The 140,214-nt window shown below is 49.2% G+C and overlaps 4 protein-coding genes, 1 long non-coding RNA gene and 1 pseudogene across 14 annotated transcripts; 3 read left to right on the top strand and 3 right to left on the bottom strand.

The window, feature by feature from the left end:
- Positions 1–1,994: 1,994 nt before the first annotated feature.
- On the bottom strand, positions 1,995–2,470 carry LOC114103481 (large ribosomal subunit protein uL23 pseudogene; annotated as a pseudogene).
- A 16,599-nt stretch (positions 2,471–19,069) lies between these two features.
- On the top strand, positions 19,070–62,590 carry Tmem120b (transmembrane protein 120B). 8 transcript variants are annotated; one of them, XM_071616575.1, is made up of 13 exons: positions 19,070–19,237; positions 34,836–34,954; positions 36,686–36,802; positions 41,126–41,185; positions 41,846–41,941; positions 47,401–47,490; positions 55,868–55,933; positions 56,400–56,461; positions 56,653–56,762; positions 58,434–58,526; positions 59,797–59,861; positions 60,276–60,344; positions 60,817–62,590. In XM_071616575.1, the coding sequence occupies exons 1-13, from the start codon at positions 19,169–19,171 to the stop codon at positions 60,926–60,928; spliced, it is 1,128 nt and encodes a 375-aa protein (XP_071472676.1). In that variant the 5' UTR covers positions 19,070–19,168; the 3' UTR covers positions 60,929–62,590. The 8 variants fall into 8 exon arrangements, with proteins under 8 accessions (XP_071472676.1, XP_071472686.1, XP_071472679.1 ...); XM_071616585.1 differs by having other exon boundaries at positions 60,754–60,894; XM_071616578.1 differs by lacking the exon at positions 60,817–62,590 and adding an exon at positions 60,555–60,747.
- A 1,017-nt stretch (positions 62,591–63,607) lies between these two features.
- Positions 63,608–75,760, bottom strand: Rhof (ras homolog family member F, filopodia associated). Its single transcript, XM_027949159.2, has 5 exons — positions 75,563–75,760; positions 75,207–75,294; positions 66,443–66,552; positions 66,223–66,357; positions 63,608–65,122 (listed from the first exon to the last, which is right to left on the bottom strand). Exons 1-5 carry the CDS (start codon positions 75,698–75,700, stop codon positions 64,958–64,960), a joined length of 636 nt encoding a protein of 211 aa, XP_027804960.1. The 5' UTR covers positions 75,701–75,760; the 3' UTR covers positions 63,608–64,957.
- A 10,170-nt stretch (positions 75,761–85,930) lies between these two features.
- Positions 85,931–111,125, top strand: Setd1b (SET domain containing 1B, histone lysine methyltransferase). 3 transcript variants are annotated; one of them, XM_071616540.1, is made up of 18 exons: positions 85,931–86,117; positions 86,570–86,757; positions 86,954–87,052; positions 87,643–87,913; positions 90,013–90,125; positions 91,014–92,246; positions 96,071–96,892; positions 97,136–97,216; positions 98,314–98,575; positions 98,672–99,045; positions 99,138–99,228; positions 99,938–100,459; positions 101,728–102,990; positions 103,765–103,931; positions 105,692–105,823; positions 105,910–106,029; positions 106,103–106,240; positions 108,585–111,125. In XM_071616540.1, exons 2-18 carry the CDS (start codon positions 86,584–86,586, stop codon positions 108,756–108,758), a joined length of 6,036 nt encoding a protein of 2,011 aa, XP_071472641.1. In that variant the 5' UTR covers positions 85,931–86,117; positions 86,570–86,583; the 3' UTR covers positions 108,759–111,125. The 3 variants fall into 3 exon arrangements, with proteins under 3 accessions (XP_071472641.1, XP_027804934.2, XP_071472652.1); XM_071616551.1 differs by lacking the exon at positions 85,931–86,117 and adding an exon at positions 86,391–86,467; XM_027949133.2 differs by lacking the exon at positions 97,136–97,216.
- A 3,047-nt stretch (positions 111,126–114,172) lies between these two features.
- On the bottom strand, positions 114,173–121,848 carry LOC114084392 (4-hydroxyphenylpyruvate dioxygenase). Its single transcript, XM_071609068.1, has 11 exons — positions 121,768–121,848; positions 121,298–121,340; positions 121,063–121,145; positions 119,821–119,910; positions 118,763–118,866; positions 118,283–118,360; positions 117,429–117,591; positions 117,236–117,307; positions 115,773–115,895; positions 114,549–114,665; positions 114,173–114,471 (listed from the first exon to the last, which is right to left on the bottom strand). Exons 1-11 carry the CDS (start codon positions 121,846–121,848, stop codon positions 114,361–114,363), a joined length of 1,065 nt encoding a protein of 354 aa, XP_071465169.1. The 3' UTR covers positions 114,173–114,360.
- On the top strand, positions 114,396–129,046 carry LOC114103443 (uncharacterized). The gene is made up of 2 exons (XR_003584675.3): positions 114,396–114,490; positions 128,814–129,046. It is a non-coding gene; the product is annotated as an uncharacterized lncRNA (long non-coding RNA).
- The last annotated feature ends 11,168 nt before the right edge of the window (positions 129,047–140,214 follow it).

Here is a 140,214-nt window from a genome sequence, read left to right as displayed (position 1 = left end):
TTTGTCAACGGAAGTACTTGCAGGTTTGGAGTTAGGAGTTCATTTATTTTTGGTATAATTACAGGATACATTCAGGGATACATTCTTTCCTCCATTCTCCTTTTCTTCTTTTCTTTCTTGATGCTGGAGATTGGATCCAGGGCTTGTATATTCTAGGCAGATGCTCTACCACTGAGCTGTACCCCAGCCCCAAGGATGCATTCTGGGCTTTTTGGTTTATTTAAAAATTCCTGAACTATCCATTGATCCCCCAAAGGGAATGAGAGACACTTTGTACAAAGCCATCCTTTTTGGTTTATTTAGTTGTACATGGACACAATATTTTATTTATTTTTATGTGGTGGCTCAGGATTTAACCCAGTGCCTCACCATGCAAGGCTAGTGCTCTACCACTGAGGTACAACCATTGCCCTTATTTTGTATTTAAGATGGGGTCTCATTATGTTGCCCAGACTGGCCTTGAACTCCCTGTCTCAACTGATCCTCCTACCTCAACCTCTTGAGTAGCAGGCATTACAGGTACATGCCATTGATCCTGGCTTAGGAATCTTTCTTTTTTTGAAACAGGGTCTCACTAAGTTGCTGACATTGACTTCAATGTGTGATCCTCCTGTCTCAGCCTCCTGAGTAGCTGGGATTAAAGATGTGTACCACAGGGACTGGCGGGACTTGTTCTTGTAAGTTATTTGGGGTTAGAGAGTGACAGTTATACATAAAAAATTTTTAATTGGCTTTCTGAAATCTGGGCAGCAGTAACAGTAACAAAAGCTATGGATTTCATTCATCACTCAAGGTATTAAACCTAAATCTAAACCATGAATAAGAAAATCTCATGTACTATTCTATGTATCATTCCAAAGGACTGTAGAAAAAGTCTGTTCACATGTAGTAGACTGTATCAGTTAGCTTTTGCTGTGAAACAAACAGTAACTTATTGTGAGGTGTATACAGCAGTAAACATTCCTTTAGTTTACTCTTTTGTGGGCTGGATGTTCTCAGCCAGCCTTGGCAAGGATGGCTTTGTACCAAGTGTCTCTCATTCCCTTTTGGGGATCAATGGATAGTTCAGGAATATTCTCATCGCAATGGCAAATGAGCAAGACAGCGAGCATTGTCGTTCAAGTGCTTTTGATACCTTTGGCCAAAAAAAGTTATATGACCAAATCCCAAACTAAGAAGTAGCAAAGCAAACACATTAGAAATAAACTTAGCTATAAGCTTTTACATTGCAGTGCACCAGCTTATCTGGGCGGCTGTTATTCTTTGATGCTTGGTTTCATCATCTTAAAAATACACATTTATCACGTTTGCCTCTCAGAATTGTTATGAGGATTAAATGAAGTAGTGTTTGTGGAAGCATGTTGTGAACAGTTAACTGCTGTTCACGTTAAGGTGTGTGGGAAATGTCCTGGTGGTGTTTGCTCTGTTGTCAAACACAGAGGAGAGCCAAGAGGCTTTAGTTTGCTGCAGTCTTTCAAGTGCTTTCTTCTGGCAAGTGGGACTTCTCTCCCCAGTGAAAACCAGCCCACTGTCAGCTTTCAGGAAGACCTGCTTTGATTGTTTTTAAACTACCAACAAAATGAAATATGCTTTTCAGAGGTAATTCAAAGAGACAAAAGGTTTGGATTCTCTCAAGGTGTGTGAACACAATTTGGTGTTACCTGAGAGGTTGGAGAGGGGAAAGAAGCCTGCATCCCAGTTAGATTTCAGGAGAAAAATACAGGGATGTCCCTGCAGCGTTGTTCCTGGAAATCCCAACCTGGAAATGACCCAAATGTTTATCACTGAGAGTGTGAGGGTCTCACTGTGTACTCTACACACAACAGAGTCATAGCTGTGGGAAGAATGATTCGTAGTTACATGCAGCAGTAGATGGACCTAATTGTCGTAATGCTGAGTGCAAGAAGAAAGGTGTACACACCTGTGATTTTCTTTTTTAATGTTTATGTTGGAAAAAAAGAAAGTATATTTAGAATTAGACAGCTGGACTCTTTTTAGATGATCCCAATTTTATTGGCAACGTCCAAAGCATCATAATCAGGAGCCAGTCGAACATACACCTTTTTCTCTCCGTCAGGCCTGATCAGGGTGTTAACCTTGGCCACATCAGTGTCATAGAGCTTCTTTACAGCTTGTTTGATCTGGTGTTTGTTGGCCTTGACATCCACAATAAATACAAGTGTGCTGTTGTCTTCAGTCTTCTTCATGGCTGACTCAGCGGTCAGAGGGAATTTGATGATGGCATAGAGGTCAAGCTTGTTTTCCTGGGAGCGCTCTTCCGAGGATATTTGGGCTGCCTCCGGAGCCACAATGTCTTGGGTCAACGGAAGGTAGGTGACGTGTGGATCTTCTTTTTTTGACTGTGGACACCCTTCAACACTGCTTTCTTGGCTTTCAAAGCTTTTGCTTTGGCTTCAGCTTTGGGAGGGGCAGGAGCTTCCTTCTTAGCTTTCGGTGCCATCTTGGTGAAAAGGCACACCTGTGATTTTTCATTTATAAAAGTTCCAAATAACAGCAACAACAACAAAACAAGTCTAGGTTAAGTAGGCATGAAATTATAAGTGGTAAAACTGCAAAGAAAGGGTTTGGGGGTAGTTCAGTGGTGCCGTGTGTGTTTCGAGGCTAGAAAGTGAAGCCTCATACCCATTAGCAGTTATTCTTCTTACCTTCTTTCCTCTAGCCCCTGGCACTAGCCACTCTGCTTTATGCATCTCTGAATTTACCAAATCTGGACCTTTCATAGAAATTGAATTATATAGTATATGGTGTATGTTTGTGATTAGTGTCTTTCATTTTTCATGTTTTCAAGGTTTTTCCACATTGTGGTATGTATTAGTACATTATTATATTTTATGGCTGAATAATATTCCATTGTATGATAGACAACTTTTTGTTTATTTACTTATCAATTGATGAATATTGGGTTGTTTTTACTTTTGGGCTAATATGGATAATGCCTCTCCAAGCATTTGTGTTCAATTTTTTGTGTGGATATATGCTTTTATTTCTTTTGGTATTTACCTAAGAGTGGAATTGAAGGGTCATATGGAAAATTCTGTTTCACATTTTGAAGAACTGCCAAACAGTGTTCCAAAGTAGCTGTACTATTTTACATTCCAATCAGTAATATATATGGATCTTAATTTTTCTACATCTTTGATATTTGTGATTGTTTTTCTTTTCAAATTTAGACATCCTAGTAGGTGTGAAATAGTAACTCACTATGATTTGGTTTGTATTTCCCTAATAAATAATGATATTGAACTCAGTATATATTGGTTAAATTCATGAATAACCATGTAAATTTTCAAATTAAATAGTCGTGGTACAATTTATTTATTTATTTTTGTACTGGGGGTTGAACTCAGGGGCACTCAACCACTGAGCCACATCCCCAGCCCTATTTTGTATTTTATTTAGAGACAGGGTCTCACTGAGTTTCTTAGCGCCTTGATGTTGCTGAGGCTGGCTGTAATCTCGGGATCTTCCTGCTTCAGCCCCCAGAACTTCTGGAATTACAAGTATGTGCCACCATGCCTGGCCTATTAATTTATTTTTTCAATGCTGGGGATTTAACCCAAAGGCACTCTATGATTGAGCTTCAGCACCAGCTCTTTTTTTATTTTTTATTTTGAGACAGGGTCTAACTTAGTTGCAGAGGCTGGCCTCAGACTTGGGATCCTCCTGCCTTAGTCTCCTGAATGGTTGAGATTACAGGTGTGTGCCATTGTACCTGGCTATATTAGTTTTTAAAATTAATACTTTAGTTGTTTTCTAGTTGTAAAAGTAATACATACTCAAATGGTTTTCCCCCAAATCAGAGTAGAATCTACCTTATGGGGAGGGAGGGAGTCAGGCTCATGGGAAAAATGCTTTCTTCCTTACCTGGTTTATAGTACAGAATACAGAGTTACTTTGTAATTATTGCCTAACCCATACATACAAATTGTATACACTTTTCTGTATGCATGTTTTATGATCTCATTGTTGAAATTTTGGAAGGCAAATGTTTTGTGTTATTAAGGATAAGTTAAGGGGCTGGGGATGTGGCTCAAGCGGTAGTGTGCTCTCCTGGCATGTGTGCGGCCCGGTTCGATCCTCAGCACCACATACAAAACAAAGATGTTGTGTCCGCCGAAAACTAAAAAATAAATATTAAAAATTCTCTCTCTCTCTCTCTCTCCCTCCCTCCCTCCCTCCCTCTCTCACTCTATCTTAAAAAAAAAAAAAAAAAAAGGATAAGTTAACTTGAATTTTTTCCACCACCCAAGCATATTAGTTGTTTTTTCTGGCAATGGGAAAAAGAGTATTTGTTGCCTTTTGTTGGAGGAAAAAGAAATTTCAAGAAGTTGCCAGCAGGTGGTGCAATGAAACAGTAGTTAATCTTGCAAACCAAAAAGCAAACCAAAACAAAAACATAAAAAGCAGCCAACATTTACTTGGTCACTAGAAAATTTTTCTTGTGAAATTTTTAGCCATATCTACCATTATACAAAATAATAAATGTGGCTTAATTGAAGACCCATTAGACTTAATTCTTCAAATGCATCAAACAAAAGATAAAAACAGATACTTTTTTTTTTTTTTCTGCTTCTGCTTGATTGTTTCTTCAAAATAATGGGTTTGGGAGGATACTGGAATTTTTGTGTCTACAACAGATGAGAACAGCAAAGGTTTCTTCTTATAAATTTGTCCCTCAAAATATTCTATGGCTTTTGACATGAATTAGGAAGGATTCAATTTCTAAACTTTTATCAAGCACTTCCTTCATTTCATATCTGGTTGATAATGGCCTTTGGAGTTTGAGGGAGTTTTCATAATAGTAAAAAGACATTTAAATTTGGACACAAAGCTAAAAGAGGGATTATCATTCTCATCATAACTTTCATTAATATACATTTATTTGGAGCCAGGCATGGTGGTGCACACTTGTAATCCCAGCAACTCAGGTGGCTGAGACAGGAGGATTTCAAGTTCAAAGCCAGTCTCAGCAACTTGGAGAGGCCCTAAGCAATTTAGCAAACTTGTTTCAAAATAAAAAGGGCTGGAGATAGTGACAAAGCGCCCCTGAGTTCATTCCCTAGTACCAAAACCAAAACAAAACAAACCATTTATTTGGTGCTGATAATGTGGCTTAGTGGTAGATTGCTTGCCTAACATGCAAGGTCCTGGGTTCAGTCCACAATACTGCCAAAATAAAAATAAAAAGAGATATTCATTTGAGGCAGACAAGGTATCTTCATTGGGGAGAGGAGGGTGGTGGTAATGGAAGATGGACTGCATATCAGAAGTTGTGATTAGATGAGTAAATATTCTATGCATAATGTACTTTTCCAATCCTGTTGGAGAAAGTAGCAAATATGGAATAGGAAGGAAACTAGAATGAACCATATGAATTGAATATTGGTTTAGTTTTCTAAATCTGTGGATAAATATAGTTATAAAGGTATAAATGTATATAAGCACATACATGCATGTGTGTATGTACACACATGCACATTACACACATGTACATACATGTACACATAATACAGAGAGTCCCTAGATCCATTATCTGAAAGAGCCTGAGAGTAGTGATACCACATCATGATGAAACATCTTTGCCAAAGAATATGGAAATACTGGGGCTGGGGTTGTAACTCAGTGGTAGAGCACTTGTCTAGCATGTGCGAGGTGCTGGGTTTGATCCTCAGCACCTCATAAAAATAAATAAAATAAAGGCATTGTGTCCAACTACAACTAAAAAATTAAAAAAAAAAAGAATATGGAAATATTCAAAGCAAGATGGGACTTTTTCTCAGTAGCCAAGTCTCTAACAATTTAAGCGTTAAAATACATAGTTGGGGCTGGGATTGTGGCTTAGTGGCAGAGTACTTGCCTCATACATGTGAGACACTAGGTTCGATCCTTAGGACCACACATAAAAATAAATAAATAAAATAAAGGTGTTCATCTACAACTAAAAAACTATTTTTTTAAAACTTTATTTATTTATTTATTTATTTATGTGGTGCTGAGGATCAAACCCAGGGCCTTGCATGTGCTAGGCGAGCACTCTACCACTGAGCCACAACCTCAGCCCTAAAAAACTATTTTAAAAAATATATAGTTATAGTAGCTGGTCACCATGTTGTGTGCCTATAGTTCCAACTACTCAGGAGACTGTTAGGAGGATTTCTTGAACCCTGAAATTCAAGATCAGCCTGGGAAATACAAGGAGACTAGGTCTCTTAAAAATACAAAACAAGGCCAGGTGCAGTGGTGCATGCTTGTAATCCCAGCAGCTCAGGAGGCTGAGGCAGGAGGATATCGAATTCAAAGCCAGCTTCAAAAATTTAGCGAGGCCCTAAGCAATTCAGTGAGACCCTGTCTCTAAATAAATACAAAAAAGGGCTGGGGATGAGGCTCAGTAGTTAAGTGACCCTGGATTCAATCTCTGGTACCAAAAAAAAAAAAAAAACAACCAAACAAACAAAACAAAAAATAAAAAACCCAAGAACAACAAAACCCATAGTTATAATATTGGATCATACATAAGTCATTGACTAAAGAGGAAATCATGAGTTCATGCTGTTATAAATAAATGGCATGAAATGAAGAACAAAATACTTATTAAAGTGCCTCCCCAGGCTGGGGTTGTGGCTCAGTGGTAGAGCATGCTTGCCTAGAATGTGAGAGGCCCTGGGTTCAATCCTCAGCACCACATATAAACAAAATAAAAGTATTGTGTCCAACAACAACTAAAAAATAAATTTAAAAAACAGTGTCTCCCCATAAAATACTTAAAGGTTACAAGGGGAATAAGAGTATCTATAGCCAGGCACAGTGGCACACAGCTATAATTCCAGTGATTCGGGAGGTGGGGATTGCAAGTTCAAAGCCAGCCTCAGCAATTTAGTGAGGCCCTAGGTAATTTAGGGAAATCCTGTCTCAAAAATCAAGAAAAGTGGGGCTGGGGATGTGGCTCAGGCATAAATAAATAAATAAAAAGGGCTGAGGATGTGGCTCAGTGGCTGAGTACCCCTGAGTTTAATCCCTGGTACCAGAAAATAAAAAGAAAAAAAAATCACAATATGATACCCATTCTACACAAAACCTCAAGGAGGGTTAAATTAAAAACTCAGATTATAATAGTAACAAGTGTTGGTGAGGGTGTGGAGAAATTGAAGCTTTCATATGTTGTTGGTAAGGATGTAAGGTGGTGTGTCTCCACTCTGGAATACAGTGTAACAATTTCTTAAAATGTTAAACACAGAGTTATACTATGACTCAATAATTCCATTCTTAGATGTATAACCAAGACAAATCAGAACATAGGTCCACAAAAACTTGTGCATGAATATTTGTAGCAGTACTACTCATAATAGCCAAAAAGTGGAAAAAACCCAAGTTTCCATGAATTGATGAATAGATTAAAAAGTGGAATGGGATATTATTCAGTGATGAATGAAACATGCTAGCCTACAGAGTTCATGCTAGAATACCATTTCAAAAACAATGACTCATCCAACAAATAATAATAACAATATTAGAATGTTTAAGTCTAGTTAACTTCAAAGCACGAATGTGAATACTTAGATTTAGCTGATTCTCTGAGAGTTATAATAAATAAGATGATAACAACAACAAAATGTTAAATTAAGTGGAAAGCAAATATCTACAGATCATTTCCTGGGAAAGTAGTTTTGATTTGATAAATATACCATGGTTATGTCAACCATCAATGTTAGGAGAAGCTGGGTGTAGTATATATGGGAACTTTGTACTATCTTTACAGCTTTTAGGTATATTTTTAAACATACCTAAATAAAATATTTATTTTAAAGAAAACATGAATATATAAAGCTAATACTTTTTAGTGCTGGGGCTACATCCCCAGTCCTGTTTATTTTTAATTTTATTATTTATTTATCATGGTACTGGGGATTGAACCCAGGGGTACTTTATCACTGAGCTACATCCCAGTCCTTTTTATTTTTCATTTTGAGACACAGTCTTACTAAGTTATTGAGGGTCTTGTAAGTTGCCCAGTCTGGCCTTGAACTTGTGATCATCCTATATCAGTTCCAGAGTCACTGGGATTATAGGTGTGCACCACCATGGCCAGGTAGAATTTACAGACTTTACAGAGAGAGTAAATGAGGTACAGGGTTACCAATCTAATGATTTGGTAGAATTGAGATTTAAACTTTTTTTTTTTTTTTTAAGTGACAGGGTCTCATTATGTTGCCCAGGCTAGCCTTGAACTCCTGGGTTCAAGTGATCCACCTGCCTCAGCTCGTTTAGTAGCTGTAGAGCTAAGATTTGAACTCTGGTCTGACTGACTGGGCCTAGCCCCTAATCATAGCCTATGACCAATATGGAATTTAGTCACCCTCCTATACCTCCTACCCCCGCCAGATTAAATAACACAAATAACTACATAAGGACATAAAGAACATTCTGATGTTTGAACAATAAACTTTAATTGCATGACTTTTTTTGGGGTGGGTGGGTGGGTACTGGGGATTGAACTCAGGACACTCCATCACTGAGCCATATCCCCAACCCTTTTTGTATCTTATTTAGAGACAAGGTCTCACTGAGGTGCTTAGCACCTTGCTTTTGCTGAGGGTGGCTTTGAACTCAGGATCCTCCTGTCTCAGCCTCCTGAGCCACTGGGATTACAGGCATGCACCACTGCGCCTAGCCTAATTGCGTGACATTTAATAGAAATAGCTCTGGAGAGGAAGGAAAACCCAACCCAAACTCAGTTTTCCTGCCGTACACTCACAACACAGCTCACCTCTGCTACCTGCAGAGTATGGAGTTTGCTACTTACCAGCAAGTAAGCAGTCATTTCTGTAGCCATTTTGACACCAGCTGGGTGGTCTCAAATCCAATTCAGTGTTAATTCACTGTCTACCTAGAGGAAGAACAGATCCCCCAAGACTGCCACCTTAAAAAAAAACCCTGTGTTTTCCCTGTGATTGTATAAATTGAGGTTTTTCATAGCCCCCTTCTTGGGTTTGATTAATTTGTTTAAGTGACTCACAGAACTTAGGAAAACATTTACTAATATTTACTGGTACATGATTAAGGATATTACAAAGGATATGGATGAATAAGGCAAGGTATAGGGAAGGGACATAGAGCTTCCATAACTTCGTTGGGGGCATCACACTCCAGTAACCTTCAATATATTCAGGTATCTGAAAGCTCTCTGAGTCTTGTCTTTTTTTTTCCTGTACCAGGGATTGAGCCCAGGGACTTTTGCCGAGTCATATTCCCCAGGCTTTTTTTTTTTTTTTTGAGACAAGGTCTCACTAAGTTGCTTAGGACCTTGATAAATTGCTGAGGCTGGCTTTGAACTTGTGATCCTCCTGCCTCAGCCTCCTAAGTCGCTGGGATTATAGGCAAGCATCACCGTGCCCAGACCTTCTTCTTTTTTCTTTTCTTAAAATTTTTTTTCTTTTAGTTGTAGATGGACACAATACCTTTATTTTGTTTGTTTATTTTTATGTGGTGCTGAGGATGAAACCCAGTGCCTCACATGTCCGAGGCAAGCGCTCTACTGCTGAGCCACAACCCCAGCTCCCCTTCTTGTTTTTTTTTTGTTTTGTTTTTTGTAGTTGTAGATGGACAGAATGCCTTTATTTTATTTGTTTACTGTAATTTTTATGTGGTGCTGAGGATTGTACCCAGTGCCTCAAGCATGCTAGGCAAGTTCTCTGCCGCTGAGTTATAGCCCCAGCCCCTCTTTTTTTTTTTTTTAAGGAGACTTCATTGCATAGGCATGATTGCTGGTAGACTGGGTGGGAAAGCCCAGCAAAGCCTGCTGATTCAGATTCTTGGCCTCTCCATGGAACATGGAACATTCCTTCCTCCAGGGCATGAGGCAGGACCCCTCTGGAATGAAGGGGGTCTTATGACCTACTGTTGGAAGAGGTAGGTCAAAGAATTTCTTTACAACCAGCTCCAAGCCAGAAAGGCAAAAGATTAGTTTCATGACCTGCCTTGGGGTGGGGGGGGGAGGAGGAGGAGGAGGAAGATCTATTATTTACTTTATAAACCTGTGAACATATCAAGGTGGATTTTTGTTGTTGTTGTTATTGTTGTAGTTGGACACTTTATCCCCTCAAGGTGGGGGTTTTAAATTACCACTAAATATATGAATAAGTTTACCAAAAATGTTACCAATATTATGTTGCACTAAATTTACCCAGATGCATGAATTTCAGGGCACATGAATTATCATATAACTTTAATCAGTATGAACATGTTATATTTGGTCCTACTTTAAAAAAATTTAACCAAATGTGATTATTTTTTTTTAATGAGTCACATCCTAGTCCTTTTTATTTTTAATTTTTGAGATAGTGTCTCATTAAATTGCTTAGGGACTTGCCGAATTGCTGAAACTGACCTTAAACTTGTGCTCCTCCTGCTTTAACCTACCGAGTTACTCAGATTATAGTCTTATGCCACTGCACCTGGCCCAAATGTGATTTAATATATCCGTTTATAGGTATCCATTTAGTTCCCATAATTATCAGTTTAATAGCCATATAGCATTACATGATACAGGCAAACCATACAGGTAAAGCTTACTCAACCATTTCCCTAGAGCTGGGCATTTGGGATGATTCCAGTTTGTGGCTGATCTGAAAAGTGCTGCTATTATCTTTACATAAATTGCTTATTATAATCTTGTGGACTATTTTGAACAAGAACATTTGAGGAAAGAAGATGAAGGAAAAGTCTCTGTATTTTTTTTTCTTTTTTTCTTTTGGCAGTACTGGGGATTGAACCCAGGGTCTTATACATGCTGGGTAAATCCTCTACCACTGAGCTACATTTCCAGAAAGTCCCTGGAATTTTAACTTTGCCTTGGACAGGTGTACTTTTTTTTTTTTTTTTTTTAAGAATTGGCACTAAGTATTTTTAGCCACATATAAGTTAATTCAGCTATTTGTAGTTGGGTGATCTTGGGTAATTTCCTTTATCTAGTTATACCTTGGTCTGCAGCATTGTCTGGGAGTTTATAGAATTAAAGGATCTTGGGCTTCTCCTAGAATCTTCTGAATCAGAATCTGTATTTTGTGGTACTGGGGATTGAACTCAGGGGCACGTTATCACTGTACCACTGGGTTTCATCCTCATCCCTGCCCCCCCACACTTTTTTGAGATATGGTCTTACTAAATTGCCTAGGTCAGCCTCCAAAATGTCCTTCTTTCTCAGCCTCCCTAGTGGCTGATATTATAGGCCTGCACCACCAGTGATGAGTCAGAATCTATATTCTAATAACATCCCCAGGAGGTGGCTTATGGGCACCTTAAAAGTTGGAGAAATTGGGCTGGGGATATAGCTCAGTTGGTCAAGTGATCATCTCGCATGCACTACTAGGCCCTGGGTTCGATCCCACAAAAAAAAAAAAAAAAAAAGGAGAAATCAACCTGGCATGGTGGTGCCCTAATCCCAGCAGCTTGGGATGCTGAGGCAGGAGGATCATGAGTTTAAAGGTAGCCTCAGCAAAAACTGAGGCGCTAAGCAACTCAGTGACCCTGTCTCTAAATAAAATACAAAATACGTCTGGGGATGTGGGGCTCAGTTGTCAAGTGCCTCTGAGTGCAATCCCTGGTACAAAAAAACAAACAAACAAAAAAACAAAGTTGGAGAAATCAAACCTGGTGTGCACTGGCATACATCTGTAATCCTGGGTTCAACCTCCCAGGAACAACAGTAATAATAAGTTGGAGAAATTTTGCTTTAAGAGTACAGATAGTCCCCCACTAATTATGGTTAGGCTTTAGATTTTTTGACTCTCTGGTGGAGGGAAAGCAATATGCACTCAGTGGGAAACAGCTGACATGCTACAGTGTGCTATGTTGCTACACTGTAATGATTGGTAGATTAGGTGTATTAAATGCATTTTGGACTTAAAGTTGTTTTCACCCTATGAGGTGTTTATTAGGATGTAACCCTGCTGTAAATCAGTGAATGTCTGTGCTGTGAATAATTATGGTCCTTCCATATAAGGTTGTCATGAAGAGTTAATGCACATTATATAGTATATAGAGGAGCACAGCACATATCGCTATGCAACCTTTTTTATTTTTTTCTTTTCTTTTTGAGACAAGGTCTCACAAAGTTTCGGAGGCTGGCTTTGAACTGTAATCCTCGTACCTCAGTTTCCCAAGCTGATGGGAAACTTACAGGTGTGCCCTGCCATCCTGGACAGCTGCATACTGCTCTGTGTGCTTCTTGTGACTCTCTGCAGTTGCTAAGTCCTCAGGCTGGTGGTCCTTAAGTGGAGTGCCTTATAAGAACAAATAGGGGGACTGGGAATGTAGCTCAGTGATAGTTTCCTTGCCTAGGCTTGTGAGGCCTTGGGTTCAACTGCCAGCACTGAAAAAAAGAAAGAACAAAGTGGCTTAATGGTGCATTCCTGCAATTCCAGAGACTCAGGAGGCTGAGGCATGAGGATCCAAAGTTTGAGGCCAGCCTGGGAAACTAGTGAAACCCTGTCTAAAAATTAAAAAATTAAAATTTACTGGCAGTGTTACTAAGTGGTAAAGCACTTGACTAGCATGTACAAGACTGTGGGTTTAATCCCCAGCACTGCAAAACAAAACAAAACAAGACAAAAGAAACCAGGAACAAATACATGAGAATTCCCTTGGTAGTGTGGGCAAGGGGTGGAGGAGGATGGTCTTACTACATACTTTCTCACTCATCATAATCAAAGTCCCTAAGAAGAGTCAGATTCAGCCCCAGGTTATTTATGAGTAAGTCTGAAAGTGCCTGGGACAGGAACCCAGCCAGGGCAGCAGCCAGGTAAGACTTGATACTGCTGGCACCTGCGGAAGTTAATTTGATGGGAGTGTCCAGCCTGTGCTATTTATATCAAGGGCTCATGGATAGTGGCACATGGAGTTCTGATCCCACAGAGAGAATAGTCCCCCAGGTTTGCAACCTGACCTGCTGACTAGCCTGCCCCATGAGGTGGCATATTTCTAGATCTCTCTCTGGGGGACAAGGCCAGCCTCTACTGCCCAGGGGCAGTTTGTAGCCAAAGGACCTGTTCAGAATGTGCAGCTGCAAGGGGAGGCAAAGGGGCATCTTCCCAAGTCTTCTGTGGAGTAACATTTTATTCATCCTTTAGAACACTGTGTTTTCTTTTGATTCTGTTAATCCCAGTTAAGTAAATCATTTTCTGCTTCCTGGTATTCCAGTGATGTAACTAGTTTTTGGAATCTTCATGACACATTAGTTCAATATCTTCAGGAGTCTCTAATTCATTTATCTCCAGAGGCCAGAAGATAACATGAATACATGGAGTAGGCTGGGTCAAGACAATAGAGCTCAGTGGGGATGATGGCAAATGACAGGCCTTGTGTGAAGGGGCATCTGTTACTCCCTTCTAAGCCAATTGCCATGCAGGAGTATGAGGCCAGTGTGATCACATCTTTCAATTTATCAAAAGAGACTGAATAAACCCAGAGTGATGGTGCATGTCTATAATTCCAGCTACTCGGGAGACTCTGGCAGGAGGATTGCAAGTTTAAGGCCAGCCTCAATAATTTAGCAAGGTAAGCAGCTTAGCAAGACCCTTTCTCAAAATTAAAAATAAAAAGGTCTGGCAGTGTGGGTCAGTGGTAGAGTGCCTCTGGATTCAATCCCCAGTAACAACAACAATAAAAAAGAATGTCTAGATTTTTATATAAAATCTTTTTTTTAAATTTAGAAACTCTTACATAAATATTTATAGCAACTTTATTAAAAATCAACCCAGCGGCTGGGGTTGTGGCTCAGTGGTAGAGCGCTCGCTTAGCGCATGTGAGGCCCTGGGTTCGATCCTTAGCACCACATAAAAACAAATAAATAAAACAAAGGTATTGTGTCCAACTACAACTAGAAAATAAATATCTTAGAAAAAAAAAAATCAACCCAAACTTGTAAGACCCCAAAGTCCCTCTACTGGCCATTAAACAAACTGTGACATACGCACATAATGAAATTGTGCTCAGGAAAAAAAAAAGAAGAAAGGAAAGAGAAGAAAAAAGGACTGAATGGCTAATATAGACAAGAGCATGGATGAATGGCAAATGCTTTATGCTGACCAATGTGTAGTATCAGGAACCAGATTTACTTTCTTACTGGAAAAAATTCCCCAAACAGACAATGGACATCAGTCAATGAAGGACAGTGATCCCTGAAAGACAGGAAACAAATGGATTTAGCCCTACAATTGCCCCAGCTTCCTGTCTTGAGAATTTCCAGGCTATAGGCAAGAGTGGGGGATTCCAGGTGGAATCTGGCAGAGGCCCTGAATTGAGAAGACAGGGCTGAGAGTCTGGGAGGACCAAGGAGTCTGGAGTTCTAGAGAGGAGACGGCTGTATTCACATAATTCCCGAGGTCTGCAGTCAGCTCCTGACCAGCAGTCAGCTGAATACTGTCTGGCTCCTTCAAGTGAGGGCAGTGACCCAGGCCAGAAAAAAAAAAAACCATCTGAAAAGGGTAGAGGTATAAGTGTGTGATACTTATGCACATCAAGGAGAGTGCTTGTACAGCAGGCAGCCTGGAAAACTTTATGATTCATGGGACATCTGTCTTACCTCAGTAGTGGGGAAAAATTAGCTCTTAACTAGGCACTGTTTGGGTTGCACTTAAATTTTAAAACAAGATGTATGGGTGGTGACACACACCTGTAAGCCAGTTTCTTGGGACTTGCAATCTTCCTGCTCAGTCTCCTAAACCTGGGATTATAGGCACGTGCCTCTGTATCAGCCCATTTTTAGCTACTTGGGAGGCTGAGGCAGAAGGATCACAAGTTTGAGTCCAGACTTGGCTATTCAGCAAGACCTTGTCTCAAGAAACAAAAAGGGAGTTGGGGCTGGGGCTTAGCAGTAGAGCACCCACCTAGTGCGTGTGAGGCCCTGGGTTTGATCTTCAGCACCACATAAAAAGTAAATTAAATAAAGGTATTGTGTCAAACTACAACTAAAAAATAAATATAAAAAAAAAAAAAGAAAAAAAAAAAAAAGGACTGGGAATGTAATTAGTGGTTAAGTGCCCCTGGTATCCCACCTCACCAAAACAACAACAACAACAAAACCCAGAAACCAAAACTGGGAACTGGGGATGTAGCTCAGTGGTAAAGTGCCCCTAGTTTCGATTCCCAGTACCAAAACAAAACCCCAAACAGAATATGTTTAGAAATTCCAAAATACAAGAAAGGAAGGATGAGGAAGGAAGGAGAAAGGAAAGGAAAGGATGAAGAGGAGGGAGAAGAATAAAAAGGAGAGAGGAAATACCTGAAAAGGAAAATTCACAGATTCCACAGTGTCTGACATACAGTCAATAATAACCAGACATTTTATCAAGAGAAAAATAGATTAATCAAAATCACACAGATTGCCAGGCATGGTGGTGCACGCCTGTAATCCCAGCAGCTCAGGAGGCTGAGATAGGAGGATCGTGAGTTAAAAGCCAACTTCAGCAACGGTGAGGCACTAAGCAACTCAGTGAGACCCTGTTTATAAATAAAATACAAAAATTGGGCTGGGGATGTGGCTCAGTGGTTGAGTGCCCCTGAGCTCAATCCCCAGTACCAAAACAAACAAACAAAAACAGAAAAACAAACAAAACCTATAGATGTTAAAATTAGACAAGGAATTTAAAATAGTTACTGTGTTTCACATATTTACAAGGTCAAGTAGTAGTATAGAAGATATAAAAAAGATCCAAGTATAACTTCTAGTTGGGATAGGATTAATGGTGGATTAGATGTTTTTAGAAGAAAAGATTAACAAACTAGAAGACCACTAGGAAGTGAACACTAGGAACTGTCCTTTTTTGGTTTGTGATCACATACATAACTGTGTATTTATCAAAACTCATGCAACTGTACATCAAAAAGAGTGAATTTTATTATATATAAACTTTACTTCACTAAATCTTACAAAAAGTAATTCTTCGAATATGATGTCTGAAATTTACTTGAAAATAATACAAAAGGCAAACAAATGGGTAGAGATGTAGATAATATAAGATTGGCTATCAGTTGATGTGTTGAAACTGAGTGTTGGGCGCTGTTCTTTCTGCTTCTGGGTATGTCTGAAGTTTTCTCTATAAAGACAAAACAAAACACAGCACTGAGGATGTAGCTCTGAGGTAGAGTATTTGCCTAGTATTCCTGAAGCTGTGGGTTCAATCCTTTTCATTACAAAAACAAAAACAAACAAAAGCCCATAAATGCTTTAGGTTGGGTTTTTAGACTGTCTAGAATCTAAACTCTATGAGGACAGAAGTTTTTGTCTTGTTTTGTTAGTTGCTCTATCCCCAAAGCCTGGAACAGTGACAGCCACAGTAAATATTTTTAGAATAGATAAATGAGGGATTGTTTCTCTTCAGTTTCTCTCTCTCTTTCTTTCTAGTACTGGGGATTGAAAACTAGGGGTGCTTTACCACTGAGCTTATAACCCCAGCCATTTTGTTTTGTTTTGTTTTGAGACAGTGTCTAGCCCAGGATGACCCCAAATTTGGGATCATCCTGTCTCAGCCTCCTGACTGGCTGGGATTACCTATGTTCACTGTGCCTAGCTCAGGTTTTCATTCCAGCATTGGATCCTGGAAAGTACTTATGGAAAGACAGCAACCAAACTTCATGAACTTTATGCACTACCCACCCTAGGGTCTGACACTCACTTGCAATACAATAAACAGTTTCTGAATATGATTGTCCATATCCCACCAATGAGCTTGGGGATATTTGATTTATTAATTGATATATTACTTGTTTGGGAGTCACATATTAGAACCTTAATTCAAAATTATTTATTATTTATTATTATTATTATTTTTGTACCAGGGAATGAATCCATGGGTGCTAAACCATTGAGCCACATCCCTAGCCCTTTTTATACTTTATATTGAGACAGGGTCTTCCTAAATTGCTTAGGGCCTTGATAAATTGCTGAGGGTGGCTTTGAAATTGTGATCCTCTTGCCTCAGCCTCCTGAGCTGCTAGGATTACAGGTGTGTGCCACTGGTTAGATCTTAGGAAGATTGCATCCCTTTTTAGGCTCAATAAGGTTTCAAGTGCATATGTGTGCATATGTGCTTTTTTTGGGCAGTACTATGGATTAAACTCAGTGGCACTCTATCACTGAGCCACATCCCTGGCCCTATTTTGTATTTTATTTAGAGACAGAGTCTCATTGAGTTGCTTAGCACATTACTTTGGCTTTGAACTCATGATCCTCCTGTCTCAGCCTCCTGAGCTGCTGGGATTATAAATGTGCGCCATCACACGTGGCTCATATGTACATTTTTTTCTCATTCTTGGAGGCATCTATAAACCCAAAACATTGTGAGTCTTTCTTTTTCCTCCCCCTCCCCTCCCCCTCCCCTCCCCCTCCCCCTCTTCCTCCTCCTCCTTTTTCTTTTTTGATACTAGGATTAAACTCAGAGGGGCCTACCCACTGAGCCACATCCCCAGTCCTTTTTATTTTTTATTTTGAGATAGGGCCTTGCTAAGTTGCAGAGACTGGTCTTGAATTTGCAATCCTCCTGTCCCGGCCTCTCAAATTGCTGGGATTACAGGCTTGCACCACCACACCTGGTAGCATTGTGAGCCTATGGTGGGTGATCTTTAAAGTTCATTCCTTCCATTCATTCAACAAATATTAATTGAGTGTCTACAATGGCTGAAACTGGAGATTCAATGACAACCAAGACAAAAATGAGTTCCCTGAGATCTCATGGAGATTATTCACGCAAACAGGAGATATACAAACAGGAGATACAGATTTGGGAACCAAAACACTTCATATAATGGTTAACTTGCATGAAGGAAATAAAGCAGGCAATATATCAAGTGACTTGGGGGGAAGTGTGAACTTATGGTGGTTCATGGAGGGTCTTTGCTCAGAGGTGATAATTCTAACCTCAGAATGTGACCTTATTTAGAAATGGAGTCTTTGCAGATGTGATTAGCTGAGATGACATACTAGAATAGATAATAGGAGAGGACACACCAAAGGCCATCTTACACAGATCTGAAATTGTAGTGGTGAAGCTACAAGCCAAGGCACACCTAGGATGGAAAGCCACCACCATAAACAAGGAAAGATTCTTCCCAGAGACTCAGAGGAAGCAAGGCCCAGCTGACACCTTGATTTCAGACTTTGAGCCTGAAATACACGTGAGAGAAATACATTTCTATGGTGTAGGCCACCTAGTTTGTGGTACTTAAATCATCCAGTTTGTAGTTACCGCAGCCCTAAGAAACTAATACAGGTTTCAACTGAACTGAGACTCTGGTCATGAGAAAGAGGGAACCATATGAGGATTTAGAGGGAAGAGCATTCCATGCAAGGCCAGGAGGACAAAAAACAATGGCTGGAGAGCAAGATCTGTCATCAAGGTAGGAGATGGGACTGAAAAGCCAGGTTGGGACAGATCTTGTAATTTTGCAGAGGAGGGAATGTAACTGGATTAAATTAGTTAGGAGGATGTTGTGTCAATCAGCGAGTGATAGAAACAGCTGTTAAGAGTCACTCAGTGTCTTAGAGGGCAGGAATCTAGAATGTATAGGTTGCAATAAATAATAATATGAAATGACAGGCTTCCCTGCCCTGTCCCCAACCTTGCTACTTGGTCAATGTCAACTAGCATTCCAGGGCACTGGCCATGGGCCAGGTTAGCAATGTTAAAGGGTACTGGTGGTAGTAGTGAACTTTCATCTCTCCCCAAATCTTTTTAACCCCCACCAGCCACGCTTCCCAAATCACAACCTAAGTAATATTAGCTCTGTAAACGCAAAACTCCTCAGCCAGCCCGTCCGAGAAGGGAGGGATCCTGGAGGCGCCGAGATACTCCCAAGGAGGCAGCGGCAGACGCAGCCAAGCCCAGGAAAACGACTTGGTACCGGGCGGGCACTCTGAGCGCACTACGGAGCTGGGAGGCGTGTGCGCACGCGCGGAGCCCCGCCTCTCAGGCGAGGGGGTGGGGCGGGCGCCGGGGCGGGGACCGTGACGTCAGGTGTGCGCGTGGCTCTGGCTGCGCAGGAACAGCTGGTGCTTCTGAAGGCGGCCGGCTGGCGGGCAGGCGTGAGGTGTTGGTGGTGGCGGGGCAACGCTGCGGGAGCAGCCTCGGCCGCCACCGCCTTGCACCATTGCACCATGTCGGGGCAGCTGGAGTGTTGCGAGCGCGAGTGGCACGAGCTGGAGGGAGAATTTCAGGAACTGCAGGTAGGGCCGGACCACCTAGTCCCGCAACTCTGCTACTTGCAGTGCAGTGTCTTCCCCTTCCCTCCCGCGGAGCCGGGGAGGTGGGGCTACTAGGGACCCGGAGTGCCCCTGGTTAGCCCCTGGGCGCTGATAGTCTGCATGGACCAACCCCCTCCCATCTCCCAGCGTTTCAGTTCTTTACCCTCCTGGGGCGCCCTTTCGAAGACCCCATTCTCCTTCCATCTCACCTTCTCTTTGCTCTGAGCACCTTATTCGCTTTAGAAAGTTGGTCTGTGGCCTCCGAGAGCAAATTCCAGGTTGTGCCCATGTGGATCAAGTCTGAGGAGGCCGGTAGGTGCTAGGGTTCAAAGGGAACAGCTCAGCACCCACTGCCGCAGGGGTCTCTCCTAATGCCACCCACCATATCTGCTTTCAGCAGCTTGATCACTCCTCTCCCTCTGGCAGGGCAGCTCTCTCCTTCTGCAGCTCCATTTTGGGAGATGTGTTTCACCTTGAACCCCTAGACTGTGCTTGAGGATTAGGGATCCCCATTTCCTGTCTTTGGGAACTCTAGTTTGATGCCTGCCTCTCTAGGCTGCTGCAGGTTGTGTTTGTGTTGTGGTTGGCACTTGTCAGTTCTGACAGCTGGGCTGCCTCACTCAGTCATAGAGGCTGCACCCAACCTCACCTTTCTGGCCCAGAGCTGTACTCAGGTGGGGTGAGGGTGGGTGTATGATGCATCCTTAAGAGAAGGACATTGCTGTCAGGAGTCCCATCGGGAGCTTTGTTCCTGATAGAGGCCTCAGCTACCTACTTTGATGACTAAAGATGCCCCAGGAAATCTTGGTGATAGACCAATAAGGACCCAGGGACTATATTTGATGTTCATTCCCCAGCCTCAGGGTTTTTTTCCCCCAGGGGTTATGCTTTGTTTGCATGAAATCACATCACACCCCTATTCCACTCCCCTCCTCTCTTCAGTTGGAGCACTGACATTTTTTCTGTCCATGTAGCTATTGTCTGTAGTTGGGTTACACTGTCCAGAGCAGGTGAGAGGAGGTTGCCAAGGGTGTGATGGGCCTTTCTAAACATGAAACTGTAGGTCCCAATCAGTGGATAGGGGGTGCTGGGAAGCCTGGGCAGGAAATGAGGTGCTGTTTCAGCCATGTGTAGAAGAGAAGGTACCCAGGACTGTCATCCCTTCTTGGCTTCCAGCATATGTGGATTGGTACCTTCTCTTCAGGTCTAGAGCTTGGATTCCTTCTGGTTCTTAGGGGACACTTTTGGTTCCACCTTCATGGAGAAGACTAATTCTGCTTTTTTAGAGATGTATATTGCCCAGTCTGGCCTTGAACTCTTGGGCTCAAGTGACCCTCCCACCTCAGCCTCCTCAGTAGCTGGGACTACAGGTGCATGCCACCATGCCCAGCTCAGCAACAACAACTTCTACTTATTTTTTTGGTACTTGGGATTGAACCCAGGGCACTCGGTGGAGCTACATCCCTGGCTTTTTAAATTTTTATTTTGAGACAGGGTTTTGCTAAGTTGCTGAGGCTGGCCTCTAATTTTCGATCTTCCTGCCTCAGCCTCCAAGGCACTGCTATTACAGGCGTGCACTACCACGCCTGGCTCTCTTAGTCATGTCTTAAGGCTTTGTCCCACTGAACTCTAAGCTCATGTCCAGCCATGGAGTCACAGAGTAAATCTTAAGGTCAGGAGCAGAAAAGAAGAAGAGATGTGCTGTGTGGAGCTTTTGTTGTTGTAACTCCTTTCCTTTGCCCTGCCTCAGACTAGGAGGGGGTGGAGGGGAGGAGGAGGAGCCTTACACTTCAGAGCTATGCAATTATTGCAATTAACAGCAATTAGAAAGCAAGTCTTGGCAGGCAGAGGTTGCAAAGGAGTCCTTTGATTTGTTGTTATGTTCCTTTTGATGTCTTGGATGCTCAGGTGTGTCAGGGACAGAGGCATTGGGAACTGAGTCTGGACTTTATCCCTTGGTGTTCAGCAAGGGTTGTAGTGGAAAGAATGACAGCTGCTCAGTTCTGTAGAGATGGTAGACTGGATCTTACTTTGGGGAAGAGATTACAGCCTGGTTACAGGCTTTGGTGGTCAGCTGTTGGGTCAGAGGCTGGTGACAGATGGCTTCCTGGGGGTCCAGATCATTGACTGGCCAGGCATGGTGGCTCATGCCTGTAATCCCAGTAACTCAGGAGGCTGAGGCAGGAGGATCGTGAGTTCAAGGCCAGCCTCAGCAAATTAGTGAAGCCCTAAGCAACTCAGCGAGACCCTGTCTCAAAATAAAATACAAAAAAGGGCTGGGAATGTGGCTAAGTGATTAAGTGCCCCTGGGTTCAATCTCTAGTACCAAAAAAAAAAAAAAAAAAAAAAAAAAAAACCAAAAAAAAAACCATTGGAGCAAAGCACCATCTACATCTTTAATTCACAGATGAGGAAGCTGAAGCTTGGACATGCTCATTGACTGAGCTGGCCTCACACAGCTATTTAGAGGTAAAATTAGTTTTTCATATGTTGGGAGGCTCCTCTCTGTCTTCTATACTTCTGAGATCTCTGAACTCCTGGTCTGAAAGTCCCTGGAACTGCATGTAATGAGTTGGGTGTGTGTTGTGAATGTATTGGACAGAGACTCTGACCTGAGACAGTGATTGAGGAACAAGGAGGTAACACAGGGAAGGGTGAGGTTGGAGGTTACAACTAAGAAGGTAAACAATTAGAAAGGACTTTTTTTGCACCAGAAAATCCTGGTCGGTCTAAATTTTCCTACATCTGCCTGAGAATCTGGGATTTGGGGGTTTCATGTTTGCTTCTGTCTGATTTTGGTGTCTTTGTGTTTTATCTGTTTCTCTTTTTGAAATGAAGGAAAGAGGAAGCCCAACTCTCAGACTCTGGAGGATTTGAAAGGTCTTTGGAACTCCCCCTCCTTCACAGAAAGCCCCAACAAGGTCTGGGACTTCTAGCGGAATGTTTTCTAGAGAATCAGTTTTCTTCAGGCTTAATTTGCATCTGGCCTTAACTGGATTCTGGGGAAAGTTGTTGCCATGATGATATAGTTTTTGAGCAGTTGGGTTTTGGCCAATCTGGTGAATTGATTATCAGCCTGAGAACCTGGCCTTCTGACCTATGGTGTGACCACAGAAGGTCACTTACCAACTCGTGGCAGGTAATTTAATGAGCAGTTCCTTTCTTATATCCCTGGAAACCTGACCCCGTCCCTCCCAGCTTAGGAAGAAGTAGTCTAAAGTAGCCTTTCCTAAATCCCGACCTCACAGGGTGACAGGGACCTTATGAAGACCTTGACTTTTTACTGTCAGTTGAAGTGGGCATCTCTCTGGCTGCTGTGTATAGGATACACAGGGAAGGGCTGGGGTTATATCAGTGGGAGAGTACTTGCCTAGCATGCATGAGGCCCTAGATTTCATTCCCAGCACTGCCAAAAAAAAAAAAAAAAAAAAAAAAAAAAATACAGGGAGGTGGGCTGAAGGCAGGAAGTTCAGTACTATCTCATTAAAACCTCATAAAACAGATTCTGTTACCCCACAGTTGCACTTTTTACTGTCAGTTGAAGTGGGCATATCTCTGGCTGCTGTGTATAGAATACACAGGGAGGGGCTGGGGATGAATAGGGGAGTATATACCCCCACTTACTACTCCTATTACAGATATCACTAATCGATCCTAGCACATGACTCAGAACCTTTCTTAGTAGAGAATCAATATATTTCATGTGAACTCAACTTGCCAGCCCGGGTAGTGTTTCTATGGTGACAGGTCCTAGATAAGTATAGACAGCATCCGAAAATCTATTCGAAGATGATTTCTTAGAAAGCAAGCTATATAAAAGTAATCTCATGAAAATTTACTACCAGCAAAAAGCACATCAGAAGGCACCACACTTTGGTGGTAGCCATGGCTCTGTTGTAATTTACCAGATTGCTACCTTCTAACACTCTTTGGCCAGAGCCCTGTTTGTAGATGCCATGAGATTCCTGTCTGGCAATTCTTTTTTTTTTTTTAATATTTTTATTAGTTATTGATGGACTTTATTGATTTATTTGTTTTATATGTGGTGCTGAGAATCAAACCCAGTGCCTCACACATGCTAGGTAAGTGCTCTACCACTCTACCACTGATCTACAACCCTAGCCCATGTCTGGCAATTCTTACAAGAAATGTTGACTCCAGAGGTTTGAGTCCCACGTTCTGGATCTCATGACTCAGCCTAGTTGTGTTAAGAAAGTGCTGCCAGATGTTTCACAGCCTTACTGGGACCTGGACTCATTAACCTCATCTTCCCTCTGGGGTGGAGTGTGGGACCTCAAAGGACAGGGGAGGTGGCAGAGCTCCCAACATCCTATGTTGGAAACTTGCTTGTTTGTGTTTCCTACATATGGAGAATGCTAATTAGACATGCAGGAAAGACGCAAGGGACATTGCAACTCACAGAGCTGATGTTAGCACAATTCCTTTTATTTTTTTTCCTAATCCAAATGGAATCCTGTCTACATTTTTATAAATAATATATATACATACAGTTGAAAACTTTGTAGCAGATCTGTACAATAATGTTTATGACTGAACATGCAGAGTAGAGGTATCAATAGAATAAACTGGATATATATATATATATATATAATTTTTTATAGTTGTAGATGAACAGCATGCCTTTATTATTTTATTTATTTATTTTTAATGTGGTGCTGAGAATTGAAACTGCCTCATATGTGCGAGGCAAGCACTCTGCCACTGAGTTACAGCCCCAGCCCTGGACCTAGATATATTAATGTTGAACAAAAAGTTGCAGTTGTAGATAGGTATGTACAATATGCCTTTTATAATAAAGGTAAAAACATCCAAAACAACATTATGAATCAGGAAAGGTGGTGTTGCCTGTAATCCCAGTGATTTGGGAGGTGGAGGCAGGAGGATCCCAAGTTAGAGGCCAACCTCAGCAATGTAGCAAGATCCTGTCTCAAAAAAAGACTGGCAGTGTAACTTAGTGGTAAAGTGTTCCTGGGTTCAATTCCGAATACCCAGCAAAAACAAAAACAAAAAGCCAAAACAAAACAAAAAGTAACTATGTTTTATTTAATGATACATATGTATGTAGTACAAGTGTAAAGACTTCAGGGGAATGATAAAGACCAAATTTAGTGTAGCAAAGCCCTGGCAGGAAGCAAACAATTTTGTCAAAAGCATCTTACTGAAAAGAAAAGGTGATTTTCAGAGGTGTGGGCAGTTTAAGGGGGAGGCTCCTGTAGTTGGCCACAGCAGGGAGTCATTACTTGTCCTGTCCCTAAGAGGAGAGCACTGGGAAGGTGAGTCATCTGAGCTGGCCATTGCTTGTCGCTGGGGAAGAGGAGCTGCAGTCAAAAGCTGTAGTGGTTGAAGGATATACTAGAACAGGAAGGAAGTAGGAGGAACAAATGTTCCAGCTTCTCTCTCCTCTCACCTTCCAGTCCTCTGCTTGAGACTCCCATCGGCTAAAGCCAGCTCAGGGGCAGAGCCAGAGCAATGCTTAGGGAGAAGGGAGCAATGCCTAGGTGTCAGAGAAAGAACCAGTATAGGGTGCAGAAGTGAGGTTGTGGCAGAGCATTTACTTAGCATGCACCATCCCCAGCACTGCCAAAAAAAAAAAAAAAAAAAACCCATTTTTGTGGGTGGAGATAGGAATACTGTCTAGGAATAATATAGGTCCTTTCAACTCCCTTTGCACTACTCTTAAGGGTGAGAAGGTAGGTGTTAATTATGGGATTGTCTGTCTTTTTTGTATGCCTGATAAAATAAGCAGTAGATTAAAAAATTATAAAGAAAAATAGCTCTGTAGGTTCAATGTCAGTCATTTATGAATTAGGACCACAATAGGACATCATTTATGACAGAATCAAGTCGTGCATTAAGATTCTGTTTTTGTTCTTAGAAAACTAAACATGTTAGCATTTGACTCATTGCTGGAAATGTTTTCTTTATAGTTAACCCCTTCACACACAACCCCAGCTCCATCTTTAGGTGTTCTATCAAGTGTTTATTTGTTTGGATTGGTCTTGAACTAGATAGATGGGGGACTGGGGCCTGTTTTGGGCTGCAGAATGGAGTCCTTTCCTCCATAGTTGTCTGTCTGCATTGTTGCCCGGGGCACTCCGGGCTATTTTTAGAGGTAGCAACTTGATGTGGGAGTCAATCACATTTAATAAGCTGGTTTAAGAAGCAAATGCCTCTGTCTGCAGAGAGCTGACTCCCAGTTTGGGGTGAGTGTCTCCTAAGATCCAATCCAAATGCTTCCAAGGTTAGAAATAAAAATAACAGTTCAGCAGTTTTGAATTTTCTTTAATTTTTTTCTTTTAAAATTGGTACATGGGGCATTTTACCACTGAGCTACATCTCTGTTCCTTTTTAATTTTTTTTATTTTGAGACAGGGTCTTGCTAAGTTTCTAAGGCTTGCCTCAAACTTGTGATCTTTCTGTCTCAGCCTCCCATGTCACTTGGATTATAGGCGTGTGCCAGTGCACCAAGTTAGAAATTTACTGTACAAACCAGCAATTCCATTTTTAGGTATCTACCCAAAGAAATGAAAATACATGTCTGCACAAAACTGGTACATGAATGGGCATAGCAGCATTATTCACAATAAGCCAAGAGTAGAAATAAGCCAAATGTCCAACAACCAGTATATCTGCTGATTAGCAATAAAACAATACTGATATAATCTATCATAGAAAAACCTCAAAAATTATGCTAAGTCAGAGAATCCAGATGCAGAAACCACATATTATAATGATTCCAATTATATGATATATCCAGAAAAGTTACATTTATAGAGACAGAAGGGAGATTAGTGGTTGCCAGGGGCTTGGAAGAGGAGGAAATGGGGAATGACTGCTAATAGACATTCTAAATCTTATTGGGTGATGGCATGAATGTTCTAACACTAGATGTTGTGGTAGTTGTAAAAGTTGGTAACTGTATAAAAGTCCCTAAATTATACTCTTCGCATGGGTGAATTTTATGGTGTATAAGTTATCCACCCCTGAAGTTGTTTAAAATAATGCTTTAGAGTCTTAGTTGGTAGAAAAACCTGGTGTTGGGTGTTCAGAGATCTGTATTTTGGGGTGTCTATTTAGTTGCTAGTTTGATGAAGGGATCATTCAAGCAGGCTTCAGGTCCTTGGTTTTGGTGTCTTTAAGTAGGAGTGCCTTGGGCAAGAGGTGGTAATAATGACTCCAGGGTTCTCAGCTTCTCTTCTTAACTAGCATGGTTAAATTTGCCCAGAAGGAAACCTCCCTTCTTTGCCCGCTTTATCTGGATTCTGACACTTGCCTCTGCAGTGAAGACTCTAAACCCAAATTGGCAAAGCACCATGGGACAGAATGGAATATGCTTCTGCAATTGGGAAGTCAAGATGCACTGTCTAAAGATGGAAGCAGATTCAGGGACTCCAGGAAAATCACTAGGCTCAAGCTTCACCTCCCTCTCAGCCTCATTTTCCCAAGTTGGATTCATTCTCAGGCAAGGTCCCCAAATGTTGTCAAGACAGCCCCATTATGAGCTCTCGCCTCTAGCTTGCCACCTTCAAAACTACCAGGAACAGAGCTGCTGCTTCTCAGCAGTTCTCATATAGGCCCTGTACTGACTTTTCTTGGTCCGAATGTCATCCTTGAGTCAGCCAGCTGGGTCAGGAGGCTGATGTTTTGGTTGGCCAGGCCTGGTTCGTGTGCCTTCCTCTGGAGCCTGGGGCAGGGCCAGCCCCACCCTAGCTAGATCTTGTGGACAGAGTATGGGGAGCGATAAGTTTCTAAAGACACTGGGAATGTAAACCAGAGAGGAATAACTGCCTGTTAGCAAAAAACAACAGAAGGCCTCCATCTGGCCTGCCGGCTCCATCCGAGGAGGGAAGGGTGGTTTGGATGAGAGGCAGGCTTGGTTTGCTTTAGTTGGCTCATCTGCTTCTGAGAAAAAAAGCTCACAGAACAGGTCCCACTGAGGGTGTGACGGAGACACTCTTGTGTGCAGAGGGAATATGGGAATAGTTTCATCTGTACTTGCTAGGAATGCCCATGGACAATGTATTAAGAAACAATTAAAAAAGGGTGTTATCAGCTGGGGACCATGGCACATGCCCATATATTCCTAGCGCTCAGGAGGCTGAGGCAGAAGGATTGCAGGTTCAAGGCGAGTCTGGGCAACTCAGGAAGACCTTGTCTCAAAATAAGGAAGGGCTGGGGATGTAGTTTGGAGGTAGAGCACTCGCTCAGCATGTACAAAGCCCTAGGTTCAATCCCGGGCACTGAAAAAAAGAAAAAAAGGAAAAATCTAAAATAAACTGATGCAGCCATTGTGGAAAACGGGATTGTGATTGCTCAAAAAATTAAGTGTAGCATTACCATATGATCCAGGAGTCCCACTGCTGAGTATATACCTAAAAGAATTGAAGGCAGGATCTTGAAAAAAATTGTACATCCACTCAGCGGCATTATTCACAACAGCCAAAAAAGTGGAAGCAGCCCAGGTGTCCATCAGTGTGATGCACCTTTACAAGGGGACATGGTTCAGCCTTAAGAAGAAAGGAAATTCTGATACATGCTGCAGCATGATGCACCTTGAACACATTATGCCAAGTGTAAATGAACCAGTCACAAAGGAAAAATGCTGCATGCGTCCACTCACATTGTGCCTGGAGGAGGCAGATTTGTAGAGACAGAACATAGAATGTTGGTTGATGGGGGCTGGAGAAGGGGCAGTGGAATTATTGTTTGGTGGGCTCATTGTTTCATTTTCACGGGAAGACAAGTTCTGGATGGTTGCACAACAGTGTGAATGTACTCAGTGCTACTGTATTGTATACTTAACAGTGGTCAAGATGATTAGTTCTGGGCTGGGGATGTGGCTCAAGCGGTAGCGCGCTCACCTGGCATGCGTGCGGCCCGGGTTCGATCCTCAGCACCACATACAAACAAAGATGTTGTGTCCGCCAAATACTAAAAAATAAATATTAAAATTTTCTCTCTCTCTCACTCTTTCTTTAAAAAAAAAAAAGATGATCAGTTCTATGTTATGTGTGTTTTACACAATTAAAAAAATGAGAGGGCTAGACGTGGTGTATGCCTGTAATCCTAGCAACTCAGGAGGCTCAGGCAGGAAGATGGCAAATTGAGGCCAGCCTCAGCAATTCAGAAAGGCTTTAAACAACTTATTGAGACCTTGCCTCAAAAAAAAAAAAGAGTTGGGTATGTGGCTCATTGGTTGAGTGCCTCTGGGTTCAGTCTCTAGTACCAAATAAATAAATAAATAAATAAATAAAATAAAGACAACTCTCTGGAAAAAAGTAAGGTTACAAAACATTAATCAATAACTTTTTCTATTGCTTGCAAAACTAGCACAAGGGTGGAAACTACAAAGACTCAGTATAGGTAAGGAGTACTTTAGGGACAGAGTATTTCACATAAAGTTCTTTGTTTCTGACTCTCCCACCCAGTTTGCTATTTTTATGGCTAATAGATTCTGAGCCTTGGAGCCAAGACTTGGAGTGACCAAGTATGTGGCCCACGTGTGTGGTCTCCAGGATGGCATCTCCCTAGGAAGTAACTCTGGCCTTTGGCAGAGTGAGACAACTGCAGGGGAGTAGGAATGACCCCATATGCCAGAGGACAAAACTATGGGAAGGCCTGTGGACTTTCTGTCCCTATCCAGTCTAATGCTTTGGGGATGAGCTGAAAATATCAGTAGTGGAACATTAGAAAAATGGGAAAAATTAAATGTCGATAGTGTCAAGTGTTTGTGAGGTGTGTACAACTGTCACATGCTGTGATGGGAGTAGACATTGCTATAGCCAGCTACAGGGCTGTTAGATCTGTTAAAGCTAAAACAAGCCTGTTCTCTCTGGCCCAAGAACTCTATTTCTTTTCCCCAGAGATTATCTTCCCCAGAGAGATACTTGCTCGTACGCCTAGAGAAGCTATGCAAGGATGTTATTCAATGCTGTGCTGATGGTTATAATCAAGAGCCCAGGAACAACAACAACATCCAACAGCAGGGGAATGACTAAATCAGCTATAGTGTACCCATATCTCGAAATACTTCATAACACTAATAAGAGTGAAGTATGTGCTTTAGGGTGTAAGCTATTCTGTTGTAAAGGAGATTCCCAAAATGAAACCACTTTAAGGAGGTAGTGTATTTGTTTCTTTCTTATTGACAACATAGAGGAAGGTGAGGTACAGGTGAGTGAGGTTTCAGTTGTCTGTTGCTGTGTAAAACAATAACTGTATCAAACTCTTTGATTTTTGTGGGTCAGGGATTTAGACAGGGCACAGTAGGGGTGCTTAGCATGCTCTGTATAAATACCTGGGGTCTTAGCTGGGAAGACTTGAAAGTCTGGGAAAAACTCACCTGGTTGGGACTGGAATCCTCTGGAGGTTTCTTTACGCTCACATCTGGCACCTGGACCTCCATGACAGGAAGATTTGTCTTAGTATCATTGATTGGAGTGTCCACATGTGACTTCTCTATATTGTTATGGTTCCCACATGGCATGATGGCCTCAGGGTAGCTGGACTCTGCTCCAAGAGTGAATGTTCCTGTGAATAAAGTAGAAGCGATGTGACTGCTTGTGACTCTGAGAAGTCAAATGGTGTTTCTTTTCCCACATTCTACTGGTCAGATTGGTCACAGTCTATCTAGATTTGAGGGGTGGGAACAAAGACTTCTGTATGTGAGGAATGCTAAAGAATGGGTGGCCATGCTTTAAAACCATCATAGGTGGGAAGCTTTGTCACATGATGCCACTCTAGAACCCAGGATGGTTTGGTTGGAGAGGGCACAGTGTCCTCTGCCATTTTCATCATGTAGCTTTCATCTCTGGTTTCAAGATAAATTGACCCGTTGTTGCTGCATCACAGCCAGAGAACCAGAGTAGAAGGCAAGAAGTTCCATATAGAAAGTAGTCATTGGTGGAGTTTATACTTTGCATGTACAAGTCCTTGGGTTCAGTCCTCAGCACCATGAAAACAAAACAAAAGGAAAACCTTGAACATATTGCTCCTGCTTACATCTAACTCTTAGTTGTGCTGCTATACCTAGCTGCAAAGGAGGCTGGGAAATGTAGTCCCTAGCTGGATAGCCATGTGCCCAGCTACAGCTTGATGGAATACTGTTACTAAAAGGAAACAAAAGAGACCAAGTATTGGGGACAATAATTTTTTTGCAACAGTATGTATTTTTTAATGTATGAGTGTGTGTGTGTGTGTGTATGTGTGTATTTTTTTTCATGCATATAGAAACAGATCTATATAGAATATAGAATACAGGGAGTAGGGAGGTAAATCAAAGGGTACATTGTTTCAGTTGTACAAGATGAATAAGACCTGAGGCTTATTCATCTCACTGCATAGTATAGTGCCTACAGTTAACTATACTGTGTTATATACATACACATTTTCCAAGAGGATAGATCTTTTGTTATGTGCTCATATTACATAGAAGTGGTAATAAAGGGGCTGGGGTTGTGGCTTAGTGGTGGAGCGCTCACCTCGCACATGCCAGGCCCTGGGTTCGATCCTCAGCACTACATATAAATTGATAAACTAAAGGTATTATGTCCAACTACAACTTAAAAAAAAAATATTAAAAAAAAAACCTAGAAATACATGGACCATAGCTTGGCAGAGTACATAGAAGAAGGGCTAGCCAAGTGCGGCAGTGGACACCTGTTTTCTAGCTACTCAGAAGGCTACTCAGTAGGAGGATGGAAAGTTTGAGGCCAGCCTTGGCTACATAGTGAGATCTTGCAGAAAGAAAGAAAGAAAGAGAGAGAGAGAGAAAGAGAAAGAGATATGTTGGGGAGAGGGGGAGAGGAAGGAGGGAGAAAGAAGATCTAGAAGAATTTGATAACAATGGTTATTTCTGGAAAAGAAGGATATTCAAAGAAGAACTTGCAGTTTTCTTGCCTCAGCTTCTTGAGTTGTTGGGATTATGTGTTCATTTTTTTCCACATGAAGCAATTTTTTTTTTGTATTTTTTAATGAGCTCATGGAAGTGATGACAAGTCCTGGTTTTGTTCACAGCCTTGAAGGGAGTGTCTCTGTCCTGTCCCTCTAAAGCAAACACAGCTGGGCAGATGAGCATTTGGAGTTGATTACCAAGTCTTCCTGCTTTCTTGAAGCCAGAGAGGTTCTATGACATAGCGTTTTAATTTTTAACAAGGATAATGTCTTCATGTTTTACTTGTGAAATTAAATATTAATTCACGTTGAGGAGGGCCTGGTGAGCATTTGGCTGCTGATTGTGTGGCCTTCACCTTATCTCTCCATGGTGGAACCCAACACCAGAGTGCTGGGAGGCAATGTGGCCCTTTATCTCCCTGGAGCTGCTCATCTGAAGGTCCCACCTTGTGGAAGGTTTCTCTCTGTTCCAGTGATCCCTCTCCTGTTCTGGTGGGTTTCCTTTGTTACTAGCAGATGTTCCTTGCACTTGAGGGCTGTGTTTCACTGAAGAATTCAGAAGTGATTCACACATAATCTTTCTCCACACAGATAACTTATTTTATTTATGTATTTTTGGTGCAGGGAACTTGAACCCAGAGCTGGCACTTGTGAGGCAAGTGCTCTGCCACTGAGCCTCAGCCCTGAGATAACTTGCTAATTACAAATAGAGTTGGTCACTGTGAGGCTGGGGTATGTCTCAGTGGTACAGTGCTTGCCTAGCATGCATAAGTCTTGGGCAGCCCCGAAAAAAAATAAAGAAAGAAAGAAAGTTGGTCAGTGTACAGTGAATACTCTGGTAGATGGACACCTTCACCGTGTAATCACAGTCAACATCACAGGCACCATGTCCCTTCTGACGGAGGCTCTGGGGACACAGCATCATGGGAGTGGCATTCCAGCCCCAGTGTATAAGCATAATCTAATCAAGAGGAAACATCAGGCAAACCTGGGCTGAGGGTTGTTCTCCAAAGCTCCTGGACTGAACTCTCTAGACACATCAATTCCTGAGGCCTGGGGCTGTGGCTCAGAGGTAGAGTGCTCGCCTAGCATGTGTGAGGCACTAAGTTCCATCATTAGCACCACGTAAAATAAACTAAAGGTATTGTGTCCACCTATAACTAAAAAAATAAATATTTAAAACAAACAACCCCATCAATTCCTGAAAGACAAGATTGAGGCACCATCGCAGGTAAAAGAAGCTGGAGACACTAGCAGTAATAATGAAAGGCACCAGACTGAGTTGGATCCAGGCTCTGGAGGGAAGTGCCATGAAAGAAAGCGATACCAGAATGTGAATTGGCATGGTCTTTGAGGTCACAGCATTGCACTGTATCAAGGTTGAATTTTCTGTATTTGATCATTGTATTCTGGACATATAAGATAATATCGTTGTTTCTAGAGACACATTGAAGTATTTAGAAGTAGAAATTGTGTTGTCTATAACTAAATCCCAAATATCTAAGATAACATGGGAGTGGGCAAAATTTTTGGTAAAAGACCAAAAGAAGAGTTTAGGCTTTGGGGGACATATGGTCTTTGTCATAGCCACTCACTCTGCTGTTTTAGTGCCAAAGCATCCATGACCATATGTAAATGAATGGGCGTGGTTGTGTGCCAGTAAAACTGGACATATGGATACTGCAATTCCAACTGCATATAATTTTCATGTGTCACAAGATATTCTTTTGATTTTTCTTTTTCAACCCTACACAACCCATTTCCTTACTGCCCATACAAAATTAGAGAGCCAAATTTGGCCCATGGGCTGTAGTTTACGGATGCCTGATATAGAAAGAGGACACACAGAGGTGATAAGCAAATGCAATGTAATGAAAATGAAAATAGTGGGTAAATGTGGGTCAAGAATATAGAGAAGTTTTTTTTATTCTTACGATTCTGCAAGTTTAAAATTATTTAAAATTTAAAACAAAAACAAGATTTCCTTCTTTGGGAGGCCCAGAGAGAGAGAGAGAGAGAGAGAGAGAGAGAGAGAGGGGCAGGCTACTGATTCTTCTGTCTTCCAGGTGGGTGGCCAGGGTGAATCACTCATCACTGGATTTCACTCCTAATTATCTGTCCACTTGACCGACTTCACTGCTTCCTCATTTTCTGGTTGAACCTTGTATCTAGAGACCCTGCCTGGTAGGTGTGGGAGTTTAGGCTCTGTCCCCATTAGCCAACCATCCCCACCTCTGCCTTTGTTAAAAATGTTTCCTCAACAGCCAAAAAAACAGCCTTTTAAATTGTGTCCATTGGCTTATTGATTTTAATTTCATGTTCCACATTTCCTATTAGTTTCTTTCCTCAAAGCAGCAATTCAAGAAATTACTGTGTTACATTCTCCCAGCATTGGGATGAAGTCTCTGTGGCTCTGAATGGTTATTTCCAAGAATGAGATAGCAAGTTTATTGAATTAATGTGTCTGGGGGAGGGAGGGTGGCTTTAAGGGAGGAGGTATGTTCTTTTTCTAGTTGACTCAGCACTCTCTCCCCATTGCCAGGATCAGAAACTGAAGTCAAAGTGAGTAGTAAGTGAAGGGGAATTTATCAATTCATAGACCCCAGGGTATTGGATAACATGTCTTTGAGACTTGCCTAGACCCAAGAGCCAAAATTAATTTTCTGTCTCTATAACAAAATATCTAGTTTGGGTGCTTTATAAGGGAAAGAAGTTTATTTTGGCTTATGATTTTGGAGGCTGAAAAGTCCAAGCTTAAGTGGTTACATCTTGCAAGGGCCTCTTGCTGTCTCATAACATGGAAAATGGCATCAAATGGTGGAGGCATGTGTGACGGTGGCCAGTGGGTACCTGTGGAAGAGCACATGTTTAAGTGAGAGTCAGGGGAAGGTCCAACCTTGCTTATAACAATCTGCCCTCATGAGTACTAACCCAACCCATTGAGACATTACTTACTCCTGCACAATAAGCTATCCCTTTCAAGGGTAGTATTCCCATGACCTAATTACCTCCTACTTGGTCCACCCTCTTAAAAGTCCTACCACCTCTCAGCACCATTACATTGGTGACCAAGCTTCCAGCACATAAACCTCTGGGAGACAAATCATATCCAAACCATAGCAGATGCTATGAGAATTCCATCTCTTACCATCTCTCAGTTCTGTTTTCTGTGTGACTTCATTTTTAGAAAGGCTCTCCCCTCTCAGAGTCCATGTGTAACTTCTACCAGATTAGCAAACCTAGGGGGAAAAGAACATCTCTAAGCCAGTCCTGCTAGCCAAAGTCCCAGGGTCGGCTCTCACTGGGTCAGCAGGAGCCATGTGTTCAACTCTGAACCCAGCAGTTGTTAGGGAACTGGAGGATACTGGTTGGCCAGGCCAGGGTCGCATGACCACCCTTAGAGTGGGACCTCAAGTTTTACCAAAGCATCTGGACAATGAATTGATTAGACGTAGCCCCTCAGTGGCATATTTAATTGATGTTAGCATCAGAACGAATAGAACCTGGGCAGAAAAAAGCAGCAGTTACTTATGACACAGGCACTGTGTCATGCTGCTTTTTGACAGCCTGTGACCTCTGTAGCCATGTCTCCTGACCACAAGCAAACTATAAAAAACGGCCTGTTAATGTTCCCCCACAAAACTACCCTGGCCACTCCATCCTTCAGGAGACCCACAGGATCTACAGGCAGAAGCTGGAGGAGCTGACAGCACTGCAGGCCTTGTGTAGCAGTTCCATCCACAAGCAGAAGAGGCGGCTCAAGGACTTGAAGCACACGCTCCAGAGGTAGGTGGGGCTGCAACTTAGTGGTTTCCTCATTGTTTAATGACAGAATACCATCTCAAAACTGGCTTAAACAGAGAATGGAAGTTCTAATGGGAAAAAAAGCAGGAGTACCTTCAGACATTGCTGGATCCAGGGATCAAAGGGTATTTGTTGGAATCTGTGTTTTTCTCTAAATTCTGTCATCCTCCAGATTTGCTTTGCACTCAGGCTGACTGTCCCCTCCTGGTCACTGAGATGGCCACTTACAGTAACAAGTTTAGATCCTCTAGCCTTCTTTCCTACTGCATTGTTTCCACCCTCCAACAGAATGAAAACTTGTCTCCCCTAGAGCTTTAGCAGAAATCCTGGGATTGATCCTCATGGGCTAGGCTTGGTCATGTGCCCATCTTTGAACCAGTCCCTGAGACTGCTTGAGTAAGACTGTGTCATATGCTCAGTCTATGGTGAGTGGGAAAGCCCTGCTTGATCTAAATGGAGGGGGGAAAAGAATGAGAGGAGGTTTCTCAGATGAAAGCTGGGATGCAGTTGAAAGAAGTCTTGCTGGCCAGGTTTACAGCAGGTATTCTCACAGATGTGGGGTGCTGTCCCCACCAGGGTCTCTGGTTTTGGAGGTACTAGGTTGGAGTCCCAGGTTGCGGTCCCAAGAGTACCTGAGTTCAGTTCTTGAGCCCAGATCATGTTCACTTCTCAGTCCTCATGTCTTCATGGTTTGGGAAGCTCATCTCTTGTAGGTAAGGCAGCCAATGGATGCCTTCATCCCCCAAGGCAGGCAGGGAAATTGAGGCTTTAAGTGACGTGACCAGGTCACTTATGTGGGCCTCTCTTTTCGTGCCTCCTGATCAATTCTCCCTTCCTTTGCGGGCAGTTGTTGGAGAAGGTGTTGATCAGATCCCTTGCCTTGGCTGCACATTTTGGAATCAGGGGCTCATAAGGGGTTGAGGAGTAAGGGGTCATGGATCATCATGTAGACACATCGTTAGGCAAAGCACAGCTTTCTGATGGCAGCCTCCAGAGTCCCATCTATTTTCAGCCCAGAGTTTTTCAGCCTCAACACCATTGATTATTCTGTGCTATGAAGGACTGTTCTGGGTGTTGTAGGAGGTTTAGCAGCATCCAGCCTCTACCCACTGGGTACCAGTGGGGCTCCTCACCCATGTTGTGACAACCAGAATGTCTCCAGACATTGCCCAGTGTCCCTAGTTGTGAAGCACCAGGTTGCAAGGTTGACCTGTGAGTTAGGGCCCTAGACCAAGGACCCCTCCCACCATCCTAAGGGTGCCATGTCTCCAGACTTTGTTTTTCTAGTTTTAAGAGTTACATCTCTCCAGATGGTGACAGTCAGACTGTGATCACCTGCTTATACTTCTACACATTTTCCTGTAGAATAGTGAGGAAAAAAAAAGTTTTGCCAGCTGATTATTGAGATCCTACTGTGTGCCAAGTATCATTCTGGGCTTTATACTGTGTTTACTGAATCATTCTCAAAGGCTATTGTTTATAAGGAAGGGCCTGCTTCTATCCCTACTTTTCCAGTATGGAAAATAAGGCAAAGAAATTCAAGGACTTTTCCAAGGTCACAAGGCTACTGGGAGCCAGTGTCAAGCCCAGAGGGTACAGATGGAGAACTGAGGTTGCGAGAGGCCCTGCTTGGGGTGGACATGTGGAGAGGTCCCTGCTCTTCCTCCATCTCTGAGTAATGCCCTATCTCTATGCCCACACCTCCCATTGCAGGTACAAGCGCCATGCCAGCCAGGAGGAGGCAGAGCTGGTCCAGCAGATGAGTGCCCACATTAAGGAGCGGCAGAATGTCTTCTTTGACATGGAGGCCTACCTGCCCAAGAAGAATGGGTAGGAGCGGGACCCATCCCAGACCTGTTGTGGGACTCTCACCTCCCTTCAGGGGCCTGAGGTTGAGAGGAAATGGGGAAGCGAGAAAGGAAGGAGAAGGACGCTTCCCTACATGTCTTCTGAGTCCAGAAGAGGCCATCAGCCCCTGCCAGATGGTAGTAATGTTCCTGGGAGGACTCTTACAAGGAACTAGTACCTGCTGCATGTGTGTGCCACCTGGGGTCAAGTGGGTTGGTGTTCTATACCAAGAGAACCAGTGTGTATTGTATGCCTGTTGCACGCCCAGCATTGCACTGGAAGCTCCTATGGTATCAGTCATTTTATTCTCAATAACCTGGTGCATCAGATCATGGTATCTCCATTTTTACAGGATTCAGAAACATTATGGAATATCTGGCCAAGGGGGCTCAGCCTAGGTTCAGCCAGCCCAGGATGTGAATGTGAGACATCCTGACCTTGACCCTGTCTCCTGGTTCCCTAGTGCTGAGTCAGAGCCTCCACCCTTTAGGCCCACAGTGGGATGGAAGGCAGCTCACTAGCCCTATTACATTTTGAACCATTCTCCTAGTGTCTCCTTTTTTGTTCTATGTGGATTAAAAACTTCCGTGAGTTAGGTGGCAGTCATTTTCTACAGGATGAAAGAGCAGCCCAGCATTCTTGACCTTTTTTTTTTTTCCCCCCTCTGTACTGGGGATGGGACCTAGGGCCCCACACATGCTAGGCAGGTGCTCTACTAAGCTATGCCTCCAGACCTTTGATTTTTTTTTTTTTTTTGCAGTGCTGGGATTTGAACTTAGGGCCTCACATATGCTGAGCAAGTACTTTACCACTGAGCCACATTCCTGGTCCCCAATTTTTTTTTTGCTTTTCACACAGGGTCTTGTTATGTTACCCAGGCTAGCCTTGGACTTATGATCCCTGTGTCTCAGTCTCCCAAGTAGCAGGGATTACAGGAATGCACCATTGCTCCTGACTTCATGATCCTCTTTGCAGTGTTGCTCAAACTTCTGTCCTTGGCTTCTCTCTCCTCAGTTCTTTGTGCATTTGACACCAGTTAGAAATTTTAATGCTACAAATGATAGAAAGCCCAACTCAAAGTTGCCCCTAAGAACAAGTGGAGGATTTATTGGCTCCTGTAACTGAAAAGTCCAGATATAACTTCAGATATTGCAAGATCCTGCTGCTCAAATGATACTCTTAGGACTTGTCTCTTATTTAGCTTTTTTTTAAAACTTTCTTTTCTAATGTGTATATTTCATTATAGGCAGACTTTCTTTATAAACTGGTCCCCAGCAGCCCTGGGTTTATATCCTACCTCTTAAGTAGTTCTAGTAGAGACACTCTGTTTCTCAGTGCTTCTGGGAAAGAATCTCATTGGCCAAAATTGTAACACATGACCATTCTTAACCAATCATGAGGATGTATTGCTTTAACTAGCTGAGCCAAGGTCATGTACTTTCCCCTTGGGTCTAAGTGGGGTAGTGATTCTCTTGCTTTGCCCTTTAAGAAAATAGGGATTAAATGCTGGGCAGGAGAGAATGTCCTCATTATACTTTCGCTCCCATTATAGCCAGTTGGAAATGTCTTGAAAATCAACTCATAGCTAGGAAGATGGCTTTTCTGTTTTTTTTTTTTTTTTTTTTTTCCTCCTCTCAAGCTTACTATTCAAAGCCTAATTCAAATGTCACCACCTCAGTGAAGCCTTTCCAAACCACTGTCCTTGTGTGGGATTTGTCCATCCTCCCTTGAGGTCCTGTTTGTGCTTTTGTTAGTGTATTAGAGAACAGGCTTTTTTGATGGAGGCCCAACCATAGGATGGCTCCACGAGAGAGAGCCTTTCCTCTCACATGTGCCACCCAGGGATGAATGGGTCAGAGCACTGGGCTGAGAGGTCATCTGAGGACTCAGCATCCTTTAACAGACGGCTTCTCCCTCATGGGGGGTTGTCCTGACATGCATGTACAAATCTGGCTCCCCCTGCCACCCTCCGCTCCAGTTAACTGGAAGGGGAAGGAGAGCAAGAAAGCAAGAAAATCCCCTTTTACAGAAAATGTTTGCCATTTCCTATGGAAGGTGAACACATACCTACATTATGACCCAGAAATTCTCTTCCTGGTCACATACCCAGGGAAAATGGGTGTTTATATCCTCCAGAAGACTGTATATGAACACTCTTAACAAATTAGTGAGACACAAAAGATCACGTATTGTATGACACTATTTATATGAAATGTCCAGAATAGGCAATACCATAGGGACAGAGTAGATGAGTGGTTGCCAGGGATTGGGGGAGGCAGAGTAGGGAAAGTCTGCTGATGGGTGCTGGGTCTCATTTGGTGGAAATGTTATGGAATTAGGTGATGGGGATGGGTGCACAGCATTATAACTATGTTAGAAGTCACTAAATTGTATACTTTAAAAGGACAAAATTATATTATGTGAATTATGCCTTAATTTACAAAAAAGTATGTTCACAACTAGCCAATAACTAAAAGCATATGGATAAACCTGGAGGACATTATGGGCAGTGAAATAAGCCAGATGCAAAAAATACTGTATGATCTCACTTACATGTGGAGTTTTAAAAAAGTGAATATATAGAAAAAGAGAATGGAAAGATAGTTACTAATGACAGGGGTTCAGGGCAATTGGGGAGATGTCAATAGCAACAGACTTGTTACATAGCTTGACTAAGTTTAGAGATGTTTTTGTTGTTGTTGTTTATTTGTTTTTTACAGGGGTGGGGATGAAACCCAAAGTCTTGTACATTCTAGGCAAGTGCCCTCTCAGTCTTGAGGACTGACCCACAACAGTAGGGGGACTGTTCTTAAAAATATTGTCTTACATGTTGGAAATTTACTGAAAGATTTTCAGTACTCTTGCAACACACTGAACAGCAACCAAAAACCGAAAATAAACCAAATGTTCATCAAAAGTAGAAGAAATGAATCAGTGGTGGTGTAGCCACCCATAGAATACTGCTTACCATGAAAAAGAAGGAAGGACCAAAACGCCCTCTCCACCATGCGGCCTGCGCATTGGTTTCATTAATGAGGTTCTTGGCATAAAAGTTAGCTAGCAGAGATCGAAATAAAACACACAGACTCAGTTACCTTTTTCTATGACCAGGTCCAAGACGGCTCCCCTCTCTGGCTCCAACCTCGAACCACCCGTAGGGCAGCAAGGATTACTCAGGGCTAGCAGGAGAGAGAGAGAGCGAGCACGCCAGGGAGTAGCCTTTTATTGGGGAACAAGAAATTCAGGGGATAATTCCATCCAATGAAGGTTGGGGGGGGGCCGCACTCCAAGGTCAGGGTCAGTGATTGGGCCCCCGGGGTCAGTGGTCAGTCACACCCCCACACGGACGGGTTCTCTCATCAGGAGAGGGCCGGGAAAATTCCGACACAGCCAGAAGCCTCAGACCCAAACCGGGAGTCACCCAGTCACGCGTGAGAATGGCTCCCCACAGCCCTCCACATGGATGTAGCTTGGAATATGGAGGGAAGGAAGACAAGTTAAAAGATTCTACCCTCTGTATATATAGGTGAAGTTCAAAAATAGGCAAAATGAATCCATGGTGATAGAAAAAAAGACTGGGGGAAGCTGACCTGGTTGGGCATAAGGGAGCCTCCTGGGGCTGGAAATGTCTTATTCTTTGACCTGAGTGTTGGTTACCTGTACAAATATATAAAAATTCATCATGCTTGTGCTTAAGACATGTATACTTATGAAGGTTATGCCTTAATTTTAAAGACAATCCTAGCTGGGCATGGTGGTGCATGCCTGGAATCCCAGTGACTCTAGAGGCTGAGGCTGGAGGATTACAAGTTTGAGAACAGCCTCAGCAACTTAGGACAACCCTGCCCTATCCCCACCCCTGCAAAAAAAAAAAAAAAAAAAAATTATATATATATATATATATATATGTGTGTGTGTGTGTGTGTGTGTGTATAAAAAGGACTGGGGATGTAATTCAGTCGTAGAGCACCTCTGGGTTCAATCCTCAGTACCACTTAAAAAAACACTTTCTAAATTGATCTAGAGATTATACTTATGCCTTCACCTCACTTCATTGCCTGGAACTTAGTCACACGCTTACATCTGGCTGTACGGGAGAAGGGGCAATAGGTTCTCTAAGCCAGCTTTGATGGGGGAAATGAGCTAATAGACTTCCATGTACAAGCTGCCATATTCTTGAATTAATCATTGTTCTCATTTGCTCTGGTGCCTATTTTCTCATATTAAGTGCTCAGTGCATAATTTTGGGTGGGACGACTCTCAAGGCTGTTCAGGAATGTGGCTCTCACAGGTCTTTCCTTCCAGGCTCTACTTGAATCTGGTCCTTGGTAATGTGAATGTGACCCTCCTCAGCAACCAGGCCAAGTAAGTATGACTGGACCTGCCCCTCCACCCACCTATTGGCTCAAAATCCAGGCATCTTGCTCTTTTCACTCAGGGAAGATAGGTCCAAGCTAGAATTTTTACATAAATCAAAGCAGGATAGCAGTTTGGGCTCTGGCTTTTGGTCTTTCTGGCCTGGTCCTCCTTAGTGGGTAGACACCTTGGGGAAGGTTTCCTTCCTTCTTTTCCCAGAGTCAATATGTTGGTGGATAAGGTTCCCCATTTCCCATGAGAGTGGCCCCTGCTCTGTTCCCTTCTTATAACATTTATTACTTCCCTTGTTAGAGCATTTCCCATGGGAAATGGGTGCTCCTGTCCCCTGGAATCTCTCCATTTCTAGGCAAGAGTGACCCTTGTGTTTCTGCTGCACCACTTGGTTGAGGGAGAGACTCTATCTCTGCCCTGCCTCTTTGCATCATGGGCCCAAAGCTCTAACCAGGAGTCCAGGGACAGGGGGACCTTTTGTAGTTGGCCCTCTTTCCTTCATTGGTCACTGCTGACTCAAGGCCAGTGTCTCCTTTAGTGGAATGTGCAGGTCCTCATGGGTTGTGGCAGTGGTGGTAGTCCTGGAACTGGCAGGGCTGGGAGTGGAGTGGAATACTAATAGAATGTGACCTTTCTTGGGGGGTTATGTCATGGCAGGTTTGCCTACAAGGATGAGTATGAGAAGTTCAAGCTCTACCTGACTATAATCCTGCTCCTGGGAGCTGTGGCGTGTCGCTTTGTCCTTCACTACAGGTAGTGGGGCGTGGCAGTGTGTGCATGGGCACATGTGGTGTGAGGAGGGGGTCAGGAGAGAGAGGTGGCCAGATGGAGGCAAGGTCCCTTATGCTCCTGGAGTGTTTGGTGTGATAAGATATAGGGGGGAAGGACCATTTCTCATGGGAAACTGTAATGCTGATCACCTGTGGAGGGCCTACAGGGCTGCTGGAGGGCCCTCTGATGCAGTAGTTAAGACAGAGTCCAGTGTGGCACATCCATACAACAGGATGCTGTTCAGCCATAAAGCAGAAGGGGCAATAGGCTGCTGCTAAGTGAAGAAGGCAGACCCAGAAAACCATGTTGCATGATTGCATGGATAGGAAATATCCACGGTAGGTCAATCTAGAGACAGCTCAGGTCAGAGCCTGCTGGAGGAGGGGCTGGAGGAGGGGCAACAGGGAGTGGCTGTTCATGGATTATAGGGTTTCTTTTTGGGGTGATAAGAAAGTTCTGAAATTAGGTAATGTCAGTTGCACACAGTTCTGTGAATATAACAAAACCCACTGAATACTTTAAAAGGTAAGTGGATTATATCTGAATTGCAAAAAAAGAAGAAAGAAAGAAATTTAAAAAATACAAAAAGAAAAAGATTTAGCCCAGAATGCCTGGGTTTAAACACTGGCTTTGAGACTAACTGGCTGTTACCATGGGTGGGTTCCCCCTGGGAGCCTTAGTCTCCCCATCTGTAAGACAAGGTGACAACAGGCCATACTTCACAGGGTGGGGAAGGTTCAGTGCATCCACATTCTGTGGTTGGCAAGCTCTCCAAGGAGGGAGGTGGGGCTGCGCTGCACTGCCCTGGGGTCCTTTCTTCCCTCTGGCCTTGGTTCTTCTGCCCTCAGGGGAGGCAGCCAAGTATGGTTTTGGATTTTGTCCATGTGTCAAGAGTTTATTTTCTGCCCTTGGCTGAGAGTCCAGCTGCTGATCTGGCACTCAGGTGACCCGACAGGCTCTCGCACGCCCTGGGCTCATGTTTGCCTGCTGCGTGGAGCCTGGCCCACTTCCCTGGGGGCAGAGGCTGTGCACACCAGTAATACCTGCTCACCCTCCCCTCTGGAAGTGGTAAAAGTTCTTGGTGTGCAACCATATTCCCTTGCATGGGGACCTCTAGGGCCCTCCAGGGGAAACCTGGACTGTGTTGTCAAGTTCTTCACCCAGGGCCTGGATGGATAGTCCCATTTCTCCCCCTCCCCTATGTTTCAGTCTCCTGGGGCTGCCATAAGACGTCCCACCAACTGGGGGAGCTTAAAACCACAGAAATCCGTCCTCTTCTCTGGTGGCTCGGGAGGCCAGAAATCAAGGTGTTGGCAGGCTCCAAGGCAGGTTCTTCCTTGGCTGTCCTCCCTGGTAGTCCGTAATGTTCCTTGGCTTTAAGTCCTTTTACCTCAGTCGCTGCATCTGTTGACACATGGTTCCATTCCTGAGTGTCTCCCTCATGGCCTTCTTGTAAGGACACCAGCCATTGGATTTAGGACTCACCCTAACCCAGTATGACTTCGTTTAAACTTCTCACATTTATAAAGACCCTATTTCCAAATGAGGTCACATGCTGAGGTCCCAGTGGATATGAGTTTTGGGGGACACTGTTTCAACCCAGTACACCATTCGTAGGCTGAAAAAGGGGCAGGGGGTGGGACTGGGCAGGCAGCTTCTCTCTCCTGGTGACCACAGGGGAGCTTGCTATGGAGCCATTAGTACTTACTACTGTTATTATCACTGTCACCTTGTTTTAGGACTGGGCTCTCAGGAAGATCACAGCCAGGCATGGTTGCATGCACCTGTAGTTCAGCTACAGGTGCATGCAACCATGAGTTGTTTGAGCCCATGAGTTTAAGATCAGCCTGAAAACATAGCCAGAATCTATCTTCCCATCTGCCCCCCAAAGATCACAGCTTAATATTCAGTGTGCCCAACTAGCAGGGTTATACTTTCCCCCTTGGCATAGTTTCCTTGCTGGGTGCTCCACCCAAATGCCCTCCTTGATACCTCTAAGCTTGCAGTTTGACAGCCAACAGCTTCAGAGCCCTGGGTCCTAAGCCCAACTCTACCACTCACAGGCTATGTGACCTTGAGTATAGCCCTTCACCACTCTGCTTCCTCGTCTTTCCCATGGTCCCTAGGACCCCTCTTATCCATGCTGCCTGGTGTTTAGGAAGATTTTTCTAGGTATCTGAGGTACCTAGAAAGTTTGAGACTTCTCTCTGCAGTCTTCAAGCCAAGAAGCTGTCAGGTCAGAACTGCTTTATGGGATTTCAAGCCAGGTCTCAAGCCTTAGCCAGCTGCTAAGCCTTGGATCTCATTCCAAGGCTTAGCAGCTGTGTGATCCTGGGCAACTCACTCCCCCTCTCTGAACCTTTGTCTCCTCATCTGTAAAGTAGGAAGTAGTTCCATCCTTGGGTTTCCTTTAGAAGACGAATATATAATACCCCAAGACAAGTATTTCAGTCCCTATGATAGATGATCCTAGGAAACACGGGTAGCCGAACGAAAAGTGAAACAAAGAATAGCCATCCCATAGGCATTTGGAGCTCAGTGCTGCAGAGAATCCAGGACAGTACAGAACAACCTGGGATGTCCCACCTGAGGGCTAGGCAGCTGGTGTGTCGTCCTCCCACTGCTGTCCATCAGGGAAGCTAGGGACTGCTCCTAGAGGGTACTAATTCCTCCACCTTCTGATCTGCTTTGTGCACCAGAAGAGTGGCTGTGGTGGCCCAAGAGAGCCCTGGGTACATCAAGAGTGGCAGGTTCTGGCAATTGGAAGTCATGCAGGCGTGAGCATGGTACATGTACCTGCTTTGTGCAGGGCTTTTCAAGGATTCAGAGTGACCATCCGTGCAGAATGCGCGTAGCATAGCAAGTTTCCGGTTACCAGTGCTGACCAGTGTGAGAGGCTGAGTAGTGGTCCCGTCCTCGTCTCTGCAACCTGTGAACACACTCTCTTATATGGCAAGAGGGATTCTGCAGATATGATTGGGTTAAGGATCTGGAGATGTGCAGGTTAGCCTGGGTTATTCATATGGACCCAGGGTCATCATAAGAGTCCTCATAAGAGGGAGGAAGAAGAATCAGAGTCCCAGGAGGAGATGTGATGACAGAAACCAAGATAGGAATGGTACAAGGACAAGAAATACGGCAGCCTCTGGAAACTAGAAAAGGACAGGAAGCATATTCTCCCTGAGAGCCTCCAGCAGGGATCAGGCCTGCCAAAAGCTTGATTTTAGCCTGGTGAGATCCAGTTCAGACTTTTGACCTCCAGAATGGTAGGAGATTAAATGGTTTCTTTAAACCGTTTAGTTCAAGGTGATTTGTTACAGCAGCCATAGGAAACTCACACACTTTGCCAAGCAGATTGAGGCCAGCACCTGAAGCAAGTCAGAGCAAGTGCTAGAACCATAACATTTTGTTTTGACTCCTGTCTTCATCCAGAAGATTTAGGAAGGGATTAGCGAAAATGTCCTTGTATCCACAGCTGGCTATTGTGCTTTCCTCCTGCTGGAGGTGAACAGGAAAACCTGCATTGAAAGTGACCCTCACCCAGCTGTGTGTAGTGGCACATGCCTATAAACCCAGCGGCTCAGGAGGCTGAGGCAGGAGCTAGTTCAAAGCCAGCCTCAATAATTTAGCAAGGCCCTCAGCCACTCAGTGAGACCCTGTCTCTAAATAAAATATAAAAAGGGATGGGGATGTGGCTCAGTGGTTGAGCACCCTTGGATTTTGGTACTAGACTCCCTAGTACCAAAAAAAAAAAAAAAAAAAAAAAAAGTGACCCTCTGTCCTGGGATACCTGTCTCTTGCCACCCTCACTTCTCATCCAGTCCTGTGGGCCTCTGATTCCTCAGTGATAAGCTTCTGAACCTCATTTTGCAGACTGGATGGTCTGGTACTTCCAGAGTTTTAACCCAGAACATGCACAGCTCTGCTACACTGTCTTAAGCACTCTGTATTAACTGAGCTCGTGAGCATGGCAGCCCTTCACAGCAGGTGCCATTACCCTCCCACATTACAGAGGGGAAGTGTGGGCTCCAAGGAGCGGCTCACTCATCCTCAGTCCCACAGCTGGGAAGTGACAGAGCTGGGATTTGGACTCAGGCCTGGAATTCCAGAGTGAATTCAGGAATCCTGACCTTCCTGAGACTATCTTTGTGGGTGACAACAGTTCAGCCCTGGGGTCTGAGGGTAACTGTCATCTCACTCCACAAAACACAGTCACATAGCTTCAGAGACACCCCTAATTTTATTCATTGTTGCCGAAGTTGCATCCTCCCTCCTTCCCTCTGAGGGAAGAGGGTCTCCCACTTCAGGGAAATTGGGGTGTTTTTCCTCCCTTATCTGCAGACAGCCCAGACCCATGGTCATTTCTCCTGGGAGAAGTCTTTCTGGCACTGGCAGGTGCAGAAGAGCTTCCCTGTCAGGGTCAAAGACAGAGCCCTCCACCAGAGCCTTTGCTGGCAGGGGTGCCTTAGAGGGCTGTTTGCCACTGGCTCTTTCCCAGGACCCTTTGCCCTGGGATGCTCTGGTAGGGGGCCAGCTTTCTCACTTTACAGTAGCCCCATGGGCATCAGCAGTCCATTCTGTCTGCATCTGAGACCTGCTCAGCTAGGTTCCAGGCTACAATCACAGTAGAAGAGGCAAAGGAGTATTTCTTCATTTAGCTTGGTAGCTCACATAGGCCATTAAGACTCATTTCATATGTGTAACAAATGGTTTAACCAGGTGTGGTGGCACACACCTGTAATCTCAGTGAGTGTGGAGGCTGAGGCAGGAGGATCCTAAGTTGGAGGCCAGCCTCAGCAACTTAGTGAGAGACCCTGTCAAAAATTAAATTAAGGGGACTGGGGATATAGCTCAATTGGTAAAGTGGTTGCCTTGCATGCATAAAGCCCTGGGTTCAATCCCCAGCACCACACACACACACACAAAAAAAAAAAAAAAAAAAAAAAAATTAAATTAAACAAATAAAAAGGTCTTGGGATCTGTCTCAGTGGTAGAGACACCTAGAATCTATCCCCAGTAACCCCCACCCCAAAACTACCTGGTTTGAGGAGATGGGAGGAATTTGCATCTTACCATTGAAGACAAACAACCTAAAATAGAACAGTTCTTAAAGGTCCTTCTGTTGTCATCCAGAATCTTCCCAGACAGGAAGAGTTTAGAGATGGGTTGCCTTGGGCATTGGACCAGGGAGGAGGAGATCCTCAGCTAGAGCCTGGAGTGCAGGTAGGGCCCGGTAGAAGGAAGAGCAGTGGCCCTGGACATTACAGGGAGAGAGGAGACATCCAGGGTCCAGACTGCTGCTTGCCAAGGTGGAGTAGGGGTTTCCAGAGGTAGCGCCTGCCATGGGCAGCCCTTGCCCTGGTGCTGTCCTTTTGGGGTGAAGGGCTGGCTGTCCTGGTGCTCACGTTGCTCCCCTCCCTGGGGCTGTTTCTTCATGCCAGGGTGACGGATGAAGTTTTTAACTTCCTGCTGGTGTGGTATTACTGCACCCTGACGATCCGGGAGAGTATTCTCATCAGCAACGGCTCGAGGTAACTGGGAGCCCAGATTGTGGGGGGCGCAGAGGGAGCCAAAAGGAATTCTGTCATGAAGGGGAGTCAGGTGAGGATTGATACCCTCAACCTGCATTCCCTTTCCTCTTGGGGGCTCTGTGACCCAGAGAAGAGGGACACTGCATCTGATGCTGCTGGCGCAGTTTCATGTTCATGGTTATTCTGCGGAGGAGCAAGGAATCCTACTTCAAACTGGTTTAGTGTAACAGGAAATCTGTTGTCTCACAAAATGAGCAGGTTCATTGGTTCTGACTTCAGGTAAGGCCTAACCTAGGTGTTCTGACAGTGTCATCAGGACCCATTTCTCAGCTCTGCCCTCTCCTGTGTTGTTTCACTCTCAGGCTCCACACCATCACTCTTGGCAAACAGGACATATTTCTCTGTTCCATGGCTCAGCAACTGGGTCCCATTGGTTGGGTCCAGGAGCTGACTGGGTCTCTGAACTGCTGCCCGCCAGTACACTGCTGTGACTGGCTAGGCTGGAGCCTCCTGCCCACCCTGCAGCCATTGTTAGCAGCACAGAAACACTTGTCAGGAGGGGAAAAGTTCCTCAGAGGAACACTAGGATATTATTTCTAGGAGGGTGATGAGTTTTGGTGTCAAGAGTGGAAGGTCCTATACAAGGAGATGGGGAGAAGAATAGACAGGTTGGTGAGGGTCTTGGGCCAAACGTATCCTGTGTTAGGAATGAGAATTCCTGGGTTCTAGTACCAGTGCTGTCACTGAGCAGCTCTGTGGCCCTGGGCAAGCCATATCCCTCTTTGGGTGGTTTTCAGGTCCCTTGGGGGAAGCGATTGCGTTAGTGTCATGAGTGAATCTTGGCATGATTGGGTGTCCCCAACTTTCCCCATCTCTAAAAGGTTCTGAGTCTGAGAAACCCCACTGTTTTTCTCTTGGTCTCCTTTCTGTTCTACCTGCCCTTGAGCAGAGTCATGGGACCTAGTTAAGATCCATTACTTGGGGGGTTGGGAGTAGAGTATGTTATAAGGCCCGGGATTTGATCCCCAGCATGGGGGGTAGATAAAAGACCCATGCCTTGCCACGTGGAGGACTCATTTTCTGAAGGTCTGATTCTTTGGGGGGTGACCATGGAACAGCCTCCCAACCCCTTCCTACTTCCTGCTTTCTGGGACTGGTAAGGATCAGCCAAGAAATGAACATCTGCCAAACCCCTGAAATTATTTGCCACCTTCTCACTTTTTTGCCTGGTGGTCTCTCATGGCAGGTCCCTGCCCTGCCGGATCTCACCCTGAACATAAAGCCAAGAGGTAAGGACCACCATATCCCTCCTGCCAGCCCATGGGGGTGGGCACAGTGACTCAGGAGCACAGCCTATAGCACAGCTGTTTAGACAGATCAGTGTTTCTCAGACTGCTCATTCTTGTCCTGTCCTCACCATTTTTGCCATATTCATGTACAACCTGGGTGATGATTTCCTTACATTTTAAATCAATCCTCCTTTTTTTTAAACTTAAATGTATATTGATTTATGATTATAGAAAACTTTATTTCACCATCATTCATGGAAAACAACCAGCAGTTGGAGAAGAGTTCTGTAAAAGTATCCTACTATTTTCCCTGTAGAGATCGTTGATGTCAGTTATTCTTGCTTCTTGAGCCCTTGGGCCTGAAGTTTGCTGTGTGTGTGTGTGTGTGTAGCAAAAGGGGGGTGAGCAGATCTCAAGAGGCATTAAAGATATCCTAGCATGTAACCCAGACTCTCCTCGAGTTAATCGGGAAAGGAGAAGAACTAAACAGTGGACCTTTCCTTGAGGTTCATTACATTTGGTGTGATGCTCTCATGTCATCCTAAAACTGGGTGGCATGCACCTATGCTTTGGGGAACACTGAAGTAGAAGACCTTACCAAATAAGTAACATTCATAGTACAATTAATTTAATAAGTAACATTCATATTAACATTAAGTTATAAGTAACATTAATTTTAGAGTGAATAGTATCTATCCTTTTTGGGATGTGGTTGGAAAGAATCCAGATGATAGGGAAATGAGACCAGGGCAATTGGCAAGACACTTTTATCACTAATTCTTTTCTGTAGCTGTGGACTTGCCGTCATCTTGCTGTTTCACCCTTATGCTGAGCTTCTATTAAGAGAGCTTGGGTGGGGAGGCTGGGGTTGTGGCTCAGCAGTAGAGTGCTCACTTAGCATGTGCGAGGCCCTGAGTTCGATCCTCAGCACCACATAAAAATAAATAAATAAAGGTATAAAAAATTTAGGAGAGATAACTTGGGCTCATGCTTTAACTTTAACAGTCATCCACACTTTAGGAAGAGTTATTCTGTCCAGTTTTTTATTGTTGTTATTTGTTTTTACTATGTTGAGCTGTTGGTGGGGGAGTTACCAAAGAGAAGGAGAGAGAGTCCTTGAAATTGTGGAGCTCAGCGCCGGTACTAAAGGGAGGGATGGAGTTCCAGAGACAAACCTCACTTGCCTAACAGTTTAGCAGGAGCTTTCCTGGCTCCTGGGTGTTGATGCTGAAGGAAGAGCAGGAGTGTTTTCTCTGGGCTTTCACAGCAAAGCTTTCTGTACATTTGCTCTTCCTGCCCCCAAGTATGTGCTGTTCATCACATATTTATTGAGCACCAGACACTGAGTTACAAGACTCCAAGATAACTCACACTACTTTTTGGGAGCACCCACAAATTTAAAAAGGCCCTGTCCTGGTAAGTGTGGCCCAAGAAATCTCAAGTTGTGATGGAACCATTCCTCCAGGCTGTCATCCCACACTGGCCTTGGGGAGGAGAGCCTGGAATGAGGCCAGTGGGCCCAAATGAGGGCCTCAGCTTCTAGAATGACGGCAATAAGCTGTGGCCGGCTTGTGGGGGAGGGGATGAGGCAGGTGGGCTGAATCTGGGTGACTCAAAACTTGTGACTCGTTTTCAACATCTGCTGCAGATTTAGTCTCCATCCTCCTCCAGCTCCTTCTCAGAGCTGATTTATCCTGGGGCAGATGAAGAAAGATGTCCAGGAGGTTTCTCCCGCTCTGGCTTCTCACCAGGGAATAGCTAAGAAACCATTCCCAAAAAGCATGGGCGGAGGCAGCAGGAGGGCCCAAGTTGGGATGCGTGCTGCTTTTCTCATTTCTTAAGTAGCCCAGAGCCAGCTCAGGAGCTTAGGGCTGGTACCCAGCAAACACCCCATGGACTTTGTTGAAATGAATTGAAGCCAGGCTCTGCAGTGAGGAAAGGTCTTTGAGACCATACTGGTATTGTGGGGACAGTAGAGCAGAACCAACCATATGCACCTCCTGCAGGCTTGTCTCCCAGAGACATTTTTTAAAAAGATTTTTATTTTTTATTCTTAGTTATACATGACAGTAGAATGGACTTTGGCAGAATATACATACATAAAGTGTAACTTATTCTATTTAGGGTCCTACTTTTGTGGTCATACGTGATGGATCCCCGAGACTCTTGTCTGTTTCCTGGTTGTGTCTGAGACCTGAATTTGGACAGAAGGAGTTCTCTGGGAACAGGCTTGGGGTGTGGGTGTATTCCCATCACAAAATGAAGCCACCCCTGCTGTGCGGGCTCCCACCTGAGCTGTAGCTCTTTGGCTCAATAAGCAAGTCAGCTTCCCTTGCAAACTTGGCAAATGATGGAAACCCACCCAGGAGGGTCTAAATCTGAGGGGGCACTTATGAGCCCACATAACTGGGAAAAGGAGAAAAAAAGCTCCAACAGTGCCCCCCTCCAACACACACCCCGGTCCTGGGGATTGGATCCAGGGGTGCTGTCACTGAGCTACACCTCCAGCCCTTTCTTATTGTTTGAGACAGGGCCTCGTTAAGTTGCCAAGACTGGCTTCAAACTTGGTGATCTTCCTGCTTCAGTGTCCTGAGTTGCTGGGATTCTGGCGGCGTACGCCAGCATGACCCACTCCCAACAATGTTAACAGCCCACTCTAACTCCCTAGTGTTCTCCCTGGGCTGGCTCCTCTAAGCCCAGGTTGGCCAGGAATCGGGTCAGCAGTTCCAGAGCTGAGAGCCCCTCCTGTATCCTCATAGATCCAGAGGGAATCTTCAAACTTCTGACTGGTTAAATTGGGATGACTTGCTGGCCCCTGAGCCAATCACTGTTGCCAAAGAGCTGCTGAACACCGATTGGCCAGTTCTAAGACACGTGCTGGATACAGTCCTCAGCTCCACCAAACCAGCCGATGGTGTGAGTGGGGTGACTTCCTATATACCTGAGGCCGCGGACCAGGATGGGTGGTGATTGGCAGATGGCAAAACAGCTGATATCCACTATAGTTAGTTCTATGCCCAAATCAGTAGTGATGGCAATCCAACTGGGTTGGCTTTCCTAGAGAACCAGCTCACAGTGCTTGGATCTCTGGCTTTTTCAGGGGCCTATCCTTGGAACAAACATGTAGAGGGCTGCAGGCAAGGGAGGAGTAGAAGCCATTCCCCAGCTGTCCAGATTGCCCCAACCCCAAAGCCAGAAGCTGCCTTGGGTTGAACAATGCCTGGTGTGCATCTCTTCTGCACACGCAGACGTTATCTAATGTGTCCTGAAGGGAGAAGGGGCAATCTCCCTGGCATGATCTGCAGAGTCCAATGTGCTATCCCTCTGCTCTGGCCCACCTGCACCTGCTCTTCCTGAGTCCTATACCCTCTGCTTCTAAGAACAAGTCCACAGGCCTTGTTTTTATGGCAAACATGGCCCAGAAAGTGACTGCTATGGGGTTTTTGCAGAGTTCTTTTTGAGGTGATTCAAAGGTTCTGAATTGATTGTGATGGTTACACAGCTCTGAGAATATAATAAAAACCACTGAATTGTATAACTGGATGAATTTGACGGTATCTGAGCTATATCATAATCAAACCTTTATATAAAAACACACAGACACAAAACCAGCCCCGAGCCCTGGGGTGAACAGATGGACATAGGGCTCATGAATGCTAAGCTGGGGAAGATGCAGTTTCTAGCTTCACCCCATGGTGCTGAGCTGTGTTTATTGGTGGCATCTGTCAAAACTGGGCTCTGGGCACCACTAGCTCTGAAATTGAAAGCCGCTGCTCAGTCAAGCTTGTCCAGAGTGTGGGTTTGGCCCAGGGCATTTCTCAGGGAAACTTTGGGGAGTAGGACAAAAGAGTGTCTGGGGACAAGATCTGAGAGCTCCTGTGTGGCTTTGCAGAACTCTAGAGAGGTTGCAGTGACACCTTTTGGTTGCCCTTTGGTGGCGGGAGGTCCTGGGAATTGAACCAAGGGCCTCATGCATGCTGGACAAGTGCTCTTCCACTGAGCTGCACCCATAGCCCTTTTAATTTTAAGACAAGATCTCAATAAATTTTAGGTTGGCCTCAAACTTGTGATCCTCCTGCCTCAGCATCCTGAGCAGCTGAGATTATAGGCATGCACTGCCATGTCAGGCTCTTGGTTGATCTTCAAGCTGAAAGTCCGAGGATCTGGCCAGCTGAATTTACTATTAGGAAATTGGATTCAGGGGTCCTCTTAGACTCAGACAGGCAAGAAGAGGATAGTAGAATTGGGGCAGTGCTGGGGACAAAGATTTGGATGAATGTGATCTCCTGTGGTGGTTGGCATACAGACTAGCTGCTGCTTTCACTCGCCACACCTCCTGGATATCACTTCATTCGTGACAACATTTATTGAATGCTTGTTGTTTACCTGGTACTGTTATTGCTAGGAATACACAGCCTTGTAAAACCTAAATCTCTTACCATAATCCTTGAGTCACACATAGGCTGTTGCCTGAACAGCTAATTGATATCCAGAAATGTCTTATGGGCTGAAAAGAGAAGAGGAGGTGGTTAAGATTCAGCCCTCATTCTTGTGACATGCACTTTCCAGTAGGAAGGTTTTAAGATGGATCCAACCCACCTATTAGGAAATGCAAGTTAGGATCCCAATGACAAACAGCTGGGCACAGTGGCACATGCCCAGCAGCTCAGGAGGCAGGAGGATTACGAGTTCACAGCCAGCCTCAGCAATTTAACAAAGTACTAAGCAACTCAGCGAGACCCTGTCTCCAAATAAAATAGAAAATAGGGCTGGGGATGTGGCTTAGTGGTAGAGTGCCCCTGAGATCAATCCCTGGTTCCCCCGCCCTACCCCCTCCTGCTGCCAAAAAAAAAATCCCAATAACAGTGACAGGGGTGTAGCTCCATGGTGAAGTGTTTGCCTGGCATGTATGAGGCCCTGGGTTCAATCCCCAGTGCCCCCCCCCCCCACACAAAAGACATAATGAGAGTAACAAAAATTTTAAATGTTGGGCTGGGGTTGTGGCTTAGCGGTAGAGCATTTGCCTAGCATGTGTAAGGCCCTGGGTTCGGTCCTCAGCACCACATAAAAATAAATAAAATAAAGGTATGGTGACCAGCTACAACTAAAAAAAAATTTAAATGTTGTCTCTAGTGTTTGTGAAGGTTTTGGGAAACAAATCTACTGCTGATGGGAGTGTAAATTGGGGAAGCTGTTTTGGAGGGTGATTTGATAGGTATCAAGACATAACCTGCCCCAGTCGTCCAGCTTCTGATAGCCACCATGGAGAAAGTGTCATGCAGGGGACTTCCACAAGGATGTCACAACAGTATTGAGAAGAGGCATGGTGACCATTTGTGGAAGAGCCAAGTAGACTATGGCAGAGCCACTCCTTGGAATGTTGTTTGCCACATCCCCAAATAGCAGGCCTGTAGCTGCCAGTTGGCCTGGTGGTGATGACAGGAGAGCAAGCTGCAGGCTGGTTTTCATTAAAAAGAAAGCCTCATGCAGCACCCTCTTCCCCAGCAGCAGGTTCTCGTGGTTCCTCTTCCTTATAAGAGACAGCATCTGGACATCTGCCTTCTCAGTACTCTGTTCTGGAAGAATTATGACAGAACAGAGGTGATTACTATTTCCATGGCCGTCACCCATTGCCCAGTCTTTGGGAGGAAGGAGCCCAGCTGTTCCCAGGGTGCATTTAGCAGAGCTCATTGCTCCATGTGTTTGGATTGCAGCTCCCAGAGAGGAGATGGGGAGGCCAGCAGAGACCCGAGACAGATGTGGACACATGTGGAGTCTGTCATCCCTGTGTCTGCACAGGATAGCATGGCTACGGCTCTTTGTGAGTGCATATACATTTGTGTGTTTATTCAACACAGTAACTGAGCAGCTGCTCTGATCTTGGTGTCACAGATACATCAGTAAGCAACATAGACAAGATCCCTGCTCTCCTGGGATTTACAGATGAGTGGGAAAGGGGGCTCAGTAACAGAGGAGTACATAATCTTAGATGGCAGTAAGTACCATGAAGAAAATTAAACAGGAATGTAATCCAGGGTTTTAGCAAGGTGGTCAGCGAAGGCCTTTGGCAGAGGCGAAAGTTAGTCTGAAACTTGAATTCAGACCCACCCCCAGCAGGCAGAAGACTTGGAACAGAGAGAGCAGCAGGTATAGAGGCCTTGTACTAGCTGCTGGACTGCCACGGGGACTACTGTATACTGGGCATCTCAAACTACATCTTTATTCTTTATGGTTCCATAAGCTGGAAGTCCAGGGTCAAGGTGCTGGCACGCTGGTCTCTGAGGTCTTTATTCCTTGGCTTGCAGAGGGCCACCTTCACAGTGTGTCCTTTCCTCTGTGCACACTTATCCCTGGTGCCTTTTCCTCTGTGTACAACGACACCAGTCACATTGGATTAGGTCACCTTTGTGACCTCTGTTAACTTCAGTTACCTCTTTAAAGACCCTCTCTGGGGCTAGGTTTGTAGCTCAGTGGTAGAGCGCTTGCCTAACACATGTAGGGCACTGAGTTTGATCTTCAGCACCACAGAAAAATAAATAAATAAAGGTATTGTGTTCACATACAACTAAAAATATTTTTTTTAAAAAAGACACTATCTGCAAATAGAGTCACATTCTAAGGTACTGGAGTAGATATCAACATAAGAATTCGGGGGGATGTAATTCAGTCCATAATCGCCCTGAGGCAGCAGCAGGCTTGGCAAATTCAAGAAAAGGCCAGGATGCTCAGAACATCTGGGTGCCCAGAGAGGACAGGGAGGTGGGCCTGAAGGCCAGGTGATGTTAGGGATGTGTTATGAGGGTCTCCAAAGCCCCTGGAACCTGAGGTGGGTCGCTGGGATAATCTGCAGGTAGTCAGCATAGGATTATTATCTCTGTAGGATCAAGAAGGGACAGAGTATGGTTTGTGCCCATTTCCAGGCAAGTGCTCTACCACAGGACCACATCTCAGCCCTTGGTTTTGTTGGTTTCTCACTCCAAGAAGCTGTTTCCAGCTGTAGAGCAGCCCCTGCTGCATAGGTTGGAAACAGAGGCCATCACCTGTGTTTCTGTCCCCACCTGAGCATCTTTCCTTCTTTTCTCCCCGAGAATTAAAGGCTGGTGGGTGTCTCACCATTATGTCTCTACGTTCCTGTCTGGAGTGATGCTGACCTGGTGAGTTGCCCCTTGCTGGGCCCCTAGAGTTTCCCCAGGGAGTTGGATGAATTGAGGCTGGTCAATGTGGAAGGGGCCCTTCTAGGGAAGACTTTTGGGTCAGGAAGGCAAGTATGAATTTACAACTGGGCTAGAGGCCTAGCTGCCAGGGCCCTGTCAGGCCAGTTGGGAGTTTCCACAGCTGGGAATATTTCACAGTTGCCTGCTGTCTGGGGCAGAGGTGACAGGGAACATCAAGGCCAAAGGAATGAATGAGGTTTCAGAATGACTACCAAGCTCTCTTCATTTTAGAAAGAATGATGGGCATGACCTGGCCCAGTTCCAGGACAAATAATGGCAGAGACCAGGGACTCTGGCTTAACTTTAAAACCTTTTCTTCTCTCTTGGTTGGAGTGGAGCTGGGACAGGGACCAATGTCAAGATTTCAGAGCACCTCATCTCTTTTTTTTTTCCTCTTTCTCTCCAGGCCCAATGGACTAATTTATCAGAAGTTTCGCAATCAGTTTTTAGCATTCTCAATTTTTCAGAGTGAGTGTCTGAGCCCAGCTTTGGGGGAGGGACTGATTTCTTGGGGCTCTCACTGAAGGGGTCCCCCCAGTGGACATCACTGCTGGCCTGTGTAGAGGGAGACCAGGGAGGGAGAGGACCCTGACCAGAAATCCAGAAAAGAACCATTCCCTGCCCGGCAGCTGAACTCCACCCTACCTCCCCACCCCCAGCCCTAGGAGAGGGACATCAGCCTGCACCTGCCCTTTGGAGCCCCAACCTCTGCCCAGGAGTGCAACCTTTGGGAACTGAGTGGTGTTGGAGCCACAAACCTTGTTTCCAGGTTTAAATAAGTCCTTAAAATGGATTTTTTTTTTTTTTTCATTTTAGAGTAGCTCTGAAGGCTGGATGTGGTGGTGCTCACCTGTAATCCTTGTGACTCTGGAGGCTGAGTCAGGAGGGTAGAGAGTTCTAAACAACCCAAACACCTTCATGAGACCCTGTTTCAAGATAGAATAAAAAGGGCTGGGGATGTAGCTCAGGGTTAAGGTCTTTCCATCCATCGTACTGAATTCAATCCCCAGTACCAGAAAAAAAAAAAAAAAAAAAAGCAGAGATTAGCTCTGGATTGGTATACAGTGAATTGATTCTGAATTGGTTCTGAGGGGGTTGTCTCCTGCCTTTTTCTTCCTCCCTCCCTCCCTCCCTCCCTTCTTTGGTGCTAGGGCTTCAATCCCCAGCCTTGTGCATGCTGAGCATGTGCTCTACCACCAAGCTACACCCCTAAGACAGGTCTTGCTGTGTACTCCAGGCTGACCTCAAACTTCTGGGTTCAAGTGATCCTCCTGACTCAGCCCCAGTTTCTGGGACACAGGTGCAACCACCATACCTGTCTCTGTATTATCATTTTTTCTTTTTTCCTGAGGTACTGGGGATCAAACCCAGGGCTTGGCGCATGTTACACAAGTGCTCTAATACTGTGCTGTATCCCCAGCCCTCCATATTACTTGGATTTTAAATAAAAACCTGCTTGCAAACAACTATAAATATATAAATTCAATGAAAATAATACAATAATCCACCTTTAGGGGTGATCAACATTAAGATCTATGTCCTTTCAAATGTTGTTTTTTTTAAATATTTTTTTTTAGTTGTAGATGGATACAATTTATGTGGTGCTGAGGATTGAACCCAGTGTCTTACATGTGCTCGGCAAAGTGCCCTACCACTGAGCCACAGCCCCCTCAAATGTTTATGTATATACACACACATACATATGTATGTATGTATATACATTTCATATGTACATTTTATAATTATGGACATAGAGCTTTACTATTATAACTTAATTTTATTTTTCCCACATTTTTTATTGTGCATTATAGATGTACATACTGATGGGATTTGTTACATATCTGTACATGAACACAATACACAATATAACAATATAATTTGGCCAATATCACTTCCCAGCATTTCTCCCTATAACTTTTAAAATTTTTATCTTAACTGTTATTTAGTTATGTCAGTACCTCCTCATGTTTAGCAACTAGGAATTATCCCCTTATACGGCATCATCTCTTGTGATCTTCCACTGTGTGCAGCCTCCAGCTTAGCACTGGCATCTTACGTTCCAGCAGGTGTCTCTCAAGCGTGTACTGCGTGCCTAGGAAAATTTCATAAGTTTCCAGTCTTACACGGGTCCTCATATCTGAGCTGTCTTTGTATTCTGGATAGAGGATAAAGCAGATTCAGACTAGTGTGGGGAGGGTGGGGGAGAGAGAAAGAGAGAGAGAGAGTGAGAGAGTGTGTGTGTGTGTGTGTGTGTTGGGATTGGGTGGGAGAGGATTGTAACCAGGGTGAATTTTCTGCCCTCTGGCTGGTGACGTCCCACCAGCCTGTGGTTTGGTAAGGTCTGCTGAACTTGGGGGCCTTAGGGCTTTGGGGGAGAGGCAAAGTTGTCCTGTCCTCAGGTTTGTCAGCCCTAAGCCCAGGTGCTGTGCTCCCCCTGCAGGCTGTGTCCAGTTCCTACAGTATTATTACCAGAGGGGCTGCCTCTACAGGTTGCGAGCCCTGGGTGAAAGGAATCACCTGGACCTCACTGTGGGTGAGTAGCCAGGCAAGGGCCAAACAAGCCTTGGCCTGCCCAGCTCCCCACACTGAAGCATGTCCTTGCAAGGACACAAGACCTTCCATTCAGCAAAGCCAGGGCTGCCATTCTTTATCTGAGTTGCTTTTTGTAATTCATTATGGATTCTGTTTCAGTTGCCCAGTGTGAGGCTGACTGAGTGCCAGGCCCTCAGAGCTGGGCCTTGACCTTATTCTTTTTAGATATCTATTCTCTGCCTGCATTTTATAATATTCAAAATATTAGGCAGGCATGATGGTATGTGCATGTAGTCCCAGCTGCTTGGGAGCCTGAGATGGGTAGATGGCTTGAGCCCAGGACAACCTGGGCAACATAGCGAGATCCCATCTCAAAAATACACACACACACACACACACACACACACTATTAGCCTAGTATTGGTTTGCATGTAATTCATGTATGACACATATATGTATAAATATGTATAAATAGGGGTTGGAGGGATAGCTCAGTGGTAGAGTATTTGCTTAATGTGCAAGGCCCTGGGTTCAATTCTTGGCACCAAAACAATTTTAAAAATGTATAAACATTGTATATTGGAAATATGAGCTTAACCCTTTTCATCCATGGCATGCTCAGTCAAAAAAGAGTTTTCCCTCATTTAAACTTTAAGGGGAAGCTATTTCTAATAAAGCTGTGCTATCATTGGAGAAGGTCATTTCTACCTGAGTACTCTGCAAAATAGGCCCTATTTGCCCAGTGCTGTGGCACATGCCTGTAATCCTACCAAGTTTGGAGGCTGAGGCTGGAGGATTGCAAGTTCAAAGCCAGCCTCAGCAACTTAGCGAGGCTCTAAGCAACTCAGCATCTCTAATAAAACATAAACAAGGGCTGGAGATGTGGTTCAGGGGTTAAGCGCACCTGGGTTCAATCCCTGGTTTAAAAAAAAAAAAAGCCCTACTTTAATATGATTGAAGCGATATGTGCAAACGCCCATTCCAAAATGCAAACTCCTGCACCAATTAAGGAAATTAGTGAAAACACAGTGCCTGAAGCCTCATGAGTAGTGTCGGGCCTTGTCTCATGGTGACTTGAGAGAGCAGTTGGGTATGGTGACAGGGGCTCTGCAGGTCTCTGGGTTGTTACTGCGGTGGAGTGCTTACCCACCTATAGAAGGTGAACAGTGCCTGCCTGGTGTTAGTTGCTGGCTAATCTTAGGGTACATGGTGGGGCAGTGGCCCCTTGAGTCCCCTCATATGGGCCCTTGGCTCCTTGCTGCTTTCTACAGAAGGATTCCAGTCCTGGATGTGGCGAGGCCTCACCTTCCTCCTCCCTTTCCTCTTCTGTGGCCATGTGAGTTCCCCTGCTATTTTGAGGTGCCCCTGTCTGTGCTGATCCCAGGAATAGAAGGTCTTCAGGTCTCCCCCTTCTTCACCAGTTGTTTACAGGCAGCTGAAATGTGAAGCCCACCTCTCCTCTGTCCATAGTATTAGCCCACCCCAGCTTCCCCCAAATCTGAGGCCTTCCCTGCTGCTCTTAGCCAATGGCCAAGACCAAGTCAGTCTTCTTGAAGGAGCAAGAAGCCTCAGGGATGCCCTCTGGGTCCAGGGATACTAAGGAAAGAAGCCAGAATTGGTCCTCATACCCACCCTGCCTGGGGTGCAGTTTATCTGGGGGGTATGCCTCGTGCAGGTGGGATTGGAAGCTGGGATCTGGACATCTCCCTGACTTTTCAGTGGGTGAACAGTACTGTCTTCCTGTCTCCAGTTCTGGCAGCTCTACAATGCTGTCACACTGTTTGAGCTCTCCAGCCATGAAGAATGCAGAGAATGGCAGGTATGGCGTTTGTGTGGCATGTGTGTGAGTAGGGGTGAGGCCTTGCTGGTGCTGAGCTGGCTTAGGGACATTTCTGTCCTCAGCCACTTACTTTTCTCTGCCTTGGGGCCCTATTGCTCAGAAAACTCTGGGAGATAGTGGGAGGGATTTCATGGAGCCCCTCAGGGATCTAGGGGCTAAGGAGGCCCACCCAATCAAATGCTCCTTCAGGACCAGCCTGATGCTGGGAACTCATTGCCTTTACCGAGTTCACCTACTTCTGCACCTGGAAACCCCTGCAGCTTTGCTGGGGCCCTGGGGCCCCAGGTGAGGACCTACACTTCAGCAGGGGACTTGACCCAGCTTCTCTCTCCTCTCCACCCACCCTGCCCTCTGTGCTGCTGGGCGCTGCATCCCTGTGGGTCCACAGGTGTTCGTGCTGGCTCTCACCTTCCTCGTCCTCTTCCTTGGCAATTTCCTGACCACGCTCAAGGTCGTGCACGCCAAACTCCAGAAGAACAGAAACAAGACGAAGAAGCCATGAGCCTTGGACTTGTCTGCATTCAGGGTTGGGTGTGCCAAATTCCAGAACAGAAATGAGATGAAGAAGCTGTGAGCATCTCAACTTGTGTGCCCCTGGGGTCCCGGACTTTGAGACTACTGGGGATTCCTGTTGGCACCCTGGATGCCCGTCACTGGTGGCCAACAGCAGTAGCATCTCAGGGGCCAGTGGCATTGCTGGGAGCAGGGCTAAGGCCCCCTCCCAAGCAGGACATGAGGAATGTGAAGCCCACCTCTCTGCACAGTATTAGTCTCCCTATTTATGACATATTTAATACCGGGTCCTCCCAACTTCCCTAGAATCTGAGGCCTTCCCTGCTGCTCTCAGCAATAGCTGAGACTGGGTCAGTCTTCCTAGGGGTGGGGCCCAAATCCTCAGGGAGCCCCTTTGCCCCCACCCCTGTCATTTGAACCCCCTCACGAAGGGGTTTGGATGTGCCTCACAGGGGTTGGACTTATGCTGACTTGCTGCTTACCGCACCCCAGGCGCAGGGTGGAATGAAACCTTCCAGCATCCTGTGGAGCCCCCTCCCCTGGGCCCCTGCTGTAAGCCCCCTCCGCGGCCCCCCGCCCTCAGTGATGGGGGATTATTTAAGTTCTCAGAGAACCACTGCCTGTGTTTGTCTCAAGTCTTTTGTGCTTCCTGAGTCACCTGCCTGCTGGTCCTTGGGAAAGTGGCCTTGCCTCCCTGGGACCTGAGGGCTGTGCCCCCTTGGAGTCACTGGGAGGGCTAGTCCTAGTGTGGGAGGGTTTAAGAAGTTGGCCACTAGAGGGCGCACCAGCCTCTGGGTTGTTAGAGTGGCCCAGGTCGTTGATACTGGAAGTACCAGGCCATCCTTCAGGGTTTCCTGACCCCCTCCCTCAGTCCACCTTCCCAAGTGTACTACAAATACTCAGGGCCTAGGAGCCACACACTCAGCGCTGGCTGGGACTTAAGCATCTCGGAGATGGCCCATTCCCCACCTCCCTCAGAGGTTCTGTAATATGTGAGAAAGGCGACAGTCTGAGCAGGCTCACTCCCAGAGGCCAGCCTGTGAGGCCAGAGCTGCTGTATGGGTACCCAGCCAGATCTGTAGTGGGGAGGGTGAAGAAGCCAGCAGGTTCAGTTCAGTGCCTGCCCCTGCCCACCTATGCACAGGCTTCAGCTGCCTTTGACCATTTCCCTACATATCCACCCAGACCAGACCACATAGCTGGTACCCACAGACATGCTTCCATTGGCTTTCAGAGGTTTGTCTGTGTGTCTTGTGTCTGTGTGTGTAAGGGGTTGAATCCAGTGCCTCACACATTCTAGGGTAGCACTCTACTACAGAGCCACATCCCCAGCCCTGCCTTTTTTAAAAAAAGAAAATTTAAATTTGTTCTAATTAGTTGTACATGACAGTAGAATGCATTTTGACACCTTGTACAGAAAGGGAACACAAATTCTCCTTCCTCTGTCACACCAGTAGTGTATTGATACCTGTATGTAGAGTAATAATGTCTGTCTCATTGTATATCATCTGCCCCATCCCCACAGCCCCACCCCTACCCTCACTCCCCTCTGCATAATACAAAGTTCCTTCATTCTCCCCCATGGATCAGCATCCGCTTATCAGAGAAAATATTCAGACTTTGTTTTTTGGGAATTGGCTTTTTTCACTTAGGATGATATTCTCTAGTTCCATCCATTTACCTGAAAATGCCATAATTTCATTCTTCTTTAAGGCTGAGTAATATTCCATTGTGTATATGTACTCCATTTTCTTTATCCATTCATCTGTTGAAGGGGATCTAGGTTGGTTCCATAGTTTAGCTATTGTGAATTGAGCTGCTATAAACATTGATGTGGCTGTGTCCCTGTGGTAGGCTGATTTTAAATCCTTTGAGTATGAACTGAGGAGTAGGATAGCCATCCCCAGCCCTTTTTATTTTTTACTTTATGTCAGGGTCTGGCAAAGTTACCCAGGTTGGCCTCAAACTTGTGATACTCCTGCCTCAGCCTCCCAAGTAGCTGGGATTACAGGTGTCTGCCCCTGTGCCCTGCTCAAAGGGGTTTTAAATTATTTTAATTAGTTACATTTAAAAAACAATGCCCTCCCCACAGTGAGATTTCATATTAAAATCCAGATTTCTACTTCCTCTAGAAAAATGGAAAGAGCTGGACTCTGTGGTGCACACCTGTAATCCCAGGCACTCAGGAGGTTGAGACAGGAAGATCACAAGTTCAAAACCAGCCTGGGTAACTATAGCAAGAAAGTGTCTTGAAAAAAAAAGGTTGGCAGCCGGGCAACAGTGAGGTGCTAAGCAGCTCAGTTGAACCCTGTCTCTAAATAAAATACAAAAAAGTGCTGTAGATGTGGCTCAGTGGTTGAGTGCCCCTGAGTTCAATCCCTGGTACCAAGGGAAAAAAGAAAAGGGCTGGGGATGTAGCTCAGTGGTAGAAAGCCCCTGAGATCAATCCCCAGTACCCACCCCCGACACACAAACAAAAGAAAAGATCCAACAGCATTCCCACAAGGTGAGATCAGGCACCTGCTCTCTGGTTTGGCAGTCCCACCGTTCCCTTTACCCCTGCCCTACTCCCCTTGTTTGGATCTCTGTTCAGCCCTTTGTAGGCACCCAAGTTTTCCCAGCTGGGAGTTAGAAAACTCTTATCAAAGGCCAGACAATAAATGTTTTACGTGGCCTCTCTGGCGACTAGTCTGAAGTTGTAGAGTAAAAGGAGCCAGTGCATACAAAAGTGGGTTTGGCGATGCCAATAAAACTTTATTTACAAAAATAGATGGTAGCCAGATGTAGCCTGCAGCCATAGTTTGCCGACCTCCACCCTAAACCATCATTTGTCCATAAGGCCTTGCATTCTGTGAGAACGAGAGGTCCGTGGATGACTCCCCAGGGGACAGCAGGGCCTTGGGGAACCTGGTGGGGTGGTTTTCAGAAGTCTCTTTCACTGGCACCCTGACTTCCCTGGAAGGGACTGAGGCAGGCAGCACTAGGGAGAACAGATGCCGGCCAAGATCATGGTACCATTTCAGGCAACACTGACTCTTAGGTTCCCTCACAACCACACAGCTGTCTCAGGCATTAGAGCCACTGGGCACTTGTTTAAAAAGTCCTGGATGCCCAATCCCAGACCTTCTGAAAGGTTCAGGGTGTAGGCAGCTGGCTGGCAGGGACACAGGCAGGCTATGGGCCTGCGTGGACAGGGGTTTTGATGTCAGTACTCGAAGGAGACCAGGATGAGCAGTTCTGAGCTCCACATCCTGATACAAGCAGGCTGTGAGGGGCATGTGGAAAGCCTATTTAAATGGCCCCCTCCTGGGCCCTTGAAGATGGGAGACAATCCCAGGAGAGAACAGAGGTCTCCCCAGGCACTTTTCACCCTGAGTCCCTGGTGGGGTGTGAGTAGGGTCCAGAGGTAAGACCTGGAATAGGGGTCAGGGGGTGACCCAGGGCATCTGACCTTTTGAGAGATCACTTTTTTCTCCCCTGGGCACACATGATGGTGCCCAATCTAAAAGCCGAGTTCCGCTGTGTGGGACAGAGGAGGAAGAGGAAGAGGGAGGGTCTAGTGCCAGCCTCACTTCCAGGGCTGTTGCCTGTGTTCTCCTGATAGGCCCTGGCCCTGTGGTGGCCCTGGAGGTCTGGGGGAAAGAAGGAAGAGGCTGGAGGATGCAGCCATACCTATCTTGGGAGGCCAGGGAGGAGGGTGACATGGAAGCAGCAAGTTTGAGGGGCACCGTGTGGAGGGTGCCAAATCCCCACATACTCACATGAAGTCCTACGTTTTAAGCATGAATTAGGTGTGCAAAGGGGGACAAACAAGGGGGAGACCATGATAGGGCCCTCCTGAGTCTTGGGAACAAAAGCTGGTTCCAGGGTAGAGGGACATGTATCCGGCTCCCTCAATCACTGCTACACTCTCTGTGAACCCGAAGGTAAGTTCACAGAAAGGAGAGAGTTCCAGAATGTTCTAAGAGTGCAGCCTGAGGTCCCAGGTGCCACAGGGATAGGGACGGGGCAGAATCCTAGGAGTGGTCTAGGCCTGGGTCCCTGACCCTATTAGTCCTGTCTTGAGGCCTGTGCCTGTGTCACAGCAGCAGGCATACCCGGCGTTGTTTCCGCCGCTGTGCTTTCTTCAGAGCACTGAGGGCCACCTTGGCGGCTTCTCGAAAGACGTCTTCCACGTTCTCCCGGAACTTGGCAGAACACTCCAGGTAGCGCGCAGCTCGGATCTGCTCGCAAGCACTCATGCCCTGAGTGGGGGAGGAGGCATTATTAGATGAGGAGCCTGGGGCCTCCTGATACCTTGTTAGAGATTCACAGGCTGGAGGCTGGCTCTGGGGACTCTTCAGAGGTAGAGGCCTTGGCTGGGACTCCTGTCCCTTCTCCATCCTAGGACCAGTCCTCACCAGTGTGTGTGGATGGACTTTAGGGCTCTCTGGTATCCCCACACTGACTACCACCCCTGGTAGAAGCCCTGTGTTAGCCTCCACCCCAGCCTCTCTCCAGCTCCAGGGAGAGCGGGCTGAACGCTAAGAACTGGGGCTGGGGCGGTGTTTCCCAGCCCGTGAGGAAAGGTGGGTGGCTCCAAGACAGAGACTACCTCCTCCTAGACACCTGTCTCCCTTCTCTTCTCTGACAGCACAATTTAAGCCACTGAGTTTTTTGAGTTAAAAACAAACAAACATTATTTTAAAAATAAATTAGTCATTATTAAGCTTATTCCTTTTATTAAAGTTTCTTTATTAAATTATTTTTGTGTTCCTTTTATTCTAACTATTTTCACATGCCTCATCCCTAAAACTGCAAGGCTTGGGTTTGCTGTGACTCTCAGAGGCTCCAGAGGACACCCAATTTCAAATGAGGACTGCACTCCTGGACGCCCTGGGTACAGGGCAGGATGGAGTTGATAGAGCAGACTCTTGGTCCTCAGTGACTGGGGCTGGATTTTGACTCCACTTTCAGGTTGCTGAACCTGAAACCATGGGCAAGTTGTTGAACCTCCCTGGGTCTCAGTTTCTCCCCTGTGAACTGAGGGAGGTTATTAGGACCCGTCTTAGAAACGTAAGAATCAAATGAGGGAAGTAATGTCAAGTGCTCAGATCCATAAGCTATCAGCTTTAAAATTATTCTTAGAATCCTGCTTGCTTCAGCTCCCAGAAAGGCCACTGAGGCACCCCAGTTACAGAGCTCAAAAGTCTGGAGGTCTTTCTGCCATGGTTATGTGCCATGGTGGGGGTGTTTTCAGAAGTCTCTTTTGCTGGCACCCTGACCTCCTTGGAAAGGGCTGAGGCAGGCAGCACTGGAGAGACCTTGGCCTATGGTTGTGGGTGGGGTTGAGGTCCTGGCCCACCTGTGTGTAGGTGATGGGCTCCAGCTGGGCCGCCCGGAGCTTCCGCAGCTGCTCCTTATCTTTTCTCAGGTCTGTCTTGCAGCCGATGAGCACCATGGGGGTCCCTCGGCAGAAATGTGTGACCTCAGGGAACCACTGTGGAAGGAGGAGGCAGAGTATCAGGACTGGGGCTGTCCTGATTCCATGGCCCCTACCCTCAAAGGCAGGCTGGGGGCCTCACCTTGATGAGGACGTTGTCATAGCTGGTGGGGTTCATGACATCATAGCAGATGAGCACAAGGTGGGTGTTCTGGTAGGAGAGGGGCCGCAGCCGGTCGTAGTCTTCCTGCCCTGAAACCAGAGGGTGGCATCAGATAGGCACATATCTCTGTCTGCTGGAGCCCCCTTATCTAGGCTTCCATGAGTGGAGTGGGGGTGCCCTCTGGGCCTCAGTTTTCTATAGAATGGGGCAGTAGATTACATGAAAACAAGCCCATGCACTGCTCAGAGTCAAGTGATGGCAGGTTAAGTGTTGGAAAAACTGCTAGTAACTCTGCAGACCTTGAGTGCACTTCCCCCGCCTGATGCTCGGGGTAAAAGCTCGAACTCTGGGGCCCCCACCCCTGAGATTCAGACCCATGGGGGCCCAGGAGGGTCCTCAAGGCCCAGAGTCTGTGTGGGCTTCAGCCTCTAGTCTCCTTGGTTCTGCCATGATTGGCTGGATTCCTCCTGCCCATGCTCACAGATGCCAGGAGGTGGGGGATTGCTGGAAAAAGCAGCAAGCAGCCCTTCTTGGCCCTGCAGCCTCCATCATCTCAGCTGTACATCAGGCCCACCTGGGAACAGGGAACAATCCTGGAGCCCACACTCCCTGACCACAGTGGGATCAGAACCCAGAAGCTGGGCTTCCACGTGGCTGGATTCTTAGGCTTTTATTTAAAAGTTTGGGGGGTAACTTTTTATGTTGACAGTTTCAACTTACAGAAAAATCGCAACAAAGAGTGTAAAGCACTCCCTACTCAGATTCACAGTGTTTATGTTTTACCCCACTTGCTTTTTATATATATAAACACCTTTTGTCTCAGAACCAGTGAGAGCTAATTGCAGATATTCTAGTCTTTACAGCTGAGAAATGATTTCCTAAGAACAGGGGCTTCTCTTACCTGCCACACTGCAATGTCAAACCCAGGAAGCCACGCAGACCCTGGACTCTGATCCAATCCCCAGGCCATGTTAGAGTTTGCCCATTTACCAATAATGTCCTTTATTTTTTTCCTAGTCCAGGATCTAGCCAGGATTGGACATCTTCCTTAGTCCCAATGCCTTGGTATTCTTCTAAAACTTCCACTGTGAGAAGTTTAAGCCTCATAAGCAACCCCCACAGCTACCTCTGCAGAAAGGCTCTGTGATGTCCTTCCACTGAACAAGGACATGGAGGCCCAGGAATCACCCCACCCTGCAGGTAGGAGTGCCCTAATGACACTAGTCTGCCCTCCGCTCCTTCCTGCCAAATTCCTCTCAGGACAAGTGGCCTCTGCGTGGAGCACAGCCAGGCCATGTCTCCACAGTTACTCTCTCCTGGCTCCCCCTCCATCCATGGACCCTGAAGGCCCTCAGCCAGCTCCACTGCACCACAGTGCTGAAGTTCACGGGCAATAGAGACAGACCAGACAGGAGTTCAAATCCCAGTTGCCTCTCACTTTCTATGTGACCTTGACTTTGGACACCCATGGGAGCCTGTTTCCCCACCTGGAAGAGATGTCTTAATAAAACCTGTTTCATGGGACTGACCCCAGCCAATGCACCCAGTGCATGGGGGTCATGAGAGTATGGACAAAAAGCCACAGCTATGACAATGATTAGGCCAGGATTGTCCCCGGGGTCCTTCAACCAAAGTTCCCCTAACCCTGGGAAAGGGGTGAAGGCTCAGACCCATCACCCCTCCCCACCTGGAGGCTGGAGATTACCTGTGAGACATACCTCCAACATGCTGCTCCACATGTGTCCCCAAACTGTTCCCTCTCCTAACCTCTGTCCATGTCTTTCTGGGCCTGTGCTGTCCTGTAGGGCAGTCAGTGGCCTGCTCCATCTGACTATTTAGATTCAAATTAGCATTTAAGAATTCAGTTCCTCAGTTGCACTAGCTACATTCCAAGTAACTGACTGCCACATGGGGACAGTGGCTACAGCAATGGGTAGCACAGGTATACAGCACCCCTACCACTGTAGAAAGTCCTTTGGACGGCTGGTTCTGAGACCCACCCCGCCCTGCCCCGCTTCTCCCCACCACCATCTCTTCCCTGGTCTCCTGTAGCCCTTGATGAATCCATTCTCCAACTCGCTGTTGGAGTGATCTTGAAGCACCAATTAGATCCTACTCACCTCTCCACAGCAGAAACACCTCCAATGGCTCCCTACTGTCCTTTGTACAAAATCTAAACATCTCCCAATGGTCCACCGACTTGGTCTCCCTCTACACCTGCTTGCCCACTGCAGTTCACTCCAGGCTACCAGCTCCATTTCTCAAGCCCACCAAGCCCTTGTGCCTCAGAGCCTTTGTGCTCACTGTCCCCAATGCCTGGAATGTTCTTTCCTTATTGCTTTCACACACACACACACCCCCCCCCCCCCCCGCTTTTCTTCATTGCATGTTTTTGGCACACATTCAGACTATATTATTTCCTTTTTTAGGTTTCCTGCCTACTTTCTACTTCTACTTTCATAAAATACCTTATATGTCCCCTAGCTTCTAGAGTGCTTCTGTCTATAGGTAATAAAGAAATCCTTACACTACAACTTCATATGATAGGAAAACAATGAATACAGTCAGCCCTCCACAATGTCAGGTCCCGTATCCACAGAAACAACCTCAGTTAGAAACTAGGAAAAAAAAAAATTGCATCTGTATTGAATGTGTACAGATTTTTTTCTTGTCATTATTCCCTAAACAATAACAGCTATTTACAAGGCACTGACATTGTATGAGGTATTATAAGTAATTTAGAGATGATTTAAAGTCATGGGGGTTGGCCATAGGTTATATGCAAATACTTCCCTGTTTTATACCAGAGACTTGAGCATCAGTGAATTTAGGAATCTGTGGGTGGTCACAGATCCAGAAGGAGGACTATCTTCCCATTTCTTAGAAGATACAGAAGGATTGTGCCCAAACTCCCTGAATCTGTGACTGAGCCAGGAGTCAATCCTAGTTTGTGAAATTCCAAGTGGAATATTCCTTCTGCTGATACAAATGAATGCTTTCTGGTTTTGTATTATGCAAAATCAGGCTCTGGAGCTGGGTATGGTGGTGCATGCCATTTAACTATGGAGGCTAAGGCAGGAGGAATGCAGGTTCCAGGCCAGCCTAGAAAATTTAGCGAGACCTTACCTCAAAATAAAAATTAAAAAGGGTTGGGGGTGTAGCTCAATGGTAGAGACCTTCTGGGTCTAATCCCCAGTACAAAACAAAAACATTCTGGGCTTCTAGGATGTTAACAGTGGGTTCCAGAAATTCTGCATCAGGGAACCAGCCATTATAATATGGGGCCCAGGACACTCTGGCCATCTCCCCTCCATTCTCTCCTCCCCTTTTCTCCAGGGCAGACTCACCCTGGGCTTGAACACCACCTGCTCTGACTAGACTTCCTTCAGCCTGCTTTTCAAGGTTGTCTCTTACCAGGCTCCTGATGGCTTCTGTGGGCACACCCCCACCTCCATCCTTAGAAACTGACTTGTTTACTGTCTCCCTATAGACTGTGCGTACACGAGGGCAGGGACCATGTCTGTCTTTAAAAATAATTCCTGGCACCTAGAGGCATTGAGGAAATACTGGCTAACTACCGTGTTTAAGTTGTTCAGCTCTTGGCAAAGGCAACAGAGATGAGGGCTGAGATGTGCCCACTGTGTTTAGCAATTACAGGCTGCGGTGACAGAAGGAGTGGTCTCAGTGGAGATGTTGAGGGCAGCAGCCAGACTGCAGGGGACTGAAGGAGGAAGTCTCACCACGAGGGCTGAGAACAATTGCACCCAGCCTGCCCCCTACACAGGTGCTGCTCTGGCTGGCCCCTCTTCCAGAAGGCTCTTCCAACAGGTAGCAGCCTGGCTTGCTTCCCCCTTTCTTTCCTGGCTCCTCCAGGAGACCTTTGCTGACTGCCCTGAAACAGCAGCCTCCTTGGCAGTCTGGCCTGTGACAGAAGCTTTATTTTGCTTCACAGCACAAATGGCTACCTAATGTGCCAGTACTTTTCTCTTTTCTGTTTGTCTGTTCCTAAGCACGGGGGCTGTCTCTGCATTGTTCACTGTGGCATTCCCTGGAACACAGGTAAGCTCAATAAATGTTTGGTGACTTCAGGAACCAAGGGGGAGCTGTGCCCCCACACGCCCTCCAGCGCCTGCTCACAAGGGCATCTGGCTTCCTGGCCTGTGCTAATTCCAGCAGCGGCCCAGGGGGTAAGCCAGGCACGGAAAGCTCTTCCTGTTAAGGCTGAGGCGGCCTCTGTCAGGGTCAGAGGCAGACATCCTGTGAACTGGAGGACCAGCTCAGTCCCCAGGGCCCAGGTCAGCTGCCTGCAGGCCACTCAGAGCACTAGCTCTCCCTGGCAACCTTCCCCCCTAGGAATTAACTCCTGGCCCTCAGTTTCCTCATCTGCAAAATGACCATGTGAAAAGCAGATATGCTTCAATGACAGCAATCATAAGGGTGGTTAATAACTACAGTAGTCATCATGAACACTTACCCCATCCAAAGCCCTTTCCCTGAATGAACTCAGCCTTTCTCACAACCCTACAAGGTAGACACTACCGTTGTCCCATTTTACAAATAGAGAAACTGAAGCACAAAGAGTGAAGTGACTTGCCAAAGTCACCCAGCTAATGGGAAGTTTTATAAATGACAGAGGACTATACAGGTGCCTTTCTCTCAACCCACCCCAGAAGGTACGGAACATGTGTCAACCCACACACTCCAGCCTGACCAGGTGAGGAAACGTGGCTGCAGACACAGTCACCTCAAGAAAGAGGGACTCTGGGAGGAGACAAGCAGCCAGCCCAGACCCTAGCACCTCCTCCAGAGTGTCTTCCTGGCCTAAATTCACCAGTTTAGCTCTCCCTAGGATTTACTCTGAGCCCCTCAGAAGGCCTAGGGCTGTAGACGAGGCACTTCTATGTGCTGCTGACCCCTGCTTCCCTGGGAGGGGTGGACTGTATGTCCAGGCTGCACTGAAATGCACATTCCAGGACTTCGGCACCCTCCTTTCCTGGGCCTCATTTCTTTATCTGAGAAAGGGGGTGATACTGCCCTGAGTTGGGAAGTAAAAGGCCTGCAGGCCATGCAAGGCCAGGCAGAGGTGAGGGACTGCTGTGATGGTTCCTACGGAAACAGAAACTTCCAAGGGAAGTTACGAGCCTGGGTGGAGTTCCAGCCCAGGAATCTTTAGACCCATAGCATTAGGGGACTTCCCAGACATGAGGTGATACCACTGCCCTTCCCCATTTTGCCCACAATGATGCCAAGGCTTACAGGGGCCAAGTCACTTGCCCAACCATGTAGAGCTGCCACCTAGCCTCCATGATGGGCTTGGAGGTTAAAAACATCCCAGTGTCCTGTGCAAAAGGATGTATTTATTTCTCATGAGGAAAGGTCTCTGGGCCCAAGCTCCCTTGAAGCCTCCCATTCTTCCTACAGTCAGTGTGGGGCAGGGCGGAAGTGAGGTTTTCACCCAACCTGGGGGTATTTCCTGCATGGGATGGAGCTCTGCCTCTGCAACCCTCTTTCTGGGGCAGGAGTCCCTAATGCCCAAAGCTGGGTTGAGGAGAGAAAGAGTGTCACTGTGCTACAGTGGTTGTCCCCAATTCTGCTGGAGGACATGCACAGAGCAGGTGGTTCCCAGCTCTGTCCAGGGCGTTGGACAGGGGAGGGGTGTAGGCGGCCTGAGAAGGGGAAGCTGCAAGAGGAGGAACCCACTCCTACTAGCTGTGCTGGGGCCCTCCCACCTGCATTTCCTCCCTAGGGAGAGGAGTAGCTGGGGCAGCCCGGATCCTCAGCCAGAACCATGTTCTGACTGGTCCCCAGCTTTGGCTGGCTCCAGGGCTCCACAGCACTCTCACCTCTGATTCCTTGTGTTAGCAGCTCTTTTGCCCCCCTCTTTTCCTACTGTTCCCATCTCAGGCTCCCACCCACTCTGTGCCCCTTTCACCCTGGATCCCATCCCCAGGCCTAAGAGTGCAGTCTCTAGTTGGTGCCACAGCCCCCTCCTTGCCTTGCTATCCTGCCCAGGAACCTTCAGGCCTCACCACAGCTTCCTGCCTCTGAGGATGTCAGGGTGGGGCCAGGCTACTAGAGCAATGGGTGCTCTGGTCCCCACCCTCTCTCCACCTCTGAGCAGAGGGTGCTCTGTCAGACCGCTGGGTGTCTGTAACTGCTTCCGCAGGATGGAGACAGGCAGCCAGACTGGCCTTGCACGCGGGCACTGTGGGCAAGGTCCTGGCACCGCCCACAGCTGTCACTTGGTCGGGTGTGTTGAGAAATTCAGCCACCCTGGGGCCACTCAATTCCCATAGCTCTGGTCACCACTGATGGGGAAGATGCCCCTCTCCCTCACCAGGGCTAACCCATCATTCTGGAACTTTCTACAACATTTACTAGACTCATCTCTACTTCATCCATTCCCCTCCCCTCCTTAGCCTCCTCCTTCCTCTCGATGATCACCTGGCCAGCCTTTTCTGCCCAGTTCTCCCAGTATCCATCCTCCCTCCCCACAGTAGAGCTGAATGGCCGCCAACATTCAGATGTATTATTCATTCATTCCACGGTCATTTCCTGAGTTGCCTCTACGACAAGCACTTGATACATAGGAGGAATGACCCGGGCTCATCCCCGCACTGCTTACCAACCAGGGAGTTTCCTCCCACCAGCAGGGCTTCCCCGGTCACAGTGGCTACTCTTGAGGGAGCAGCTAGATTCCTTCCCCACTGAGAATCCCTCCTTGATCTACTGTGCTGACTATGAGGACACCTCCCTGATACCCCACCCCCTCAAAACATACACACACACACACAAACACACACACACACACACACACACACATATTCATGGAGGGCACAAACCCCAGCACTGCTTTTCTGCAGCTTGGAAGAATCTTGCCAGGAAGATGGCTGTCCCCCGTACAGCCAGGCCTGGGGGCCAGCATAGAGCTCTTGGGCCCTGGATCCTAAAGCACAGGCTTGGGCTGGGTCCTGGGCCTTGAATGGCAGGAGGATTTAATTAAATCCCAGTGACAACATGTACCTTCCTCAGAGCCAGCTGCTGTGTGAAGTGCCACACATCATATTATTCTGATTTAATTCTCATAACCATTTTAGCCCTGATGGCAGATGAGAAAACTTGATGTTCCCAATGATACCCAGGCAGTAGAGCCTGGTTTAACTCCAAAACAGGTGGCAGGGAGCTGTGGCCAGGACCATCACTGCACAGCACTCACAAGCTTCTAATGACAGTTAACAGACACTCCCTCCATCCCTCCGGAAGGGCCTCTTATTACAAACTCTTCCACCAAGTAGCAACTTTCTGGAACCTTCACATGACAATCTACTCCGAGATGTTCTTTGAGCATCTTTCTCTGGGTGAAGCCAGAAACCAGAAGTGATCTCTGTTTCTGATCTGATGGGGGAGGTTGCCCTGAACAGAAAACTCTGGTATCTAACAGGAGAGGCCTGGCAGAGGGAGGAGGAGAGAGCAAACTCCCCTCTCCTCTCCCAGAGCCTCAAGTTGAAAGCAAGCTCTCTCCCCCTCCCCCCAGCACTCCACTCATAAAGCCCTGCCCATCCCTGGCTCCTGAACAAGAAATGTGAAAATAAAAGTGTCCCAGACATATTTGTACTGCCCTCTGGACCCTGCCTTGGGAGTTCCTTTGGCTTTCCCAGCTCACCTAGGCCTGGAGGCACGGCTCTTCTCTGCAGGCAGCCCTGCGGGGCCCTCATCCAAAAGCAGGGATCTTCAGAGGCTACTGTAAGGGTGGGTCACTCCTACAAGCAAAGCCTGCTCATGGCAGGAATAGAGGAGAGGTCTGGGCCAGGGACAGCCCTTGTCCAAGGGGAATATCTAGATTAAGGCTTCATCTAGGAGGGTCAGAGACTTCACCTCACATGCACAAAGCTTGGTAGGCAGGGGAAGGGACACTTGGTGACACAGTTCCACCCAAGTCAATGATGACTGAGTCACAGAACTGGGTGAGGTTCCACCTGGGAATCCCAACCTTTGCTCTCCAACGTTGAGGTCACCCAGAAGCGAGCAGGGTCTTCCCACTGTGTTTCTCCCATCCCCCCAATTCAATTCTCATGCCTTTGGCCAGAAAACCATAAACCCCCCTGTGAGGAGCTGCAGGTGTTAGAGCCTTATTTGGGGCCTATGTTTCCTAGAGGTCTCCTCTTTCTTCCTCAGTTCATTTTCTTAAGCTGTCTGGTTTTTCCTCCAAACAAACCAGGAAAGCACAAAGTCAACTGTAGCTACAGATTTCCAGAACCAGGGACTGCAGTCCATGGAATCCCAGAAGCAAGGGACACAGACACAGAACTGCCAGCCACAGCATGCCAGTACCCAGCTTGGATGGGGAGCTGAGTATCCTAGAATCACAGGATTCAGAAAGGCAGCTCAGAGACTCCCCGGGGGCTCAAATCCGCAGCCCACAGAATCTTCAGCGACCACAGCAAGTAACGCATGAAATCCTGGAACCACGGAAGGCAGAAGCGCTGCCCACGTTTTCTAGAACCACAGGAGAGAAACAAGCCAGGCAGGGGGGAGGGGGGCTCTCAGCACAGACATGGGAGGGTGGCCCAGGAGTTCACCTTATCCTATCTCCTCCATTTACAGATGGGACGGTTCGGTTGGTGGTTTCGGAGCTAGCAGACCTGTGCTGCCTCCTGGTCTGATGGAGCAGCAAGGCTGCCAGACCGGGATGCCCCAGCGGGGAAACCCCTGGAGAGCAAACTGTGCTCATTGGGGCACTTACCGGCCGTGTCGTAGAGGTTCAGGGTCACCTCCTTGTTGCCCACTGTCACGCTGGCCGTGTACTTCTCAAACACTGACGGGGCGTACTGCTGTAGGAGGAAGAGCAGGGGTGGTCTTTAAGGGGTGCGGCAGGGGCCCAGGGTCCGGCTGAACCCCCACTGCCTACCAATTTCACCCCATCCAGCTCAGTGCTCCGCAGCCCCCTGGGCTCTGGAATTCCCATGGGATGCCCCGGAGTGGCAGCCGCCCCTAAAGGCTCAGGACCTCGGGACCTCCGAGTCGAGGCTTAGGCGCGGTCTGAGGATGTCCCTCACCCCCAGTGGTCCCAAGCCCCTCCCACCCACCAGCGGGCCTCACCTCGGGAAAGGAGCCCTGGCTGTACACCATGAGCAGCGACGTCTTACCGCAGCCGCCGTCACCCACGATTACGATCTTCAGCTCCTTCTTGCCCGGGCGCGGAGCCGCGGTCGGGGCTGGGGCCCCGGGGGTGTCCATAGCCCGGAGCCAGCTGCACTGGAGGCTGCGCGCCCGGCAAAGCCAGGCTAAGCAGTCGCTGCGGGGGCGGGGCTAAGGAGGCCCCGCCCCCGAGCCAGCACCACCTCCACCAGGCAGCCTCCCGAGCCCACCTCCGGCTGGTTTCCTTTCTACCAGGGTCCCGGCCCTGGGTCACTTCCAATTCCCAGGGAAACTGAGGCAGCTGAGAAACGGGGTGCTGGCTCGTAAGCGCAGTTCGCACTCCCATCCCGGCGCGTCAATGCGCGCCCCCAGCGGGCAAGGCTGGATCGTTTCCACCACTCCACTACCCGCACCCTTGATTGGCAGGCTCCGCCTTTCTGACCAGGACCCTCTGATTGGCCATCTCGGCCGTCCCCCTCGGACAGGAACTTATTGATTGGAGAATTGTACCCCTAGCAGCCGGGTTCTAGGAGCTCTGGGGAAAGCCCCCATCTCTGGCTATGTAGCATGGCTGAAATCAGCCCCTGGCCTATTTCCCTATAAGATGTAGTGGTGCCGGGAGGCTATGGCACAGGAATCGTGTCTGCTCACCTAGGATGGCCCTGACCCTCAGGGGACCTTGGTGCGCTTGCTGGCTAGCGGTGTGGAATGGCAGTTACCTACGTCCCTCCACTTCCCTAGGTCTGCAGGGAGGAAGCGTGGCGCCCTCTGTCGGGACCAGGCTTTGGAGTGGGCCGCAGGTGAAAGGCTTTCGAGGGTTAGTACCCAAACACGTGGCCAATAGCTTCCTTCCTGCAGGGGCCAGAGGCGTGAAACCAGCCAGACATCGTGGGGGAAGGGGCAAGCCAAGGGAGACCTACTTGGATGAATATGTCTCACCAAGAAATGTCATTAAGTGTTCTGCCCAGTAGCCTTACATCCATCACCCCAGGACTCCTCCTATCCCCTGCCCAAAACCACTGTTGGTTTGAGAGCTTACTTCAGTGCAGGTACTATCAGGCTAGCTGGCTGAGACCACTCGTGGCCATCCCTTCCCTGTGTTACTGTGGGCCGACTGTCCCCTACTCAAGCAAGGACTGGAGGGAGATGGCTATCCTCAGTAGTAACAAAGCATGGTCGAATGATGTGGTCCTCCCTGCTGGGGTAGGTAAAGCTGGTGTCTAAGAGAACTGGTATCATCATGGGGGATGTGTATGGCAAATTACATGGTTTCTTCAAGGAGGAGCTGGCAGAAATCAGGTTGTTCTTGCCCTTGACCATGCCTCCAAGACTCCTAACATTCAAGTTCTCAGGGAAGGTCAAGTAAATTTCACTTTGTGGAGGTAAATGGTAAATTGCCAACCTAGTAGCTCCTAAGTGCTAGCTCAGTTCCAGTAGGTGCTAGGCAAGTTCTGGCCACCAGGGAGCAGCAGCAACTACTGGTGGAAACCAAGACAACAGCCAGAGCCAGGGAGGGCGGTGCCGGCGCCAGCATCCGCCCAGGGTGTTAGGTGGAAGACCTCTGGCCAGTCACCGGGCAGAGGAGCATCTTCTGTGTCAAGGACCCACAAGACAAATTTACAGAGACTCATCCGTTCCTTTTTTTTTTTTGCAACATGTTTATTGAGAGGCAATTGGGTTCCTGCCTCATAAGAGCTCAGTCTTGGGGAAGCAGGCTGATGGGGTTTGGGAGATGTGAGCAATTTAGAGAGCACAGTCAAGGTCCCAGGGAAAGCTGAGGTGGTTGGCATTTGAACTAAGCTGGGCAGTGCTGGATGGTAGGCTAGATACTCTGCCTGGGCAAATGCACTGTAACTAGGAAAGCCTCAGGTTCTGCAGTGGCCGGGGAGTGAGACAACCAGGTGAGGCTTTGGAGTGGGCCACAGGTGAACCATTTTCAAGGGTTAGTACTCAAACCACATGGACAAGTAACAGGGGTTCAATGCTGCAGGGCCTGACTGCCAGGCTCAAGGGGGATGTTGGAAGGAGGCTCCTGCACAAGGGAGGAGTCCAACCACAACTAGGCCTGAGTTATCCCAGGGTGACCAGGAAGGAGCCAGCTTGCTGGCAACGCAGGGCTGGATCTGGTGCCAGTCTCTCAGTGGCACCCTAAGGTTGTCGGGGGAAGAGGGGGCCAACCAAGGATGGAGTAACTGTGCCATGAACAGTGAGTTTGGGGAGTAGGGGGTGAGGTGAGAACCACTTACCTTTGCAGGGGCCCCAGGCTTCTCCCCTCCAGCTGCACCCAGCACCCTGAAGCTCAGGGAAAGATAGGGACAGGAAGAGAGAACTCACTTAGGCTCATAACACCTGGTTAACAATACACACCATGGAGGGCTGCTGACATTTCTCAACATCCTCAGACCTCAGTATCTTCATCCTTCATCCACTCTTCGTCCTAGAAATGTGGCTATGATCTCTGCAACAGAGCAAGCCTGCACAAAATGCAAGGGAGGAAAGGAGCAAATACCAGCATTCTCCTGCCTGGGCCCAGGGAGAACAGCTGCCACTGGCCTGAGACTGCCTGCCTACCCACCCACCCCTGCCTGGTCAGAAGGCTGGCAGAGCCCCAGCCCCATCCAGCCTGGAGCGTGTTTGATTTGGACCCAGGACTCATGGTAATGGTGGGGCTGAATATGTAGCTAAAAATACCCAGGAGCCTAGCCAGCTGCTCAGAACTTCCTAAGAGGAGGCCTGCCAGGCTAAGCCAGCTGCAGAGCTGGGCACACCCACCCAAGAGGCCTGCTCCTTCACCTGCAAGATGTTCTGAGGACCCAGACCCAAGTCAATCTCCCACTCACCAAGAATTCCTGGAGAGTTTTAGGAGGGAAAGAAAAAAATCTTTAGGCTGATTCTTGCTGCAAGAGCTGGGGGACACAGAAGCCCCAAGGAGATACCAGGTGGCCTTTGTAGCCACAAGGAGGCCTCTGCAGGGTTGTGGAGGTTGCTGATCCACTTTGATCTTTCAGGGCAAAGTCCAGCCAGTCCAAGTTAGGATGGGGCACCCACTTCCCTGGGTGTTGAGGCACCATAAATTGTTTAACCACCCAATGATTAAATAACAATGGAAGATAAAGATCCCAGCACCCCCATCCCAAAGACAGGAGCTTTAAGCTACTTCCGGAGGGCCCAGAGAATCCAGGTGGCCAAGCCAGGATACCTGGGAGAAGCAGGCTGTCTATCCACCTGGCTAAAGGACTCCCTCTAGGCCTCAGCAGCCTATAAGCATTAGAGGGCAGGTGGAGGATGGGTAGGTCACCTCTGGAGTACAAAATGCTCCCCTCATAAGCCAAGGTGGCATGTGCCTATGGTCCCAGCTACTTGGGAGGTTGAGGCAGAGGCTCACTTAAGCCCAGGAGTTTGAGGCCAGCCTGGGCAATGAAGTGATTCCCTCTCTTTAACAAAAATTTAGAAAGAACTCAGGTTACCTTCTAACTTCCTCCTTCCAGTTCACATAGGCAGGAAGTGAAAGGTAGACACAAGTTGGCTGGAGAAAGCATTGGAGTGAAGAGATCCTATATGGTGGGATGTCACTCTCCCCAGTCCAAGCAGCTACATGTCATCGGTCTCTACGGTGAGGGTCTAAAAGGTCATATTCAGCACTAGGGCTCCTGGTGCAGGGACCGGAAGAGGTGGGACACTATCCTCTCAGTAGTAAGGTTAGTCCAGCCTCCTCCCAGCCCCGGAAACCCTTCTGCTGGCGCTGGCGTGGCTTTCTCTCCGGCTTGCTTGGAGCAGGCCCGCCCCTAGCTCATTGGGTGACTGTGGGTGGAGCACCTCTCTTAGAGCCAGGAGAATGACAGGAGGACAGGCTGCCCCGCCCCTCCATGTCCCAGGGGAAGGAAGGTGGGGACAAAGAAAGAAGAGGGAGGTACTGGAAAGTCAGAAGCAGGGAGAGGCACAATCCTTCCACGTTGCTCTGAGCCATCTCTACCTTCCAAGAATCACATCCAGACTATAGTTTAGCACCTTCTTGCTTCGTGAGGGTCCAAGGGTAGGAGTGGAAGGACTGGCTGTTAGGCCAGCTGGAAGGGGAAGACATAAATCAATCATTTAGGCATCTGAATCAGGGGGAAGTAAAGACCCCAGTGAGTCAAGGGAATTCAGTGAGGTTATCATTTAAGTGACTATGGTATGGGCATCAATGGGAACTACAGCAAATTCGTCAAAGCACTTTTAGTCTCTTCCTTCACTAGGGCTGGGGGGGTAGGACCAGTGGGGCACAGCCTGGTCCCTGCACTGGTCTCTTTATTAGAATGGGACCAGTGGGATACAGCCCCACTCCCAGCAAAGGAGAAGGATCAAGGGCAGCTCATCTGGGACTGGAGACCCAGCCGACCCTCACCAGGAGAAGCCAACAGCACCATGCTGGCTACTTCTAACCAGACAGCTCTTGGGCAGTGATGCCAGACAGCTGGCACCAGAGGGAGCCCAAAATAACCCAGACAGCTGGGGCGACAGGGTGCCCAAGCACTGGGCTGAGAGTCAAGACACCTGGAATCCCATCCTGGCTGAGCCAGTAGTGGCCTCCTGACCCTAGGCAAGTAAGTCACTTTTCTCTGGGCCATTGGTGGGTGACTCCAAATCATGATCCTATCAGAGGTTTCTACCAGAGACTAGCAGGCAGCCTTCCTAAGGAAAACATTTTTCACTCTGCCTGGAGGAGTCCCCACGTGCTTTAAAAGGTGGGCTGGCAGGGGAGGAGCTCTGGAGGCAGCCCAACCCCCACGAGGCAGCCACTCCCAGCAACAACCCAGATCACAATGGAGGCTGAATATTGTGAAGCTGGCTGGGGAGGACGGCCCCCTTTCCTCCCACTGACTGGCCTTTCCAGCATGCATCATTACTATCATTTCACAGGGGAGATGCTTGCTCAAGGTCACCCGCACCATCCAGATTCCAACCTATGGCTGTCTTAGAGCCTCCCCTGATTAAGTACCAAAATGCCTACAACTAAGTTCATAGGATTCCCCAAGTCAGTTTAGCCGGCACACAGGGGTGGGGGAAGGGCAGGGCTGCTTCAATTTGGAAGCCAGGGGCCAAGAGCAGAGGCACCTGGACCCAATCGGTTGGGTCATCACAGACTAAAGCAGGGGTCAGAGATCAGGAGCATACCATCTCCAGCCGTGGAGCTTCCAGGACGGTTAGGAGGGCTGACAACCAAGGTCAGCTGGTATTAGAATACAGCTGCACCCACTGAACAACTGCTACCTGCCAGGCACCTCAACACCCCAGGTGCTGCCTAGCACAGAGGGTCTCAAAACATGTTGGCTGAGAACTTGTTAGAAGTGCAAGTTCTCACACTCCACCTGAACCAGAAATCCAAAGACCGGGGACAGTTGGTTTTAATGAATCTCCTGCGGGATTCTGGCACCTTCGGAAAGTTTGAGAAGCCGTGATCTAGCCCCACTTTTGTGGAGGAGAAAATGGGACTCAGAGACCCTGTAACTCATGCAAGGTAACAGCTGGTAAACAACCATAGAGGTTTCACACTAGAAATCAGGTTACACATGCCTGCCCATTGGGGAGCAAGGAGGATACCCTGGAAAGGGCAGGAAGAGTCACGGAAACCTCCGGGAAAGCTGGCCCAGATCTCATGCCTGTTTCTTCTTCATCTCACTAGCAACCAGACATCATATTGAAGGCAGGAAGAGGGGGCTGCGGCCAGGACATCTCAGAAGCAAGAGGCATCCAAGGCCCTCCCCCCACCACAAACACACAACTGGGGAATACTTGCAAGTGCAGCCTCTAGTTAGCTGCTAAATTCAGCAGAGTTGCACGCCCCAAATGCCTGACAACAGAAGCTGACAGGCGGGGCTGGATAGACCCAGCAGGCCGCCCATTTCACACACAGTCGCCGCATCTGTGTGGGGGAGGGGCCGCAGAACCAGCCCAGCGGGTTTGGGGATCCCAACCCGCCCTCCCCGGGCGTCAGGCCAAAGCCCCCAAATCGCCCTCACAGCCTGGGAAAGGGTTCTCACCTACCTCAGTGGGAGGACTGTCAGTCACACTAGGCCTGCTCCTGCTGTCCAGAAGAAAGGATTGTCCACTCTGCTGGGGTACCAAGACATGGCCCCTTCTCCGGTCAAGAACCTGGGGGGAAGAATTTCGAGGGCCTGTTACGGCAATCCCCAACGCGTGCCAGAGAATTAACTGGCCAAATGCAAACCTACAGGGTCTTCAAGGCGGAAAGGGAACCTCACAAATGCTACCCCCGCTTCCCAGCTGCCAAGGCGGCCCTCACCCTGGAATAGATGGGGGGTGGGGGTGGCTGAGTCACCTAGGTTCAGCCCCGGCGCCGAGCAGCGGGAGGCAACTCATCTGCATTTCCAAAGGCCCGCCCAGTCGGCATCCCCTCCCCCAGGAAGGCCAAGATCTGAGGCTTTACCCCAGGGCCCAGGCGCTGGGGGGAACCCGGGGAGGCCCACTAGGCTTTCCCAGGCCCCAACCCCCACCTCCTGGCAAGAGAGCTGGGTCAGAGGGGTGTGCCCAGGGCGGCCAAATGGGGAGTCCGCGGCCACTGCGAAGGCCTTGATGTCCCTTGTGGGGACAAAAGGGGGAGACCCGCCCCTCTGGTTCGGCTATCAAAGGGCGACTGCGAGGCAGGGCCCCGACGCCAAGGCCCGGGTGGGCGGCGGGAGGTGGCCAGGGGTCAGGGCTGGGCCACGGGGAGGCCTCCGCGCCGGCTCCGTGGCCCTTTGCTACTGGCTCCCGCGCGCGAGGGAGGAAGGGCCGCGGCAGCCGGCCAGGTAGCTAGGCCGCCTCGTGCCCGCGTGGGCCTCCAAGTCCCGGGCCGCTGCGGAGAGCCGGGTCTCCGCCCCCGGCGGCCTGGAACGCGGGCGGCGGCTCGCCAGACCTTCCCTCCCCTCCTCCAGCCTGGCGCTCGGAGGCCGCCACCGCCCGAGCCGCAGGCGGCGCACGAAATGGCGCCCGCCTGGCCGCCGCGCCCTGAGGAGGCGAGCGCGGGAGCCGCCGCGCGCGACGCCCCCGAGGCCCGCGTCCCCCAAAACGGGCCCGACGTGCCGGGCCCGCGTCCCCGGCGCCATGCCCTGCGGGATCTCGGGTCCGAGCGGGCCTCGGGCCCGCCACCCGCTCCAGGCGCCCAACGAGCTAGGAAGCAGGGGGAGGAAGGAAGAGAAGAGCGGCCGCCATTAGCCAGCGCAACCCTGCCCGGCCGGGCCCGCCCGCCCGCAGCCGCAGCCCGGCCCAGCCCGCGGCTCTGCTGCTGGAAACCTGAAAATAAAACTCGTGTTTGGGAGGGAGGAGCGAGCGCAGCCGGGAGGACAGGCAGCGCCGGGCTGCAGGCGGGAGAGATGCTGCGTCATGGTGCCAACATGGACGCCGGCCTTTTGTCCTTGCTCGCCTGGGAAGCACAGGCGCGCCCCGGAGCCCCGGAAAGCCGGCTTCGGGGTGCAAAACCCCCACAATCAAGAGGGAAGGAGCCCCTCGACCGGGTGGGGAGGTTTCCTCGTTTTTTGAGACCCTGTCTCCAAAGCACTTCGATGTCTTCTCCCCACCAAGGCTCGACCCTGGGAGAGCCCGGGGGACGAGCGCAGGCGGCTCCACGGATGCCCGAGCGTCGCTGGGGAGACCCTCTTCTGGCCTCTGGGGCCGGAGAGGCAAAGGGGTCTTAAGAACCCCCTTCGTCCCCGCACTCCGCTCTGGCTGCCAAACACAAAGCTCCAGAAACCTCCTTCTCCCCTCAGCTCCCAAACACTTGCAGCCCTTGGCCTGCTCAATAAAGGATTTCCTCGAAGGGGCAAAAGGCACTTTTTTTTTTTTTTTTTTTTTTTACTTACCCGCTCAGCCAGATGCCATGGAGCCTAGAAGAAGAAGCTGGGCGGTTGTTTTGGAGACATTATTATAAAAAACACTTTTTTGATTGATTAGTTGGGAAAATTTGGGTTTATGGTATTGTCTTTTTTGCTGTTACCTTTTTGTAAGTTATACTCTCATGGCATTTTCTGCTTCCTTCCACGTCTGCATTTTCCAGTGTTGGGTTGGCAAAAAGTCGGCTTCGCAGAGGACTGTTTACTGCTCTGGATATAGCAATGGTGTGATCGTCATTAAGAGACAAAAGGCGAAAACACACAGTCAAACAAAAGGCAAAAGCGCAACAGCCATCCCAACCACCATAGAAAATACCACCGAGTTAACGTTGGTGTTTGGCTCGAACCAGCTAGGACTTGTTTTCCAGTTTTAATCTAGTTTCCTGTGACCGCTTTAGTCTTTCTACACAAAGAGAAGGTCTTCCTTTCTCTCCCTACCCCCCCACCCCACCAAGAAGAGAAAAAACAAGAGCTGTTTTTCTTCAAATAGATCGATTTTCAAAGAAAGTGTACACGTTACTGGGAAGAAAGCTGACTAGCATTTATTGCTGTAAACATTTTCAAAAGCTTGAAGCTAAAAACCTTAGCTTTATAAAAGCAAAATCGTCTAAAAGCATTTTAACTGGCTTATATTAGACAAGAGAGACAAAGACATACATGCAGATGAAGGTTCGCAAAATTAAAGGACATCTCAGCCAACATTTACATGAAAACTGCACTGCGTAAGGACAGAATGGATTGGGTACTTACAATGTAAAAGGTTTTTAAAAACTTAAAAAAGAGTAACAACTGCTCACAATTTTTTGTTGTTGTTGCTGCCATTTCGCTAGTCCTAAAACTATACATTTAAAACATTACCTTGTTAAAAAGAGAGAAGGAGTTAATAAGATGGCCAGGTATAAGTGTTTAATAGAGGAAACTATATTTAAAAATTTATTGTTTAAAGAGAATACAGATTAAGACAGCTCCAAGCTCCCCCCCACCCACCCAAGAAAAAAAAGAGGAAAAAAATTAAATATGTCATTTACTTAGGTTTTTTGGAATTCAAAACTGTTAACTGCTGACATTAATGGTGTGCTATGACCTAGTTATACAAGACAAAGATGGATTCCAAGTCATAAGGAAAAATCCAGATCTTTTTAAAAGGTCTTCTTCATTCTTCCAATAGTGAGTCCTTTAGCCTGTTGACAAATGTTAAACAACACATTCAGGCGTCCTGAACTGGATGGTGGAGTCAAAGGAAAAACATTCCCCACTTGCAACAAAGGAAAAACACACTTGGCCATTTAATTCCATTGCAGAAAAATGGCTCCCCTCATCTGTTGGCCTCTCCTTGGTGTCTGATGAAGGATGTTTTGAGATCAGCGTCTAATAACTCAAGCCCTATAGAAGCCACGCGCTGATTGGCTGCCGCGCCCTGCCGCCCTGCTCCAGCCAATTACCTACCCACGGCCAAATTACAAACCCCGAAAAGAGCCCCAATATGAAATACACGACCACGAAGCCCCAACGAGACGGTTCGTTCGCCTGAGCCGCCCGAGAGGAGAGGCAGAGGGGGCTGCAAACGCGTCCTCGCGAAGCCCGGGAGCCTCCGAGTTGAACTCACAAAATGGAAGCCGCGCTCTGATTGGTCACCACCACTCCCGGACCTTTAATAAAGAAAGGGGAAGGAAAAGATAAATGCAAAAAAGGGGGACTCTCTTTCGTTGGTGGCTGGAGCCGGGGGTGTGGGGGGAGAAGCATGTGTTCAGGACAATTACAGGGCGCTCCCCTCCAAAAATAAAAACAGAAAATAGCTTCTATCACTCAGGTCCAGACGAGGGCTGCATCCTCCCAGGAATGTGAATGCTAATGTGGTTAAAATCCTGGTTTCCCTTCCCCAGCTCAGCTCCGGGGGGAGGGGGTCGCCGGGCAGAAGAGGAAGCCGGAGCGGAGATACCTCGATTGCAACTTGTCTTAGGTCGACGTCTGCCTCCCCCCACGGCTCCCAGCGTCTAAACACACAATCGCCTCCCCCAAAACTCATCTTTTCTCCCCGAGTCCCCACGCGCCCACCTCCAGTCTTGGCAGTTTAGAAACAGTTTGGGAGGCCCGAGGCGCACGCCGTGGCAGCCGCGGCTCGGAGAGTAGCCCCAGCCGCGGGAGGTAGAGCCAAGGGAGACCCCCCTCCCCCGCCAGCCAAGCCCCCCACCTCAGTCCCAGCAGAATAAATAAATTAAAAGGCCTTCCCCCCCCGGGAGGGGGGAGGCAGTGTGGGAGCGCGCGAGTGAGGGGTGGGGGGCCGCTGGGGCCCGGGGCTTTGGCGGCGCAGCTGCCGCCACCGGGAGAGTGCCTGGGGAAGCGGCGAGGAAGGAGAGGGGAGGAGGAAGAGCAGGAGGAGGAGGAAGAGGAGGAGGGTGAGCGCTCGGGTCGGGCTCCTTAGCGGTGTATTGTGGGATGTGCGGCTACTGGGAGCCGAGCCTCCGCCGCCAGCCGCCTCCCGGGCAGCAGCAGCAGCAGCAGCAGCGGCGGCGGCAGCTCCGGGCCCGGCAGCCGCGGCGGCGGCGACCCCCCCTCCCGGCCCCCGGTCCGGCCGCCCCGGCCTCGGCTCCCGCGGGGGACACCATGTACTGGCTGGCGGCGCAGGGAGGCCGGCGTCCGGCGGGGATGTAAGCGCGGCTGGGGAGGGAGAGGCCGCGGGCAGCAGCCGGGCGGCGCGAGCCCCCGGCCCGAGCGGGCGGGCGGCGCCAGGCCTGCCGCGAGCCCCGCGCCCGAGCCGGGCCGAGCGGGCGAGCGAGCGCCACGCCGGGCGGCCGGGCGGGCACCATGGGCCGGAGTCCGAGTCCTCCGGGCGCCCCGGGCCCCGCCAGCCCGCACCAGGGGCCCCCGGGAGCCCCTCGCTGCCTCCCGGAGACGGTGGCCGAGCGGGCGGGCGCGTAATTCTCCCGGAAGGGTTATTCTCTCGCTCCATTCTCGTTTTGGGGGGAGCCAGCGAGACAGCTCCTTTCGGGGCGCGCTGGTAAGGTGGGAGGGGGTGGGGGCCGGCCGATCTGATTCTTTCGCGTGTGTGTAGAAGCGGCCGCCGCCGCGGCGGAGACGACAACAACTTGCTGGTTTTCAGGTTGGGTTAACGGCATGGAGAACAGTCACCCCCCCCCCCACCACCACCAGCAGCCCCCGCCGCAGCCCGGCCCTTCGGGCGAGAGGAGGAACCACCATTGGAGAAGTTACAAGTTGATGATTGACCCGGCTCTGAAAAAGGGGCATCATAAACTGTACCGCTACGATGGGCAGCATTTCAGCCTGGCGGTGAGTAGCCGGCGCGCCTCCCGCCGCCCCCACCGCCCCCAGGGGCCGAGCGGCCGGCACCCCGCTGCCCACCACCCGGCCAACTGTCAGCCGGGGCCCCACTCCTGGAGTTGGACCATGGCCTGGGGAAGGGGGTCTGCCTCTGCCCCTGGGGAGGGGACCAGCCCGCCCATTCCTCCCCCCATCCCCTCCGCAGATGTCCAGCAACCGCCCGGTGGAAATTGTCGAAGATCCCCGGGTCGTCGGGATCTGGACCAAAAACAAGGAGCTGGAGCTGTCGGTGCCCAAATTCAAGGTAGGACCCCTCCCCCTCCCTCCCCGAGTTCGAAAATAACGCCAGCCCTGACCAAGCCCAGCCGGATTCTGAGTTCCCGCCGTCCAGGGCTGGGAAGTTTTGGCGGGGAGGGGGAGTGGGGTGTCCCCCTCCCGGCCACTGTAAACAAAATAACACTCGGTGAAATTGTAATCACGGCGCTGATACAGTGTCCTGCACGCCCAGCTGGGGGCTCTGGGTCCCCACCTGGCTCCTGCCTACCCAGAGGCCTGGCCCCGGGACCCGCCCCCCTTCCCAGCCCAGTGACTTTGGGGGGACAACTTCCTAGTCCAAGGGGTCGCCCCTGACCGGTGAGCAAGGAGGGGAGGCCAGAATGGGGGGTGGGGAAAGAGAAACTGTTTCTTTTCCCCCTTTCCTTCCGAACCCAGAGGACTTCCACGTTCCAAACGATTTAATCCTCTGCTTCCCGGGCCCGCCCGCGTGCATTTTTTTTTTAATTTTTTTTAAATTTAACCCTTCGTTGTTTTTAAGCACTGGGGGAGTGGGAAATATTGTGTTTTTCCTTCGGTTTCAATGTTTTCCAAACTCCCTTCCCCCTCGGCCCCTGCCAGATCGATGAGTTCTACGTGGGCCCGGTGCCTCCTAAGCAGGTGACATTTGCCAAGCTGAATGATAACATCCGCGAAAACTTCCTGAGGGACATGTGCAAGAAGTATGGGGAGGTGGAGGAGGTGGAGATTTTGTACAACCCCAAGACCAAGAAGCACTTGGGCATTGCCAAGGTGGTCTTTGCCACAGTCAGGGGAGCCAAGGAGGCTGTTCAGCATTTGCACAGCACCTCGGTCATGGGCAACATCATCCACGTGGAGCTGGACACCAAAGGTTAGTGGGAGCCAGCTGGGGCCTGGGGGGCAGAGATGAAGGCTTCCTGTAGGCTTGACCCCTTTCACCAGCTTCCTCTACACTGTTGGGAAGCCTCTCATTCTTCCTTGGGATCCCTTCCCACAACTTTATATATATATGTATATATATATATTTGACCCCTCCTGAGAGTAGAGTCACATGGAGCTAAATGTGTTGTCTGTTGCTAAGAGACAGGCTATAATTTACCAAATGTGCTGGTTCTTGGCCACTGCACCCCTAGAGACTACCAAGAGGCTTCCCCACTGCTGACACCCCCCTTGTGGGCCCCTTTCAGAGTCTCGGTGGCCTGGGTTTAGCAGTCCCCAGTGTTGCTGCCTGTGTTAGGAGGAGGCATTTGTTTATTTGGTGTGTGTGTGTGGGAGAACTGAGGAAGAGCTGCTAAGGTACCTTTAAATACAGAAAAGAGAAGGTCCCTCAACTGAAAAGTGAATCCTTTAAGGATGGATACCTCCTCCCCCTTTACCCCTTCCCCTGAACCAATCTGAGCTAGAAGTGTTGTTTCATTGATAATGTTCCCGATAGGGCGAAGGGGGCGGGCTGCTCTGGGTGCTCAAGGGTTGACACTTTGTCTTCCCTCCTCTCTCTTAAAGAGACCGCAGCAACTTCGGAACAGAGTCCCGCTTGATTCACAGCCAGGCTGGGGAGCCACACCTCCCATCCCTGGGTTGCCTAGACTCCCCTGGATGCTGGCTGGAGGGTCTTACACGGCTCAGAGGGTGTCTCCCAAAGTTTGCCTGTGACCTCTCTAAGAAGTTCCCACCTATATGAAAGGAGGTGCCAGCTGCTCTGGGACCAGATAGCCCTGTTAGATCCCCAGCTCTCTGGGGCCACCTGGGAACCCTGCCTGGGAGGACTTAGGTGCAACAGCTCCGGGGGTTTTGTGAGCACAAGGTTTGGCAGGCATCTGAGTACACCAAACCAAAATAGGGAAATCTAAACCATTTTTGTTGTTGTTTTGATTTTAATAATTAATACATATTAATTGAGTCTAAGATCATGCTGGGTATTTTGACTACCCCATCCACAATTGCTGACCCTATTTCTAGATGTACCTCTCCTCAGGGTACAAGCCTGAGGTTTTCATCCAATCCACAGCCCCTCCCCTCGTTTCCCTGGCTCCTCAGTCTCTGGGTGGGCAGGGGCCTATGGACTTTACCCCCTTGGGTGGCTGCAGTCTGATTTCCCCTTGAGAATCAAGTCAGCAGTCTGTTCCCATCACTTAAGGAGTCAGGTCTCACCATAATTCTATTTCTGAAAAAAATAAAAGTAAAAATAAAGAGGGGGAAAGAAACGGCCTGCAGAGACTGCCACCTAAGTTTGTATTTCAAGAGAGACCAGCAAAGAGTAAAGTGTAGCTCAAGGAATGTGTCTCCTTTGCATATGCAGCCAGCTGCCTCTGAGGTTCTATAAATATCAGTAATCTGGGGCCCTGGTCTGTGAAGACCTCTTTGCTGAGGGGTGGAAAGTTCCTCATGGGGTCCAGTGGGGCTCGGTTGGACAGTACCCTGCAGAGTCTCCAAGCAAACTCTGGTCCTGGGTCCTCAGCTAGTGGAAGTCAGTGCAAAGTTCACAGTAATATGCTACTAGAATGTGTTTTGCAAACTTGCTTGTCACCTGGCCCCAGATAGTTAACAAAGTATCACATCTGTGTCACCGGACTTCCCCCATCCTTGCTATAAGCTCCGGGTGTTAAGTGGGAAGGTGAAAAAAGCAGGGGTGGGGGAGGAGGGTACTCTTTCTTTGGCACCATGGCCCAGGTAATGGGAAGGGACTTTGGCTGGGCTTGACAACTCTGAATTTGGAGGAGTCCTAGCCAGGGCATTAAATTCTGAGACTCAAGATAAGAAATATCAGTTTTGAAGCTTCATTGAACAGATGAGGATCTTGAGTGAGGTGCAAGGGGAGGGAGGATAGGAACTTGGTCAGGGGTCACGCAGCTTCCCCAGGCCTGGGATCCCAGACATACAGGACCCACAAGGATCCCAAATAGTTTAGAGACCTGTGGGGAGTGACCCATCCTAGAGCCTGGCTGAATGCCCCTGCCCTTTTCATCACAGGAGAAACCCGCATGCGCTTCTACGAACTGCTGGTTACCGGCCGATACACCCCCCAGACCCTCCCAGTGGGTGAGCTGGATGCTGTCTCTCCAATTGTGAATGAGACCCTACAGGTGGGTTTATCACAACCACTTCTCCCATCACCAGCTCCGTCATGTCCCCCCACCTCTGGAAGCTTTCAACTTCCTGATCAGACCCCCGCCTCAGCCCCCAGCTCACTATCACCAGTCTTGGAGACCAAGGCCTAGGAGGTAAATGAGCCTGCCACACCCACCACAGGTTCAGAGTGGGGTCTACAAGCCCCGTTTTTCCAAGCTCATTCAGTGCAGCTCCCCTGGGTTCGGCCTTGTTCCTGTGGCTTTGAGCCCACTAGGCCCCTCCCTCCAGCCCTCCCCCAGCACAGGTGGGGTCCACAGGCTTGGGGATGCTTTTCCACACCAATGCTCAAACACTGCTGTGCCCAAGGCCCTGGTGGGTGCTGCCTGCATCCCCCTCTATCTTTGTCCCCAGAAAACAGAGTTCAGGCCCTGTTTCCCTGACCCCCACCTCCTAGGACACTCACTGGGCCATCCCAGCTCCTCCCTTGGATCAGCCAGTGTGGTCAGGAGGGCAGAGCTCAGTCAGCCAGAGTGTCCTTCAGGTGCTTTCCCCATGTCACACTGTTTCAACCCACAGTGTGGGACAGAACCAAGCCCACAGCCACTCAATCCCCAAACCCTAGTTCTCAGTCATACTTCTGCCTAGAAGGTCCTCAGTGCCTGACAGCCGCCGACCGGAAGAACATCCCAGCCTATACCAAGATGGCAGGGTCTTCCTTTACTCTGCCTTTGGGAGTAGGAACAGTCCCCAAGATTTGCTAAGAATGAACAGAGTAACATTAAGACCCTCTTTCCTTGTGCCACAGAGCAACTTGGCTGTGGGTCCCAGCAGTCGGAATAAGAAAGGAAGCCTACCCTCCCGAGCCCACGCCAGATCTCACCTTTCTCCCTCTCTCTTCCCAGCTGTCAGATGCCCTGAAGCGCCTCAAGGATGGCAGCCTGTCTGCGGGCTGTGGCTCTGGCTCCTCCTCCGTCACCCCCAATAGTGGCGGGACCCCCTTCTCCCAGGACACGGCTTACTCCAGCTGCCGCCTGGACACGCCTAACTCCTATGGGCAGGGCACCCCACTCACACCGCGCCTGGGCACCCCCTTCTCGCAGGACTCCAGCTACTCCAGCCGCCAGCCCACACCCTCCTACCTCTTCGGCCCAGACCCCACAGCGACCTTCAAGGCTCGGCGCCACGAGAGCAAGTTCACCGATGCTTACAATCGCCGCCACGAGCATCATTATGTTCACAACTCTGCTGCAGTGGCTGCAGTGGCCGGGGCCGCAGCTCCCTTTCGGGGCTCCTCGGACCTCCCATTTGGGGCAGTTGGCAGCAGTGGGGGCAGCAGTGGCCCTCCCTTCAAGGCCCAACCGCAGGATTCAGCCACATTTGCCCACACTCCACCGCCTGCCCAAGCAGCCCCCACTCCTGGATTCAAGTCGGCCTTCTCTCCATACCAGACCCCAGCACCCCCTTTCCCCCCACCCCCCGAGGAGCCCACCACCACAGCCACCTTTGGGGCCCGTGACAGTGGGGAGTTCCGGAGGGCACCTGCACCTCCACCCCTGCCACCTGCTGAGCCTCTGGCCAAGGAGAAGCCAGGCACACCGCCTGGCCCGCCGCCCCCCGACACCAACAGCATGGAGCTAGGCGGCCGGCCGACCTTTGGTTGGAGTCCTGAGCCCTGTGACAGCCCTGGCACACCCACGCTGGAGTCATCCCCTGCGGGGCCTGAGAAGCCCCATGACAGCCTGGACTCGCGCATCGAGATGCTGCTGAAGGAGCAGCGCACTAAGCTGCCCTTCCTGCGGGAGCAGGACTCGGACGCCGAGCTGCAGATGGAGGGCAGCCCCATCTCCTCCTCCTCCTCCCAGCTCTCCCCACTGGCCCCCTTCGGCACCAACTCCCAGCCGGGCTTCCGCGGCCCCTCACCCCCGTCCTCACGCCCCTCCAGCACGGGCCTAGAGGACATCAGCCCCACGCCTCTGCCTGACTCCGATGAGGATGATGAGCTGGACGTGGGCCTGGGGCCTCGACCCCCACCTGAGCCAGGCCCCCCAGACCCTACTGGCTTTCTGGGCCAGTCAGCTGAGGTGGCCTTGGACCTGGCTGGAGACGGGACCCCGACCTCAGAGAAGATGGATGAGGTACCACCATGTCTGTCCATCTATCTGGGATTGATTTGTCTATCTCTGTCCCACTTTTTCTCCCCTTAAAACATTTAGGATAACTAGTTAAGACCTGGAAGCAAAAGGGTTAGGAGGCCAATGCCTTCCCCAATAGAGAAGCCAATATAACAGATTGAATTTAGAAAATAAAAAAAGGATGGGAAAAGCTCCAGAGACTGATCAAGCAGCTGGTTTGGCTCTGAGCTCCCTAGCAGCCAGGGAGAAAAGGAGAACATGGTTGAGTTCTGTTGCTCTCTTTATAAGGGGAGTTAAGAGTTTTCCATGAGATAAATTTTCCCCTGAGCTGCCTCCTGCCCCCTCTCTCCCATACTGGGAATTAAACCCAGGGGCACTGAGTTACATCCCCAGACCTTTTTATTTTTTATTTTGAGAGAGGGCCTTACTAAGTTGCTGAGGCTGGCTTTGAACTCTCAATCCTATAGGCGTGTGCCACTGTGCCCTGCTGACCTGAGCTGCTTTGATGGAGTTTGCAGAGACCTCTAGAGGGTGTGAGCTGTGATGATGGTTGTGCTGATGGCTGTGATGATGGAATTGAACCCAGGGCCTTGTGCATGTGAGGCAAGCGCTCTACCAACTGAGCTATATCCCCAGTCCCTAGGCCCCCCTCTTTGTTTTGCGGCTTAGGAATGCTCAGGGCTGGTCCTGATGCTCAGGCAGCGAGGAGAGGGACTAGCCAGGGTACTGTGCTGAGCCAGGCCAGTGGAAGCTCTGGAGTACTGTCTTTTACAGCCTGTGCCCTCTTAAGAGATGGGGAAGCCTGCGAGGCAGGTGAGTTTCCCTGTCTCCTGGCCTCTTCAAGGGAAGGAGTTAAAGACTGGTTTAGGGGACAGTAGCCAGAAGTGTGCATAGTTGACTGTCCCTGCTGTCTCCTCACTTCACCTTGGTCTCATTTGCCCAAACTTCCAGCCCCAGAAAGTTCCACCCAGGGGTTGGGGTGAGGGTGCTGCCAGGTTAGGAGAGGGTTTGGTCACCCTCCTGGACTTGGCTCCGCCCTCTCCTCTCCTGGTGGGGGCCCATGCCTTGGCCCTCCTAGACACCTGTCTTGGAGTTTGTGGGCCAGGCAGGCATGAGCAGCCAGGGGCACAGTCGGAGCTCTGTGCCCCTGTGGGCAGCAGGGAGGAGAGTCCCCCCTTCCTGGGCCCTTTGATGAGGCCAGTTTGGCTGCCTCAGGGAGGAACAGAGAGGAACTTGGCCTCCCCGGGAAGGGGCTGCAGGTGGCTGGGGCTCCAGGCAGTTCTGGGGAAGTGGTTTCTGGCAGTAAGTGGTCCAGGCAGGGGGAGTTGACAGGTGTGCAGAGGTGGAGAGCTGCTGGCCCTAACCCCTCCTTCTGGGCTGCCTGGAGCTGGGGCATTCGCCATGCTGACGAGCCGGTCCAAGGCTGAGAAGCCCAGAGTCACCAGTGGACAGGGTCTCCTCCACTGGGCTGCCTAAGGCAAGGAGAAAGTGAGGACCTGAGACCTGGAGTCTGGGGGGACTCTGGCGCCTGGGCACGGTTGAGCTCCAGGCTAGCCCTCGGGAGCCCCCTGCTGGCAGTGGGTAGAGCAGGATGGGGATCCTGGGGCTGGTGTGCTGTGTAGGAGAGCTAGGAGTGCTGTGCTCAGTCGCAGCCTAGGCTGGGGTTGAGGCTAGGGAGCAACCCAGAGGGGCCAGTGGGAGGGGAGGGTTCCTGCTTCCCAGAGGCTGCTGAAAAGCATGGGCTTCAGTTCTTAAACCTCGGCTCTGTCACTTACGGGTTATGTGACCTTGGAGAGGCACTTTCCCTCTCTGCATCTCAGTTTCATCATCTGTTAAATGGGCTGGTGAGAGCACCTGCCTCGTCTCAGATTGAGAGAACCCTGCTGCTAGGAAGCGGCCCCAGCCCAGCTCAGCCAAGGGGCTGGGCAAGGGCTGGAGTTCTGCTGGGGCTCCTGTGATTGGCTGGCTGCAGTGGCCTGGGTTAACCCTCTGTGTGCTGCTCTGGCCTGGCTCACCTGCTCACTGCTGCCCAGGACTGATGTCCTGGGGAGCTGTCTCCCGATATCTAGCCCAACCTGCCCGTCCTTTCCTCAAGTGCAAGGCTACTTTGAAGAGGGGGAGTGTGTGTGTGTGTGTGTGTGTGTGCGCGTGTCTGTGTGTGTGCGCGTGTCTGTGTGCGCGCATGTACGCGCGTACGTTTGTAGGGTGCCTAGTAAAATCCAGGGCTTCCTGCTTCTTATAGGTTTGGTATTTCCCTCCCTCCCATTTTCTTTGGAGGCCTGAACAGGCCTGACCTCTGGCTTTGCATCCTACACAGACTGCATCCCCTCAGCCTTCCGATGCATGCCTTCTTTCAGCCTATAGAAGCCCAAGCTGGGGGCTGGGGACATGGCTCAGCAGTCACTAGATCTGCAAGGCACTGGGTTCCATCCCCAGCCTAACCAAAAAAAAAAAAAAAAGCAAGTTCTGTTTCCTTTTCAGCCTGTTCATCCAAGCCAGGGCCTGAGCCACACAAGAGCCAGGGGTGGCCCCTCCCTCTCATCTCCACCCCTTCTCTAGCTTCTCACTCCACCTACACCAGGAGGAACCCAGTCTGGGGCCTCCCACTGGATCAAGCCTGTGCACTGGATCCTATAGTAAAGGGCCCTCCCTGGTCATCTGTGACCCCAATCATCCTTGCCCCCTCCCCCAATCCAGCCATTTCTGCATTCCAGCCATAGTCCCTGTGGGATGGGTGTCTGCAGGGTGGTCCTGGCCCTATTTCTGACAGACCATGCCCCTGCTGGGTCTGTTTCCTCACTTGTCTGGAGGGATCCTAGTGGGCCCCCAGGTCACAAGGTTCTTGGGCTCTTCTTCATATAAGAAGTGAGATGTGGGGGGGCCGGGGCTGTAACTCAGTGGTAGAGCACTTGCCTAGCACAAGTGAGGCCCTGGGTTCAATCCCCAGTACTGCAGGAGAAAAAAAGAATAGATGGGGAAGGGTGGAAGGTGCTCTCCACCCTGCAATGGGTGCATCCACAAAACTGGGTGCAGAGCACGATTCCTATTTACGAGTCCTTAATGCTGCGCTAAACCCACTCACTCACACACCCAAGCCTGGCTCACATGTCACCTTCTGCTCCAGACTCCTGGCCAGAGTGAGGACAGCAGTCTGACTGAGCCACTTCCTGGTTTGAATCCTGGCTTGTTTCTTACTGGCTGTGAAGCCTTGGGCAAGTTGCTTAAGCTCTCTGTGCCCCAATTTCCTCATTAGTAAAAATGTAACATTTACTTTGTAGGTTTGTTCTAAGGATTAACTGAGTTAATATATGTAAAGTTACCTGGCACATAGGAAGCACTACAGAAGTGTTAACTCTTAATATCACCTTCTCTGAATACACATTGAAACAATCCCTCAAATTGAAACAGAAGCTATTTCCCTCTGTCTGCCCCCACCCTACCCCTTTCCTTTTCTCCATGATGTACTTCCTGCCTTCATTCTGGCTGTCTTCTGAATTCTAGAAATTCAGTGCCACAAGAGCAAGATTTATGTGTTGCGTGGTCACCTTTGTGTGTGTCCCTGCGTAGCAGAGGTGCCTGGCAGGCAGGTGCTGGGCATGTGTTAAATGAGTGACTGCTCAGATCCCCATGGTAACCCCAAGAGGCAGGTGCTCTCCTGTCCTTTATGCACATGGAGAAACTAGGCTTGGAGAGGCTGAGTGACTTGGGAGAGGTCACACTGCTGGGAGCCCATGTTGCTGATCCATCTTGCCTTTGGATACTCAGGAGGCCTTTGGAGCTGCTTGGCCACCCTCCCCTGCTCACTGCCCTCTCTGCTCTCTCCGCAGGGCCAGCAGTCCTCAGGCGAGGACATGGAGATCTCGGACGACGAGATGCCCTCAGCCCCCATCACCAGTGCCGATTGCCCCAAGCCCATGGTGGTGACCGCAGGGGGAGCAGCTGTGGCAGGCCCCAATGTGCTGGCCCCTACCCTGCCGCTGCCCCCGCCACCCGGCTTCCCACCACTGCCCCCACCCCCACCCCCGCCCCAGCCCGGCTTCCCCATGCCCCCACCTCTGCCTCCACCCCCACCACCGCCACCACCAGCCCATCCTGCAGTGACCGTGCCCCCACCACCCCTGCCAGCGCCACCGCCTGGCGTCCCCCCGCCACCTATCCTGCCGCCCCTGCCGCCCTTTCCACCAGGGCTGTTTCCTGTGATGCAGGTGGATATGAGCCACGTGCTGGGCGGCCAGTGGGGTGGCATGCCCATGTCCTTCCAGATGCAAACGCAGATGCTGAGCCGTCTGATGACAGGCCAGGGCGCTTGTCCCTACCCACCTTTCATGGCCGCTGCAGCCGCTGCCGCTTCAGCTGGGCTACAGTTTGTCAACCTGCCGCCCTACCGGGGCCCCTTCTCCCTAAGCAGCAGTGGCCCAGGCCGTGGGCAGCCCTGGCCACCCCTGCCCAAGTTTGACCCGTCAGTGCCGCCACCAGGCTATGTGCCACGTCAGGAGGACCCGCACAAGGCCACAGTGGATGGCGTCCTACTGGTGGTGCTCAAGGAGCTGAAGGCCATCATGAAGCGTGACCTGAATCGCAAGATGGTGGAGGTGGTGGCTTTCCGGGCCTTTGACGAGTGGTGGGACAAGAAGGAGCGGATGGCCAAGGTGAGTAGGTGGGTGCAGAGCACCCCAGGTGGCCAGTGGGGGTGGGGCAGGAGCCTGGCCAGGTGCCCCCTTCTGCAAGGTGTGTGACAGATACACTGCCATCTGCATCCCTGTGTGGGGCGATGGACTGGTTGGCACTTGGAGAGGGCCACTGACTACTGTCAACAGTGCCCACTAGTCCACTCGCTCGATTAGATTGGTTGAAATGAAAGTGTGAATTGGGTTCCTCGTTCCCCTCACCAGACTTCAAGTGCTCAGCACTCTCACGTGCCCAATGGCCACCTCCTGGGACAGCACAGAGGCACCATGTGCCCAGCAGCACAGGTGGGCCACACCAAAGCACACTGGGCTTGGCTCCCGCCTTATCCTGGGTGGCCTTTGGTAGAGACCTGTCTTGGTGGGAGAGCTTTTCCTCTCTACGCAGTGGATGTCCTTGGTGATCTCATAGACCAGCAGTAACCGTTGCCGCTCCTCTTTTCCTCTCTTTTTAGAGATGGGGTCTGGCTATGCTGCCCAGGCTGGCCCCAAACTCCTGGGCTCAGGCGATGCCCCTACCCCAGCCTCCCAAGAAGCTAGGGCCATAGCTGCATGCTGTCATGCACAGCATCTCTCACTATCTTAAAATCCTCTCAGTCACTACCCTCAGGCCCAGTCCCCTCTACCCCCGTCCCCAGAGATGACCAGGGTTATCACTTTTGCTATCCCCCTCCCGCCAAGCACGCTTTGGGAAATGCTGCTGTGACTAAGAGCCTGCTCTCTGCAGTCCAGGTAAGCACACTTGTCAGAGCCCGTTCCTCATCTGTAAGATGGAACAGTAAAATGAGAACGAGCCACCTGACATCTCTGATGTCTGGTGCTTTGTGGTTCACCCTGATTACATTGGCCCTACCAGATGAGTCATAGTAACAGCTTCTAATAGCTACCAAGAACAATTTGAATGAAAGGAGCCACCATGCCTCGGTGACCTGCCCGATGTGAAGCTTTTAATATGGCTCATTTTAAAACGTCCCTCAAAGGCACAGCGTTTTGGAACTGCAGGGGCCAAGTAAAGTCCGTGGGTATTGTTTTTAATGCATTGGAAAAGAACAGAAAAATAAGGACAGTGTAAATCTTACTTATGAGACTTGCGTCCCCATGGTGTAGGTTACACACCTCCAGTGAGGATGTGTTGCTTTTGGAGTCTCGTCTCTAAATTTGGAGGCCTCTGTCCTGAGTAGCCCACCCTGCAGGTGAGGATGCGCAGGTCAGTGAGGCAGAGTGGGGCTCTGGTGCCTCCTGAGGAAGGTGAACTGCATGCCAGGAGTGCAGACAGGAGGCTCCCTGTCACCCGAGGCTGCTGTCACTGCCACTCAGGGAGTGGGCCTCTGGGGTCAGCAGCAATGTTCCAACCATGGCAATTCCCTGCTTCTCTCCCATCCCAGGCTTCGCTGACCCCTGTGAAGTCAGGCGAGCACAAGGACGAGGACCGGCCAAAGCCCAAGGACCGAATTGCCTCATGTCTGCTGGAGTCATGGGGCAAAGGCGAAGGCCTGGGCTATGAGGGCCTGGGCCTGGGCATTGGGCTGCGAGGGGCCATTCGCCTGCCTTCCTTCAAGGTCAAGAGGAAGGAGCCACCAGACACAGCATCATCTGGTGACCAGAAGCGCCTTCGGCCCTCAACCTCTGTGGATGAAGAAGACGAAGGTTTGCGCCTGGTCACCTCTAACTTCTTACTGGGGGCTGGGGTTCCCTTTGCCCCCATTTCCCCTTCCTGGCTGAGACTGTCCTCTCTTCCTACAGAGTCTGAGCGGGAGCGGGACCGAGACATGGCAGATGCCCCCTGCGAGCTGGCCAAGCGGGACCCCAAGGGTGTGGGCGTGCGGCGGCGGCCAGCTCGGCCACTGGAGCTGGACAGTGGCGGGGAGGAGGATGAGAAGGAGTCTTTGTCAGTGTCCTCGTCCTCGTCTGGGTCCTCATCCTCTGGGTCCTCCACCACTTCACCCTCATCCTCAGCCTCTGACAAGGAGGAGGAGCGGGAAAGCACTGAGGAGGAAGCCGAGGAGGAAGAAGCCGAGGAGGAAGCGGACGAGGAGGAGGAGGAAGAAGAGGAGGAGGAGGAGGGCGGCCCCCGGAGCCAGGTGTCCTGCTCTTCCAGCTCAAGCACATCTGAGAAGGTCTGCCTCGGGAGGCCTGCCTCGGGGTTCTAGGCCCGTCAGGTAGCCCCAGGCCACCTGCTTACCTGTCCTCATCCTTCCCTGTCCCCCAGGATGACGATGAGGACAGCGATGACACCGAGAATGAGGGTGAAGATGCAGCCCTGTCAGGAGCGAGTGAGGACGAAGGAGACTCAGAAGGCGGTGAGCAGGCCGAGCAGCATGGCCAGCCCTGGGCCCTCTTTGCAGAGGTGTTGAGGACCTGGCAGGGTGCAAGGAGCCCCCCAAAGAGTGCTTTGGGGCAGGAAAGCACGCTTTTGAAATCTGTACTCATCAGAGTGCACAACAGTGTTTTCTGATTCCACTCGTTGCAATAGCCAGAAGGCCGAGGCCGCAGAGCTGCAGGGAGAGCCTGGTGTCCAGGGCCAGGACTGCGTGCTGGTGGGTGGGCCAGGGAGGTGGCGAGAGTGTCGCACAGCTAGGCAGAGGAGGCATGGAACTGGGATTGCTCTCTTGAGTAATTATTTTTTAGTATCAGGGATGGAATGCAGAGGCTCACATATCCTAGGCAAGCAAGCTACCCCCCGCCCCAGCCTTTTTACTTTTATACTGGGACTGGGTCTTGCCAAGTTGCCCATGCTGGCCTTGAATTTGCAGGCCTTTCCTCAGCCTCCCAGGTGGCTGGGATTATAGGCGTGCACCTCCGTGCTCAGTGGGATTATTCGCTTTAAAATGAACAATTGGTTTTGTGTTATGTTTTTAAAAATGAAGTGTAGTTATCAACCCTGCTCCACACATGCCTGCCTGAGGCTGTGCTCAGCCAGATGCCCCCAGTTCGTGGCCTCTGGGGAGGCATCTGGCCCGGGGCAGGAGCACCACAGATCACCAGACTCTCCCTTTGTCGCACATCCAGAGGAGACGGTGAGCATTGCCACCTCCAAGGCAGAGGCAGAGTCATCCAGCGAGAGTTCTGAGTCTTCTGAGTTTGAATCAAGCTCCGAGTCCTCATCCTCGTCCTCGGAGGACGAAGAGGAGATGGTGGCAGGGCCAGAGGAAGAAGAGGAGGAGGAAGAGGTGGAGGAGGAGGAGGAGGAGGCAGTGGCAGTGGCAGTGGCAGATGAGAGCATGCCACCTGCAGGTGCTGAGGACTTTGAGCAGGACAAGGAGGAGGTGTCTCTGGCCCCAGGGGCATCTGCAGTGGAGCCGCTGGGCACAGAAGAAGAGGTGGACATTGAAGCTGAGGATGAAGCCCCCAAGGAGCAGACTCCTCTCCTGGAGGAGCCCCCCTTGCCTGTGGATGTTGAGGAGCTGGTCGGGTGCAAGGAGCCCCTGGAAGAGGCTAGCCTGAACCAGGAAGAGGCCATGTTGCTGTCTCCAGAGCCCCCTGCCAGGGAGATGGAAGCTCAGCCCCCAATGTCCCCTGAACATGTTCCAGGTACCACATGCAGCCTCCTGGGAGGGCAGTGGAGGAGGCAAGATGTCCTTGCTGTCAGAATCAGCCCAGGCTCCCTTCACAAGTCTCAGTTTCCTCTGAAATGGCATCAGCAGATGTATCTCCTTCATGGGGTCGCATGGGCTCATAATGAGATGAGGTGCCTGAATCAGGCACAGAACCATGAGGGACGAGCCCACCAGGGGCCAGGGCTGTTCTCTTCCATAGTACCAGGATTTCCCCTGTGGTTTAGTGCTTAGACCATTGGTCCTGTGAGTTGCTCCCAAAGGTAAGGTCATTTTAGTTCTAGGCAAGTGGGATGGCCTTGGGGTACGAGTCCAGGGAAAGGGGCTATGAGCTCTGCACCCTCCACTCCCTTGAGGGAGTTGCACAAAGCACATGAAAAGCTCTGATCACACCATCTGTAGAACTTCCTGCAATGGTGGAGATGCTGTCTTTGCGCTGACCAGTACCGTGGCCATCAGATGCAGTGTTGCTTACTGAGCTTCTGCAATGTGGCCAGAGCCACTGTGGAACCAGATGTGTGACGCTATTTAGTTTCAACATAGCCACTTGAGTTAATACCTGCCTTTACTCAGTCTTCAGGAAAGAAAACTGATGTATTTAGTTTAATGTATTTTGTTTTATTTACTTGCCCACAAACCACAGATCCTTGAATAGAGATTCGACATTAAGGTTCTATGGTCCCCAGTACTCTTTTAGGCATATAAAATACAAGAGTGGATCAGACAGACAAAAATACCTGTCCTCGTGGAGTTTATATTCTAGGGCAGGGTAAGAGGTGACAACAGACACATTAACCAGTGTGCTCTGTGACAGTAGGGAGGCATACCAGGGTTCCTTGCAGGCTCTGACAAGTCTTGCCGAGGAGACTTGTTAGATTTTGTTCCATCACAGAGCAAGTTTTCTTGGCCACAGGAACACAGTTTTTTTTGTTTGTGTTTTTGTGTGTTGCTGGGGTTGGAACCCAGGGCCTGTGCATGCTAGGCCAATGCTGCAGCCCAGTCCAGATTCATGGTCCTGAAGACACTGAAAGGCCAGCAACCATGTCTCCTATGTCTTCAACAAACCCCACCACCATTTAAATGAAGCACCCACTGTGTGCCTGGCTGGGGGCCAAGCGGTGTTTGGTTTAACTGCTCAGGAACCCTGGGCACTTAAGTATCCAGTGCGTAGTAGGGTGCGGGAACAATGTCCTGGGAGTTGTCTGGATCAAATAATGATGCTCTGGCTTTTGCTCTCCTCTGCAGAAGATCATCTGGAAGTGGAGCCCGAGCCCCCTCCAATGCTGTCCTTGCCTCTGCAGCCACCATTGCCGCCACCCCGGCCACCCCGGCCACCCAGCCCACCCCCAGAGCCTGAGACCCCAGAGCCCCTACACCCAACTGTCCCTCTGGAGCCTCCCCCTGAGGACCAGCCCCCACGTACTCCTGGCCTCTGTGGCAGCCTGGGCAAGTCTCAGAGTACGGAGACGGTGCCAGCCACACCAGGCGGGGAGCCCCCGCTATCAGGGGGCAGCAGCGGCCTGTCCCTGAGCTCCCCACAGGTGCCTGGCAGTCCCTTCTCCTACCCATCCCAGTCCCCAAGCTTGAGCAGCGGGGGCCTCCCACGGACACCTGGCCGGGACTTCAGCTTCACACCCACCTTCCCAGAGCCCAGCGGGCCCCTGCTCCTACCTGTCTGCCCGCTCCCGGCTGGCCGGCGAGATGAGCGCTCTGGCCCTCTGGCCTCCCCGGTGCTCTTGGAGACGGGCCTCCCTCTCCCCTTGCCCCTGCCCCTGCCCCTGCCCCTGGCATTGCCTGTCCCCGTGCTGAGGGCCCAGGCTCGGGCCCCTGCCCAGCTGCCACCTCTGCTGCCTGCCACCCTGGCCCCCTGCCCACCCCCCATCAAGAGGAAGCCGGGCCGGCCCCGGCGATCCCCACCATCTATGCTGTCCTTGGATGGACCCTTGGTGCGGCCACCAGCGGGGGCTGCCCTTGGAAGGGACCTTCTGCTCCTGCCAGGCCAGCCACAGACCCCCATCTTTCCCAGCACCCATGATCCCCGGGCTGTGACTCTGGACTTCCGGAACGCAGGGATCCCGGCCCCCCCTCCTCCCCTTCCTCCCCAGCCTCCTCCACCCCCACCTCCACCACCTGTTGAGCCTGCCAAGCTGCCCTTTAAGGAGCTAGACAACCAGTGGCCCTGTGAGGCCATCCCCCTAGGCCCTCGTGGGCGAGATGAAGTCACTGAGGAGTTCATGGAGCTGGCCAAGGTACGGGGGCCGTGGCGCCGGCCACCTAAGAAGCGCCATGAGGACCTGGTGGCCCCCTCCGCCTCGCCCGAGCTCTCTCCACCCCAGCCCCTCTTCCGGCCCCGCTCAGAGTTTGAGGAGATGACCATCTTATATGACATCTGGAACGGTGGCATTGACGAGGAGGACATCCGCTTCCTGTGTGTCACCTATGAGCGGCTGCTGCAGCAGGACAATGGCATGGACTGGCTCAACGACACACTCTGGGTCTACCATCCCTATATCCTGTGGGACGTAGCCGTCCATGTCTTTTAGGACTTCCTCACCACCCTCTGGGCCCCTCCCAGTCTGTAGCAATCATCAGTGCCCATGAAGCCAAGGGCACTGGCCACTCCTGCCCCAGGTAGTGCCTGTGCTGGCACCGTGCCAGGTTCCCAACTGAATCATCCTTGGTGCTCTGTGGCCCACCTCATCCCCAGAGTTGGTGGGGATGAGACTGTAGAACTTAGCAGTGGCAGTGGACACCAACTGTGTGTCCACTCCTCCTGGTGCCTCCCCATCTAATCCCCACGACCCAGCGAGGCCAAGGCAGTCGGCCTTCCACTTCCTAGGTGAAGAAACTGAGGCTCAGGGAGATGAGGTGATGTGCCCCAAGTCACTAGCTACAAAGTTGCAGAACTGGGACTTGAACTCGGGCAAGTCTGGCTCTGGAATCGAGCTGCTGGCCCCAATGCCTCATTGGAACTCTCTAGGGCTGGAGCTGTCAGTATCCCTGCTGTTCCAGACGAGTGAACCTTCACCCTGCCTCAGAGACCCTGCTAAGTATATGGCATCATTCACACCAGTGTACAGGGGAGACTGAGGCAGGGTACTTCCTGAACATACCCAGGGCGTGGCCATCAGAGCTGGCGCTGTGTCCGGGGGTAGCTGGTGGGCAGCTGAGATAGGTATAGACACCCCCGCGAGATGGGTCTGGGGTTAGGAAGGCTGGACCTGCTGGGACAGGCCTCCTGAGGGGCTCTCTGAGAATGTATGACCCTTGACCCACACCCACCCACCAGCCTCTCTTCAGCTAAGAAAAAGAAACGCGATGATGGCATCCGTGAGCACGTGACAGGCTGTGCCCGCAGCGAGGGCTTCTACACCATTGACAAGAAGGACAAGCTCAGATACCTCAACAGTAGCCGCGCCAGCACCGATGAGCCCCCTGCAGACACCCAGGTACTGGCACCAGGGAGCCCCCTTTGGCGCCTCAGGTGGGGCCATCCTGCAAGGGTTGCTGGTATGCAGACTGCGCCTCACCTGCCTGCTGGGGGCGGTGCCGAGGGGTGGGCGTGGCCTGTGGGCAGTGGAGAGCTTCCAAAGGGTTTTAATCAGGGACACGAGCAGAATTACACTTCCAGAGGTTAATTCATTCCCATTTTTTAAATGTTGACAGTACTAGGGATTGAACACAAGGGCTACCACTGAGCTACACTCCAGCCCTTTTTATTTTGAGACAGGGTCTAAGTTGTTGAGGTTGGCCTAGAACTTGTGATCCTCCTCCCTCAGCCTCCCCAGCAGCTGGACTTTCAGATGTGACCCAGCTCATCTCTTTTTTAATTCAGCAAATATTCCTTAGCTTCTGCTGAGTAGCAGGCACTGAGTGAGGGACTAAACGAGTGGACAATCCATTTCCTCATGGTATTTATATTTTAGTGGGATGGGGAGGAAATACGTGAGCAATAATTATGTGCTTCCAGGCAGAGCAAATGCTACGGAGAAGACAGGAGAGGAAGTTAGGGATTGGCAAGTTGGGAGGGTTCAGAGAAGGTCACATTTGAACCAGACCTGAGTGAAGTGAGGGGACCAGCTATGTGGAACAGAGAGAGGTCACAGAGAAGTAGAAAGACTGCAACAGAAAGTTGAGACAGGAGAGAGGCTCACAAGTCCAGGAGGTTGTGCATAAAGCAGGATGTGCAAAGGTCCTAAGGCAGGGGGAGCTCAGCAGCGTAAGTGGGACAGCTGTGGCTAGAGAGGTAGGGAACAGGTTGTCAGGGCCCTGGGGTCTGGGTTGACAAATTTAGACTTGTATTTTGTCAACTGGCAACCTGGGGGGTGTTGAGAGAGGTGGGGTCTTGCGGATCTCTCTGTGATGGTTGAAGCTCATGTGGGCTGCTGTGCAGAGATCCGGGGAGCTGCCAATACAGTTGCTGCAGTTTTGGGCCAGACATGAGGGTGGGTTGGACTCAGGGGGCCACAAGGGGAAGAGAAGATGTGTTTGAGGTTGGTCAGGAAGTCAGATGGACAGAATTGGGCCTGGATTGGGGATTGGAAAGGAAGAAATTGGTTGGGCAGCTGAGGGTCTGGCTTGCAGCTTGGGCTGGATGCCAAGCCTGAGGTGGGCATGCAGATGGCACCTTCACTTTGGGACAACCTCAGTGTGGGGTTTGTGGGACACCAGGAAGGGAAGTGTAGCAGACAGTATAGACACCCAGGTAAGCAGCAGAGCTTGGGATCAGGGCTTCTGGTCTGGGATCCAAACAGCTGTCATCAGGATGGAGCAGGTTTTCTAAGAGCGTGCAGGAGGAGGGAGCCGGCCTGGCAGCTCGGGGTTCAGGGGTGCGGCAGAGGCCGAGACAGGCAAGGAGGGAGCTGTGTGGGACACTGGGGGCCTTGCTGGGGTTCTCAGGGGTTAGGGCAGACACCTCGTATACTACAAAACTTAGCTGAGGTCAGGAAAAGTGGCAAAGGTTGAAGTGAAGTTGTGATGTTGTTTTTAAGATAGGAGAAACTTGAACACATACAGATGCTGATGGGAAGGAGGAGGCAGAGAGCCTGATGATTAGGGGTGGACAGGCCAGAGGAAGGAACCTGGGGAGTGGGGACAACAAAGAAGCAGAGCTTAGGGTGGGGCTGCCTCAGGTCCCAGGATGTGGGCTGCCCACCGAGCCCCAGCAGCCAAGTCCTGGGCTGACCTGTGTCTGTGCTGCGCTTGGCAGGGCATGAGCATCCCGGCGCAGCCTCATGCCTCCACTCGGGCAGGCTCGGAGCGGCGTTCAGAGCAGCGCCGCCTGTTGTCCTCCTTCACTGGCAGCTGTGACAGCGACCTACTCAAGTTCAACCAGCTCAAGGTGAGGCTGGGCCCCACCCAGGGCAGCTGGGGCTGAGGCAGGACCTGAGGCCAGAGCCTCACCCCTCCTCTCACTCCCTCCCCCAGTTCCGGAAGAAAAAACTCAAATTCTGCAAGAGCCACATTCATGACTGGGGCCTGTTTGCCATGGAACCCATTGCGGCTGATGAGATGGTCATCGAGTATGTGGGCCAGAACATCCGCCAGGTAGGTGCTGCCTGGCAGGATGGGTAAATGGTGGGCCCCGGGTCCACCCAGACTGACATCCTTTTGTGGCCAGGTGATCGCAGACATGCGGGAGAAACGGTATGAGGACGAGGGCATCGGCAGCAGCTACATGTTCCGAGTAGACCACGACACCATCATTGATGCCACCAAGTGCGGCAACTTTGCACGCTTCATTAACCACAGTTGCAATGTGAGTGTCCAATAAGGGGTGTCTGTGCCCAACCGAAGTGCTGGGCACCTAGGAGTCCCAAGCACAGGAATCACCTCAGCTTCCTTTCACACTTAGGTCAACTGGGGGTGTGGGGAGCTGTGGCCTGTAGGAGGCACTTTTCTCATCCAAGCCTCAGTGTCTCATCAGTAAAATGAGCGCAGTGAGACTTGTGTTGCTGTGTGAGGACTAATGGTGCTCAAGAAATGGTTGGTTCACTGGGCGTGGTGGCACATGCCTGTAATCCCAGCACCTTGGGAGGCTGAGGTAGGAGGATTGCAAGTTTGAGACCAGCCTCAGCAACTTAGCAAGACCCTGTCTCAAAATAAAAGGGGCTGGGGATGTAGCTCAGTGGTAGAAACCCCAGTGGGTTCAATCCCTACTCAAAAAGAAAGAGAAAGGCTAGTTCAGTTCTGTGTGTTCTGGGATCGCTCCTCTGTCTGGGGCCTTTTCTGTGGCTCTGTTGGCTCCGCGCAGCCCTAGAGGCTCATGCTCTGGACAGAGTCTCCCAAAAGAACTGTCTTTTTTTTTTTTTTATTGTACTGGGATTGGAACTCAGGGCCTCACACATGCCAGACAAGTGCTCCACCTCTGAGCTACGTCCTAGTCCCAGAACTTTCCACAGTGGTGTGACATCGACCGCACTGTCCTCTGGTGTGGGCCAGCTGTGTGTGGTTGGAGCACTTGAGTGGCCGGTGCAACTGAGAAACTGAGTTTCAATTTTGTTTAGTCCTATCGAGCCTAACAGTAGACAGTGCTCGGGACTGGGTAGGGAGTGCGGCCCCAGCTCCCCTCAGCAGCAGGCTGGCCCAGGCTGCTGTGGCAGTGCTGCCTAGTGAGCTGCCCCGGGACAGCTGCTCCACGTCTCACTGCCTCAGTTCCTTCATCTGTGAACAGGGACTGTGACAGTCCCTTCTTATGTAGGCTGTTGGGAGAGTCCAGTGTGCTACTGCATGTGGCCCGTGGAAAGTGCTGACAGTGACGAGTCCTCTGCGTGTACTGGCCCTCCTGATGGTGCTTTAACCGCCGTTGGGCTGGAGGGGCCAATAGAGCCTTTTCTGTGACTGTCCTGTGAGAGCTGAGGGATAAGGGGACATCGCCTTATGTAGGGCAACATGTGGCCAGCGGCCCTGGGGCGGGCATGTGGAAAACACCTGTTTGAGGGGCAGCAAGGGGACAGTGGGTAGAGGAGGGAGAGAGGACAAGGGGGAAGGTCTATATGCCGGGTCACAGGCTTGTTGGTTGAACTGAGGAGTTTCTCTAGAAGCCAAATCGGGTCCTGAGTTCAATCTGTAGCACACAGAAAAAAGGCCTAGCAGGCCACTAGAGGATATGGAGCCATGGGGTGACAGAATCTGCCATCCCTTGGGAAAACTGTCCCTGGCTGCCGATTCTGTGAGTGGCAGCAAGGGCTGTTGTGTCCAGGTGAGCAGTGAGTGGTGATGGGAGCCCAACTGTGACTGGTGGCATCAGGGACAGGGAGCAACAGGGAGCAGCAGTCAAGACTCCAGAGGTCATTAGGCAACAGAATCCCCTAGACGTGGTGGAAGGGCACTGATGGAGGACACCAGGAGCTGGGTGCTCAGGGGCCAGAGCAGGAGCCCATCAGGAATCAGCTATGAGCCAATGCATGTGCCCTGAGCAGGTAGCTGGGTTTCCGACTGTGGATGGAGGCTGGCATGCCTCTTCCATAAAGGGTCAGGTGGTCAATATTCTTGTCTTTGAGCCCCAAACGACCTCTGTAGCAGGCTTAGCTGCACCCTTGTAACAATAGCAACCATGGGTGATAAGCAAATGATGGGTGAGTGTGGCTGTGTGCCAATAAAGGTTTATTCACAAAAAAAAAAAAAAACAGGTAGCTGAGGCCTATAGTTTGCTGACCTTGTTTAGAGCTCAGAAAAGTAAGGCCTGGTCATGTTTATAATCCCAGCAACCAGGAAGCTGAGACAGGAGGATCACAAGTTCAAGGTCAACCTGGGCAATTTAGCAAGACCCCTGTCTCAGAATTTAAAAATTAATAAATAAATAAAACAGGGCTTGGGATGTAGCTCTGTGGTAGAGCACCCCTGGGTTCAATCCCTAATGTCCCACACATAAAAGAAGTAGTGAGGCCTGGGCCAGAGAGATTTTTAGGAGTTGCCTATAGCACAAATGGAAAAGGAAGTAGAAGCTCATCGTCATCATTATCATTTTTATTTACTATCAGGGGCAAGGGGTTCCTGTCACCCAGAGAGGGGGAGGGCTGAGCCTGGAGCAGCTGGCCCATGGGCAGGGACATACTGGGTTTGAGAGGCTGGGGGCCTCACCGTGCTGCCCCTCCCTACAGCCCAACTGCTACGCCAAGGTGATCACGGTAGAGTCACAGAAGAAGATCGTCATCTACTCCAAGCAGCACATCAACGTGAACGAGGAGATCACCTACGACTACAAGTTCCCCATCGAGGACGTCAAGATCCCTTGCCTCTGTGGCTCGGAGAACTGCCGGGGGACCCTCAACTAGGCCCCCCAGCGCCAAACTCGAAGGATGTTCGCTGCCACCTGGGCCGGACCCCAGGCCCCCGGGCCGGCCCCTCCCGCCCCATTTCAGGTGCTGTCCCTCGCCCCTGCGGCCATCAGGGCCTGGCGCCCCCAACACTACCCCAGGACCCGCCCGCAGCTCCAGCCCCGCAGCGGGAAAGGGCTTCTCTGTCTTTCCATCGTGTCTCTCTCATTGTTGAAGAAATGCTCCTTTCCAGATGTGCGTTTAGCCAGACGCCATTTCTGTCTCCCTCGGTGTCCCCGTCCCCGTGGCTCTCTTGTGCTCCTTCCCACCCCATCCTCAGCCTCTCCCGTCAATTTGCTGCTATGTGGTTTTGTCTTCTTTTTATTTCCCTCCCTGTCATAAGAAAAGACATTTTAACCGTTGAAATGTGAAGGCAGAACAGAGAGGGGGGACCCGGTGGGGCCAGAGGCCTCCAGGACGAAGGGTCCCTGCACCCTCTGGGCAGACCGGGCCAGGTGCTGGGGGGAAGGGCCGGGCTAGTCGCCTTGACCTCGACACTACAATGCCGAAAGGCCCCCTCTCTGCCAGTGAACGCAGTGAGGAGACCCCACCTCTTCCCCTGAGCTGCTCCCCAGTCTGTCCCTTCCCTGGGGCCTGGGAGAGCCAAGCTGGTCCCAGGCAGGAAGGTCCCCTGGGCACTCCCTGCCCCCCAAATCCTTGGGGCTCAATGTTTACTTTCTCATTCGGATGCCAGCAATGAGGGGGCTTCCCTGGGGCCCAGCGTGGGGGGCACTGGCAAGGGGGGGTCTCCACTCTCCACTGCCCTCAACCCGTGCAGGCTAAGGGGGCTCCCAGGGCAGGGGTCTCCCTCCACCATTACGGGCTGTCTGACCGTATGCATGTGGCATTTTTCGTTCATAAGCTTCACCCGCAGCCCAGCCCACATCCACCTCCCCGCCTCCCACCCCTGGCCACCCCTCAAGGCCAGAGCATATTTATTTTCGGAGTGAGCAGGTTATTTCTCCCAGAGAAAGAAAAATCTTGGGAAAGATTTTAAAACTCGGATCTAAGTCTTTGACAGTGGGTTTTTTTTTTTTCCTTTTTACCCTTTCTCCCCCTCCCTTCTCATCCTTTTCAGGGTTTATTTCCATGAATTTTTTTTTTTCTAGTGCGTGTATAAAATCAAAACGAAGGGAAAAAAATAGGTTTTTGAAGTTCAGAACCAACTTTGTATATAGACTGCCATAAAGGACTTTTTCTCGGGAACTTGTTTCTTGTAGAAACATGTGGGAAGACTTTTGCTCATTTCTTTGTACTTCCAAAAAAAAAAAAAAAAAGACACGAATGCAAGTCCCCTGCCCCCTGGAAAGCAGAGCAGGCGTGTAAATAATCTCTGGAACTGACTGTTGTGACCCAGGTGCTCACCAAGGGGAGCGCTGGGTGGGAGCCGCGCCCACCGCGGCCCAGGCTGCCAGCCTCTGGTATCTCAGCTTGTGTCAAGCTTGTTATCATGTAAATTCTGTACAAAGAATTGTTATTTTTCTCTTTTTTGTTGTTGTGGTTTTGTTGTGTGTGTGTGTGTGTGTGTGTGTGTGGTTTCTTTTTTTTTAATTTCTTCACCGCAGGCCCTCTGTTTGAGACTGTACCCACCGGTTCCAAGGTCAAGGAAATCGATGGCATTAAGACAGGGGGGCACCTGGACACAGCGGCGACCTTCTCTTCTGTTTGCAGTTTTCTGCCTAATGGTGCAACCGAGGAAATATTTATTTTTCACATGAGGAAATGTGTAGTTTGTAGAGAGAGCCGATTTAAGTTACTTGTGCAGCCCCCAAGGGGCTGCCTCCATTCTCCCCTCCGCCTCCATAAAAGAAAAGTGGGGGATGTGAGGAATCCAGGGAGGGCCCACCTCGGCCCTTGCTGTGCCTCCCCTCGCCCAGCAAGGAGGCTGTGTTAATGCTTGGCCAGCCTTGACCAATGGCGAGGGACTGGGCCCCCATCTTCCCCAGGACCCCCGCCCCACCCCAGGATGCTTTGCAATAATCCACATGTGTGTTGGCCCATTTTTCTCTCAAAGCCTTTGTTTTCATTGAACAGATTCTCTGCTTTTGAAGTGTTGGGGGTTTCTGCTTTTTTTTTCTTTTTCTCTGCCTTCTCCCCTCTTTCTTCTTTCCCTCCCCCCGCAAAGAGAATAAGTTTTAGAGATGTTTGTACGTATAGACTCTGTCATCCATCAGTATGTAACTTGTTTTGAAGAGAAGTGTTTCCGTTGTGGGTGTGTCTTGCTGTAAATATTTGTTCATATTTTTGTGAATTCAATACTATGTACCATTGTATTATAGTAACTTTTATAAAGCAAACCATAAATATACTGACTTTTCTTACAGATACGCCGTCTCTCTTGCTCTCCTCTCTCTCCCTATCCTCCTCATTTTTTTTCTATCTGTTGGGAGTACACCCTGCTCACAAGGAGGGCAGGCTGGCCAGTAACTGGAGGAGGGTATGGTGTGGTTCATTCAGACCATCGTTCTTAAACTCTGAGCCTGTAAGTGGAGTCTATAAACTGGACCAAATTACAAAATTACAGTCAGATAAGACCTTACACATATTTTAAGTTTTTCTTGTAGATTTTTTTCTTAGGTGTTTTTCAATTTTAGTATACATGCTGCCAAAACAAGCAGAATAACTCCTGTATCTAATGCTGCTAATAGTCTGCAGCTAAGGAAACAAGATCAAGTATCTTACTATCACCAGAAGTACCTGGAAAGGTGGTTCCTCAACCATGTTTTAACACTTGGGAGACATCCCTCTGGACTGCAACTGAAAGGAAGAAGAGACAGATAAAATACCACAAGTTGAGAAGAGAGTGTTTGTGGTATTCCAGGGCCACTGCTTGATCCCCTGACAGGGTGAAGAGGGGCCTGTGGTGTTTGTTAGATGGTGTCCAGGGTATTTCCATGAAGGAAAGTCTTGGAATCTTAGCAAAAGCAACCTGACTGAAAAGATGTGGGGCCTCTCTTACTAGAGAAGTGTGGACAGCACTCTTTTTCTCTGACAAGCTGGCCAGACTTGGAAATTGCAAAATACCCCATGGCAGTTGGCACAAGGCAAGGAGACTGGGGCATCATTGTGGAAATGTTAATTGTTGTAACCTTTAAGAGGAAACATTAAGATTGACATTAGGGATTTAAAAGGCACATAAGCCCTGGGCCCAAGTGTGCACTGTCAGAAGTTAAGCCTGACATGCAAGGGGGTAAAAAAATAAATCTGAGAGGTATCAAGTAGGTGAGGCAGACGGCGCTGGGCCTTACAGGGGAATGTAAGGGTAACACAGGGGTCCAGCCCTAGGTACATGGAGGAAACTCATCTGAATACAAAAAAAAAAAAAAATAGATAATACCTTGCATTCTGAAACTGTTCCTCTTGCCAAATTTTCCAGCTTAGTCAATGGCACTTCTGTGTCCTGCTTCACTCACGTTCTGCTGCTGTCTTAAGCTCAAAGTCCAGCCATCCTGGATTCTACCTTCCCCCTCCTCTCCCCTCCCAGATCTGGTGGTGGTTCTCTGTTATTCCTCAGATCTATCCACTTTCCCTCTGATCTCCCATAATCCTGCTGAGTAAGGCTCTTCCACTGGTTCCATAGCAGGGGGCTAAAAGGAGAACCCCAACTTGAGATGTGTGTATATCTGACCGAGGGAGAGGTGGGTGGGGGTTCCAGGCAGACTTGGGCAGGAGTCATTCACCCAGTCCCTTTTCCAGGAATAAAAACACATATATTTCCTCACTGTGCAAGCCATACCTTTGATATGAAACTCGGCAGCTCTCAGCACTGTTCAAGAGATGAAGAAACACAGGCACTGAGAAGCCAGGTAGCATGCCAAGGTCATACAGCTAGCGATGATCAGGATGTGAACCCCGCAGTCTGGTTCCCTAGTCTGAGTCCAGCTAACGGGGGATTATTCTGCCCAGAACCCAAGCCTTCAAATGAATCTAAAGAGGCACCTACACTTAGCACCAGCTGCCTGTTGCTGCATAGGAAGGCAAGCCTGAGTCCTCTGACTGCTCCAGAAAGAACCAGAGTCTGTATATAAAAGCACAACTTTCTACAATATTGTTGCAAACTTGTTTGAAACCATGCAGACAACATAAAATACATCTATGGGCCAGATTTAGCCTAGAAGCCACCAATCTGCTGCCTTCTGGGTTATAGAATTTCCCTTTGCATAAGTCATGGGAGAATAGAGGGAGACTATTTTTGCATGGGCCTGGCACCTGTTCATCTTGATTCTCTCCCATGTTCTTTTCATTTTTGAATTTCATGATCCCAGAAACCCTGATATTTTCTCTAATCTGAAAAAAAAAAATCTCTCAATTTCCCCCTTAATACCATCTCAGATTTTTTTCCCCCTGCCTGGAGATCCATCCACCTGTACCTAGTTTTGAGTTGACCCTTATTCAGGCAGGGATGTCAGCATGTAAAGCAGAAGGAAGAGACCAAATTTGCCCCCCACCCATCTCTTCTTTGCTGCCTGATTTTTTGTTTGTTTGTTTGTCTGTTTTTGCTGTGCTGGGGACTGACAGCACCCAGGGCCTTGCACACACATTCTAGGCAAACTCTTTACTGCTGAGCTACTCCCCTAACCTCCTCTTCTTTGATTTTGAAGAAATATTTGCCTCTCAAGGGTTTCAGGACCAGTTGCCTCATTCTTTTGCAAGGGTCGCTGGTGGCTGAGTATGAAGAACCCCTTTCTAAAAGTATTTTTCACTGGGGACAAGGGCGGGTGTAGTGGCATTGGGTGGGGCATCGTGAACTGTCACGTGAGGGTGCAGGGCAGAAGCTGAGAGGCTCAGATCCCTTCTACCTGTCCTGTGTTCTTTGGTTGCCCAGCAAGGATAGCGCCCCTAAAGTCCCTTGGCTAACTCTCCCCTCTCACTTGTTCAGAGGTTTGGACGCCCGGTAACCAAGTCCAAGACAGCGCATCTTTAGCAGTCATAAAGCCACCAGTCTGGATGCTGCCACCTTCTGTCCCACTTCAGGACCTTATCTCTTGCCGCTGTCTTTACCCGAGAAACGCTTTCCCCTATTTCCCTCGGCGGCTCCCCAAAGTCACCTTCTCAGAGGGGCTTTCCCTTGATTGAATTAGTCCTCCTCCCACCTCCATCGCCTCTCAACCTCAGACCTGCTTGACTGTCTTCTAGGAAACGGTATTACGGGTCCTTTCTCTAGATTGTAGGCTCCCGGTCCCCATGTTCCAGAAATCCCCCCGACCAGCGCAGTCCCGCTTAGCAAAGCGCTTGCACCCCACCCCACGATGGCTTGGGTCGCAGGGCGCAGGGATCCTAAGGAGATGCCTCCGAAATGCCGTGGCTCTGGCCTCCCCCTCGTGGCGAAGGGGCGCCACTGCTCCTCCCGGGCACAAACTCCACACACCGCCTTGGACCAGGTCCACTTTAATCACAAGAGTAGCTCAACCAGGGGGGCGTGGTCAGTGGTGGGCGGAGCCTTGGATCCCGAAGTCGATTGGGGTCTAAATGGGGAAGCGAGACCCGGCGGATCTGACTTTGAGGGCGGGGAAGGTGGGCGTGTCCCAGTACTAGGGGCTTGGCCTTCGGTGGGCGGGGCCTACATGCCGGACACCTCCCCGTTGGTCTCCAGATCTGTGAGGTTGCCTCGGATCGCCTGCTCCTCCTCGAAAGCCTTGAACAGCGAGTTGAAGTTGCCGGCTCCAAAACCCTGGAATGGGAGACAGCAGGTGAGCTGGGGACCCAGAAAGCAGATGATGCTCCCTGCAGGCCCTGCTCAGGGCCTACCTGGTGGTTGTGGCGCTGGATGACTTCCAGGAAGAGTGTAGGCCTGTCCTGCATGGGTTTGGTGAAGATCTGCAGGAGGTAGCCTTTCTCGTCATAATCCACCAGGATTTTCAGCTCCTGGGCGAGAGACAGGGAGTTCCGTTAGAAGGATTGCTTAGCATGTGCGAGGTCCTGGGTTCAATCCCCAGCACTCCACACACAAAAAGAAATGAAGTACTGACTTAGGCTAAAACTGGATGAACCTTGAAGACTTTATACTAAGTGAAAAAAACCTAGTCATAACAGATCACATGTTGTATGGTTTCATTTATATGAAATTCCAGACTAGGCAAATCTGTTAAGACCAAAGGGAGTCTAGTGGTTGCCTAAAGTTGGGGCAGGAGGAGTGAAGTGGAGGGTTTGGGAGGTAACAACTAAGAGGATCAGGGTTTCTTTGGGGGAAAATGAAAATGTTCTTAAATTGAGCTGGGCATGGTGGCATACGCCTGTAATCCCAGCATCTTGGAGGTTGAGGCAGGAAGATCACGAGTTCAAATCCAGCTTCAGCAACTTAGCAAGGTCCTAAGCAACACAGTGAGACTCTGTCTGTAAATAAAATATAGAAAGGGCTGGAGGTGTAGCTCAGTGGTGAAGCACTCCTGGGTTCAATACCTTGTACAAAAAAAAAAAAATCTAAAATTCATTTTGATTTTAACATATAGATAATGGGTAACATTTAATGTGACTTCTATGCCCCAAAAAACCTGCTAAAAAGCAAAACCAAAAAAAAAAAAAACCTTCAATGCTTTGTGGCTAAAGAAGTGCAAAATCTTGTCTTAAGAGCCCCCAAGTGGAACCGCCTACCTGCCTTGGTACACCTCTTCTCAGATGCTGTCTTCAATCCACATGAGCCTTCTTCCTGCTCCTCGAGCACTTGGAGCTTGCTCCCACCCCATCACCTTTGCACCTGCTCTTCCCTCTGCTGGGATGCTGTTCCTAGCTCTCTTCTTGGCCAGGTCCCTCTTATTATATAGCTTTCAATTAAAGTCACCTTCTCAGAAAGTTCGCCACTTCCTGTAAAGTAGCCCTAGGTTGCTTGTTTTAACTTTATATGGCACCGACACACACACACTCTGTTTCTTTCTGGTTTTCCCTCTGTGTGCCTGTGTCTGCTGCAGGGTGGGGGAGGCCAGATGGAACTCAGGGCTCACATTGCCTGTGGCCTAGCATCCCTCTGGGCCTCACCTCCAGCACGTCAATGCTCTCCTTCACCCGGATCTTGGCTGTCTTGAGATTCTCCCGAAGTTGCTTGTAGTAGGTTGACGGAACACTCAAGAACTCCAGGCCTCGGTCTCTCAGGCTACGAATCTGTCGTAGAGCAGGTTGAGGTCAGCCTCTGTGTTTCCAGGCTCAATGTCCCTAAGCCAGGTGGAGCTGCTGGGCCATGAGGAGGCAGGATCCCTGTCCTTGCTCTCCTGAGTGCCAGGATGCAGTGTGGCTTCAGCCCCTTCTGTCCTTGTCTGAGTCCCATTAGAGCAGGGATCCCTGACATTCACAGAGCACCATTATGTGCCTGTCTTTCTAGTCTTGCCTCCTCCTGTCCCTGAAGCAATCCTGCTCTGTGCATTTCATAGCTGGGAAACTGAGGCATGGAGAGATTTAAGTATCTGTTCTCAGCAGAGAAGCCAGAGTGGATTTTATTCAAACACAGGCCAAATCATGTCATTCAGTGTTTACTTCATAGTGGTGCCTCATCTCAGAGTCCAATTCCAGGTTCTTGCCAGGCCCTCACCAGCTGCCCCCACTTCCACCTTAGACTCCATCTCCCACCTCTCTTTCCCTTGCTCATTCTGTTCCAGTCACACTGATGATCTCCTTGCTGTTCCTGCAAACTTCCTGGAAGATGTCCATCTCAGGGCCTTTGCCTGGGCCATCCCTCCTGCCCGGGGTCCTTCTTAGAGATTTCCATGGGCTTCTGTCCTTCCAACCCTTTGCATTCTCAAAAGTCTCCTTCCCCATGTGACCTTCCTTGACCACCCACTTTAAAGGTGAAAAGCCCCCACCCTTGCTCCCCCATATCCTACCTGTTCTTCCAGACCTCTCACACCACCTATTTATTTAATTTGCTTTTTGACTCCATAAGAGCAGAAACTGTTACTAATGTGTCCCACATACCTAAAATAGCACCTAGCACATGGCAGGGCCTCAACAGGCATGATACAAATGAAGTTCCACAGGATTGGATGGGACAGTCCAGGCTCTTCCCCTTAAGGCCTAGGCAGGACCCGCCTCCCCAAGGGCTAGAGCTACAGACACAGGGTGCTTGATTTGGAGGATAGCACAAGTCTGATCTTATAGTATAATATCCTCATTTTCAAGGTGAGGCAGCTGAAGCCCAGGAAGGCTGCTGAGTGCCCCAGAGACAAATGGCAAGGGACTTGCAGATCTGGGAGCAGGATGCAGTCTTCCTTATCCTCTAGCATCTGTCACCACTAAAGCCAGAGTGTTCTAGAGACACCAAACTCTTCCAAGTAAGATGGGTAGGGATTACTTGCACAGGAGTTGCAGGAACCAGGCAGGGAACCCTGTCAGCCCTCCAGGCTGGAGAAGGGGACCCCAGACTGCCACTGTCCCCTCCCTTCCCATTCTGCAGAGACCATCCCTGGAGCTGAAGGGAGGGGGCTTAAGACCAGGGATGGTGTTCTCACCGCTGTGATGATGTCCTGGGTCTTCAGGGCAATGTGCTGGACTCCAGCTCCCCCATTATAGTCCACATATTCCTGGGAAAGGCGAACAGGAGGCCACTGTCATTGCTTCCATTCCCCACACCCCTGCCCTGCCCTGCCGGAGGCCTCAAGCCTCTTCCCTCCTCTCTCCTTCTCCACCCAGGCAGGGCTGCACCTGGATCTGGGATTTCTTCCTGCCCATTGCGGGCTCATTAATGGGCATCTTGATGGTCTCCTCATAGTTGGTCACCACAATGGAGCGCAGAGAGCTATACTCTGTGTGCACTTGTGTGTCATCCACAGACCAGAAGCGGTGGAACTGTAGGTTCCTCAGGTACCTGCAGGTGGCAGGCAGGACACATCTGCTCTGAGTTCTGGCCTGGGACTGGCTTCCCCTGCTCCCACTTCCACCCTCCAGAACATGTCCCCAAGGGGGCTCCAGAAGGGAGATGACAATCACATCATACATGCTGTAGGTCTTTACCCTTGTTGTGACAGTTTTTCTCAAGGTGGAAATAAAGTGTCTCATATCAGAAGCCACATAGGAGGCCATGCTCAGGTAGGGGGACTGGGTGGTGAAGGGGGCTCCTGTGCCTCCTGCTGGCCTTTAACTGCTAGTGCAATGGTATTAGGGAACCTTCAGAGGTGATTAGGTCACCCAGGGCTCTGCCTCATGAGTATGTTAATGTCATGGTCAGAGCCAGTCAGTTCCCATGATTGGGTTTATTCTAAAGGGAGCTCAGACCTCTGCTCTGGTCTCTCCCCACTTCCCGCTGTGGGAGGCCAGCAGGAAGCAGACCAAGTCAGGTAGAGGCATCTGCCCCCCACTGACTGGAAGGAACACCCTTGCAGTTCCTCATGGGGGGGGATGTGGATTGCAGTAGGCCCTGATCCTCTCATTCTTCAGGGGACAATGTATGGGGAATAACTGAAGGGCTGGCCCAGGTTCCCCTCCCACCCACCTGTGCTCCTTTCTACCTGGTACAAGGACTAGGGCGAGGGCCCTTGTGGGGGAGGGACAGGGCTCACCATTCTGAGGCAGACAACATCTCCTGATCAGGCTGATTTCCTACAACGTGATCGATGATCTGGAGACCACACTTGGGCCTAGGAAAAGGACAGTACTGAGGGGCAAGGAGAAGGCTGCCCCCCAAATCTCACCAATCCCACTGCCCCCGTAATAACCACAGCCCCCACCTCTGCAGCTCTTACAGGGGACCAAAGCACTTAATTAACTCATTAGTGCAACCCCTACTTTATAGATGAAGACCCAGGGCCATGAAAAACTGCAGCGCCCTGCCCAAGGTCCAGTGGTTGAGGAGGGAGGAAGCTGGGATGGGACCTGGGGCCCTCAGGTGTTGTGGCCTGTGTATTCTGTGCCCTCAGAGGGTTCCAGTAGCCACCAGGAGCTCCATCCCATCACAGAAGCCCAGTCCACATGGAGGAGGGGGACAGGCTCTCCACCCGCCTCAGGGCTCTCCACCCGACTCCTGCAGCATGGGCACTCACAGCTTGGGAAGCAGGGAGTCCTTAAGCAGGGGGGCCTCGAATCCAGGCAGGAACCGGCCGGTGTAGTTCTTCTTCTCCACCAGAGTGTGTGTGGTGTCGCCATACTGCGGGTGGGAAGCAGACTGGCTCAGCCCTAGGACCCCACCCATGCTCAGGCAGGGAGACAAGGTTGGGCAGGGCTGGGTCTTTTCATGGCCCTGACCCAGCCTGAGTTCCTAAATCAATCCTGGGAAAGTCACTTCCCCTGACTGACATGTGTTGCCTTCTATCATACACTTAGGAGTTTCAATCTCAATCTAACTGCCTCAGGGGACCAGAAGCCCTGTGAGGACAGGGATGCTGTTTTACTCATCATGCTGCCTTTGGATCCTAGGCAGTGCCTGGCGCATAGCAGGTGCTCAGTGAAACTGTGTTGATGATGATAACCGTGGAGGCATCGGCTCTAATCATGCTGAAGGGTGATCAATGGGATTAATGCCTGATGTGATCTTGAGGAGGTGGGACCTCGGGCCTATCTCTGTCCTACAGCAACAAGGGCTGCAGAATCAGTCATCTCTGCTAAGTGCCTATGGTGTGCCAGGCTCTGCTCTTCTAAGTGTTCTACGCCAATGGTCACACTCAGCACTCACAATGGCCCTGATTAGGGTTCCAGCTGAAGGATCCGAGGTACAGAATGGTGCATTAGTGTGCCCCAGGTCACACAGGAGTCCAGTTCCACCTTATTTAAACTGAGTTGCAGAGAGGGAAGTAGGTCTCACAGCTAGTGTGGGGTATGGCTTCCCAGGCCCACCCTTCTCTCCTTTTGAACAAGTCCCTGCACAAAGCTGATGCCCCGCAAGCTGTCACCTCCCACTGGGGGGGCCAGGGGAACCTGGGAAGGGTGGCTGGTGGCCCCAGCCACCTCTGCACTCTGGCCAGGCACTTTGAGAGGTCAGATCCCAGGGGAAGTCCATGTTCTGAGGCCCAAGGGTGGGATGGTATAATGGGGTGAATTAGGAGCATCCTGGCATCTCAGTGGGTTCTGGCAGCAGGGGGCAGGGACATCAAAGGGAACTCACCGTCTGCAGCACAGCAAACTTCACCTTCCCAAACTTGTCTTCCTCCACCCAGGGCTCCTGAACTATCTTGGCCCCCCGTTCTCGGGCTTTCTGCAGGGAGATGGAGCAGGGGGAGGCAGTGAGGGCTGGGGCCCCCGAGTCCTGGCCTGCTCCTCTGGCTGGGTTGGTTTCTATGTGGTTCTGACATGGCAGTGTCATCTGTCCCCCCTCCAAAGTGTGCCTAGTCCCCATTGAGCAAGAAAGGAAACTGAGGCCCAGGCTCAGAGTTGGGGCTTGGGAGACAAGGCGGTGTGTGTGTCTGCTTCTCCTAACTCACTCTGTGGCCCTCCTCCCCCTCCAGTCCTCAGCATCCCTCCCTGTACAAAGAGTGGAGGATAAGAAGAATGGGGGTAGACATTTCTGAAGTGACCTCTGTGTGTTGGGCCCTGTTCCAGGAGCCCTGCATGCCAAGTCTGTGCCTTAATTTAGCAAGCCCTTGCTTACTGCAGGCCAATGCAACACCCAGGCCAGGCTTGTTCTGGGGATGCACTCGGCAGTCCTCACAGCAGCCCTGTCTGCCTTCTACAGCGAGGAACACGAACTCACCCAGACCCAGTCATGCTAGCTCTGAAATCTACTCTGAACCTCCAATCCATCTTTTTTTTTCTTTTTTCTCCTTCAGTGCTGGGGATTGAACCCAGGGCCTCACCATTCTTTAGGACTGCATGTGGTTCAGAGTCATAGTACAGAAATTGTAATTTCCACTCTCCCCACCCCCATCTATCTCTCTCTCTCTCTCTCTCTCTCTCTCTCTCTCTCTCTCTCTCTCTCCCTCTCTTTCTCTGGTACCTGTGTTTGAAACCCAGGGGCACTTAATCATTGAGCCATATCCCCAGCCCTTTCTAGTGTTACTTTGAGGCAGGTTCTCCCTAAGTTGCTTAGAGCATCACTAAGTTGCTGACTCTGCCCTTGAACTTTTGATCCTCTTGCCTCAGCCTCCTGAGCTACTAGATTACAGGCATGTGCCACCATGTCTGGCTCCATTTCCTCTTTTAAAACTTAGTGAGGTACAGGCTATGATTATCCCCATTTTACATATGTGGGAACATGAAAGCGAGGACACACAGTAAGGGCCAGGCTTCTGTCACTAGGACTTAGGTATGTCATGCCAACATCCAGCCCTGACTGACAGGGTCCCTGTGGCCCACGGAGAGCCAGATACGCCTAAGGCCTCTTCCCAGGCCAGCCCAGGTGCATTCTCACCTGCACAATGTAGTCACAGTCTTCCACCTCGAAAGCCACGTCCTTCACGCCATCCCCGTGTTTCACCAGGTGGTCGCCCATCTCTGTGGTCGGCAGGGAGCGCTGGCACTGGAGTTCAAGGCCCCTGGACAGGCTCTCAGCCTTCTGGGCTCAGCCCCCCTCGTGCCCTTCCCAGGCCCTGCCCTCTGACCCCTGGCCCCTCCAACAGCCCTGCTGCCACCCCGGGGCCCCTCACCTTTGTTCCAGGGGTTGAGTGCAGAGGAGAAGACAAACACAATCTACCATGGTGGAGAAGGGGGTGTGACTGGTGGCTCAGGGGAGCGTGGGCAGGTGCACCTCCCCTCCGTCCTGCTCACCCCTGGTGGAGCAGGGGGCAGCCATGCAGGACTCCTGAATCACAGCTTCTAGCTCCTTCTCTGCCTTGCCTCTCCCCCTGGTCATAAGGGCTGGGGACTTTCTCCTGTGCCACCCTTGGGACCCATGATCAGCTTTTGGGTCCCCTGGGGGAGAACTCCCAGAACCCCATGGGCCACAACTCTGCTGAAACTCCCTACACCTATGGCCTTGGCTTGCTGAACTTGTGGGGCCAGCACTGGACCAGGCTGAGGAGACCCGCCTGGGAAGGTCCCTGTTGCAAAGGTGCCGACCACGTTAGAGCCCCCAAGAGAGCCCTGAGAGCAAGGGGTCCCTGGGGTGTGGACGTACCTTTCCTTGCTTGACCACATGGCTGACCACCTCCCGGGAGCCCGTCTCCAGGCCCCTGTAGGCTAGTGGCTCAAAGCCCATCTTGCTGCAGTAGAAGGAGGCAGCCTAAAGACAGAGAGGTGACAGTGTTCGGGAGGGTGGAGAACCTGCCTGGGGCCCAGATGAGAGTCCCTGTCCCCTGCCTGCCCTCTTGCTCAGAAGCAGAGACTGCACTGGGGAAAAGGCTGCTCTTGGGTACATTATGCCCTCCCAGAAGTTTCCAGCTGGGGTTCAAAGTGTTGGATCCCTACTGGGCCCCCATTTCCCCATTCCAGGATTCAATCCCAGACCAGCTGGGGGCCTGCCCTGTCCAGGGGACCCTCTTGCCTGTCCTTTGCCCACTCCAACACCTTGCCCTGGTTTATACCTGCTTGGCGTTTCCAACCCAGAAGGTCACGGAGTGGAAGTGAAGGAATCGGCCTCTCTCAGGCTGCAGGAGGAGAGAAGGAGGGAGGCTGACTCAGCTCCAGCACCTAGGAGAGGCCAAACCCCACCGAGCTCTGCCTGGCCTCAGGAGACACTGCTCATTTAGAAATTGAGCCCCTGGAGTGTGCAGGAGTATTTGGGACTGGGAATGCCCCTCAGGAGGCAGCCCAGCTTTCCCAGGAGGAACAGCCACAGCAGCAGGGATTGAAGGGAGACTTAGCCAGAGCTTCCAAATGAGATGAAGAGTTCAGCAGGTAAATGAAGAAGAGCTGACAGTTTTTCAGGAGGATGCAAGTGAGTCCAGCCAGTCTGGGGGAGCCCAGGTATTAACAGACCCCCAATCTTGTTCCTCTCCACTTTGTGCTCACATGCTGGTCTCCCCAGCCCAGACTCCCTTCTAGACCCAGGTCCCCCATTCCCTTCCTGCTCACCTTTGCTCCTTTGTCACTATAGGTCGTCTAAGGAGAAAGAAAAAGACAGTGAGGCTCTGCCAGGGGGACAGGCACTGCTGAAGTCTCATGGCAGGTCCTTATCCCCCAGGGAGCCACCATGGCCCTAGGCAGACCCTCACCATGGCTGATCTGGGTCAAGCTTCCTGCCAGGAAGACCGGGACAAGCAGCTTGGGAGTGCTGGACAGTCGTATTTACCAGGAGGCAGGGCCTTCCCCTACCTCCCTGGCCCGCCTGGGGGTGGGGAGGTGAGCTCAGCTCCAAAGGCCTTGAGCCTCACAGGACAAGGCAATGCTGCCAGGCTCAGAGGGGGAGTGACTTACCCTGGTCCACTAGGCAGTGGGGGCAGAGCCAGGGCAAGGAGCCCAGGGTACATTTCCGCCAGGACCCCAGGGTGGGACTGTGATCTTTGCTATCCAGAGTCAAAGCTCAGAAGCCAAGGCCAGCTTGAGGGCAGTGGAAGCTTGAGAACTTCTTACTCCGGGAATCTGTGCACTGGTCTTGAATTCCTCTTGGCAGAACAAACACATAGACTGTCTTTGGGATAAAAGGGTTTATCCATGGCAGTTGGAGCACGTGTTCAGGGGTTTGCTTTCTGGTTCTGCTATATACTGTTTACTGGGGAACACCACAGACCCTCTGACCTCAGTTTTTCCATCTATAAAATGAGAACCATAATAGCATGGAAGGACTTCTGTGAGATACAGTGCCAGTCTTTGGAGTTGGACCTGCACAGTGCACAGAATACAGGCTCAATAGCTGTTTCTTTGTGATCTGGGGGGCCCTGATGGGGGTTGAGTCCTTGACATTGCTATGGCCTGAGTATTGAAAGAGAGCATTGGCCTTGCCCCTGCCCAGTCTCCAGCACCCACCAGGCTCTGGGTCCATGCCAGTCTCCTGAAACTCTCTTCATTACTTTGATGATGGAAACCCTGGCCAGCAACCCTGGGGGTTGGAGTACAGGACACACAGAGGACTCTCCCAGGCTGTGCCCTTGGCAAGTGGCTGCACAGAACTGGAGTGTGAACCAGGGCTTCTACCTCTGGGGCCCACAGTTTAAATTGCATCGAAATGGGAGATATTGATGTCCCCAGGAAACTGAGGCCAGAGTGGCAAATGCATTTCCCCAAGATCACAGAGCTGGTGACCTTGGGGTCAGAACAGAACTCTGCCCTGCAGCCCTTTGAACTCTGCAGCTGGATCTCATCCACGCATCCACCCATCCCCTCCCTGCCTTTCTCTGTCTTCTGGGATATTCTATAGGCAGGCGAGTTGGTCCCACCCCCTCATTCTTTACCTCCTAGATGGCTCTCCAGGCTTCCTGCCTCCCCACCACCCACATCCACCTCAGCTCCCTGAGTCTATTTTCCATTTGAGAAAACTAGAGTGGAGCTCACAGGCCTAGAAGGTTCCACTGGGGGAGAAGAGCTCAGTGCAGCCCACCCATCCCCCCAAGCCAGCAGGAACACCTTGTCCCCTGCACACTGTGGCCAATTCAAACCCTTATTCCTGGAGCCTGGCCTGGCTAATATGCTGGGCACAAGGTCAATGTTTGCTGAATCCAGGAAGCACGTCATCAGCAGCCCTGGGAGCCAAAGGCTGGTGTCCAGTTCAACTGAGCAGGGGTTGTGACTATGTTCCTCCTCCCCTCTGGACTTTGCTTCCAGAAACATTGTGTGTCTGAGTCCCATCTGGATGCCTACAGGTGCCACTGCCATCTGTGGGCAGAGCCCTGGGAGGGGAACGTGTGTAGCCCTGTGTCTGGAGCACCCTTGTTCCTCCCTGATGCCACTAGCTCAGACTGGGCTCAGGTGATAACAGATTAGCAGCAGTGGGATGTGGCCGTTGCTCTCTGTGCCCAGCCTGGGCCAAGAGGTGGGTTCCAGGGACCTTGCTCAACGGTCACTCTAAACAGATGGGCCAACCTGCACCACACCCTGAGGGGCAGAAAGGGTACACACTGGGGGCTGGGCTGGCACCCTGGAACCTGGATTTCAGAAATGACAAGAGTGGTTATGCCCAGAGGTTTGCACAAGTGGCGGGTGGAGGTGGAGCTGGGTGGTAGAGCACTTGCCTACATGTGTGAGGCCCTAGGTTTGATCCTTGGCACCACAGCGGGGAGAAACACACACACACACACACACACACACACACAGTGTTTTTCCCTTCCCTGGGGTTTGGGCTGTTCTCTGCAGAGGGTGCCAACAACCCACCCCTGGCAAAATCTTGGTGGACTCTGACTTGATCCAGAGTCCCTCTCAGAGACCACTTCACAGGCTGCTGCAGGAATGAGCATGTGACCCCATGGGCCTGAGGACTGGGAGCTTCGCTGGCTTCCTGTGACTTCACCTGGTGTACCTTTCCCTTTGCTCACTTGGCTCTGTTCTTTGGCTGTCGTGAATCCCAGCGTGCGTGTGGCTGTAACCAGGACTGCAAGTGCTCCCAGCAAGTCACTGAACTGGGGCTGCTCTTGGGGACTTCTGGCGCTGTGCTGGCAGCCATGGCATCTCTACTCAGCCTGACACACTGGCGATGACCCCGCCTGGTTCTACTGCTTCACAAGGCAGAAGCTTTGTTTGGGGAATGAAAGGCTGAAAGTCAAGCAGCAGCTTCCCTGGGGTGGAGTGTGAGCGTCCCAGCGGCTGCAGCCCTGGCGCCCTGGCGCCCTCCTCCTTGGCACCCTGATGGCCCAGGTGCCTGACACTGACTCCAAGCCGAAGTCAGGCACAGTTGCTTTGCCCAGTGAGTCAGATCCTGACTCCATGATGGTGGCAGATTGGAGTCACCCCTCTGTGGAGCCACATAGGGCGAAAACACCTTGGAGCTGCTGGATCACCTGGGTCACTTACAGAAGTCTTGATGAAAGGTTTGCTCTTGCTCATCCAAGATCAGCCTGCTCTTCCCGCCCTGCCTGCCCTCCTTCCTTCCCTATCAGTGCTGGGGATGGAACCCAGGGCCTGGCACATGGGAGTTTACATGCCACACCCCAGTTCCAGCTCCATCTTTCTGTGGTCCGTTCCTTTAACTCAGGATCCCCACCCACAGCAGCATGTTGGGGAGGCCACGTCACAGGGCCTGGACCCTTCCAGCCTCTCTTGCTTGTTCCTGGTCCCTTGCATTTTGCAACTGTGGTCTGAACCTGATTCCACTTCACTCAGTTTCTCCCAGTGGGCACCCGCAGGAAGTACTAGGTCAAATGCAGAGCAGACCCAGTGAGACTTTTTTCATCTAGGCTGCTCAGCAGCTCAGGACCAACAGGGTAGGTTTTTATTTTTATTTTTTTGTACCAGGACCAGGGATTGAGCCCTGGGGCACTCACCCACTGAGCCATACCCCTAGCCCCCCCTTTTTTTTCGTAATATTTTGCCTTTTTTTTTAGTTGTAGTCAGACACAATACCTTTATTTCATTTTATTTTTTATGTGGTGGTGAGGATCGAACCCAAGGCCTCGCATGTGCTAGGCGAGTGCTCTACCACTGAGCCACAACTCCAGCCCTGACCCCCAGCCCTTTTTATATTTTATTTAGAGACAGTTGCTTAGAGTTGCTTAGAGCCTTGCTAAGTTTCTGAGGGTGGCTTTAAACTTGGGATCCTCTTGCCTCCTCCTCCTGAGCCACTGAGATTACAAGCATTTGCCTCCGCACCTGGCTGGGAAATTATATATATATATATAATATGTAGAAAATATATATGTATGTGTGTGTATATGTTTATATACACACATACAAATAAATTTTCTATGTAATATATATATATGTATTACATGTTATTTATTTATAAATATGTATACACATATGTAATCTATATAATATCTGTAACACACACACATATATATATATTTTTTAATATTTGTTTATTTATTTTAGTTGTAGTTGGGCACAATACCTTTATTTTTATTTATCTTTATGTGATGCTGAGGATTGAACCCAGGGCCTTGCACGTGCTAGGTGACTGCTGTACCTGGGGCTCTACTGAGCCCCAGCCCCAGCCCATGTATTGTTTTTTAAATTTGATTAATTTATTGTTTTACAGTGTCAGAGGTCAGACCCAAGGCGTCACCTGCTAGGCAAACCCTTGACCACTGGAGCATCACCAGCTTTGGTGGTCTGTTATATAAAACTTTCTTTCTTTCTTTTCTTTTTTTTTTTTTTTTTGTTACTAGGGATTGAACCCAGGTATGCTCTGCCATTGAGCTAACTCCCCAGCCCTTTAAAAAAAAACTTTTTTAGGGCTGGGGTTGTTCAGTGGTAGAGCACTTGCCTAGCATGTGTGAGGCACTGGGTTCAATCCTCAGCACCACATAACAATACAAAAATAAAAATAAAGGCATTATATCTATCTACAACCAAAAAAGTATTTTTTAAATTTTATTATGTTTTTTTAAAAATATTTATTTTTTTAGTTGCAGTTGTACATAATACCTTTATTTTATTTATTTATTTTTATGTAGTGCTGAGGATCGAACCAAGGGCCTTGCCCGTGCTAGGCGAGTGCTCTACTGCTGAGCCACAACCCCAGTCCCGAATTTTGAAACAGGTTGTTTAAACTTGATGAGGCTAGCCTCAAACTTGCAATCCTCCTACCTGAGCCTCCTGAGTTGCTGGGATTACAGGTATGTACTACCATGCCAGGCTGTGTATACCCATTTTGGAAATTTGTGAAAAATCAGGCTTTTTTTTCCTGAACCCCTTCTTGAATCTAATGAATCTTTCTGGTTAAGTTTTATAAAAATATTTCTGTAAAAATGCCCTTTTTCCCCTATCTGATACAAAGCCCATCTGGACAAAAGGTCTGGGGTTACTGAAAAAATTTAAAGATTTAATTACTGAGTGGGTCCATTCATCAGCTTTATGTCACTATAACAAATACCTGAGATAAATAAATTTACAAGAACAAAAGTTTGTTTTGGCTCCCAGTTTTGGGGTTTCCAGCCCATGGTCCATTGGCCCCGTGGCTTTGGGCCTGAAGTGAGGCAGCGCATCATGGTGGAGGCTCTTGATGCAACAAAACCACTTACTTCATGGCCAGGAAGTGAAGGGACAGAGGAGGAAGGGGCTGGGCTCTCACTATCCCTTGGAGGGCACGCCCCCAATCACCTGAGGACCTTCCCCTAGGTCCCGCCTCTTAAGTTCCCACTTCTTCCAGAAGCAACCAGACCAATCCTTTAACACGTGGGCTTGGGGGATGTTCCAGATCCAAACAGATTTTTTTTTTTTTTATAATACAAAAAACCTGGGAGGCTCAGCACAGGAGGAAAGGACATTTGTGATGTTTCTGGAAGCTCTCCCTTCTTCCTGGAGGAAAACACCCCCTGCTGCCTTGGCAAGCTGATTGAATCTTTGAATTCTGAATCCAGTCCCCACTGGTTGTTGGCTGGCAAAGGGGTTTAGAACAAGATGCCTCTAGCGGTCCATTTGCAACCTGAACGAAACTGAATAATTTGGACTCTAGTGAGAGCCTTAGGTCCCTCAGTGGGGGTCACCTTGGGAGTCCTGATATTCTGATGACCTGGCCCATGCACACCCTGCCCTGACACTGTAGACTCTGTTCCCAGTGGACAACACGTGTGTCCTGTGGAATTATACCCCTAGTGTGTGTGTGTCCTGACACGCCAGTGACATTTTCTCTGTCCTGGAAGGTGTTCAGGTCAGCTTTACCTCAACAGCTTGTGCTGTGCCAAACTTACAGAAAAGCCACCACCTCCTTTTCTAAGATAGATTTTGATGACTAATGGGACTCATTTTTAGCTGGCTGCATCCAGGATCTCTGAAGGAGATAACTGAGGCAGATGCTGTGCATTGGTCTCGCCCTGCTGCATAGGGTCCTCCCCGTGATAATTTTGCTGTTGTCTTGGTCAAGGGCAAAGGGAACAGACCATGCAGAATTACAGGGGTTCTGAGAGAGGCCTGCCTACAAGGTCAGTAGCTGGAGGTGGGGACCTGGGGAGCATTGCTACCATCCCTGGTAAGAGGGAACCTTCCATGTAATGATGGAGAAAGAGCTCCAGGGTACATTCAGTTAAAAACACAACAACAAAAAGGCACAGTGTATGTGATAAGTTACCATTTGTGTAAAAACAAAACCTTATTTACAGGTGGTTTTTATTTTGTTCTTGTCATTATTTTCCGCAGTGCTAAACATGCCACCTATTCTCACGACTTGATGGAGGGTTAAAGGAAGAGGAACCAGTGCAGTCTTGTCGCTTGGAACCTTCAGCTTTTCCGAGTATGGACTGCACAGTGTCTTCATGCTGATTTCCTTTTCAGTGCATCTAATTGCCCTTCCTGGTTCTGCAGCAAATTGTATTTACACGATTTTCATCATAATTTACAATTTTGCAAATCAAGACTTCAGGGAGGGGTCATATTGATTGAGGTATGATTTACACGGAGCGGAAGTCACTTTGTTCAGTGTACCTTGGAAAACATCTACAGTTGTGTCACCATCACCCCAATCAAGATAAAGAACAATCCCTCAAATGTACCCACCCACCTTCACACTCCCTCCATCCCTTACCCCCTTGGGGCTCTGGCCCCTCAGACCTACTTTCTGACCCTACGGTTTTGCCTTCTCCAGAATATCAATATAAATGGGTCAGTCTTGTGGGTGTTTTATAGCAGTGAGATTGAACTCAGGGATTTGCTCATGCTAGGCAAGCGCTCTACCACTGAGCCCCCAAAACAGTCCTTATTTCTTATTTTGAGACAGGGCTTCACTAAGTTGTTGAGGTTGGTCTTGAACTCACAATCCTCCTGCCTCAGCCTCCTGAGTTCCTGGGATCACAGGCATGGCCACTCTGCCTTTGGAGCACCAAAATTTTTAATTTTTGAATAGTTTAACTTATCTCCTTTTTCTTACATTGCCGCAGTCTGGCTGGGCACAATCAGGAGCCACTTGTCAAAAAAAACTAACTTTATTTTTAGAACCACACACGCCAAACAAAACAGCCTCTCAGGAAAAACCCTCAGAGCCTCAACTGCCACCACCGGCTTTCCACAAGCCTCTCTCTCCCACACAAGCTTCTCTCCACCTCCCACAATCCTCCTGCTCTTGAAGCCGATTGGCTGGGTCACATGGGCGGAGCCAAAAAAGTCCCCCAATGAGCAGCTCCGTGGTCTGAAAGGGCAGGGAAACAGTCCAATGAGCATCACCGCAGAGGAGCCAATCAGCTAGATGTTGCTGGGGCCGAGGAGCCAATCAGCTAGATGTTGCTGGGGCCGCTGTGAGCCAATCATCAGCCGGCAGCTGGAAGTTTGCTGGCAGCTGGAAGTTTGCTGGGGCCCCTTCGGCTGTGGCTCTCAACATTACATCCCTATGTTTTGGGTGTTCTAAGAAGTGAGCTGACATTTTAATGTAAAAGAAAAGAGTCTTCAACACAAGGGTTGTGATCCACCAAGCAGTCACCTCTGGAGGCAGAGCGCTTACTCAAAACAGTCATGTTGGCAGTAACATGAACTCCCCCCATTTTCTGGTCACTCTGTTTTACTTGGCAGGGACTGTGGTAAGCATGCAACATGCCCTGCCCTTTCCTCATCCAACCCCTCATCAATCCTCTGAGGTGGTTTTATCACCACATTTTACAGACTAGAAAGTGGAGGCTCAGAGAAGTGCCTCAGGACACACAGCTAGAAAGTCGACATCCGCAAATGGAACCCAGGCCCGCCTCTCACCAAAGTCCACGCTCTCAGTTGATCTCACCATGCTGTAGCTGACCAGAAATAACCTCCACAGGGGGGCTGGGGTTGTGGCTCAGCGGTAGAGTGCTCACATGGTACGTGAGACGCCCTGAGTTCGATCCTCAGCACCACATACAAATAAATAAAATAAAGGTATTGTGTCCAACTACAACTAAAAAAAAAATTAAAAGAAAGAAAGAAAGAATCTCCATGTCATCTTCTAGCAGCAGACAAATTCTGCTCTCCTGGTGCTTCCCACTAAGATCCTGGAGAAAGTACCACTTCCTTTGGCCCATGGCTGAGTGGAAAGGGCAAGCTTGGCACAGAGGTCAAGTAGTCAGGGATGGTGGTGGCAGCAGAATGAGGGGACTCAGCAGCTCCCAGGGTAGAGCAAAGCCTCTGCATAGACAGAGACTTGTGCTCCTGTGTCCGTCACTAGCAGAGTGGCCTGGGGCAATTCACTTGCCCCCTCTGAGCCTCAGTTTGCTTTGTCTGTACAATGGGAAGGTTAATAAGACCTTCCTCACAGGGTTGCTATGAGGACCATCTGATCTAATGTATGCAGCGAGCTTTGCTTGATGCCTGGCATGTGGCAGGCACTCAGTGAATGATCATAATATGGATTTATTGTTATAAGGGAGGAAGGAGGGTTCTCAAATGTCAAGTTAAGGAATTTGGATTTTACTTTGAGGCAGTGGGGTCTATTGACCGTTTTATAGCAGAGTTGCAACATGATCAGAACTTTAAAGCCTGCTCTGCTCAAGGTCAGCAGAGGGAAGAGGCTGAGCAGACACACACCCATTGTCCACCTGCTGTGCTTGCACAGTGTGGCTCAGCAGCTGCATTGTGACTCTTTGGTATGTTTGGGAAACAAATAAACCAAGAGGCTTTAGTTACAGTTTAAAAGCAGACCTAAGCCAGGTGCAATGGCACCTGCTTTAGTCCCAGCTACTCAGGAGGCTGAGGCAGGAGGATCAATTGATCTCAAGAGTTTGAGATGGGCCTGGGCAATATAGGGAGACCCCAACATTTTTTCTTTTTTAATGGGTCTAAAAACAACGAATAGCCTGAGCTCTGCTTCCTGGAATCCACAACTACAGACAGTAATGAGGATTCTAAGGTGTAAGACTGTGAACAGGATGTCCCTCCTCCCCATCCAGGCTGCACAGTCACCAAGCAAGTGCTGAGATCTCAGTTGGGTGCCGAGGGGGTGAGGGCCGGCCAGGGTGCCCAGCTGGTCCTGTTATCAGGGCTGGTGCAGTTGGGCAGGCATCGGGGTGGGACTGCTCTTTATCTTTTGAGGCACAGAGCTGTGAGCCTGAGCATTGGGGTGACAGGCAGCTGTTTCATCAGGTATCGGTGACAGCCTGAAGGGTCCAGAAAGTTGATGGCACAGGATATAAGATCTCTGGACACTGGACCCAGTGATCTTAGGCCACTCTCAGCTCCGCTCTTGAATATTAGTACCCCAAACCCTGCAAATGGGGGCACTGGATCTGACCTGGTTTGAAGCCTGTCCTCTGTGCTTGGCACTGGGGATATCGAGCAGATTCCTGGCTACTTGTTCTTGTCTCTCCAGTATCCATTCCTCTTTTGACAGCTTCTCCCTTTTCTTCTGGGGGACCCTTTCCCTAGCGTTAGGGGTGGGGCATGTGAGCTAGAATTGCCCCATGAGAATCCCTGTGGTTCGATCAGGGATGATCACAGGACCAGAAGAGGCCAATGTGGGTTTGCCCTGGGACTTCCACTTGAGAAGGGGCTGCCTCTGAACTTGGGGTTTGCCAACCCAATTGAATGGTTCTACGGTGGCTATATTGAAGCCCCCTGAGGGAAGGTGTGTCTGTGGTCTAAGGCAGCACAGGAAGTTATAACTGAGAGGGGCAGGTTCCTGAGCCTCGAGGCTCATTCCCAGCTTCTGCAGGAACCCAACATTTCCCCATCAGCTTTAGCTAGATGGAGTTGTTTCTAGCATTTGCCACTGCTAGTCCTGACAAACCGGAGGAGAATAATAATAACAGTAACAACAACAGTATCTCTAAGCAGGTATTCACAGTCACGGGGAGGGGTGTGTGTGTGGAGGGAGTGGATTCAGCAGGGAAGAATATGTCATTATCAACATTGTTTAGGTTTGCTGGCACAAAATGATAAAATCAACAGACGTTAGCTGTTTTTATTTTTATTTTATATTCTCTAAAGTCAATGCACCCTTGGTGGTAGAGTAGACATGCCTACTCCTTTACCAGGAAGGACTCACTTGCTGCTCAGCTATGGGGAGAGAGGCCAGATGTCACCTCCTATAGGGTCAGCCTCAGCTGCAGAGGCTGCTTGAGGCCACATTCTTCCTGGGCAGACCCTATGTGGTAGCTGAGCAAGAGCATGGGAAGATTGGGCCATTTGAGTGGAATGGGGCACAAGTCTGCCTGGTAGGTCTGTTTCTAGCGCTCCTGAGAGGATTCGCCAAGTCCCAGTTAGGTCTGCACCATGACTTCTCCCCAGTGCAGCTCCCCCCTTTCCTTTCACCCATGTGGTTTTCTAAGTCACCTTTCACTTTGAGGTCTGTTTCTAGGGACCAGCCCTAATCCCCTACCCCCTGTGCCATGGATGGACAGCACACACCACCTCCCCCGCTCATTATAGTGTCTACTTAATCCTCTGGAATCACTGCTGTTTCCCATTCTACAGACAAAACTGAACCTCAGCAAGAGGAAGTCACCCAAATCCACTGTCCACTGTGGCTAGCAAATGCTGAGCCAAGCCCCCTACGGGGCGCACCCTGAAGTTCCAGCTCTTCAGAAGGCTGAGGCGGGAGGCTGGCAAGTTCAAAGCCAGCCTCAGCAACTTAGTGAGACCATGTCTCAAATAAAAAAATAAATAAAAAAGTACTGGGGATGGTAAAGCACCCCTGAGTCCAATCCCCAATGCCAAAAAAAAAAAAAAAAGCCATGTGCAATAACACATCACATGGTTGTTATAGATGTAAACAAGCTCAGGAGTATATGTTATTATAAAAATGAGTGAAATAATTCAGAAGTCATGAGATTTGAACATTTATTAGCTTTAATTTAATCATTTAGTTGTGGGGTGTTTTTGCTGCTTTTAAACTTGATTTTTTTAAATATTTATTTTTTAGGTGTAGATGGACACAACACAATGCCTTTATTTTTATATGGTGCTGAGGATCGAACCCAGGTCCCGCCCGTGCTAGGCGAGTGCTCTACCGCTGAGCCACAATCCCAGCCTTAAACTTGATTTTTAAACGTAACTTAATTTCTAGTAATATTTTTTAAAATCAGGCTCACAGGCTTCCTGAGGAATTGAAGGGACGTTCTTCTGAGTCCCTGCAGCTCTCCCTCCACTGCAGTTGCCTGAGGGTTGGGGTGGGAGGTCCCCATGACTGGGGGATAAAAGGAGAAAATCAAAATCGGTGGCCCCCGGGGAGGTGGCAGCAAAGCCCAGGGCATATCAAAGGGGTTTTCCTTCCCTTCTGTCCAAACTACCATCACATCAGTGCTCTGTTACTTGCATAAGCCATGGGTGGAGTTACTCAAGACCAGCCATTGATCCCTTCCAGCCTGTACCCTTGCCACCCACAGTCCCCAGGCTTGCGAATGTCTCCCACCTTTCACTGTGGAGTGCTGACTTTTACTTTTGGCAGAAGCCAAAGGGGAGTTCACTTTGGCTTCTGATTTGCTCAGTTGCCTTCAATATATTGCTTAAGCTCTCTGGATCCCCTATCCCCATTTCCAAATATTAGGGAGAGTTGTGGTGTGTCTCCGTTACCTACAGGGACAGAGGTGGCAATGTGTTCAATGCAATGCACCTGCATTCAACATAACCCTGTGAGGTCTGTCGTATTGTAGCCCTGTTGCAGAGAAGCTAAGCGGTTCATACCAGCAGGTGGAGTTGGGATTCCTTTCTCCTTCTCCCCAGTCCTAGTTTCTCAGCTTTCATGGCGCACCTCACTGCCTCTGGAGACCCAAAGGATTTCTTAGAAATGGAAGAGGTGTGAGAGGCCAGTGGCAGGGACTTGAACCCCCACTGCTCCAGGAGCCTGGAGAATGGCAGAGAGCAGAGCTGATGGCGTGGTGGGGAATTGCTTCCCACAGTGTGTCAAAAAGGACAATGACAGTTCCAGCCAGTTGCCTGTGGGGACAGACATGGGCCCAGCATGGCCAGATTTTGTTCAAGAGAACTTAGACATTTGTATTTTTATGTGAAACCATTGGCTTGAAAATTGTATTCTTTTGAATTTCATTTCCATGACATTATCCAGAACAGACAGGTCCACAGAGACAAGGTGTGGACTGGTGCTTGCTGGGGGGTTAGGGAAACCGGGGACTGCTCATGGGTACAGAGTTTTCCTTACAGCTGGTGGAAAGAAATGTTCTGGAACTAGACCAAGGTGAGAGCTGCCCAACATTGAGAATGTGCTTACTGCCACTGAATTTTTCACTTTAAAATGGCTAATTTTATGTTATCTGAATCTTGTTTCAATAAGATGAATTGGACTGGCTTTTAAATTTTTCTTTTCCTTTTAAAAAAAATTATTTATTTATTTATTTATATTTGGTACCAGGAATTGAATTCAGGGGCACTCCACCATTTAGCCACATCTCCAGCCCTATTTTGTAATTTATTTAGAGACAGGGTCTCACTGAGTTGCTTAGGGCCTCATTGTTACTGATGCTGGCTTTGAACTTGTGATTCTCCTGCCTCAGCCTCCTGAGCTGCTGGGATTACAGGCGTGTGCCTTTGTGCCTGGCTCCTTTGTTTTTTTCCTTCACTCTTGAGGATTGAGACCAGGGCCTTGCACATGCCAGGCAAGTGCTCTACCACTGAGCCACATCCCAGCTCTTTTTGTTTTATTTGGGACAGGGTCTCACTAAGTTGCCCGTGCTGGCCTCAAACTTGCTATCCTCCTGCTTCAGACTCCTGAGAGCTAGGATTACAGGCAAATTTTCTTTATAATTTTGTGCACTTTAAAAAAAGTCAGGGGGGGCTGGGGATGTGGCTCAAGCGGTAGCGCGCTCACCTGGCATGAGTGCGGCCCGGGTTTGATCCTCGGCACCACATACAAATAAAGATGTTGTGTCTGCCAAAAACTAAAAAAAAAAATTAATAAGTCAGGGGCTGGGGTTGTGGCTCGGTGGTAGAGCGCTTGCCTAGCATGTGTGAGGTTCTGGATTTGGTTCTCTGCACTGTGTATAAATAAATGAATAAAATAAAGGTTCAACAGCATCTAAAATAACAATAATTAAAAAGAGTCAGGTTCTTGCTATGTTGCCCAGGCTGGTTCGAAACTCTTGGGCTCAAGTAATCCTCATGCTTCAGCCTCCCAAGTCACAGGGACTACTACACGAGGGTATACCATGCCTGCCATGCATTTTTTAAAATTGGAAAATCATATTTTTATTGAATATGACTAGAAGTGTATAGTTAATTAAACAAAAAAGAGGAAAAAATAAAGAAAGCAAACCACTAATAACCTTTATCTATAAACAACCTTGGTGGACCTTTTGGTAATATCTATACAGACTACTTTCTAAAAGTAGATCCACATGTATGGATATGATACTTTTCTGTAGATAATTTTTACATATACTTTGTAACACTTTTTTCATGGTAATAAGTATACATGTTTGTACTCATGCATCTGTGTGTATGTGTGTGTGTGTGTGTGTGTGTATGTGTTTCCATTGAAAGACTGTATCACAATTTCTTTAACCATTTCCTAGAACAAAACATTTAAATTGTTGCTAAGTCTTACCATTACAAACTGCATCCAGGGTGATCCAGCTCACCGGAATGGAGCTTCACTGTCTGTAACAATTCCTTCTTGCCTTTCCGGGTGGTGAGGCCCAAGTCCAAGGCTTCCTCATGCTAGCTAGGCAAGCATTCTACCACTGGACTATGCTCCAGCCCAAACAATTTCTTTCTTGTTATTACTTTATTGTTTTGGTTCTTGGTATTGAACCCAGAACACCATTCATGTTAAGCACCCCCCCCCCCCCGTTACTTTAAAAAATTATTGTGAATTAGCATTAATAAATATTCTTAAGTTACTTTCTCCCCTGCCCCACACTTTGCGGAGGAACTAAATATTAACAACTTCACCATATTAGTCAGGGTACTCTAGAGGAACAAAATCAACAGAAAGTATGATTATAAAAAGATGATTGATTAGCTTGCCTTACATGACCAGAAGCTGGATAGTCCACGTGGCTATCTGAAGGCTAAAAAACTGGAGGAACCAATAGCTTCGAAGTCCAAGATGTTGACAGCTCAGAACAAGAGGGATCAACAGTGCTACACCAGTTGGAGACCAAAAGCTTCTGGAAACTTCCTGAAGAATCACTGGCAGAGTGAAGGAGGGAGGGTCTGCTATCCCCAGGTGCTCACAGCAGCAATCAAGAACCCATTCAAGAAGAATCAAACTTGCACCTGCAGCTGTTTTTTTTTCTTTAAACTTTTACTCCATTCAAGCCTCCATCTTATTGGATGGTGCTGCCCTTGCTGAGGGAGGGTCTCCACTCTGATTTGCTGTCCCACATGCGAATCATTCCTAGATGCACCCTCATGGACACACTCAGAACCCTTTTAATCTTCCGCATCTCTTAATCTAATCAGGTTGACAATTCAAATTAATTGTTACATTCACCTACATAACTACCTTTATCCATTCTCATGCAATCATTTTGAGTATACAGGGGAGCTGACTTTGTGTATAAAAATATGATTGTTTATTATATGGTTCTCTGACTTATTTTTCCAAATGCTTAAATATTGGCAACTGTGATTGGTATCCCTTTTACTTCCTCTCTACTACATGTTGTTTTAGCATAGCAGGGTTCCCCTACAGAAGGCCACTGTCCTAGGGGATGGCTACATTTCCTTCTAGATTCCCTAAGAGCTGCCTACCTGTCTTAGTCTGTTTTATGTTGCTATAACAAAATACCTGAGACTGGGTGCTTTATGCAGAATAAAGACTTATGCAGCTCATGGCTCTGGAGATTGAGAGATCCAAAGTTGAGGGCAATGCCTTTTCTTGCTGGTGAGACTTCCTGCAGAATCCTGAGGCATGACTTGTTGACAATACCGGGTAGGAAAGTGCAGAAAATCATCCACTTTGAGGTGGGTCAGAGAATGATTCCCAGGGCCAGGAACGCTGGAGCTGGATATTGGAGGAGGAGCTGGAGTCTGGCCTGGGATGCACGAGGGGAGAGACAAGCAGGCACTGAGACCCAGGGCTCAGAGGGAGTGAACAGTCCATGTGCCAGCAACTATTGGAAGTTCATAGTGGGGGAAAGAGGGAGTGCAGGGTGTGGGGCAGGGGGCCTAAAAGCAAGCAGCCATCAGAAGGACTTGAAGGACAAGAAAAGTGCCAGAAAGCCATTGAAGTCCTTTAAGCAGCAGAGTGACCATGTCCTCTTTGGAAAGGTTCTTCTGGTTGCTGTGGGGAACGGGTTAATGGAGACCAGTTCAGAGGCTGCTGCAATCAGGGAAAGACTGGGGTCAGGGATGAGAGTGGAGATGGAGAGGATAATGGATTTGAAACTATGACAGCAGTACAAGGGACAGGGTCTAGGTTTCCCATAATAATCACAACCACAATGACAATGACAAAAGTCATAGTGACGCACAATAGCTCTGGTTTTAGTTGGCCCTGGTGAGAATCTTCTCTCCCTACATTTTACTTGGAAAAATTTCAAACCTCAGAAGCTTGCAAGACAGTTTCCACAGACATCGGTATACCTTTCACTTAGATTTACAAATTGTTACATTTTGCTTTTCCCCACTTGCTTGTATTTTTTTTTCTTGAGCCACTTGGTTGTTGCAGAAATCACTAATCACTTTTAATAAGGAGATTCTTTTATGTAATTGCCATGCCATGATCTTATTAAAAATATTTAATGTTGATATACTAGAATTTAACATAAAGTCCATATTCAAATCTCACTAATTGGCCCCAAAATATCTAAAAGCTACTGCTTTTCACTAAAAGAAAATATCCACTATACACTCAAGGAATGAGTATCAATATAGGAGGCCTACTGAAATAAGTTTTCTTTCTACTCTTCTGTTTAAAGATTTTTTAACTTTCTATTTTGAAAATGATTTCCAACTTATAAAAATTTGCAAAAGTAGTATAAAACCATTTACATTTTCACCCAGCCATCGATTATTTGTTTTCCTGCATTTATTTTGTTGTTCAATTGTGTACAAATATATATTCATATATATAATATTTTTTCTGATGCATGAAAATAAGTCTTCTCTCTTGTGTACTTCCTAAGGATATTATATAACCACAGTACAAGCACTGAAATCTACAAATTTAACATCAACAATATTTCTCCAGCAGTCCCAAGATATTGTTTATAGCTTTTTTTTCAGGGGAGGGACACAGGATCCAATCAATAAATACACATTGTACATTCTTGCATCTCTGTATTTTTCTTTAGGCAATCATCCAGCTAATCCCATCTCTCTCTCTCTCTCTCTCTCTCTCTCTCTCTCTCTCTCTCTGTGTGTGTGTATTTCACAAAATTGACCTTTATTTTGAAAAAAAAAAAAAAAAAAAAAAAGGTACCCTTGCTTTGCATTTGTCTGTGTGTTTTTCCATGACTAGATTCAGGCCAAACATGTTCGAATACTTCATAGGTGATGTGTCTTGCTCAGTGCAGAATATTAGGGACACATGTGAAGATGTACATTTGGTTACTCTTTTTTTTTTTATGTCACTGTTTAAAATGTTAGTTTATTTAAAAGAGAGGACTGAAGAACATATAGGAGGACTAGTGTAGATTTCTATTTCTTTTGCAAACTGTTGGTTGCACCTGTTAAGTCTGTTTGGTTCAGCTGGATTGGAACGCGGGCTTCCCGTTTTGCTAGTTGGACAAGTGGGTTATTGCGATGGTCTCTTGAGCTGTCAAGTGGGGATAATAATGCTCCTGGCTTCATGGGGTTGGTGAATTGATACATTTTGGACACTGATTTCAGAACAATATCTTGGCATAACGTAAGTATTTGATAAATAATTATTATCCCCCCCCCACCACCCCGTGCTGGAGCAAGCTAGGCAAGTCTCTACCCGTGATCTATGCCCCCAGCTCCTCATGGCTAGTATTTTTACAATTTATAGAGGACGTAATACCTACTGCACAGACCTTCACCACTCCAGACCTAGGACAGCATGTGCAGATAGGAAGCGTTCAGAATAATTGTTGGCAGGACAACCCTGTGATATAGAGTGCTATCGACGCACTATACCGTTTTACAGTGAGGAAACTGAGGCTTAGAGGGGCGAGGTAGTTTACCTAAGGTCACACAGATCACTGTAAGTGTCAAGAGAGTGGATTTGAACTTGCTTGAGGGGTGGGGAAAAACCTGGATGTATTTTGTAAATCCTTAAGGGCTCTGAAGACATGAAAAATTGAATTGGAGCGCCAGGGCAGAGTTCTGTGGCACATACATACAGCAGGCGCTCAAAAATGTTTGTTGCGTGAATGACAAACGAAAATGAGACACCTGGTGTGAGCTCACCTCCAATGCCTGCGCGCATTTCTTCAGAGCTGCACCAGAACCCAGGCCTCCACGTGTTAGGGCTAAGACCATGGGTTCATAGTGGGTGTGGCTTCTGATAGCCCCGCCCGTCGCCTCTTCCGGCGTTCTCTGATGGCCGAAGAGATTTGACCCACGGACGGAGCCGTAGCCCTTGTCTCCTCCGGGGTCCGTAACCCGGAAGCTGGGAGTCCTGGATCCTTGACAGTGGCCCGCGATGTCGGATAGGGACGCGGGGCAGAGTGGAGGCTCGTCGGGGCCCGAGCGGCGACTGTCAGCGACATCCACGAGCTGA

The sequence above is a fragment of the Marmota flaviventris genome, chromosome 1 (assembly GCF_047511675.1).
Source record: "Marmota flaviventris isolate mMarFla1 chromosome 1, mMarFla1.hap1, whole genome shotgun sequence".
NCBI classification, from domain to species: domain Eukaryota; kingdom Metazoa; phylum Chordata; class Mammalia; order Rodentia; family Sciuridae; genus Marmota; species Marmota flaviventris.
This window is presented reverse-complemented; position numbering and strand designations above follow the sequence as displayed.

Excerpts from the sequence above, each read along its gene's own strand:
- Tmem120b (XM_027949183.2), top strand. The coding sequence starts at position 19,169 with ATGTCGGGGCAGCTGGAGTGTTGCGAGCGCGAGTGGCACGAGCTGGAG. Across the intron at positions 36,803-41,125 it reads TACCTGCCCAAGAAGAATGG|GCTCTACTTGAATCTGGTCC; the intron begins GTAGGAGCGGGA and ends CTTTCCTTCCAG. Across the intron at positions 60,345-60,554 it reads AAGAATGCAGAGAATGGCAG|GACCAGCCTGATGCTGGGAA; the intron begins GTATGGCGTTTG and ends ATGCTCCTTCAG.
- Rhof (XM_027949159.2), bottom strand. The coding sequence starts at position 75,700 with ATGGACACCCCCGGGGCCCCAGCCCCGACCGCGGCTCCGCGCCCGGGC. Across the intron at positions 66,553-75,206 it reads GAACCTCTACGACACGGCCG|GGCAGGAAGACTACGACCGG; the intron begins GTAAGTGCCCCA and ends CTCTGGTTTCAG. Across the intron at positions 66,358-66,442 it reads ATGACAACGTCCTCATCAAG|TGGTTCCCTGAGGTCACACA; the intron begins GTGAGGCCCCCA and ends CTCCTTCCACAG.
- Setd1b (XM_071616540.1), top strand. The coding sequence starts at position 86,584 with ATGGAGAACAGTCACCCCCCCCCCCACCACCACCAGCAGCCCCCGCCG. Across the intron at positions 86,758-86,953 it reads GGCAGCATTTCAGCCTGGCG|ATGTCCAGCAACCGCCCGGT; the intron begins GTGAGTAGCCGG and ends TCCCCTCCGCAG. Across the intron at positions 99,046-99,137 it reads GCTCAAGCACATCTGAGAAG|GATGACGATGAGGACAGCGA; the intron begins GTCTGCCTCGGG and ends CCTGTCCCCCAG.
- LOC114084392 (XM_071609068.1), bottom strand. The coding sequence starts at position 121,848 with ATGGGCTTTGAGCCACTAGCCTACAGGGGCCTGGAGACGGGCTCCCGG. Across the intron at positions 121,341-121,767 it reads ATGTGGTCAAGCAAGGAAAG|ATTGTGTTTGTCTTCTCCTC; the intron begins GTACGTCCACAC and ends CCACCATGGTAG. Across the intron at positions 117,592-118,282 it reads ATGTTGTCTGCCTCAGAATG|GTACCTGAGGAACCTACAGT; the intron begins GTGAGCCCTGTC and ends TGCCACCTGCAG.